Here is a 117,532-nt window from a genome sequence, read left to right on the forward strand (position 1 = left end):
CCGACCAGGGGCCCTACCCACGGGCGCCACTCAGCCGCAGCAAAGGACACCTGGCAGGATGGCCATTGCCGGGAGTAAAGATGCTGCAGGGTGATGGGCATCTACTCCTTGGCATACGTGGGGAGTTAACAGCACAGGCATCAGCAGAGAGATCCCTGTGTGCCAGGGGGATACAACCAACATGGTACATGATGGCTCCACCACAACAGACTGGCTACTGTGCTGGATATCAGGTGCAAATGAGCTAAGAAGTCCATTATCGTCAACAGCACAGAAAGCAATACTGCAAAGAGGATGGAGGAAAACGCACCAAAGAGGGTGGCCTCGCCTAACAGCTGGGAAATGAGCAGAAGTGCAGATCCACGTCGACGAAGGATGCGAGAGCTCTCAGCGCATGATGGAAACTATCCTCCGTTCACCAAAACAAGAGACGTACTGTAAACATGGCAAGGCACATGACCACAGCGCTGCCGTCGAGGGGTGTACAAGGCAGGGGCGTCAGAAATTAAAAAATGAAAGTCGTGTTTTTTATAATTTGGCACCTGAACATGATAAAATGATCCAAGAACTACCTTCCGACACCCTTTTTTTACATTACATTAAAATTTGTTGTCACTGAAAAAGAGAAATATTTAAGCTTTCAGGAAGCTTTCAGAAAGGTTTGAATTTAATTTTGTAGTTAGTTCAAATGCGATGGGTGAAACCGTTTGTCCTTTATGAGTGTTGCATTGCGCGGTTTGCAGGTGTGGCGCTCAGTCCGTGTGGCCGTCTCAGTTGTAGGTGTGAGCTCGTTAGTTGGTGTTGTACAGCAGCGATTTCAGGATATCTTAAGTTCATCTGTAAAGAAGCTTGAAAGGCTAGTTGTTGATTATTAGAGTAAGTATACGTGTTTGTAGTCACGCTGAGCATTCACTGTTTATGTGCGCATCCAATAGCATCGCATGGTTTCTTATTTTATATATTCACTTATTTCATTTGCATCACATACGGCTGTCCTCATTATGTCATCCACAGATTCAGCGAGCGAGGTCGACATGTCAGTTCTGAGTCCACCAAAGAAACGAGCAAAGAAGAAATTATTAAGTTCTGAGAAGCAGAAGGTGCTTAATGTGTATGAAACGGAGCTGTTGCATTCATAGCAGTCGATGAGTCACATTGTTTCGAAAACAGCTGCAGCTACAGGTGTTGGACGTTCTTCAGTGTATCGTGTGATAAGTGAGTACAAGGCCACACACTCTTTGAAGTCTCCCAAGAAAGGAAAATTATAACAGAAACTTTCTGAAAGTGTTGATGACTTCGATAGAAATGCGATACGAAGGAAAGTACACTTATTTCTTTTTCGTAACGAATTGCCAACAATTGACAAAGTGCTTACAGTCGTGAACGAAGATGCAGATCTGGGCAATTTTCGGAGAACTACATTTTATAAGTTATTGAGAGAAATGAATTTCGAATATGTCCGGCATGGGCGCGATAGCATGCTAATAGACAGGGATGACATCATTTTATGGAGGCGTCATTATCTTCGAACCATTAAACGGTTGAGAGATGAAGGCAGACCCATTTACTATTTGGACGAGACATGGGTGAACGCAAGACATACCGGAAGTTACGTCTGGGTAGATGCCACTATAAATTCCTCAAAACAAGCGTTTCTGTCCAGATTATCCACCAGAAGCAAGGGCCCATCAGGTAAAGGGAAACGTCTGATTATCACACACATTAGCAGCAAAGCAGGGTTCGTTGAAGGATGTTTGTGGACTTTCGAATCCAAGAAAAATGGAGATTATCATGAGGAGATGTGCGCCGAAACCTTCAAGAAGTGGTTTCAATATGTTAGATCCTCGGCTTCAGGAAAATGCAATTATTGTTCTTGATAACGCACCGTACCATTCTCGGAGAAAAGAAAAAGTTCCCAATGCGAATTCCAATAAGCACGAAATATCAGAGTGGCTAAAATCTAAAAACATCGATTTCGAAGGTGGTATGTTGAAGAGAGAACTTATAGATATAGTTAAAAATCACAGAACAGCGCACAACGAATACGCAGTAGATGAAATGGCGAAGAATGCAGGGAAAACTGTTCTCAGAATTCCGCCGTATCACTGTGAATTAAACGCCATCGAGTTAGTGTGGGCCAGAATCAAAGGCTATGTTGCAGCGAAAAACAAAACACACAAAATGCCAAAAGTTAAAGTACTGTTAGATGAAGCAGTAACAACAGTGACTGCAGAGGATTGGAACAAGTGCGTCCTCCATGTCGTAGAAAAAGTGGAAACTCAAATGTGGAAATTAGACTGCATTATAGAGGATAGAGAGGAACGGTTAGTAATAACCTCAATGAAAACAGTTCAAGTTCGACAGAGTGAACCTTGTTTCGTCCTTTATCATTATTATTACTGCTATTGTTATTAAAATTAACAATTAATTGTGTTTGAATGGAGCGTTTTGTTAGCAACCTGAATGAAAATAAATCTGTTTCGACAGAATGAACTCAGTTTAACATTATTTTAACATTATTGTTAAATTTATTTCGTACATTGTTGCCCTGGTTTCTCATGGTCCACTGCAAAGCGTGGGCCAAGGATTTTCCACACCCCTACGTATCACGTGAACACTGAATGCTTTCTCTGGAAACGAGTGTAGTCGCTCACGTGATACTGTTTATGTTTTGTCCCAGCTCTCAGTGAATAGACTTTAGGTACTGTGTAAGGTGCCCTTCCCCAATTGGCTCTTTGGGAAAATTTTGATAAAATGGAGGTCAAATCCTAGAGGGGACCATCACATAAAGGCCGAAACATGTGAGACTCTTTTTTGTTGCCTCTTACGGCAGGCAAGAGTACCTGGGGCCTATTCTAAACCCCAGACCTGCAGGGGGGCAGTCAGATTTCCTTATATGCATATAGACTGGTGAGTGTTCATGAGAGTACCTCAAACTACCGCCTATCCTCAAAATCGCTCATGTGCGCTCCACAAGTATTCTGCTACCTGCATAGCTGCAACCCTGATGAATCAAGGGAAGTCCTACAAATCCCTACCTGATAACGCAGTGCAGATAAGACGGTCACAGAGACCTTCCACTCAGCTCCAAGCCATAGGACTCCAATCAAGTCTGGGAATGAATCCGCAAAATGTGAGCTCTGCTTGCACCCCTGTGTGAGGCCAGCAGTCTTCACCATCTCCAGCAGCCACCTGTAAGAACTGAGGATGGCCTTAGAGCCGATGTGACAGGCCACGTCATTGCCAACGTGTGCCACAACTTGCAGACGACTACACTCTATACACTCAATAGCTGCAAGAAAAACTGCCTCCACATCTCCGATGAGGCCCCCTGGCAGACATACTGAGTGCACAATGGCCTTCTTTCTAGCCCTGAATGCTGTATCTTTCTAAGGGGCCACATACTGCACCTCACATTGGAGCTCCCAATAACTAGCAAACCTCTGCCCATGTGGTCCTGCTCTGACCTTCTGAAGGAATGGCCGCCTGTTCACTCACAAGATGAATAGACAAGGCCATATGACCAGCCTCCACATTTGCCCTCCATTATGAGCAATGTGACCCCGTTACCACCCATAACTAACTCTGCGGGCCCACCACGTCGGGTACACTAGAAGGTGCCTTTGCAGTAAAGCCCCTGGGCGAAACAAATGACACCTGAAGTGTCCCGTGGGACGCTCCAGAATCTCCACCACCGCTTCACCCCCAGCTGGTAGCCTGAAGGCGACTGCATCACAGTGAAAACCACATTCAACTGTCTATGAACTGTGGCCACCTCCTGCATACACACACAGCAGGCATACTTCCTACCCATCCTAGCTAGACAAATTGTAGAGTAACAGTAACAGATGGCAGAAACCTAGATAAGCAAATTGTTACCCTCCTGACATGTAACCAAAGGAAGCTGATGCTTCAATGAACTATGTAGCTGACTGTTCAGAAGAAATTACAACTGAGCTACAGACTGCCTGAACTTATACTTACAGATTTCACCAGAGCCAGGAAAACTTTTGGGATTATGTTAGATACTGATGTACTAGATACCTTGAAATGGAGCTTCGAACTGGAGTGATTGTCCCTGATAGCAAGAATTCCAGGTGTCAGAGCTGATCTGTCACTACTGATATAGCACTCAGTACTTTGTATTTTCCTTCACTGTCATTTGCCCAACAATATAAAGAATTACTTTGAATTTAAAATCACAAGTACAATTATTACACACAATACTGTACTCCTTGCCCTCTTCATCTATTTCACCACACTCTCATGATCAAAGTATATTAATTAACCCAACAGCTGAACTTCTTTATATAATTTTGTCACTATCACAAAATACAATGGTCGCAGAGAGAGTTGCTACTAGGAAAACTGACATCCTGATCACTGGAAGCAGCAGGTGTGGTTCTATCTAGGTGTGAATGGAACCACATGTCAAAAAAAGAGGCATGTACCTATTGGTAACTAGCTAGTACAAGCATGCCTCTTCTTGCAATTGAAGTACTAGGTATACAGGTGTAAAAACAACATAATATTTTGTCTGGCAAGCACATATAGAACAGGACGCAACGAAGCTGTCACAATTTAGATGTACTGAAACATTAGGTATCTGTCTACTGCCAAGTTGCTGCTTCTTCATATTTACAAAAATTTCTTCCCTACATCTCTTATCGTGCTGCATCTTGACGATTTTACAAGCAACTGGTGGTAGATGCAACACACCAAATAAGTTTGGTGTGTTGGTTCAATGAATAAGTCTGAAATAAAGTGGTACATAAATTTTTAACATGTCCACAGTAGTTATGCACATAAACAGTAAACTCGCAGAGCAAACACTGATAGCTAATTCAATAACTTATGGGAATGTACCCGAGTGACGTCAATATTTTGACAGTTGACCACCCTGTCATTTTAAAGGCAAAACTGTAGGGCTGTGCAAGTGAATGTACAACCTCAGTTTGCAGAGAAATTCATGAATGGTAGCTAGGTCTATATGTGGAAAAATGTAGGGTAATGTGGATGAGTAGGGAGAACAAACCTGTAATGTTTGGATGCAGTATTAGTAGGTCCTACTTGACACAGTCAAGTCGTTTAAATATCTGGGCGTAATGCTGCAAAGGAATGTGAAATGGAACAAGTATGTGAAGATTGTTCTACAGAAGGCGAACGGTAGACTTCGGTTAAAGGAAGACATTGAAGCCATTCAGAGGTGGGCTCCTAGATTTGTTACTGGCAGGTCTGAACAACACGCAAGTATTGCGGAGATGCTTTGAGTACTCAAATGCGAATCCCTGGAGAGAAGATGACGCTCTTTTTGAGGAACACTATTGAAAAAATTTAGAGAACCAGCATTTTAAACTGACTACCACATGATTCTACTGCCACCGACACACATTGTGCATAACGCCCACGAAGAAAAAAATACGGGAAATTAGGGCTGACGCAGAGGCATATAGACAGTGGGAGTGGAACAGGAAAGAAAATGACTAGTAGTGGTACAGGGTACTCTCTGCCACACACCATATATTGGCTTGCGCAGTATCTATGTAGATATAGATGTAGAATATTGATACATAGTTATGGACCAGCACCCACACATTGAAGCCAACATTCAATTGAGCTGCAGAGTCGACATAAGCTTTTTTGAAGGACAGCTCACAGCTGGTTCACTTGCAGCTTTGTACGTGAATAATTATATTTTGTCATAGAAAAACAAAAACAAAAAAATGAAAATAAGTAGGAGAAGATGGTGGGTAATGACTGCAACAAATACTCCAGTCTCATATGATCTACTGTGTGACAGAAGAAGATGACATGGTGTAGAAAATTCAGTTTAGGATCAAGTCCTCACATGGTTTAATACAACCTTTACTATTAATCAGATACATTCAGTGTATAAAAATTCCAAAATCAAGAAATGTGTGTAATCTGCAAGTTTTGGAGAACAGAGTTAAGAAGAAAACATTCTAAAAAAGTTTATATAAACTGTATGTAGGATATGGTTAAATTTGTGTTCAGATTTAAAATAAACTGTATGTTATGTGGATCAAACACGGAAACTCTGATAGATCAGATATATTATGACCAAACAGTCAAATAGACAATGTAGTTGTTTGGCATTCTTAAGTTTATGAAATTAATACTTAAAGACACTATCTAGTTAAATTAGCTTTCTCCTGAATAAATTTCCTGTTCATTATATAGGTCCAAACTTTGCAAAATGACTATCCACGTACAAAAGGATACACACATTAAGAAATTTGCACTTTTTTCACATTGGATACAAAGGGCTCCTATTATAATCTGAAGTTATAATTTTAAAGAAGTGGATATCTGGTAATAGGAAGTGACAGTCTTTTCTGGCTGTAATCCATATTTTCCAGCATGAAAACATTTTATTCAAATTTCCAGAAACCAACAAAAACAATTATTGAGGTAATGCCTATTGCAACTTTCCAAAAACTGACTGACTCACTTTATAAGACTCATAGAAAAAGATGTAATTCACCATACCTTCCATGCAGAACCTAGGCTTTCAGTCACAATAAAAGCTTATGACTATCTTCCTGACATCTCGGAAATATTAAACTAATGCAAGCCTTTGTCAGGATACGTCGCAAAATTCTCATACTATCACATGACTTAAGGTATATGGCAAGGACTTGGACAAGTTTTATTGCACAAGTAAACAAACACATCAATGTACGAAAAAAAACAGCGAAATTATGAAACATATATAAAAATGTATATACACCAATAACAAATCTTTTTCAGTTTATGCCCGCATTTTGATACACTGAGCAGGCATGATTCCAAAAACAGATTCAGCAATTGTGGTGCATGTTGTGGAACAGGCATTGAGGTCATGACTGCCTTGTTGTAGAGCATGCAATATGTGTTGCTGGTATACACCCTCTGTCTATGCCCACTCATTTTGAATGATAACCGGGTGGTAGTCATGCCAATGTAAAAGGTCAAACAGTGTTTACATAACAGATGGTATATGATGTGTCGTTTCACAGATGGCTCTCCCTTTGATAGTATTTGTTTTGGCAGTTACAGGGCTCAAATAGGTGGTGGTAGGAGTGTGCATAGGGCTAGTCCTGCAGCAGGATGGTCACAGGAGTGGGAGGCATAGGGTAGGGAGATGGGTGCAGAAGGAGTGTAGGGTCCGACAAGGATGTTGCTGAGATTGAGAGGACAATGAAAACCTATTCTAGGTATGGCAGGCATTGCACCTAGATTTTCACTTTTACTAATCATACACGATGTTTTAGTAGTAAACTCTGTTTTGCATATTACCCCGTCTTCCACCTTCAAGCTCTCAGGTTTTCAAATCTCATCTGGTGCAGCCCCCAACAATCAGTCTTTCTTTCTCATCCCATCTTCCACGTCTCCCCTGCCCGAGGGTTCTGGGCGACTTTTCTGAACTGTACCCCATTCCCTAAACCTCTCCAGTCCTTTTCTTCACCCCACTTCCTTCTCCTTCAACTATTCTGCCAGAAGAAGCAGCCACTGGCTCTGAAAGCTTGTAAAAGTTAGACATTTTTGTGTGTGTGTTCTCCTGCCACCAATCACTGAGAAGATTTTTTTTTTATCTATCCATTCACATTACATTGTGGACATTGTTGTTTAAATTTTCTGTGTTAATTATTTTGTAAACAAAAGCCATAATTTTAGATTTTCATCCTTTGATAGTCTTAGTAGTTAATCACTACGCAACCATTAGCACCAATATCCCTTCATATCAGAACACTTCTGTTTCCAGATATATTATCTCATCTAAAATTAAAAGACAAAGAACTAGTGGTTGCTGGTGATTTTAATGTAGATATCCTGGAAAAAAAAATCATTGTCAGTGAACAGTTACTGAAATCAGTTAATTGTCATCCAATTTAATTTCTACTGTAAATTTCCCAACTAGGGTACACAAATGTTCTAAGACTGCCATTGATAATATCTTTATAGGCAATTCTAGGCAACTAAGCCACTAACCAGTAGTAAATGGGCTATCTGACCATGACATGCAACACCTAACATTAAATTTTGAAAATTGTCAGGGTATAACATCTATCAGAACTGAGCACAGAAGGCCAATAAAACAGCCAAAAACTGAGAAATTTAGGAGATTGCTCAAAGAAATTAATTGGATGGATGTTTACAGCATCAAAGACACAAATGGAAAATACAAAACATTCATTAATAAAGTTAGCACCTTATTTGAAAATTGTTTTCCCCTGAAGGTAACTCAAATGAAGCAGAAGTCTAATAAGAAACCATGGATCACACAAGGGATAACGATATCATGTGAGACAAAAAGGAGACTATCTGATATGTAGGGACACCTTTGATACTAGCATTATACCTCATTACAAAAATTACTGCAAAATATCGAAGAAGGTTATCCAGAAATCTAAACACCTGCATTATGAGAAGAAGATAAATACATCCAGCAATAAAATAAAAACAATATGGGATATAGTTAAGTCAGAGACAGGTAGGACCAGAAATGAGGAGGAACAAATAGCTCTAAAAATAAATGAAACCCTGGTAACAAACGCATGTTGTGTTGCAAACCATTTAAACAAGTATTTTGTCTCTGTTACTGATAGCAAGGGGTTGTCCGGTTCAGTAAATAATGCAATGGAATATCTGAGACCAGTGCACATGAGCAATGTCAGTAAAATGGAATTGACACTTACTTCATCCAAAGAAATAGAATCCATCATAAAGTCCTTGAAATCAAAGCATTCTAGTGGTTATGATAACATATCAACAAAGTTAATAAAAGAGTGTTCACGTGAGCTTAGTCATATCTTGAGTTATTTGTGTAACCAATCACTTGTCACAGGAACATTCCCGGACCGGCTTAAATATGCTGAAGTTATACCTCTCCACAAGAAAGGGGACAAAGAAATGCCGTCAAATTACCGACCGACCTCACTTTTGCCAACTTTTTCAAAAATCTTTGAAAAGGTTATGTTCAAGCGTCTACTTGAGCACCTTAGAGAAAATAACATACTGTCAAAGTCACAGTTTGGGTTTCTTAAGGGTTCTGATATTGAGAAAGCTATTTACACTTACAGCGAAAATGTCCTTAATTCATTGGACAACAAATTAGAGGCAACTGGCATATTCTGTGACCTGACAAAGGCATTTGACTGTGTGAATCACAGCATTCTTTTCAGCAAATTAAAATATTATGGCATCACTGGTAGTGCTGCAAAGTGATTTCAGTCATATCTTACTAATAGAAAACAAAGGGTGTCATTATGTAACACTTCAGCAGTAGGCAATCAGACATCATCTGACTGGGAAGAAATTACATGTGGTGTTCCCCAAGATTCCATACTAGGTCCACTACTTTTGCTTGTGTATATTAATGACCTGTCAACTGTTATATTACCAGATGCCAAGTTTGTCTTATTTGCAGATGATACAAACATGGCAATAAATAGTAAATCAAAGACAAATTTAGAAAGAGCAGCTAATCAAATTTTTACTGACATTAATGAGTAGTTCATAGCCAATCCACTGTCATCAAACTTTGAAAAGACCCACTATATGCAGTTCAGAACTTCCAAGAGATTTCCTTCTAGTGTGTGGATACAATATGACAACATTGAAATAGAAGTTGAGAGTGTAAAATTCTTAGGATTACAACTTGATACTAAATTCAGTTGGGAGTGACATACTAACGAACTGCTAAAGTGCCTAAACAAGTCTTTGATTGCAATGCAAATGATGTCGGACATAGGAGATATAAATATTTTGCTTATTTTCACTCCGTTATGTCGTATGGTTTCATATTTTGGGGGTAACTCCACAAACCGAGAAAAAAAATTTTTAGAGTACAGAAGCGCATAATAAGAGTAATGTGTAGTGTAAATCCAAGAACATTCCTATTCAAAGAATTTGGCATACTAACCACAGCTTCTCAGTATATTTATTCCTTAATGAAGTTTGTTGTAAATAGTACATCTCTTTTTCCAACTAACTGGTTAGTACACAGTATCAGTACTAGGAATAAGAACAATGTACATAAAGATTTAAAATCACTTACTCATGCCCAGAAAGGAGTCCAGTATTCAGCAACCCAAATTTGCAATAAGTTACCAGCAACCATTAAGAGTTTAGTTTCAGACAAGGCACTATTTAAACATAATTTAAAAGAATTTTTGGTGGCCATCTCCTCCTGTTCCATCCTTGAATTTCTCAACAAGTGCAGTAGACCATTTTAATGAAAATTTATTGTACTTTAATTTTTGACAATACTTGGTTGTAATAGCCAAGTAACTAGCTACTGTGTGGATGATGGATTTAATGAAAGCAGATGCGAGTAAATATTAGAAGTTTAATTTTATTTCATGTACATAGGATTGTTAAAATTAATGAAACTCAAGTTTTTCTACTTAAATTTTTGTAATGTGTTTATCTGATATGACCCACACTCGGGAGGATCCCGTCTTTTGTGGGTCTATGGAATAAATAATTAATCTAATCTAATGTAATCTCAATCTATATTAGCACAATTAGTGTACACATTAAAATAGAGCAGAGGTAGCAAAGCAATGAAGCCATAATACGGCTAATACATAGACAAGTGATGCATATTACACTTATGCTAGTACAAAGTAACATATTAAAAACTAGCAAACATATTAAAAATACATTCTCCCTCAGAAAATGAATAGTATACCATTGTTAAGAGAAGCTACTAGTTGCCCAAGTGCCTTGAAATATTTTATGGGTTCTTCAAATGGCAAGTCACAGCCACTGCATTTTGGCTTTCGAAGCTAATGTACTGGAAATATGACATTGCACTGGACATACATTAAATTCTCAGGTACACTATTTTCTCTTTGTTGTCAATATGCACCAAACTTAGTGTCAATTATTATTTCCTTACCTTAAGTTTATGGTAATTTAAGCGTTTTTCCACCAGATATGTTTCTCTTTTATTTATGAACATTAAAGATGCTGTTAAAAGCTCTTAAATTGCAGTAAGCGTTGGACAGAAAAAAATCAATTTATTAAGAACACCTGCTGCTGAAGATGGCCATGGAAACAAACATATTAAAAATATTGCACTTAATACCATTCTTTCCTAATCATACCAAACAAATGTCAACTCAAATGCAATGACCAGACATTCAGGCCTAGCAGGATGTACATACACTATCCGTTGAAAATAAGATGTCACACCCCCCACTTATGACTCAGTTCATTGGCTCATTCCACAAGAGTCAGAATCAGAACCTGTCTTTGTTCTACACTCCGAGGGCCACAGAGTCTTAATGTCACAAACAGGCTTATGTTAGTAAGTGTCTCATTAAGCACATCTAATGAGAAAGGCATTGAGAAGTTCTGAAATGTGAGTCACTGACCAGTGTAGAAATAACTTTAGGTGTTTCCCACGGAGGTGAGTTGGAACCCTTGCTGTTAAATGGTAAGTACCCTCTGCCATGCACCTCACAGTAGCCTGCATGGTGTGGATGTAGGTGTAGATGTACGTGCTGTTGATAAACGTGTTACAGAGAGAACTTAGCTTTATGCATGTACAAGAAAACCAGCTATTTATGTACACTAGATAAAGGAAATTAGTTTAAGTTGCAATTCCAAGCAATAAAATATTATTACAACCATAAGCAGAGATTCTCATGTTAAAAATTATTACATTACACTGCAATTGAAGATACGGAAGCAAAAGCTGAAATGCTTAACTCCATTTTCAAATGCTCCTTTACAAATGAAAACCCAGGAGAAATTCCCCAATTTAATTCTCATACCACTGAAAAGCTGACTGAAATAAGTAGTAGTCTCAGTGAGGTTGAGAAACAGCTGAAATAATTAAAATTGAACAAAGGTCTAGGCCCTGATGGAATCCGTATAAGATTCTATACTGAATTTGTGGTCGAGTTGGCCCCTCTTCTAACTTGGTCTATTTTAGATCCCTCAAACAAAAAATAGTGTTGAGTCCTTGGAAAAAGGCACAGATCACATCCATCTACAAGAAGGGTAGTAGAAATTACCCATTACCGCCCAATATCCTTGACATTGATTTGTTGTAGAACCTTAGAACATATGTGGTATCTTTAACAGGATGACCTACTCAATGCCAACCAGTATGGATTTTGAAAATACCCATCATGTGAAACCCAAATCACTCTCTTCTCACGTGACATACTGAAAGCTTTGGACCAAGGCAACCAGGTAAATGCAGTGTTTCTCGATCTCCGGAGAGCACTGGACTCACTACTGCACCTATGCTTCCTGTCAAAAGTATGAATGTATGAGGTATCAAGTGAAATTTGTGACTGGATTGAGAAGTTTTTCGAAGGAGAACACAGCACGTTATCTTGGTTGAAGAGTCATCATAAGCTGTTGAAGTAACTTCTGGTGTGGTCCAGGGAAGTGTGGAGGGACCCTTGCTGTTCATGTTGTATATATTCAGAACAATGCAGATAACATTAAAAGTAAAAAAATTAGGCTTTTTCAGATGATTCAGTTCTCTATAATGAAATACTATCTGAAAGAAAGATTTCAACATAGTGTGGAGATTGGCAATTTCTCTAAATTTTCAGAAATGTAAAATTTTGCACTTCACACACACACACACACACACACACACACACACACACACACACAAACCTTTGTATTGTGATGTTCGCCTGCTTTATTTCTTCACTGATAGTCATCGGTGTACTGCGTTGTTATACTGGCTGAAAAAATGGGGGTGGAAGTCCAACACTGACTACTGTAAATGGTGTAGCCAACATTTGCATTTCACAGTAATTAACTGTTACTGTTTACCCTCCACTGCCCTCCCCCAAATATTACACAGTTAATATGGCCAGTTCACTATTGGTTAACTTTCGATAAGTCTCATTAATAGTTTGCAGGCAGATGTCAGCATACTACTACAATAGTTTACCATTTAACACCTCTGAACAGTAAAAAGCTAACCACACAATTCTTGCAGAATAATACGGCACGTGTGGCACTATTTAACAGACACTGTCATTTTAACAAGCAGCCTATTTGTGTTACACTTATTTTGCAATTAAGTGATGCATTGTTGTTGACCTAACCAATATAGGCTCCTCATCTGAAAATCTGCCGTAGAATGACTGTCTTGGGACTAAAAACCGGGCCTTATATATATCTTCACAATAACAGGTACTGGAACTATACATTGTTCGATGTTTAAGTTACAGAAATTACAATTAAAACTTAACGCATTCTATTAACTGAATATGCAGGAAAAATCCTTCATTTTAATAGTTACTTCTACCACAAAGGTTAGCCAAATTATTTGTTTAAATAATGAAATTATCAGATATAGGTATGTAAACAATACTTCCGACAAACCTGGTAATTATTTTGGAAATAATTAAGGGCTGGCTTTGCTAATAGTTTTCGAATAGAACCAAATAAATACTTTAAGAATCCTAGTAGTTTTTCTCCCAAATGTTTACAATTATTACAGAATTTATGTTTGTTTTTAAGTCAACAATAGAATCTAAGTCACGAAACAATTACTGAATTCACCCTATAATGATATGTAGCTAAAGATATTAATTATAAATAGTAAAAATGAATTAGACAATTACATACACAAAACTAAGCACAAAAGTAGTTCTGGTAGTATATTCCTTATAACAGTCTCAACCCTTCTCTTTCATAAAGTGCAGATTCTACTCATGTATGTTAATGGTAATTAGTCAAAAGTGACAATAAAATTAATTTAAGGAGGCAGATGGCAAAACGGGAGAGGAAGTAAAAAGATCCCAGCTTGCTTTGTCACAGTATCCTATAGCTATACCAATGAGTCCCTGTTGGAATCTGCCAACTCGTATGAATACCTTGATGTAACACTTCGTACGGATATGAAATGAAATGATCACATAGGTCCAGTCGTGGGTAAAACAGGTGGCAGACTTTGGTTTATTGGTAGAATACTGGGGAAGTGCAATCAGTCTACAAAAGAGATTGCTTACAAATCACTCATGCAACCAGTTCTAGAAAATTGCCTCAGGGGATACTGAACATATACAGTGAAGGGCAGCACAAATGGTCACAGGTTTGTTTAATCCATGGGAGAGGGTCACAGAGATTGAAGGAACTGAACTGGAAAACTCTAAGATAGTTTACATTCATTCTGAGAAAGTCTATTAACAAAGTTTCAAGAACTGGCTTTAAATGATTAGGAATATACTACAAGCCCCTACATATCACTCATGTAGGGATCATGAGGATAAGATTAGAATAATTACTGTACACATAGAGGCATTCAAACAATCATTCTTGCCATACTCCATACGTAACTGCAACAGGAAGAAACCCTAATAACTGCTACAGTGGGACGTAACCTCTGCCATGCACCACACAGTGGTTTGCAGTGTACAGATTGAGATGTAGCTGTAACTGAAATGAAAATAATGGAAACTTTATATTATATAAATTTTACTCTGAATAAATACTGTAAGCCATTAAATGCTTAATTCTCTCAGAGAAAAGCTCTGCTGTCTTTATTGAACATAAATATATATTACAATTATTTCATACAAAATTTATAATTCAGCTCAGCGACAACAAAATTCATCACAATATAAATCACATAAATGCACTTTTACAATTTAAACACAATGTGTTTTTTCCATTCTTGCCAGTAGTGTAAGGCTGCTCCACAGAAATCCACATTTCACAGTACTCTGGAACATAAGTGCAACAACATTTGAAACTATCAAAACTGTTAGTTTTTTTCCCTTAATTATATTAACATAGGCTTACAGAATTTACACTAGCATACTTAATATATTCTGTTTTACTGCTTTTTAATGCACTGCTTATTCATTATACATCACTGATGTCCCATTGACAATACAGTTCATGTTCATACCTCAGGTCTCCATTCTTACTGTTCTGAGACAATGGACTTCATGGAGTATAACTTCATGTCAACTGTCCCTTGTAACTTATTAAATATAAAAATGTATGCATAATATTTCTGCATTTTAGAGACTCACAATTCATGGTTTATATCCAGAACATACTTTCACTGTGCAGTAAAGTATAAGTTGTCAAACTTTGACACTACAACTGACTGCTGAATTGGGATTTTAACCCATCAAGACCATTACCCAGAGGCAAGATGTTTGAATTGAAGTTCCAGTCCAGCACATAGTTTACACCTATCAGATAGATTCATTCTGTAAGCAAGTCCAGGGCAGTGAGCATTCACTGCAGTATCCTTTCTCAGGGTTATTAGTACAGCAAGATGTGCAAGACTTAATGGCATTTGTAAAATAGGAGAGTCAATAGCAGCACTTAAACTTTTAACCCTTTCACGTACATGGGACACATTTGTCTCACATATAAATCACCTTACTAACTGAACTGTAATCACGGTTGATGTGCTGCAGATTCTCTACTTGAAGCAGAGATATTTGTTTTCTTTAATACCGTACATCTTTGGTGACAACAATTAGTATAACTACTATTAGTTGTCGGTTATTGTTTGTGGTTCTCACTTCGAGCAGACACACAAATTTATTCACTTATTGTGTGCGTAGTGTGTTCTCTGCCTTAGTGTCAAAGCTTGAAAGTATATTCAAGTAAGTTTCTCTTTTAATTTAGACCATTCATTTAGAAAATAAGTATATTTCCATCAGTGGAAATCTTTATTTTCATTCTTTGGGACATAGTTGTCCCAATGTACCACAACGGTAATTTGTGTACTTGTTTTTGAATGTCATGAAATCGTTACTATTACGTAAAAAAAAAAAAAAAAAAAACCACCTCAGGTCCTGAAGTAGAGCTTGGTGAGTCAGTAGTTCTGCAGCTGACAAAATCACTATCGGGACTGGGATGTGAAATTTACATAGATAACTTTTTTAACTCTCCAGCTTTGCCGTATTCCCTTGGTTTACAAAATATCAGATCAAGTGGAACAGTGCGCACCAATCGTAAAAATATCCCAAAGACATTCCCTCCAGACAAGGAAATGAAAAGCGGTGATTCATACAGTCTCAGTAGCAATGGTCCGACAATCCTTGAATCGATTGATAACAAGCCAGTTTTTCCTACTGACTAATTTTATTTCCCCCAATACCATGTACGACAGTGAAGAGGAGTCAGTCTGGTTCTTCTGAAAAGATCAATGTTCAGTGTCCCCTTATGATAAGAAAGTACAACAAGTGGATGGGAGGGGTGGACCTTATGGACCAGAAGAAAGTGACTTACGAGATCGACAGGAAGGCAAAGATTAAGTATTCCCTGAGGATTTTCTTTACTCTTCTTGACATTGGTGCAAACAATGTGTATGTAATATATTCAAAATTGGCAGAAGAATCAGGATTCAAATCAACACTATCATCCCTAGAGTTCAGACAATGCGTTGCGAGAAATCTAATTGAAAATTATTCAAGTCGACAAAGGAATTTATCAACAGTAGTGAAAACATCAAGAAAGTTGCAATCCAGTTGCAATTCAAAGAGTCCAGAGCACCAAATGATAAAATCAGACGTAAGGAAGAGACGTGTTCATTGTGCTTCAAAGTGTGTTGAAAACTGCACCTACAATATTTGTGAACAGTGTGGTTTTAATTTATGCTTTACTCCAAGCAGAAACTGTTTAGCAGAATTTCACATCAAATAGACAACATATACACAGCCTCTAATTTTTCAGTGTATGAAGTGTAACATGTTCTGTAACTGTCCTTTAAGGACCACAGGGACAAATACGTCCCAGCTTTCTTTTTTTAGCAGTACAAATAAAAATGTTTGAAATAATAACATATTTTGTTTATAAAACCTCCAGTTAGCACAGAGATACACAAATTTTAATCACTAACACTTTAGTTTTCTTATGTACCTGAAAGGATTAAACCAAGTCTTTAATCACGCATAGATTGCTCTGTCGGTAAGAGCATTGCAGTAGAAGGCAATTGTCCAGATTGGAGTCCCATTTATACTGTAAGCTTCTCAGTGATTATCATCTCCATAAAATGACACACACACACACACACACACACACACACACACACACGCACACACACACACACGCACACACACACGCACCTAAGTAATTCAAGGTGTGAGTCCATACACAAATTCAAACAGGTGCAAAGCTAAGTTGAATACACAAGACTAGGATATATTTTGTTTGCAAGCAATAGGTCAATGAAGCACTACTGGGCAATGGACACAGATGGAAGCTCAAACATACAATGTACACTTTTAAAAGTTTATGTTCTGCCAGACCAAAGTAGGAGGTAGCTACCATGAAACCAAGTATCAGACAATTTTTTTATCATGGCAAGAACAATACTTGTAGTTTCAAACAAAAGTAAGTAAAACTGCTCACACATGGTTGATGGAGTACCTTTTAACTATCTTAATTGCTGGGAATATGTCAGCTATTTAGAAAGAAAAGAAAAACAGTAACAGTTAATATAAATTAGCAGCTACTTCCAAGCAAGCCACATTGCGAATTATAGTAAGAAACAGTTGTATAATAGAGAGTACACAGACACTTATATAAGAATTTTTGCCCGATTGTTGTGAAAAGTAACATCTAAGTAGAAAGCATGAGTGCAATTTATTTCTATCTTTCCCCAAGAAAAGCTGCTTGCTATTCTGAAGCTACAGAAGTAACACTGAAAGAAGGTTCACATTCTGCTCTTAACTATATTTCAGCACAAAGTCTGATGACCACTGGACATTTTGGTCTTGGGAACCAATCAAAGGTGTAAAATATCTAACTACAGTTTTCAGTCCGAATTCATTGTTCTTTTCTCACGAAACAAGAACCAATGTGTCAATAAATTTCATTCAAAGAAAGCTATTAAGTTCCATACCTATTGGCCAACTTGTCAATTTACAAATTTTGAATTCAGAACATTGATGGAATACAGACACCATACATTTCAATTTTAATTTTGGTTTAATTCAAAAAGATCCAGTTGGGTGTGGTACTCAGTGCCTCCCTTTTTTGTGGCAGTTTACTGAATTTAGTATTATCAGCTTACAAATATGTAAAAGCAGACTTTTTTTTTTTACCAGTAAGTATAAAGTTAAGATATGAGTTAACTAATAGCCAAAAATAAAAGGAGCGACATGACTAGCACAGTTGTTTAAACTGTGATTCAAACTTACCAGTACACAAAATGCTGCTAAGAACGTTGAATGCAAACAACGTAACCTTTACTTGCTAAGACACCTCTGCACTTGACATGCACTTGGAACCTCAATGCCCAACTAAGTTCTAGTGATGTTGTTTCACCTTGTCCAGTGAAGTCAAAGACACTGTTCAAAGATGATTTTGGAAGAATTTCTGCAAAATTGAGAAGTTTCCATTAAAATACGATGTGTTTTTCCTACTGCCCTAAAATAAACAAGTTCATACAAATATTATGAATTGGCTCTTCACAATACTCAGTCACAATGTTCCACTCCAAGGAGAAAAGGTACAGTGATCACTGAATTTACATTCACCCATGGTTTAATGCCAAGCTTGCAAGATGATCTCAATAAATATATTTAAAAATGTGTTGTACACAGCACAAGCACAATAATCTGTGATTAAAGATTAACACTTCAGAACATAATTTGAAATACTGAACTGAGTAATTCAATATCAGTAGCCCTCCCTCAATGCCAAATTCCTTAAAGGACTTTGCTCCCATGTAAAGGGAGACCCATTTCAAACAGTTTTTTTTTTTTTTTTTATAAACACTACACAACCATTATATTTTCTGGAAAAAACTAGTTTTTCTCCTAAACTGTGTGTTGTACAATGGCATCACTTTTTAAGTGTCTTCATTGGTAGGTGTGGATACTGTATCCAAGATGGGTAGCAAATAGATTTAGTGGTAAAAATTAAATCAGATTTTGAAGGCTTACCACACGAACAACAATAAATGATTAAACTGCTTTCCTTTCATTATTTGTGAAACTGAATAGGAAAAAAAGTTTTGAAAAGATTTGAAGTCTGTTTAAAGTTAGTTGGAAGTCACTGCTCTTGTTGTCAAATACTGGATGAATGCAGTCTGTGCAATTTGTGTGCTGCAAGTTATGCTGCCTCACGACATGTACACAGTTTCCAATTTAAATATTTGACTTACTGTGTTTAACACTGATTTTAAGTTTATACCTCTTAACAACCAGATTATGACAGCATTTTAAATTTTTAAATTCTGCCAATAATTATGAAAAATACTGAAAACTAAATTTTTGTTGCCCCTGTAAGCTGTTAAGCAGGCAAACTGCAATTGGGATCTGGTAACTGTTTTAGCCACTAAGTAATACTGATTATTTAGAGATTTTCTATTTAATACTTTAATGTTAATTTGTTTACACATTAATGGCTGTCGAGTCAAAACATTACGAACACGGAAACACGGAATGCTGTCCGATGGCATGCGATTTGAGAAGTAAAGCACATAAATGGAACAGAGAGGAGTGAGGAATCTTTCTAGCAACAATACGAGCCACGGACAGGGAAATCCAACGACATAAGCAAATTTGACAAAGGGCAGATTATTATGGACTGGCACTTGGTAATAACCATCTACAAAACTGCAATACTTGTTGGCTGTTCATGTGCTGCCATCCAGAGCATCCATGTAAAGCGGTTGCAGGGCAGTGAAACAATAAGTAAGCAACAAGATATTTGACATCCATACCTCGAAGCAGAATGTTGAGGTCAGAAGCTTGCCCATTCTCTGGCAGTATCTGTCGCAGATGCGATGCACAGTATAATGTTGGTGCAGGTACAAGTGTTTTGGAGCACACCATTCAGCAACACGCCGAAGTAACATTTCCAGCTGACAGCAACACAAAGATCGTTTAACGGGAAGGAAGAACTAGAGGGCCAAGGTAGGAGGACTGCAGCCTTATTTTCCAAAACACCAATGTGACCAGGAACCCACAAACATCAGAGTGGCTCGCTCAAGCATGAGCCATTGGAAGCTTTCATGGACCAGAATGTCAAATCAAACACCTTTCAGTCGGCTAATTTCCAAATTGTTATTTTATTGGTATACCAGTTCCGGAGATATATTACACCATCTTCAGGTCCCCTGATCGACATGAAGGACGGTTCCAACATCGGTTCCAGTTAAAAAAGGGGCCAGGATTTAAAGACTTATCTTTAGATTTTTGATACAGCAATCACTTCAAACATAATCTGCCATTCATTAGGTTGGCAGATGATGTTTGAAGTGATTGCTGTATCAAAAATTTGCAGTTACCGGTGAGGTGAGGGTATCACGCACAGACACCATTGAAGAAGAGCTTCAAGTCAGCAGAGGACCATTTGTCTTTGTTTAATTTCTTAGATCCTTTGTGACTGGCAGATGAAAACTCAGATGTTTGTTGGCTGGAGGGACACCATAAGTCTTCACTGAAGTATTCCTTCTGTCCTTTCTGGCCTGTGGGCTGTGGGTTGTGTAGCAGGCAATTTCACCACAGGAGGCAAAGCTTTGGTGGCCTGTTGCACACCTAGAGGAGGAGACAGGCTATGCTACCAAGACACTGGGTGATTTTATAATTGCAGTGCTGAATTTGAGGATGGAAGTACATCTGACCATATCTCTTGTCGAGCAAGGCAAAGCAAGAATGGTACTTTAAAAGCCAGATGGTAAAATGCAGGGCTTTCAATTGGCCAACAATTTGCGAGCGACAGGGTAATGCACTTTTTCCTTCACTCAGATCTCCCGGACAGCCTGCTCATCGAGATACACGGGAATTCTTTGAACGCGACTGCATGGTCACCATTGCAATTGACACAGTGGGGAGAAGGAGGTGGGCAATCACCCAAGAGGACATTTGAGTGTGATTGAAACACTGACACTGGTAGCAGCACATCAGGTTTGGAATGTATGGTCAGATCATGACGACTTCATAGCCTGCTTTGATCTTTCATGGAAGTATTACTATATCAAATGTGAGAAAAAGAGTGCGTGTAGGCACTAACGTTGCATCAACATTTTTCACTGCCCAATGGGCCACAGTGAAGCCCTGATCAGATAGTTAAGTTTGGATTTTTTCCCTCTGTCAGACCATCGAGCAACGAGTGTAAATAATGCCAAGTGAAGAATTCAGTGTTAGATGGGCCTCGACACGAACAGCAGAGCTGTGGAGGAGAGAAGCTGCAAGCAGCTTTTGGGCTTGAAAAATCACAATTGGTCTCCAAAAGCAAAGTGCCATTATGTAAACGAGAGCAGGATTTCACAGGGCCTGCAACTGCATCAACAACTATCCCAGCTTGATGGAGGTCAGAAAGAAGATTACAGATAGTTTTGACTAATGGGTGACAAGGGTAGCACTAGTCCATAGAAGCATATTGCCAGTGCAAGAACAAGAGTGACTAGGGGCTTGTTTGATGGCCACCAATTCAGCAGTGAAGACACTTCATCGATTTGGCAAGGAGTGTAGTTCATTGTACCTTCCATATGTGTATGCAAAACCGGTTCATCCATCGAATACTGAGCTGTCAGTGTATACTACTTAAGGTGCAGACAGCACCTTTGCTCAAGTTGGCAAAGATGGGGAAGCCACTCAACCAGGCACCAAAGAACAGTCCCAAATAGCGATAAGTCTCCACCACACTGAGTAATCGGTTGTCAAGATAAAGTTCTGGATATGGACGAACAGTGTGATGGTGACAGCGGGGACAAACAGAAAGCCATGGGTGATGCCCAAAGACTGTGCCTTTCAAATGGCGTCCTGCAGTCAGCATTCAGCAACACCCACACTAGGGGAACAATAGTAAAAGCAAAAATCATTGGAATACAGGGAGCAGGGAGGGTGATGCTGGGGACTCCACAGTTGCTGCTAGACCACTGATTGCCACTAAAAAGAGAGAGACAATTAATACGGAGCCCTGTGGCACCCCATTCTCTTGGATATTGGGGATAATGTGGGAAGCATCAACTCGAACCCAGAAAGTACGGTGCAACAAGAGTTTCTGAACAAAAATCAGAAGCGGGCCCAGGAGACGCCACCTCATGTAAGGTAGCAAGAGTGCAATGTTGCCGTGTGATGTCACAAGCCTTTCGTACGTTGAGGAAGACAGTAATGTGTTGACACTGATCAAAAGCTGTCCAGATGGTAGAGTTGGTGAAAACGAGATTATCAGCAATGGAACAGCCTTTGCGAAAACAGGCCTGGGACAGACCAGAAGGTCCTGAGACAAGTCGCTGACACAGCCACCAGCTCATCATGCTTTCAAGCAACTCCCCATCTCTGAAGGATGCTTACTCTATTTTCACTGCTGAGATGGGAACTAACTCTCACTCCACATACGGCTGAAGATGGTAAGGAGATGATGTTGACAATCCACTGATAGGTGTTTGAGCATTTGGTTATGGATGCTGTCTGCCCCTGAGGCTGTATCAGTCAGGGCAAAGGAATAGTACACTGAAGAATTTCCATTCACTGAAGGGAGCATTATAGAGCTCTAGGTGGCGTGTAGTGTAAGGTAAGTGTAATCGTTCCATCTGCTCTTTAAGGACACAAAAGTCAGATTGGTAGTTCCCAGATGCAGAGCAAAATGTTCAGCTATGGCGTCTGGTTCAGTGAAAACAGTACAGTTCAATGAAATACCAAGTATACCTGCAGAGGTGTGGTGTCCATAGAGGTGTCTGATATTTTCCAAGGCCTGCGAAAGAGGTGCATGTGGTCCAATGGCTGAAACACGCCACCTCCAGCATTCTTGCTTCCATCATTTTATTAAGTGGTGGACAGGGTCTAAAGGCAATGAGGTGCTCAATTGATGGATGCTCCTTATGGAATTGTGTAGCCCACCTGCAATCTCAGATGGCCACAGAGAATTCCAAGGTCCACCAAGGTACTACTTCAGACAGGAACGCAAACAGGGGATTGTAAAGTTGGCACTCAACAGAGTGGGTGTTGTTGCCATCTGGACAGCCTTGTCACTACTTATATTTAGTGGGGAGCTCAGAATGACCGTGGAGGTAAAAGTGCGCCAGTTTACACTGTGGACAGCCCATCCATGTGGGCACCCAGGGAGTGATGCTGAGGAAGGGACATAAAGAGTGGGAAGTGGTCACTAATACACAGGTCATCATGGACCCTCCAGTGGATGAATGGGAGAAATCCAATACCACAAATAGAAAGATAAATGGCCAAATACGTTTCTTGTGTCACACTGAAGTGAGTGGAGGCACCAGTATTCATGAGACAGAGGTCAATGCAATATCTTTACCCCGACCAGTTATCTTAGTTCCACCCCGTAAAGACTTATGTGCACTGAAGTTGCCTACAATCAGGAAAAGTGGTAGAAGCTGAGAAACCAATGCAAACAACGTATACTGAGACACTTCACCATCAGGAGGGAGGTAAACATTGCAGATAATGGTACCCTGAAATGCCTTTACCTGAACAGGCACAGCCTCCCAGTTACATCAAGATGCACAAGTTCAGTATATATAGTGTCCAGAACATTGTGCAAACTCCATCTCATGCCATATTAAAATCAACACTTCTTTAAATATCCCCAGTAGTGACAAAGGACAAGGCAGAAAGCAGGGGAGGAGTCTAAGAGGTGTCTTAGCTCCGACAGCTTGTGAAAGAAACCACTGAAATTCCACTGGAGTATCATGCTGTCAGTATACTGAGAGGGCCTGAAGGGACCAAGGGTGGTCCAGGGTCACCTGCTGTCATCAGTTGAGAAGATAGGGGATCAAGACACACAGTTTCCGGAACACATTGTGTTGCGATCTGGAGCCTCAGGGGGCCACCTTATCTTTAGGGGGTCTGGGTGATGGGGATGGCTTCTCTGAATTTGTTTCAGGGACTAGAAGCCTGTGGCTCCTTCAGCCACTGGCTGGTAGCCGGTTGCAGACTGGCAGAACACTTTGAGGAGAGTGTCCCAACAGACCTGTTCTTGGTGTGAGAAGCAAGAGGAGTGTGACTCGTCTCCAGCTGGTGGATGGGGATCGGCGGCCCCCGTGGGTGGGGAGCCATTGCTCCCAAAATGAGTGTGGGAGAAACAGCAGGAGGAGAGCCCCCAACCATCAGGAAGGGGGGCGGCAGGAATAGTCATGGGGACCTGAGATCTTGCTGTAGGACCATAGCAGGCTGGAGTACTGTCTGCAGTGAGGTCGGCATCATAGCTATCGTGTACGACACTATCATGCTGCAAGATTTAGATGCTCAGACTTTTTCTTGGCCTCTTGGTAGGTCAGTCCATCCAGTGTCTCACATTCTTGTATTTTTTTCCTTCCCTACTTCTGAATGAAAGTGCAGTCTGGTGAGCAGGGAGAATAGTGCTCTCTATAGCTGGTGCAGACAGGGAGAGGACAGCACAAGGAATGTTTGGAACCAACGATCATCCACAATCCATACAGACTAGGCTGATATCACAACACGAAATGTGTGCCCAAATTTCATACATTTGAAGCACCAAATGGGGGGGTGCATACAGTTTCACATCACATCAATACACCATCACTTTGTTCTTTTCCGGCAACAAATTGCCCTCCAAGGCCAAGATGAAGGCCCCAGTTGCAACACTATTGTCCTTGGCCCCCTATGGACACAACAGACAAATTTTACGCTTACTCGCTCCAAGTTGGTGCATAGCTTATTGTCAGACTGCAAGATGAGGTCACACTGGAAATGTTATTCAGCTTGTCACAAGCAAGCAATGACCATGACTGGGCATGGGATGCTGTTTTAATCAAAGCTGACCCATTCTTCATTCTGGAGGTGGGTGCAACTTCTCCAAACTTGTCCTCTATAGTGTCTACAGGAAATAAAGGCTTTGTGGCCAAAAATGAATCCCCATCTGCCCTTGTATAAATCACGAATTGGGGGGAGTACTACTCTGTCGCTTAGCCCGACATTCCTCCCATAGCACAGCCAGAGAAGGAAACATTCTGAGGTCGTATCTCTCTGCGTTGAACGAGTTCATTCTGTCTGGAGAGAATAATGGGGCCATATGACCACCAGTAGGAGAAAGCTTCATCTGCTTCATATGAGAATCATCTGCGATGGCACCAACTTCTCTGAACAGGGGCTCTCCCTATGCGTGCCACCCAGCCTCAGGAAGAGCTACCTTGTCAGTGACCCATTGCTCAGAATCCTTGTGCCCCAGTCATGACAGGCACATATTTCTTGGCATACTTGGGGAGGAGTCAGCTCTGATACCAACAGAGCGATTCCTGCGTGGTCAAGGGGCTACAACTGTGCGGATACTCAAGTTTATACTGGGCAAAATCTCTGCTGAATTACTTTACAAAGATTAACTAACATGCTGTTAAGCAAGTTGTGATAATGTTTTGGCTCATCTGTGTACTTCCTTGTGGTGTTACCAGTACTAGTCATTTTCACTTACTCTCCACCTACATTCCTGTGTTTTGTTCAACATCTCAATCTGACGAACAAAATTATTATTTTAAGACTTTAGAATTCTACTATTAGCTATTTCTGAACATTAGGTTTATCTGGCTTATTTATGGAAGAAATTTGTGTCAACAATTCAATGAACTAAACCTCACCAAAGTACAAAGAAAAATAAAAAGGAAAATTAGTATGTTCTTACCTCTTTCTTCTCCATAGTTTCCTTCAATGACAGAAATGCATTTGAACATAAGCACACACATATATTAGTAATAAATATGGAAACAATTTAAGGAGCAAACTTAAAATACACTGAGAAAGGTATCTCCCCCGACACACCTGAACTTTTGGTCAGGTACAATGAGAGGCAAAAAGATTGCCTAGCCTGAATAATTTAAAGTCCAAGAACAGAGCAAGTGCATGCCCAAGTTGAGAGGTGCCAGTGTTCACACTGCTAGGTGGCTTATGGAGTTTCACCTTTTTGATTACATCATCAAATGGAAGCTATATAATAGTTAGCATACAGCATGTATCAAGATTCATTGCAAGTTAACTCCTTGTATCATTTCTTTTGAAAATCATTATTTCAGCACTACAACAATGTGTGTTTCCCATCTGTTTCAGCAGCAGAGTGGATAGGTCAATGGTTTACAAACAAAGAACAAGCATTCCAGTCTTCCAAAAGATTCCATTTATAATAGCCTAATTTTTAAACAAACGGCCATAGTAAAAATATTGAAAATGGATTTATTTATTTGTAATCACTTCAACTGCCACATTGTGTCTCTACAGTTTTCAACTACAAGAAATATGTCAGCTGACTGGCATACATCATAGGTCTGTTTCAAAATGGCTAATGTGAATGTTCGTGAGCAAATAATTGCTCTCTTTGAAAACAGTGTTAATGCACCTGAGGCAAGATGTCGTTATAGTGTTTATGCTTCCACTGCAAGGCTGGATTAGACGATTTGGAGAAAATGGTGGGTTAGTGAAACATTCTATACCTGGAAGGCCACGAGTGTCTATATGGAGACAAAATGAAGAATTGGTCAGGGCAGCCCAGAATGCTCCTTTGTCACTTATCCACGGACTAAGGAGAGTGTCACATTTCCTAGGCTAGTCGAGAGCCGATCTCAGAAGGTTAAAGGACCATCGAATCAGGTTCCATCATGCTCTTATCAAACAAGAGTTGTCTGACACACAAGCCATGGATAGACTAGCAACTGAGTTTCTGGGAAGATGTCAATTGGAGGAACGTCATTTTCTCCTATGAGTGCACAACTGGGTCCAAGAGCAGAGGTACTGCTCTCATATAACGCACTGATGTGCATCAATATGATGCGTGCTTCGTGGCTACAAGCACTAGAAACAGACACGTAAGTGTGATATGTTGGGGCTGGATGTCTTAAATGGGTGCAGCAACTTAAGAACTTATCAAAAGCAAGATCAATTCAGTATGCTGTGAACATTTCATTGAAATTTATTCGAATCTGGTATCCCAAAGGACATCTCCGTTACCAACATGATAATTGTCTATCACACATTACCATTAGGATTCAGAGTTGTTTTCAAGGGAGAGAGAATATTATTCAGTGCCTTCCGTAGCCTCCAAAGTCACTTGATCTCAATCCCAGGGCTCAACTTGAGAAGGCTCTGTGAGACAATTGGTCAGACCCCCTTTCAGGAGCTGCAAATGCTCAATGGCATTTGGTTCATTTTTCATGGGAGAGAACTGCCATGGATGAGGACTTTTTCCATTGATTTGTCAGTTCTATGCATTGAAGTATCCAAGCTGTTCTTGATTCCAGTGGCATGTGGACAAAATATTGAAGCTACACATAGCCTACCCTTCATTTTATCGTTTTATTTATTTTCCATTAAAGCCCTACATAGTCAGACAATATAATTTAATAGCAAAAAGTAAATAAAGCATGGAACATTTGCGATTCATTTTTGTTTGTTTTTTGATTACGCGTAACAGTCTAATAGTCCTACTGCAATTGAAGAACAGATATTAAACTGGAAACAACAGATACTGGAAAGTACGGCCACTCGCTTGTGTAAATGGTACATCTGAACTTAATCAGCTGATACATTTCTCTTAGCTAAGATCAGAGAGACACAAGTTGGCAGTAAATGTAATTAGAAATAAATACATCCATTTTCAAAATTTTTGCTATGACCATTTGTCTGTCTGAAGATTAGTCTTTTATAAAATGGAATCTTTTGAAAGATCATGGAACCTAGAAAAGCCTACAACTGTACAATTCATAGTGAATTAAAAGCTTAAAAAAATTTGTGTGCACAGGTCTAAAAATGACTGACTCCAGTTGACCATCAGCATATCCACTTCAGCCACTGATTGGTTGGTTTGAGGTAAACAGGGACCAAACTACAGGGTCATCAGTCCCTTTTTCCTGGAGCAAGCAAGGCTCAAGGTACAAAAACACCCAACATCACACCTAAAAAGAAAACGAATGGAACGAACAAAAGACGGGCAAAACTTACACCACAAGGAAAAGTAAAAGAAAGTATTAAAATCATGGAGCATATGGTCTGGACTGGCTGATCACAATCAACACATTACAATGTCCACCCCAAAAAGACAAGGCTAGATGAACACATGTAGGGAAAAAAAGACGACCACCAAGACAAACAAATGCAAAGAAGTGGGACAGAGTTAAAATGGAGGGAGGGTGGCAACCTCAGAGAGAAGGCTAAATGCCCACCCTTAGCTGGTAAACAACCAATAAAACAAAACTAAATATGCTGTTGAGGCATTGTCGCCCAACACCAAAGGTAGGTGCTGGGAAGGTTAAAAGTCTGCCATAGAGCGGCGGAAAATGGGCAGACCAGCAAGATGTGGACGACAGTCATGTGGGAGCCACAGCGACACTGAGATGGGTCCTCATGATGGAGGAGGTAGCCATGTGTTAGCCAAGTATGGCCAACGCGGAGCTAGCAGAGAACCACAGAGTCCCTGCAAGAGGCCCACATGGAGGCCTTCCACACATTTGTAGTCTCCTTAAGGGCATGCAGTTTGTTGTGCATACTGGTATTATGCCATTCCGTCTCCCAAAGGTGGAAAACCTTGCGGCGTAATAATGATCGCAGGTCAGTTACAGGGATGCCGCCCTCCAGAAGCGGTTTCCGTGTAGCCTGTCTGAAAGTTCAGTTCCTGGGATTCCAACTTGGCCTCGGGTCCACACGAACACCACAGAATGATTGGACCTTTCTAGGGCATAGATGGACTCCTGAATGGTTGCTACCATAGGGTGGTGGGGGGTAGCACTGATCGATAGCTCGTAGGCTGTTCAAGGAGTCAGTACACAGGAGAAATGACTCTCCAGGGCATGAGTGGATGTGCTCAAGAGCACGAAAAATGGCCACCAGCTCTGCAGTGAAAACACTGCAGCCATCTGTCAAGGACTGCTGTTCAATATGTCCATGAACATACGTGAAGCCAACGTGACCATCAGCCATTGAGCCGCCAGTGTAAACCCCTTCATCGTCCCAGTGCATGTCAAGGATCAAGATGAAGTGACAGCAGAGAGCTGTGGGTTTAACTGAGTCCTTATGACCATGTGAAAGGTCCAGGTAAAGCTTTGGGCTGTGTGTACACCATTAAAAAAAAAAAAAAAAACACAAACAAACATGGGACCATGTTTTCCGCTGCAGAAACGATCGTTCTAGTGACCTGCTCAGCTGCCACATCAATGGTACCATGTGGGAGAGATTCAACGGTGGCAGCAGAGGTGAAAACTTCCCAGTCAGGGGAATGTTGCTAGTGGAGTGACAGTAAGATGGGAAAGTGGTCACTACCACACAAGTCATCGTGAGCTTGCCAGTGGACAGATGGGAAAGTCCTGGGCTGCAGAGGGATAAATTAATGACCAAGTAAGTGCCATGAGCCACACTGAACTGTGTGGCGGCCCCAGTATTTAAGAGGCAGAGGTCAAGTTGAGACAGGAAAATTTCGACATCTCTACCTTGGCCAGTAAGCACAGTGCCACCCCACAATAGGTTATAGGTGTTAAAATCTCCCGAAAGTAGGAAAGGTTTAGGGAGTTGATGAATCAGTGCAGCCACTACGTTCAGGGGTACTGCACCACCTGGAGGAAGATAAACGTTGCAGACAGTTATTTCCTGCGTCGTCCTTATCCTGACAGCCACAGCTTCAAGAGGGATTTGAAGGGGCACAAGTTCACTGCATAGTGTGTTCAGGACAGAGGCAAACTCCATCTGATACTACTATAATCACTACAGTTCTTGTAATATCCCCTATAGCCGCAAAGGGCAGGGGCCCACATTGCCGGGATCCAGATTTCCTGGTGGGCATTGCAAGAAGCAGGTGTAAAGCTTAGCAGTTGCTGTAGCTCAGCCAGGTGGTGGAAAAAACTGCAGCAATTGCACTGGAGGATGATGATATCATGAGGCAGGTTACACTTCAGGTTCACCTGCTGCCACCAATTGAGTATTTGTATCCATTCCTATTGTGGATGAGGCATCAGTGAGATCCAGGTCCTCAGGGGATGTTGAGATCTCCAACTCATCCGCAGGTGCAGAATTGGCAGGGAGTGGTGGTGTTGGGGCCACTGGAGGGTCCTTTCTCTTAGCGAACTTCTTTGTTTGCTTGCCCTCTCACTTCTCTTTAGGGGCTTGATGGGAGGACTTCTCTGAAGTAGCTTCAGGCAGAGAGGAAGACCGTAAAGCTTTGTGTCCAGCAGCTTTTGGCTCCTTTAGCCACTGGTGAGTGTCTGCTGTGGCATTAGTGGAGACCGTGGGAGAGAGGGTCTGAAGGGACCCCTTCCACACCAGAGGAGCTGGAGGAGGCTGTTGCTTCTCCAGCTGGGGGGAGGGGACCGATGTCCCATGTGTTTGGGATAGGACCTTGCTCCTGACATAGGTACTTTGGTAGCAACAGAATGAGATTTTTTCCCCTACCACCAATGGGGCAGATGCATTCTGGAGGCTCGGAGGGCCCACTCTTCATGGCACTGAGTGGGGTATGACTGGTACTTGTGATGGCGATCATAATGTAGCTGCAGCATATGTGGACATCAACCAAATGGGGGGTAATCGCGCTCCTTTTGGAGTACTGTGCAGTCTTGCAAGCAGGGGGAGTGCTGCTCTCCGCAGTGTACACAAGTGGGAGGAGGTGCACAGGGAGTATCTGGATGCAGTGGACATCTACAGTCTCAACATGTGGCGTTGGAAGTGCAGTGAGAAGACATGTGCCTGAATCTTCAGCACTTAAAGCAACACATAAGAGGAGGGACATATGGCTTAACGTCACAGCGGTAAACCATCACCTTGACCTTCTCAGGCAATGAATCACCCTCACAGGCCAAGATGAAGACACTGGTAGCAACTCGTCTTTGCGTCCCCTGTAAACGCACCAGATGAAATGAATACCCCACTGTCCTTGTCAGACTGCAAGAGAAGGTTGCAGATGGAAAATAATCCCTGGGACTATGTTGAGGCTTTTATGGGGAGTGATGGAAACAGGAATATCACTGAGCCGATCACAAGCGAGTAACCCCCGGGATTGGGCTGGGGACGCTGTCTGAATCAAGACTGCACCGCTTCTCATCTTGGACAGCACTCTCACTTCCCCAAACTTATCCTCAAGATGTTCAACAAAAAATTGTGGCTTTATAGGTAGCAAGGAGTCCCCGTCCCTTCTGCTAAAAGACTAAATACTGAGGCGAATATGGCTCTGTTCATTCTGTAGCCGTATGTTCCTCCCATGGTGTAGCGAGGGAGGGAAACAATTTAGGGTCATATCTGTCAGCGTTGTATTCTATCTTGCCCTTCTTAGAGACTGCTGGTGCCGTATGGTCAACAGCAAGAGAAGACAGTCCGCTTCACTGCGGGTCATCCGCCCTGATGCCACCCACTCTGACCAGGGATTGGTTGGTTGGTTGGTTGAGGTTTAAGGGACCAAACAGCAAGGTCATCAGTCCCCTGTTTCAAATATGCGCCATTCCGCTAATGGGACAACTCCGTAAAGTCAGAACAATAAAACGGAAAAAGGGAAAAAAAACGTAAAAAGGCAGTCATGTTGTCATTGGTAAAAAACAAAATGAGGGAAGTCGGCAAGAGAACGAACCCAACACTATGCTGAAGCAGCATAGGCAAGACCACCTGTGACTTAAAAGGTACAACTGCTATAATGTAGAAAGTACGTATGGGAATAGAAAGACTAACCAAGCCTTTATTAAAATAAATAAATAAATAAATAAATAAATAAATAAAAGGTAAAAACAGAGTAAAAGGGGAAGAAAAGAGGAATTCGGTGTCAGGGAGGTGAATCAGGAATCTCCGAACACTGCTTACAGTGGGAGACACCCGAACACTCACCGCCCCGCCCTAACACCAGAGAGAGATTAAAAACCTTAAAACTGAGAATAAAAACCACTTTCCCGGAGGAAACCGAGAACCAGAGAGACCAACCGGGAATCGTCAGCCAACATCAAAGGTAAAGTGTGGGGGAGCCTGTACTTAGCACGCAGAGCCAAAAGAAGGGGGCATTCAACCAAAATGTGGGCTACTGACTGGAAGGCTCCACAACCACATAGTGGGGGTGGCTCATCACGCAAAAGAAAACCATGGGTCAACCGAGTATGGCCAATGCGCAGACGACACAGTGTGGTCGAGTCCTTTCGGGAGAAGCGAAAGGAAGAACGCCACGGGCCTGGTGTCACCGTAATTGCACGAAGTTTATTAGACAGGGGAGTAGCTTCCCAAGAATTGGCCCATGACTGTGCAAAGTGGGATTTGATGTGAAGCCGTAAATCCGCTGCAGGAGGGGCTACAGAAAACGGGGGGTAAGTAACTGCTCCCCCAGCCAAACGATCAGCGAGCTCATTACCCGGGATACCCACATGGCCAGGGACCCAAAGGAAGTCAATAGAACAAGCAGCACGGTGAATATCAGCGAGATGGTCATGGATGGCAGAGACCACGGGATGGCGCGAAAAAACACCGGTCAATAGCAAGAAGGCCACTCATCGAGTCCGTGCATAACAAAACGCGGTTGTGTTGGGACTGTTTAATAAAGGTAAGGGCCTGGGAAATTGCCATCAATTCCGCAGTAAACACCCCACATGTAGGTGGCAGCAGATGACTTTCCGTTCCAACAGAGGACGTGAAGGCATACCCAACACGATCAGCAGATTTAGAGCCACCAGTGTAAAAAACAACAGCATCCCGAAACTCCCACAAAATTTGGCGGAAAAAGGAACGGAACACCACCGGGGGGATGGAGTCTTTCGGACCGCGGCGGAGATCCATCCGAAGGCGAGGCCGAGAAACTAACCAAGGAGGGGTGGAGGGAAGGGAGCGAGGAAAACAGGACAAAGAAGGAAGCTGAAAATCACGGCAAAGAGACGCAAGGTGCAGCCCAACTGGTAAACCCGCCCGAGGGCGGGAGTCGGGTGGGCGACGTCCATGGTCTGGGAACAGGGTAGAATAGGAAGGATGAGTGGGAGAGGAACGGATAGTGAGTGCACAAGACACCAGAAGCTGGGACCGCCGAACAGAAAAGGGGGGGGGGGGGGGGGGGAGATCCCAGCTTCAACCAGGAGACTATCAACAGGGCTAGTAGGGGAGGCACCGGTGGCCAAACGGATACCACGATGGTGGACTGGATCCAGCACGTGCAGTGTGGAAGGAGCAGCTGAACCATAAACTTGACAACCATAGTCCAAGCGAGACAGAACTAGAGCACGATAAAGACGGAGGAGGAGGGAACGGTCCGCACCCCAAGAGGAGTGGGCAAGGAAGCGAAGAACATTGAGTTTACGGAAACATCCTACCTTCAGGAGTCTGATATGGGGCAGCCAAGTGAGCTGGTTGTCAAAAAGAAGACCCAGGAAACGAAACTGTGGGACCACAGGCAATCGTTGTGTAGCGAGATAGAGCTCTGGATCAGGGTGGATCGTAGTACGGCGACAGAAGTGGACCACTCGCGATTTTAAAGGAGAGAATTGAAACCCGTGTGAGAGGGTCCATGCAGAGGCACGCCGTATAGCTACCTGGAGCTGCCGCTCTGCAGATGCCATCGAGGAGGAACTAACCCAAATGCAGAAATCATCCACATACAGGGCAAGGGCGACCAAGGGACCGACAGAGGCCACAAGTCCATCGATAGCAATGAGGAAAAGGACACTCAAGACAGAACCCTGTGGGATGCCCGTCTCCTGGGTCTGTGGAGAACTAAAAGCAGTACAAACTCGAACTCTGAATGACCGATGGATCAGAAACTGGCGGATAAAAATCGGGAGTGGGTCCCGAAGATCCCACTGATGAAGGGTAAGTAAGATGCGATGGTGCCAGGCCGTGTCATAGGCCTTGCGAAGGTCAAAAAACACTGCAACCAAATGGCGGCGCTGGGATAAAGCCTGCCGAACTGCGGATTCCAAGCGAAGTAAATGATCGATGGAAGACCGTCCCTCTCGAAAGCCACACTGGTAAGGCGACAATAGATCCCGAGATTCGAGGACCCAATTGAGCCGACGGGCTACCATCTGTTCAAGTAACTTACAAACAACATTGGTCAAACTAATTGGCCGATAGCTGTCAACAGATAGGGGGTTCTTACCAGGCTTAAGGACAGGAACCACAATGCTATCCCTCCACTGAGAAGGGAAGTCACCCTGGAACCAGATACGGTTAAACACCCGAAGAAGATGTTGCCGTTGTGGAGCACTCAGATGTTGAAGCAGTTGGTTATGAATGGAATCTGGGCCAGGGGCCGTATCATGAGAAGAAGATAGAGAAGAAAGAAAGTCCCATTCAGTAAAAGGTTCGTTGTAAGATTCTGACTCACAAGGGGTGAAACATAAGGTGGAAACTTCAGCCAGCTGTTTTTGATGAAGGAAAGCAGCTGGATAGGAGGCTGACGCTGACGCCACTGCAAAATGGGTCGCAAGATGTTCTGCAAGAACTAATGGGTCCGTACAAATGCCATCTGGGAGGTGAAGGCCTGGGAGGGTGGACTGCCGATGGCTACCTTGGAGAGAACGAAGTGTAGCCCATACCCGTGACAGAGGGACAGTAGAACCAAGGGAAGAAACGAATCGTTCCCAACATATCCGCTTACGCTGTTTGATTAAATAACGGGCTTTAGCATGGAGGCGTTTAAAGGTAGTAAGGCTGGCTACGGATGGGTGCCTCTTAAAGTGTTGCAAAGCTCGACGGCGATCACGGATGGCAATGGCAATGGCCGTACTCCACCACGGGACTTGCCGGTGACTAAATGGTCCAGATGAGCGCGGGACAGCAAGGCTAGCAGCACGAACAATCGCGTCAGACAAGTCACGTAGAAAGTCATCAATACAACCCGACAAAGAGGGAGAAAACTCGACCTGTGCAGTGTATAGAGGCCAATCGGCGCGGTGGAAAGACCAACGAGGTAACCTGTCCATCGGGGAGCGGGAAGGGAGCGTGATAATCAACGGGAAATGGTCACTATCACAAAGGTCGTCGTGTGGCGACCAGTGTAATGAAGGGAGAAGAGAGGGAGAAGAAAGAGAAAGATCAATGGTAGAAAAGGTACCATGACCGGCACTGAAATGAGTAGGGGAGCCATCATTAAGAAGGCACAGGTCGTGGTCTGCAATAAATTGGTCTATAAGAAGACCTCGTCTAGATGGAAAGGCACTGCCCCACAAAGGATGATGAGCATTAAAATCCCCAAGGAGGAGGAAGGGAGGAGGAAGTTGCTGAAGAAGGGTGGTTAAGGCAGCAGGTGTAAGAGTCCTGTCAGGAGGGAGATAAAGATTGCATACTGTGACTGCAGAGTCTAAGTGGACCCTAACAGCAACCGCTTCCAATGTAGTTTGGAGAGGAATCCACGTGCTAGCAATGTCTGTACGGACCAACGTACAAACGCCACCAGAAGCCCGCAAGGGTCCGACCCGATTTCGACAGAAAACACGGAACCCACGGAGGGTCGGTGAGTGAGCATCAGTAAAATGAGATTCCTGGAGAACCACACAAGCTGCAGAGTAGGTCGAAAGAAGGGATTTCAATTCCGGAAGGTGACTATAGTATCCATTACAATTCCATTGGAGAACCACAGAACGATGGTTTAAATGAGAGCTAAACACACTAAATCCAGTCATACCACCGGGTCCCCACCCGTCACCGACAAGGAGGGGGCGACATCCATGAACGACAGGTCAGAATCCGATTGCGAAGTCAGGGAAGGGACCTCCGGTGACACCAGATCCCGGGACTTATGTTTCTTCTTCTTTTCAGGCCGAGATCGAGGAGGGCTGTGTGGCATAAAGGAGCCAGCTGCAGCAAGATCAGGAACAGAAAGAGACCGGGCGACCTGGGGGCCGACAGACCGCGGCTCTTGCGGTCACCGCGCGGCAGCAGACCTTTGACCTGGAAGGTGCCGGGAAGGGGCATCCCGGGAGAGGTACCCGTGACCGGCAGACGCCGAAGGAGTGGGACACTTCTCCAGCTGGGGAGGGGGAGCAGCGCCCATAGGAGAAGGTGTGGGAGCCGCAGGGGAGGGGGGGGAGGACAGGGGTCCGGGATGGGGGTAAGGAAGGGGGAGGAAGGGGTGAAAATGTAACCAAGGCGTAACTAGATGTCATAGACACAGGGTGGAGTCGTGCATATTTCTTACGGGCCTCTGTGTAGGTTAAACGATCGAGGGACTTATACTCCTGTATCTTTTTTTCCTTCTTATACACTGGGCAATCTGGTGAATGTGGAGAATGACTACCATGACAATTTACACATACAGGAGGGGAACACAGGGACTCCCCTCATGTAGTGAACGGCCACAGTCACCACAGAGAGGGGCCTGGGAACAGCAGGAAGACGTGTGGCCAATCCCACCTCATAGGAGGTGGGATGTACGGCTTCACATCACAGCGATAGACCATAATCTTAACTTTCTCAGGGAGGGTATCCCCTTCAAACGCCAGGATAAAGGCACCAGTATCAATACGATTATCTTTAGGACCCTTCTGAACACGCTGAACAAAGTGAACACCCCACCGTCTGAGATTGTCCCGAAGTTCCTCATCAGTTTGAAGGATGAGGTCCCTGTGAAAAATCACACCTTGTACCATATTTAGAGACTGGTGAGGGGTAATGGACACAGGAATTGTGCCAAGATGTGTACATGCAAGAAGGGCCGCAGATTGGGCAGCTGAAGTAGTTTTTATCAGCAACGAACCCGACCGCATCTTGCTCAGGGAGTCCACTTCGCCGAACTTCTCTTCAATGTGTTCCACAAAGAATAAAGTTTTGACACTGGTTAAAGTATCTCCATCAGTCCTGGTGCAAACTAGATAACGGGGGAAAGGTTTTGCCCCTAAACGACGGGCCTGACCCTCTTCCCAGGGGGTAGCCATGGAAGGGAAGGCCGAAGGGGCAAGAGAAGCAGCACTTGAGGAATCAGTTCCACGCAGAGAGATGGCCGCAGAAGAACGTCCAGAGTTTTGGACCCGTATGCGTTTCATCTGCATAGCGTCCACCCTGATACCACCCACTCCGATCAGGGGCTCTCCTCACGGGCGCCACCCAGCCACAGCAAGGGCCGTCTGGCACGGCGGCCATTGCCGGGAGTTCCGATGCTCCAGGATGACGAGCAACCACTCCAAGGCATGCATGAGGAGGTCACAGCTTAGGTATCAGAAGTGTGATCCCTGTGTGTTCAGGGGGCTCAACCAAAAGGGTACATAGCGACCCCACCACACGGGCTGGCTATGCACCCTAGCATCAGACAACGATGTGAAAGAAAAGGTGGAATGTACTAGGAGGGCGCACGTCGGAGACACTAGGTAAGGTGCTCTTCCCCAAATGGCTCACACTACGGAGGAGAAATTTTGTAATGGAGGTCAAACCCCAGAGGGGGACCAAGGAATGCCAAGAGGAGGAGATGACTACGCAACAAAGCCGGAGTGTAAAACCAACAGAACCAGGAGGATAGCGGGGGCCAACATAAGCAAGGACACCAATAGAGGGAGAGGGCGAGGGGAAAGGAGCGGAAGGGAAAGGAAATGCAGCCCGGGAGAGAAGGAAGGAAGGCTGCAATGGCTCGGGGCCCCGTGCTCGCCATGCACGTCTCCACAAAAGAGTTGTGGACCCCTGGGGCGGGGGGGGGGGGGGGGGGGGGGGGGGGGGGTCTGACCAGGGAAATTGGAAATTTGTGGTAAGGTCTTATGGGACCAAAGTGCTGAGGCCATCACTCCATAAGCTTACACACTCCTTAATCTAACTTTAACTTACACTTAGGACAACACACACACACACACACACACACACACACACACCACTCGGCTACCCCGCACAACTCCTATCAGGGGCTCTCCCCATGGGTGCCACCCAGCCACAGCGAATGCTACCTGGCATGATGGCCGTTGCCTGGAGTCCTGATGTCCCAGGAAGACAGGCATCTACTCCTTGGCATATGTGGGTAGTTCATAGCTCAGGTATCAGCAGGGTGATCCCTGCGTTGTCAGAGGGCTACCACCAAATGGGTAAATGACGGCCCCACCACAACAGACTGGCTACCGTGCTAGATATTTGGTGCACAGAAATCCAGTACTGTCATGAGGCCAAAAGACAGGAGACAACAGAAGAAGAAGAAGAAGAAGAAGAAGAAGACATACTCCAGAAAGTTTTCTCGCCCAAATAGTTTAATTGCAGGTGAAGATGCAAAGCCACAACAAGAGGTTCTGGAGATCGAATCTAAGGGCACTATGGATAACTTATGCACCACATAAGGTGTCCTTCCCCATATGGCCCGCAATTCTGTAGAATTTGGAAAGTGGCAGGTCAAACCATAAAATGGGACCTGAACTTATAGGGCGGAAAAGTGTAGAGCTCCTTTTAGTCACCTCTTACGACAGGCAGGGATATCTTGGGCCTATTCTAAGCCCTGGACCAGCAGGGTAGTCAGCCACTGAAACAGACGCGAAATGATCATTGTTTTAGTAATTCTACCGACATGGAGTTCTTATATTTCAACTGTTTCTACATGCTTCAATAATGATTTTCAAAAGAAATGATAAAATATGTTAAATTGCAAAAAATCTCAACATTCACTGTACGCTAACCATTGTGTTGCTTCTATTTGACGTTGTGAACACTGGCACTTCTGAACTTGGGCATGCACAATGATCTGTTCTTGGACCCTGAATTATTCAGGCTGGGCAATCTTTTTTGCCTTTCATTGTACACTCCCATATAATGAACAATACTTTCTTGTTCAGTCAACACATTTCATAAGCAGTCATCTAAAACCATATTATATGCATTTACTTTTGTGATTGCTCACTATAAAATGCATTAATTGAAAATTCCCTTGTACAGAGTCACCTGCTGTTAGCTAATTAATAGGCCACCTTGTACAATCTAATCTACAGTTTAGGCAGCTTAAGGTGAGCAATCTAAGAAAAACCACCACTACCCATGTATTTAGCAGAAACGTGAAATTTTAGAAAAAACAAAGTGAGTTCATGTCAATATTCCTGCAGCACAGCCTGTCCGGGAGAAGTTAACAATTTGCGCAGTGGCTATCTGAAACGGCAGGAGGCGTGCCTTGCTCCCACCATTAGGTTTGTCGAGGGGAGAGGAGAGGAGCGGTGAGGGAAAGGCAGCATTTTTACTTCCCATAATGCTGGCACTATTATACTCAACAACGTTTACAGTAATACTTCGCATCTAGTAGCAGCCTAACACTGTCAGCACTTTGAGGCAACTATTTTACAACTAGTGTTAATTTTTTCTGCTTCTGGGAGCTCCAGTAAAATTGTCAGCTTATTGTGGACAAGCTATACAGCAGCATCCCTAAAACTAAATCTGTCTCTTAAGAGTTAATTAAAGTTGAGGGGACAGAGTAGCACTAGCTAAAGGGAACAGGAAACAGCCAGTTACGATTTTGTGTGCAACATATCAACATTTAAATTGCAACACAAACCTAAAGGTGCGCAGGTGCAAGCCACACTAACTACTATCTCTGTTATAGGATGTAATGTCAACCATCAAATGACAGGGGGATGGGGGCAGGGGGGGGGGGGGAGGAGGGAGGGGAAGGGAGACAGAAATCAAGTATTGTTGCCCAATGAAACAATATTTTATGGAGCAAAATAATTTATTGTAAACTGAAGTAAAGACCTTGTACTGAAACTTTATCTCCAATTAGTATTGACATACTTGTCATAAGACATCTATTATCTCCATATTAAGTGTGGTAATGGCTACAATAATGACAAGAAATTCATTCTTGTTTCTATGACAGCATCAACAAAATATGTCAACATACCATGGAGCTTATTCCTTCTGGTCAACTGTGCTTAGTGTAGGGGGTAACAATTGTGTTGACATTAATGACTGCTCCACATTCGTAAAGTCAAGTCACAACACACACTGTCTATGACAGATCACCAACCTTTGGGGTTCACAATTCGTATGGCTTTGGTCTTTAGTGGCAGTATCATTTCCTTTCAGAGTCGGAAGTTACCCTTATGCCTCATCCACAATCACACTGAGATGCAGAAATCAAATGTGCTATTCCCAGTAGAGTTAAAAAATAGGAAGGCACACTCAGCTCACTATTTATGCGCTCTTTTGTTAGCAAACATGAGACCTCATGTGTGCACAATTTTTTCTGTGCTACTAATATCATTTACTGTCACTCATTTACTAGAATCAAAGATAATGCATGAACAACTATTGCCAATCTTCAGTTATAGTTCACTTCTTCCAGAGCGTGGCCCCAATTTGCCTGTTGCTACACACAGTCACAAAAATTATTCATTTTTGTTTATTTATTTAATTTCCTGTACACATTTTTCTGCTCTTCACTGAATCTGGATGCATCTTTGTGCCATTGAAGTAGTCTTCGAAGTCACCAAAAATTCAGTTAATTTCATGGCGAATAACAGTGGTTGACCTAAACCATTGAACTCTATACACTTAAAGAAAACATATGCTTGTCAATTATCAAGAATATTTGTTGCCGTCATGCAACAAACACTTCTTTTTCCAGTTGATGGGTCCTAAAAGTCAGTTTAGACATGTACTAGTGTAATTTCAAGCAAACTTCAGCACACTCTACAAATGAAACTTCCTTTCTCGGCACTTCTTGCACGTGTCAGTTACTGTGAAGTATAGAAATTATAGGTATTCTACACTTACCAAATGGATCACTGTGTGTCAGCAACTGAATGTCATTTTGTTTTGTGAATTCTTGCAATGCAGGTGGCACCACACAACAACTGGCCAGGTTAATCTGTATTATGCTAGGCTTAATCTGCAAAATAAAGAGGGGTGATGTAATATCAATCTTATACAAGAAAAAACATAACAGACAAAAAGACATCCTAAAACTCAAGATGTGTAACTGAGTGATAGCTAAAAAAACTTACTCTTTCGTAACTGTTCAGATGCTACAGGTAACAGGTAACTTTATTCCAGAGAGAGAGAGAGAGAGAGAGAGAGAGAGAGAGAGAGAGAGAGAGAGAGAGAGAGAGAGAATGAATTTTGATATAGCACAGTGACTTATGCCTCTGACCATCATGTCTCTCCTTCATTCCCCTCAACTTGAACATACTCTAAGGAAAGAAAAATTAGACTTCTTTACATAGTCCCCTTAAATATAGACAATTATTCTGAATATCCTGAAACTAATATTTCTGAACCAACCAACAGCTTATGAGTTAGTCTCCCCACAACAGTGTAAAGTGGGTTGTCAGAAATATTCACAATTCATCCTTAGGTCAGATCAGGTCAGGTCACAGTGTATTAAGGTTGTCCGACAGACTTTCCAATGCAATTAGGTATTTCTCCAGCAATGTTAGGCAGAAAATAAGATAATGCTTGCCACAGAGCTGCACTTTCCATGAAAGTACTACAGGCAGGATATGGGAGAGTACTTTATGAGAGTGATTGCCACATTGGATTTAAAAGCTAAACTTTCCCTTCGAAGTAAGTGGATGGGTCGGAGGTCTCAATGTTTACGAAGTTTTTAGAGTAGCTTCAAACTTTAAAAATGTTGTCTATAATCAGTAATCCTCTTTGGGGTAGCAAGAAGTTTCCAAGAATTTGTAAGTATGTTATCTTGAGCAGCCATGGAGTTCTGGTGACTTTTCAGATTTTTGCTTTAGGCAAGTATTTCAATAGTGTTTACACACTTAATTGGTAGGCAGAGGCTCTGTATTCGATCCTGGAGCTGAGGTGATAATAGAGTAATGAAATTTCAAGAATACATTTGTCTAGGTAACATATTTAAGTGATTAACGTGGCTAGATCACAGGCTAATATAAGCCCGAGATAAGCCACTACAAATGTCAAATGCTGGTACATTAACAACCAGTGTAATTGCAAGAATGTTAAATGCATGCATGCAAATGTGCATGTATTGCATCGTACAGGTGTCATATGTCAGTTTGTGGGATGGAGTTTCATGCTTGTTGCACTTTATCTGTCAATAAAGCAACGGCTATGTTGCTGTAGATCACTCTGGAGTTGTTGTCTGATTGTGTCCCATAAGTGCTCAATTGGAGACAGATCTGGTGATCGAGCACGCAAGGCAACACGTCGACACACTGCAAAGCACATTGGGTTACAACAGCAGGATTTGGAGGAGTATTATCCCATTGGAAAACATAACCTGAAATCCTGTTCACTAAATGGCAGCACAACAGATCGATCACCAGACTGATGTACAGATTTGCAGTTAGCGCACATGGAATAACCACGAGAGTATTCCTGTTGTCATATGACACTGCATCCGGCTGATGTAGATATTTTATTTTCTGCTACAATTTCGCAATGTGTAGGTCCAGTGTGTCTTGCACGCAGCAAGGTTGGTTGCAGGCACTCATCTGGCATCCTTTTAACCAACACTCAACCATCACTGGCAGAATAAGCTTTCATCAGAAAGCACAACAGACCTCCACCTTGCCTACCAACGAGCTCTTGCTTGACACCACTGAAGTCACAAATGCCAGCAATTTGGGGGCAGTTGAATGCACCCTAGAGGCCGTCTGGCTCTGAGCTGTCCTTGAAGTAACAGATTTGTAACAGTTCACTGTGTCACTGTTATGCCCACTGATGGCCAAATTACTGCTGCAGATGCAGTACGATGTGCCAGAGCCGTACACCGTACATAATGGTCTTCCCTCTCGGTAATGCTAACTGGCCATCTGGAGCCCAGTTACTTTGTGACCATACTTCCTCTTTACTACTACTACTACTGCTGCTGCCAGCAGTCTCATAGACTGGCTACATTCCTGCCAGATCTTTCTGCAACATCGCAGATGGGATGTCCATGTTCTCCTAGCCCTACTACACAGCATCGTACAACCTCTGAGGTGTGGATACTGGCTTCTGTCGCCTTAAAGGCATTCTTGATTGATGTCAACTCACCACGTCCAACATCTAAAAGGTAACTAATGCTCACAACCATTACAGCATGTATTTAAAGCAAACCAGATTTGCATCCTCATATTGGCACTACTAGCACCACTCTTATACGACTGGTATGACATTTGGATAAATACGATCTTTAAGATGTAGAAACACGCCTACAAACTTTCATTTATGTCACACAACTCCTTGGTTTAGCAATTTTTTTTTTCCTTGTCCGTGTATGTGGTTAGATCTTTGAATCACTCCAAGTAATTTGATTGCTATAAAGCTGCTATTGTTGCTGTAGAACTAGTGAACATTTCAGCCGTGTACTACGGATTAATATGAGGCTGAAAACTTTTCTGAAGAGTTATGGAACAGCAGAATGCCAAGAATTGATTTGGGCCTGCTTATGATAGTTCCCTTACTAATTACTGTAGTTACGGAATAATATTGGACAATTTGGCTTTCATAACATACATCACTACGACCATAAGGATATAGTCACATGTGTTTGTGCTATCATGCAATACCACATCGTCATGAAGGATGGCGAAAGAAACATTTCAAATTATGACTACTAAGATAGTATGTGGAGCAGAGTAATACAAACATGATGAGATACTTTTGGCAACAATTAGTCTTATCTACTCTAGTGAGCTCTGAACTGCATTCGTCTCTGCAGCAAATGTAATAATTTTGATTAGCTTTCATGTCCCACAGTCACAATCATCACAAACAAATTAACACATTGCAGGATCCTTTTCTTAAAACTGTGTGTGTAAAACACAGTGACGTTATGATTTGCATCTAATTCACGACTGGTAGATGTTGCTACTGAGATGCGACATAATTATTATTGTAAAATTTGTCAGTCAAAACGATGGTAACCTGGAAGTTGACCAAGCAGTCTGTCTACAGGAAGCATTTAAAGAAGTAACACTGAGGGGGGCATGGGTGGGGTGGGGGAGGGGGGATTACAGTTTCATGTGAAGTTTTCTTTTGATAATTAGCATTTCTGTAAATGCTTAACTCAACAATAATGCCTCAAATCCCTTTGTTGAAGTTTTGTTAATTAAAAAAGTCACCTTCTGAAAAGCCTTCACAATGTCTGCAGAATTTTGTCAAGGTCATGCAACTAGTAAGTTTTTTGAGTAATTGATTTAAGTAAATGTGGTTTAGTTAGTAGATTAATTACAATGCAACAGCATTCAGGGCACAGTAGATGACATTATCAGTGACCAATTTCTTTCAGGCACTGATCTTTCATGTAGGAGAATTCATATTCCCAAGTGGACAATACAAATGCATGTTTTGTAACTTTCCGATTAATGATGTTGACATGAGCAGGTAGTTAGAATAATAGAGAAATAGCTGACAACAAAACTGTTTTGTTGCCGAGGTGAATTAATGTCTATATCAATATTTTGGAAGTCACTATAGGCATGTGTTACAATATACCAACAATTTAAATATTTAAAAATTGATTCATTGCGAACTGGAAGTATGGGACCTTTGAAACATCTGTATAAAACTTTGTGTTAACACAATCACATAGAGGTTATTTAAAAAACATTCACATTCCCAGTTTCGCCAAGTGATTGCCATCTTCAGATGTGCTTAATCCACTAAAATGCTTCGTACAGATAAACAAATATAGTTACACATTTTATGACGATCAAAGTTATTAAACATTTAAATGAATATATCGTAGTGTGACACAGTAAAAGTCTAACTTTTATCATGTGATGACATGATGCACACTCACTGAAATGTTAAAAAAAACATCATGACATTCAAAGTGCCGAAGGATTTTGTTTGCCAGTACAAAGCTTTTTAGTGGCTCAAGACACCTGAAGGCAGTAACTCAGTAACTATTTGCTGAAACTGGTAATGTGAATATTTTTTAAATAACAGTTAAGCGATCACTGATTTAATAAATTTTTATATACAAGTCTTTTAGACTTTTCAGCAGGAGTTATTGCTGGTTGTAACAGGGCAAGCCAGTTGTCTCAGAACGCAAATCTGTATATGTATGTAGACAAAAGGTTTCACTGTGTTACATCCAGGAAGTTAGAGTGGCTTATGGAGTTCAGAAATTGGTGAAAAGGCTCCAAAATGGAACGTCTTTAGTTGTTGCAATTATCATCAACTGCCTGAAACAGTTATTAAGTACACTGGTGTGTAAAACTTCAGGAGAAAAGTAACTTTCTCATGATCTGTCACTGATAAGCAACATAGCTTGATGAAATGTTGACCATACATAGAAGGAACAGCTACAGCATGAAACAGAAGGTAACTGAAAGAAACATACATACCAACAGGAATGACACTTTATTAAAACAGCTACCTTGAAGTCACTACGATTAACGACATTACAAAAGGCACCAAAATGGTTCTTAATAGAGTGCGCGATTACCATGAGCCGCAATGTGTATTCTGCAATATGCTCCCATGTTGGCGACAAGGCTGGTAAGAAGTTTTTGTGATAGGGCAATGTAAAGTTTCACAAGTATTTGCAAGGCTGTTACAACCATGAACCTTTAAGACTGATCTTTGGGTGGAGGTCGAAGCTCCTGGAAAAAACCGTATTTGCCTCACTGCCCAACATGCTAAATGTTGGCCACAGACTACTCTTCATCCCAGGTCATCAGTCCATATCTGCTCCAATCACACAACCTCCAGCTATTTCATGCCTTGTATTGGGAGATGACGCCCATGAAAGCATCAGCCTGGTGACACATATAATGGCCCTTTATTTATGCTGAAATTTAATGAGTGTGTGCCACTCCTGTCATGCCTGCTCCCTCAACCAGGCAGTCCCGGCACAAACGTTTCTTCCCATGGCCATGCCCAGGCCACTCCTGGTAGTACCCCGATTTTGCTTGGACTTTTCGACCTCCAACCCAGAGGCTGAGCAGATAGTATAGACATTTAAGGCTCAAATGCATAAGGCCTTGCTGTCAATATCAACTGAAGAACTGCTCCACAATTTCCTTGTCACATACCACTCCACCCCCTCGAAAGGGCCAGTCCAACTGATATTGCAGTGGCACAGGCATCAAACCCCGCTACTTGTGCAATAATGGTCTGATTTAAATAGCTTTAACAAAAGCATCAAACAATAGAAAATCCAGGATGGAACAACGACAATACTGTGAAAAGGGTAATTGCTACTCACCACACAGTGGAAGTGTTGAGCCACAGAAAGGCACAACAAAATGACAGCTAACCAAGTCCAGTAAACTTCGGGCAAAAAAGTCTTCATCTGTGTGTGTGTGTGTGTGTGTGTGTGTGTGTGTGTGTGTGTGTAATTCAGATGAAGGCTTCTTTGACTAGAACCTTATTTGTTTAGTAGTCGTTTTGTTGGGCCTGTCTGTGACTGAGCATTAAACGGAGGTATGTACTTTATTCCAGACGAATAATGTGTGAATTATCTGTATCACTTAGTTTTCAAGTACCTGAAAATGAAGACACAGAACTGTAAAGACCCCATGAATACCATTTTCCAAATTCACAATTCAACTTGGGATCTTAAAAACAAACATTGAATGACCTTTTATTAAGAATATTTATGACTGGATGAACATATTTTTAAACCCAATGCTGAAATGATTTTTACTCAAATACAATGAAGTTTTAGCTACAATAGTTAAACTGTGAACCAGAACCAAAGCTACTTCAATGCATCATTTAAAAAGTAAGATACAACAATACCTTTGCCCAGTTGTGCAATGCCACAAAAATGTCTGTGTCTATATCACTGACTCCTATAGTGTAGAGCTTCTGACGTTCTGTGTAGTCTTCTAATACTGTCCACATCTCTTGAAGCTCTGGAAGGAGAGTTGTACTTTCTGCCTTGCTAGGATATGCCAACACAAGGGAGTCGACAAAATCGACATTGAGTGCGAGAAACACTGAAATGTAAACACTAGTATAGGACAAGCAATATTAATTACTATGTGAACTGCAAACTAAACCATATTTTGAATACAAATACATTTTCATGGATAATCAAATACAGTACAGGGTCAAAATTTATTTATATATTTTACGTTAAATGGAAGAGCACTTACTAGTTTCCAGAGCTTCACATAAGGTTTCCTTCTTTGGAGATGAAACAAATACTTTAATTCCTATTTTCAAACCTTTTCTATCTTCTGAGGTAATCCCTGTTTGTGTGTCATCATCAAGTCGCTGAATCTGTGACAAAGATAAATAATATAAAATACTATGTTCAAGGATTACATTCTTATGGGGAGAGCAGTAAACACTAAGGCAACAAAGCAGGATAAATTCCTAGGTCAAATCCAACTGTTTATACCATGCAGCTGCTATCTTTATGGTAACCATTACAATAGGCACTTAGTGGTGAACAAATTTGAATACAGATCTGCATATCTCAACAAGCCACTGCTAAATCACAATGAAGATTACTAATATCTTTTTTTCCATTTTCTATTGCATTCATATATAAAGTGAAGCAGAAGCGATTGCCTATAAGGCTCCATATGCCTCATCTCTCTTACCTCACTGTCATAATACTTATGCAATGATATGATGGTGGTAGCATAATGAACACACAATTTTCTTTGAATACAGGTTCTCTAAATTTACTCACAGTGTTTCATGAGAACTATGTTGCTTTTATTCCAAGGATTCAGATGTAAGTTACCCAAGTAATTCTGTTCTGCTTTCTATATGGGCAATACCGATCTGTTACAGACCAAACAGTGCTTATCTGAATTTGAATGATAGTTGTTGTCATGCCTACTGGAACAACAACTAATTAAACAAAATGAATAATGAGAATGTGATTTTAGAAGAGTCAGGGAAAGTGGTTCAGCGTTGCTAAAACTATTCCCTGCAGCATTGGAGGTGTATAATTACCACTTTTAAAAGGAAATTTTACACGTTAACAATAAAGTCATTGAATAAATTGATAAGTTCAAGTGTTTCTGGCAGTTTAACACAGCTGGATGGACAGCAAAAGGAAAACTAAACAATAAAAATGGTATTGATTGACGATTTCATAGAGTGCTGTGTGCACAACGACTATATAAAAAGAAGGAAGGTTAGCATTGGCCGTAATTTTGATGATTTATTAACAGCAAAATCGATTTTCGCTCGCATAATGATCATCTTCAGTGCTTTAGCGTACAAATTAAAGCTCGTAGGCACTGGTGTCTAGTTATTAGCAGTAACAGAAGCTATGAAACAATATTGTGACTTCTGTTACTGCTAATAACTAGACACCAGTGCCTACGAGCTTCAATTTGTACGCTAAAGCACTGAAGATTATCATTATGCGAGCGAAAATAGATTTTGCTGTTAATAAATCATCAAAATTACGGCCAATGCTGACCTTCCTTCTAATTTTAATAAAAATGGTCTTGCAGAACTTCTGATAAATTGAATAGGAAGTCCATTACTAAGCTTACAGTCTACCTCAAAATAAATGCTTACAACCAATGTGTATTACCAGTTTAAAGTTATGGCAGAGACAGACTTCTTATGGCTGGGGAGGGGGAGCAAGGTGGACAATGCAGGACAGGGTCAGCAGCAAGAGTCTCTTCTTTCTCTCCTCAGCTTATTTGCAACTATTTGTCATGCCACAGTATGTGTAAGTAGGTTTACAAACAACATACATTTTTTCTGAGAAAAACACAGCTACATGCTAGCCATTTACACAATAAGATTTTTACGAAACTTCCTGGCAGATTAAAACCGTGTGTAGACCAAAACTCAAACTCAGGATCTTTGCTTTTCTCAGGTAAGTGCTCTATACACTGAGCTACCCCAGCACGACTCATGACCCACACACTTTTAATCTGCCACAGAGTTTCATATCAACGCACAATCCGCTGCAGAATGAAAATTTAATTCTGGGTGATTTTCTCTATCTTTACAAGCAAAGTACTCGGCATTGCCGAGGTATGTATTTATTTCAATTCTGTTAATCCATCCATTCCTCCCCCATCCCAATAGCAGGTTGCTGATTCCTACTTTCACAGTATTTCTTTCCAGATAGTAAGTGATGTGTACTAAGTTTGTTTGAAATCAGCCCAGTGGTTTAATACGAGATGTGGAATGTAAAACATACATTTTTATAATATGTATGGATCTACAACAAAATCTGATAAATGTAACCCAACTACAACTGTCAACACAGAAATTCATCTGTTGAATAGGTGGAGTTGTCAAGTAGAAATGGTTCCAGTTTGTTTTTGAAACTTTTGATACCTGTCAGTGCCAGTAATTCACACGGGAGGTGGTGAAATATTTTTTAGCTGCACACTTTGCTCCTTTCTGTGCAAGAGTAAGGTCAAGTTGTAGAGTGTGGAGGCTATTTTTGTTCTTAGTGTTACGTTTACGAGTGCTATTCTTTTCAAACTGGGCTTTATCCTTCAACATATTTCACAATAATGAATGTAATGTGAGGCTGTTGCTGGTTTGCCCGATTTTTTGAACAGTTGCTTACATGAAGTTCAAGGGATGGACGTCAGAGATCCTTACAGTGCATTTCTGTACAGTGAATAGAAATCAACTCCCATGAACCACAGACCTTATTGAGGTGGGGTGCGTAGCGTGCCTCAACCATACAGATAGCCACAGCCTAGGTGGAACCACAACAGAAGGATGTAGGTTGAGAGCCCAGACAAATAAGTGGATTCTAAAGAGGGACAAGAAGCCTTTCCAGCAGTTGCAGGGGGCAACAGTTTGTATGACTGATCTGTCCTTTGAAAGTTAGACAACATGGCCTTGCTGTGCCGGCACTGCAAAAGGCAGACAGCATCTCTGGATGGATATTACTCAGGAGGATATTGTCATCAGAAAAAAGAAAACTGGCATTCTACAAGTTTGAGTGTGGAATGTTGCCTCTCTTAATCGAGTATGGAGATAGAGAATTTAGATAGGGAAATTGATAGGTTGAAATTATAGTAGTGTAGTTAGTAAAGTACAGGGTGCATCAGAAAGAATCATCCGATTTAAAAAAATCTTAACTGTTATGCTATTTGAGATATGTGCATGAACAACATACTATTGGAAAGAGCAAACTCTCGAGCTTTACATGGTTTCTGCTAGTTAGGAACAGTATGCGGCTACTTGAGTTCTAGTAAATATCGTATCAGGACAACAGAAAGAGTTGTGTTCTGCATTTTGCGCAGTGCAGATCAGTTATAACTATTCAGTGTGGCTTTCGTACTAGGTATGGTGTGGATCCACCTACAGCACAGAGCATTAGATGTTGGCATTAACAATTTTGATAAACAGGTTGTTTGTGTAAAGGCAAATCGCCGGGCCGTCCCCAAGTGTCCAACACAGACACTGAACACATCCGCCATAGTTTCATAAGGAGTCCGCAGAAACCCATTCACCGTACAGCTCAACAAGCCCCCAATGTCCATGTGCTGTGTTGACATTTACACATGAAACCATACAGAATTCAGCTACTGCGAGCTCTTCATGAAGGTGACAAACAACAATGTTTAGAGTTCTGTAATTTTGTTCTTGGAAAGACGGAGGACGACAGTTTTCTTCCATGCTTAGTGTTTAGTGATGAGGCAACATTCAATTTAAATGGAAAAGTGAACTGTCATAATCTGAGAGTATGGGGTACAGAACAACCACATGAAGTTATACAACATGAGAGGGACTATCCAAAATTTAATTAAATCTAGGGAGCAGCCGGAAGCCCACAAAGGCAGAGTGAAATAAGTGGACATGCATCCTCCAGTCCCTGCTACTTACCAGAGATACCCCACTAAGGAATTGCCGAGGAAAGACTAGCAACACTGACAGGGCAAGCAGAGAGACAAAAGATGAAACTAGTCAACAGTCCATGCGAGAGTGGGGAACAACAGTAAAAGAGCAGGTAGGGTGAGGACTGGGCTGGACCACCAAGCCCAGACAGCAGCAGCCCAGTCTGCGCAGAGAAGGCAACAGTGTTGTGCCAACCCCTTAATGGGCTGATAATGTTAAGAAGCCTTCTCAAAGAGAGTGGTGAAAGATCCATTCATTAATAAAACTTGAAACTAAGTCAGCCACTGATGCATTGTCTCCTAACAACAGGGGTAGCGAGTCGGGACATTAAGAGTGGGCCGCAGGGTGGCTAGGTTGGGACAGTCTAACAAAATGTGGATCACCATCAATTGGGAGCCACAATGACAGTGGGGTGGGTCCTTGTAACAGTGGAGATGACCATGAGTCAGCCAAGTATGGCTGATGTGGAGCCTGCAAAGGATGGTAGAGTCCTTGCGAGAGGCCTGCAAGAAGGACCTCCACAGATTCTTAGTCTCCTTTATCACCCATAGTATGTTTGATGAAGTCCGAGTCATTCCATACTCCACATTCCTCAAACTTGATGGCGTAATAACCAGTCTGAAGTCTTTTACCAGAATACTGATCTCAAGAGTCTGATTTACTGGTAGCCAGTTTAGCCAGGCTATCAGCAAGTTCATTCCACGGCATTCTGATGCGGTCTGGGGTCCACATCGTTCGAGGGCATACAGGGATTACTGTAAAGCGATGACAAAGGGGTGGAGAGGTTAACACTGATTGAGAGCTTGCAAACTGCTCACTGCAGATGAGAAAGGACTCGCTGGTCCAGGAACGGATATGTTCAAGAGCATCAGAGATGACTACAAATTCTGCAGTGAAAATACCACAGCCGCCGAGCAAGGAGCACAGTTCAGTATGTCCCACATGAGTATAAGCAAAGCCTATGTGACAAGCAACCATCAAGCCACCAGTGTAGACTACTTCGGAACCCCTCAATGCACCAAGGATAGGAGGAAAAAACAAAACAAAAAAAATTGGTGGCACAGGGCCTCGAGATGAACCAAGTCTCTCGGACCTCGCGATAGGCCAAGATGGAGCTATGAACTAGGGATGCACCATGGAGATGTGTACGAGCGAGCCATGAGCAGAGTTGGTAGAGGAAACAGTTGGAGTTCAGAGAGGAAGAAAATGATGCGGATCTTGATTTTAACCCCAGATCTGGGTCGCCATTGCGGGAGATGGATTTCTGTTTCCGGAAGGAGGAGACTGTAGTTTGGACACTTAGGGGAGCTGCAAACATGGGTAATTTTATTGACAAGCTGTTGTTGGTGCCTGATCTGCAATGGAGAAACACAGCCTCCACAAGCTAGCTGTTCACAAGGCTAGTTTGAAAGACTCCTGTCGCAAGCTGAACCCTGCAGAGGTGTATCGGATGCAGTATCCGCAATGCTGAGGGCAATGCCAAACCATATGCCAGACTCCCATAATAAATACGGGACTGTATTAGGGCTTTGTAAACCTGCAGAAGGGTAGTGCGATCTGCACCCCAGTGTATTAAAGTGCAGCCAGCACTTTCGCTTAAAGGTATGGTGTGAAGGAAGTTCTGGATAAAAATTTGGAGTGGACCCAGGAGACCCCATACACGTAATGTATCAATGGTGGGGTGTCACCACATAGTGTCTAAGCCTTTTGTGGGTCAGAGAATATGGCTATAATGTGTTAACATTAGGCAAAAGCTGCTCAAATGGAAGACTCCAGGTAAACCACATTATCAGTAGTGCTATGCCCTTGGTGAAAACCTCCCTCGGACAGAGCCAGGAGACCCTGAGACTCAAGGAGCCAACACAGCCGCTGGCTCACCACATGTTCAAACAACTTACAGATAACATTGGTGGCACCTGTTGGGTGATAAAGATCTAGAGGGTGCTTTCTGGTTTCAGTACTGGGACGATGATGCTTTCTCACCACTGCGATGGGAACGAGCCCTCAATCCAGATGAGGCTAAAGAGGGCATGGATATGACACTGACAATCCACTGATAGGTGCTTATTTGTTTGTGGATGCAGTCAGGTCCTGGGACGTATCGAGGCAATGGTTTAGGAACTGAATGGAGCATTATACGGCTTCAAGTAGCATATAGTGAAAGATAATTGCTTTCGCTCCACCCACTGTTTTAGAACACGAAAGGCAGGTTGATAATTGTCAGACGCAGAGGCTTTAGTATAATGCAGAGCAAAACTTTCACCTACAGCATCTGGGTTTGTGTAGATGGTGCCATTCTAGGTAATACCTAGAAGTGTCTGGTGCCTATACAGGTGCTGATCTTCGCCCAAATTGGCAAACTGAAGGTACATGGCCTGATGGCTGAAACACACTGCTCCCAGTATTCTTTTTTCCATCATTTTATTTGGTGGTAGACCCAGGCAAGGGGACGTTTAAAGGCAATGATGTCCTACATTGATGGGTGCCATTTATTGTTCTGGGGAGCCTGCCCATGACCTCTAATGGCCTCTACCATTTCTGAGACAACCAAGGTACTGTCTTTTATTAGAGCAGGCACAAGGAATGGGAACGCCAAATCAACTGCTGAAAGAATGGCTGTAGTCATATTTTGGACTGCCTCATCGATATCTCCATGCAGTAGGGAACCAAGGGTGACAGAAGAGAAAAACACCCCAGTCAGCACTGCTGAGAGCCCATCTGGGCACACATCTACAGGAGTGACGCTGATGAAAGGACAGACAGGAAGATTGGAAAGGGGTCGCAACCACCCAGCTCATCAACAATTCTCCAGTGGACGGACGGGAGAAGCCAAAGGCTGCAAATGGAAAGGTCAATGGCCGATAAAGTTCTGTGTGCCACACTGAAGTGTGGGGTACTGATGTTCAAGAGGCAAAGGTCAAGTTGTGCCAGTACTTTGAGGTCTTTACAATGGCCAGTGATCATGGTACCACCCCACAAAGGGCTACGGACACTGAAATCACTCAATATTAGGAAAGGTTGGGGAGCTGAGAAACAATGCAAACAATATGTTCCAAGACACTTCACCGTCGGAAGCGAGGTAAACACTATAGATGGTACTAGCCTGAAATGCCCTTACCTGAACAGCCACATCCTTCAAAGGTGTATTAGGAGGCGCAAGTTCACTATGTGGAGTGCCCAGAACATGTGTGCAAACTCTGTCCAACACCCTGTCACAGATAGCACAATTCTTATAATATTCCTGATATCCATGTATGGCTGGGATCCACATTGCCGGAAACCAGGTCTCCTGAAGGGCAATGCAGAAGGCAGGGGAAGTGTTTAAAAGATGTTGTAGATCAACCAGGTGGTGGAAACTGCTACAATTCCACTGCAGAATAATGTTGGTGTATTGAGAGGAGATGAAGGTACCAAGGAGGCAGGTTACACACTCTGGTCACTTGCTGCCACTGGTTGAGGGGTTATGCCAGCAATACACATATGTTCTGGGTTCTGTTGTGTGGTGGGAACCAGGGCCTCAGGGGCTGCTAGAATCTCCTCCTCAGCCAGAAATGTGGAACAAGTGGGAGATCTGGTAGTGTGGGGGCCGCCAGAATGTGTCTTCTTGGAGAACTTTTCCTTGTCTTTCCTCTCCTTAGACGATTACGATGATTGTGAGGGCTTCTCTGAATCTATTCCAGGTAAAGAGGATGATCACAAAGCCCTGTAATCAGCACACTGTGGTTCCTTCAGCCACTAGTTGGTGTCCATTTGCAGAGTGGCAGAAACCTTGGAAGGAAGTGTCCCAAGGGACCCCTTTCCTGGCAAGACAAGACAGAACAAGGTGATTCATCTTAGTCTGGGAGGTAGAGACCGATGGCCCTGGTGGGTGGGAAGCAGCAAGAGGGGAGCCCCCAACAATCAGGGGGGCAAGCATTGTGAGCGGCCCCGAGGACCCATGGTAGGAGGCGTAATGGGCAGGAGTACTGTCACCATAGGGGGCATCGTAGCTGTAGCATATGACTTTGTTCTACATACTGAGAGCAAACACTTACTTCTTCTTGGCCCTTTTGGTAAATTAGTTCGTCCAGAGTTTTGTATTTTCTTCTCCCTCTGGGGGGGGGGGGGGGGGGGGGGAAAAAAAAAAAAAAAAGGAGTGCAGTCTGGTGAGCAGGGAGAATGGCGTTTTCCACAGTTGACACAGATGGGGGGAGAGGCACAAGAAGCGTTCACATGCATACTTGTCCACAACTTCTAGAGATGTGACTAGTGTTGCAACGCTAAGACATGCGCCCAAATTTCGAACTGTAAGGGTCTACAGATTGTGCGCAGCTGTGCGGTACGTTAACACGCGCTCGCCAGCCAACCTGTCTGGAACGCTGACGATTCGCTTGGTCAGTAGACATGTCTCCGGCCACACTGCGATGGAGAGAACGCCACTGGCTGCCGTCCGCAGCGTGCAGTATGAACTAGCGCGGCCTCAGGTGCGAATATGTCTCTTTTTCTTAGCTCACCATGGAGCCTTTCGATATGATCGTAATTAGCCAGTGTTTGAATGTCAGACACAGTGATGATTGATGCACGTAGAATGCGTGTTTTATAATCCGCCTTTGTTAATAAAACTGTTTAAACTTACTTCTCGTGTTGGTGTATTGCTGTACCTCAAGGACCCACAGCTTACAAATCCTGACAAAATATTCGTATAGTAATCATCCGGGGCAACAACACAGACTAACCGCCTTGTAGAACACTTGAAATAGTGCATTGGGAGGGGGGGGGGGCGGCAGCACCCTGAGCCACACTTACACTATTATGGGATATGACAGTTACCAGTACGCCAGTATGCTACAAGAAAGCAGCGCCCATAACTGGATAGGGGAAGCTGGTTTAATCAAAACTGACCCACTTTTCATTTCAGAGATGGCTGCCACTTGTCTTCCAAGGTCTCCACAAAGAATAAGGGCTTGTGGCCAAGAAGGAATCCCATTAGTCCTTGAGCAAACCAAGTATTGGGGAGGGAGTATTTCTCTGCTTGCTGATTAGCACTGCATTACTACCATGGTGTAGCCCGCAAAAGGAAACTTTTATGGTCGTATCTCCCTGTGTTAAAAGAGAACATTCCTTCCAGAGAGACTGCTAGGACAGAATGGCCACCCACAGGAGATAACTTCACATGCCACGGTGCCACCCATCCTCAGCAATGGCTACCTGGCCAATAATCTGGTGCTCAGAGTCCCCGTGTCCCAGTCATGACGGGCACATACTCCTCGGCATACATGAGAAGTTTTCAGCTCAGCCACCAACAATGCCTGTGTGGTCAGGTACTCGGCAACCCTTTCTCACCCCCCCCCCCCCCCTCCCTGCCCCCAACATGACGGCTACTGTGCTGGGGTTTGGGTATACTACATTATTGATGGATAGCTTTGAGAGGTGAATTAGTGAAGACAGCAGAGGATCAAGTAGGTAAAAAAAAAAAAAAAAACAAGGGCTAGTAGAAGTCCTTGGGTAACAGAAGAGATTGAATTTAATTGATGAAAGGAGAAAATATAAAAATGCAGTAAATGAAGCAGGTGAAAAGGAATACAAATATCTCAAAAATGAACAACAGGACATGCAAAATGGCTAAATGGGGATGGCTAGAAGACAAACACTAGGGTGTAGAAGCATATATCACTAGGTGGTAAGATACATACTGCTTACAGGAAAATTGAAGAGACCTTTAGAGAAAAGAGAACCCCCTGTATGAATATGAAGAGCTCAGATGGAAAAGTTTTTACCAAAGAAGGGAAAGAAGAAAAGTGGAAGGAGTATATAGAGGGCCTATACAAGGGTGATGTACTTGAGGGCAATATTATGGAAATGGAAGAGGACCTAAATGAAGATAAAATGGGAGATATGATACTGCATGAAGAAACTGACAGAGCACTGAAAGACGTAAGTCGAAACAAGGTCCCGGGAGTAGACAACATTCCATTACAACTACCAATAGCCTTGGATGAGCCAGCCATGACAAAACTCTTCCACTTCACTAATTCCCACTATTTCTAACTTTAACCTATCCATTTCCCTTTTTAAATTTTCTAACCTTCCTGCCCGATTAAGAGATCTGACTTTCCATGCTCAGATCTGTAGAACGCCAGTTTTATTTCTCCCGATAACTTAGTCGTCCTGACTAGGGCCCGCACAGAGATCCGAATGGGGGACTATTTTACTTCCAAAATATTTTACCCAAGAGGACGCCATCATCATTTAACCACACAGTAAAGCTGCATGCCCTCGGGAAAAATTACAGCTGCAGTTTCCCCTTGCTTTCAGCCATTCTCAGTACCAGCATCAGCAAGGCCGTTCTGGTTTATGTTACAAGGCCAGATCAGTAAATCATCCAGACTGTTGCCCCTGTAACTACTGAAAAGGCCCTCTTCAGGAACCATAAACTTGTTTGGCTTCTCAACAGACACCCCTTCATTGTGGCTGCACCTATGGTGCAGCTATTTCTATCGCTGAGGCCTCCCCGCCAACAGCAAGGTCATTAGATCATGGGGAGGGGGGATGTAGTAAACATAATTACATACAAGGAAGCTCACCTGTAGCTTCGTAAAAATTATGAACAGATTTCAAATAATTCCACAGCAATGAGATCACGTTGTGCGTATGAAAAATTATGGGTATTCAAGAAAGGACAAGATGCACTTGTTACAAAACCTGGTGTTTGCACGTTTCAAAGATGCTCGATACAATTTACAGGATGTGCACAATAGTGACCTATTATGTAGTGCACATCAACTTGCAGTTGACAGAGTTATTTCTAGGGAGACAGTGAATGGTTGTGTACCTTCAAATGGTGCTACAAAACTGGAAGGCACAAGATCACAAAATTTCAAACAAAGAGTCAACTTGACGACATTCTTGTGTCTTCCGTTCCTTCCTAAAGACTGAGCAAATTGATGAACAATGAAGATGATCTGTTCAACTGACAGGAGGAGGATCATCTACAGTTTCTGCACTCTGGTCCGCCGCGCAGAAAAACAGGACGACATAAGACCAAAGCATAAACATCAGGAACACTTCATGGGTGGCGTGATGTAGGGTCTCCCATCACACCTGTACACGAAAACTAATTTTCTTGGACATTCCCTTCAGAGGCTAAAATGTCTGTATCTGTTTGATTATCTTTAGGATCTTTTTGTACACACCAGACATGTACACCTCGCTGTTCAACATTGGCCTGTAGCTCCTCATCTGTCTGGAGTGTAAGTTCTCTGTGGAAAGCGAGTCCCTGAACTATATTCGAAGTCTTGCATGGGACAATGGTTACTGAAATATAGTAATGCACATGTCTAAAGCACTGTAGGTTGTGCAGCAGATGCACCTGCAGTTTGTAGTGATACAGTGGATACAATACATTATACGCAATAGCAACTTCTACAAATTCATCTTCTCCGTGTTACACAAAAAAAGATGATGTTTACTGACTGGAGTAAAAGTATCTCCAGTTCGAGTAGATACAAGGTACTAAAGTCATTCACTCTCGATCATCTGCCTTCTTCTTCCCATTGGGCAGCCACGGTAAGGGAAGCAGTCCAATTACAACTGTTTGCACAGAAATTTCTAGGTATGACTGATGAGACAGCCAAATCAGACCGACCACTGCTTTGGTTAATTGGGTATGTTTCATATGTGCAAAACATCCAACCTAATGCCACCCACTTCAATAAAGAATTCTTCCCATGAGTGCCACCCAGCTGCTGCAAAAGTCATCTGGCACAATGGCCATTTACGGGAATCATGATGTCCCAAGAAAATGGATATCTACACGTTGGCATGCATGGGGAGTGGCAGCTCAGCCATCAGCAGTGATCCCTGTGCTTTCAGATGACTCTACCGAAAGTGTACATTAATGACCCCCCCCCCCCCCCCCCCCCAGGTCAGATTGGCTATTGTGTGTACTTTTAAGTGGACATATGAGTCTACACAGTTACTGTGTGCGGGTAATCTTTAACACTGCATGCAGTAGGTGCTATTTAAGGCATCCATCCCCATTTGGTCCACACTACAGGAAAATTTTGAGGATTAAGATCAAACAAAGAAGAGGACCAGAACTTAAAATAATCTGAAAGGTGATGTAAAATAAAGGAATAAATATGCTGAGAAAGGAAAGAAGAACCTAGGGGATAGCTGGGTCAACAACAAAGGCTGCCATCATGTGTAAGTAAACAAGATCTTTATGTCCTGTGCTCACTGTGGCATACTCATGAGTCATGGCAAGCTACTGCTGAACTGTTACCTGGCTATCTGTTACAGTACACAACACCCAATGTTAATTACATCAGTAAACCAATTTAATTAATTTCTGATCAATACTTTCACAAAAATTAGCAGCCCAGCCTCTCCATCTAATCTCCATCGGTTCCTCAGGGGTGTTACTTCAAATTACAGTGTAGAAAGTAGGAACATAACTGAAACATGTCGATCTGGACCTAAAGACATGATATGGTGGTTCAAGTGTTGCACTTCAACTTCCAGTCTGTCATTTTCAATTGATAAATGTCAGAGCCATATTTTTTCTTTCTCCAGTAGAAAATGTTAAAGGTTTTATTAGTGATCACAAATCACTTAGGCCTAAATAGTTTTACGACACCCTTCAGCACTTTCTTGTATTAACCATCAATGTGTATCAATTATTGGCAGGTGTTTAGCTCTTTTCATGAAGAGTGTCTTTATCCAAGTGAAACTGCTTCAGCCATTTCCCTACTTTTTCCACACTGCGCAGACTTTCTTCCAAGCTGACACAATTTGCTCAAACATTTTTTAATGTCTTAGAAGGGGTTCATGGTGCTATGTGTTCATTGCATCAAGAAGAGATCATTTTGTAAGTACAGCTATAATCAACTTAAAGCTACATCTAATCACCTTTGTAGTTTGCAAGGCATTTTCTAGTAGATATTGTGTGCGTACACAATTTTCAAGCTCTAATGCCAACTCCCATTTTAAGTTTTGAAGAATAAAGGCACGGGGCTACAGTTAAATCTTACATAGAAAATTTTGTAAATGCACAGAGCCTTCCTGAAGTGAAAGACCAGAATTCCATAACCACCTAGATTGACACAGAACCTTTAAGGCTCACAAAATTTCACATGATAGGCCTACTCTGTTAGCATGAAACAATGTCCAGATGCGCAAGAATTTCCACATTAGGAAACGTTTTTGTGCCTAAAATTCTCCTTATATTTTGGGAGTGATCCTGTTCGTAATCTCTACGATACAATTTTTGGCAACGTCCATGACAGCTCATGCGTCTTCCCTGCCCGCACCCTCCAAGTGCACACCCTACTCAGTTAACATCATACTTAGTCACTTGCTCACATTAATCGCAGAGCCATTAAGTTACATCTACCACCACCTTTAATCACTGACCTTGGGTGCTCTGTTGAATAGAAGATACTGATTACACAAGATTTGCTGACAAATTTCAGGGATGTCCATTACTTTGTTTTCACCTCTCTAAACGACTAATATTTATTATTATTATTTTCCCTTTCGGTGGCCGACTAGCTAGTCCATCTCCACTAACTAGGAATAGCTGCCTACTCCTTAATATGCATTTACTATCTATATTTTACAACAACGGGAGCAGAATTACAAATACAGAGTTGCTGCCCTGCTTTCGGTCAAACTTTAATAGATCTCGGCGTGAGCCTTGCGACTACATCACATATACATCAACTCGCTTGTACAATCACGAATATGATTTTCTTACCTTTACACTATCCTCTTCTACAGCTTTGAGATCTCCTTTGCTTAATGTTATCTTCAAACTTTCAATCAACTGCAAAATCAAAATGTAAACGATATTTCAATGCTCAGTGTAATATCATGTAATGTATTCTTAATGACTATCCAAAACATAATGTAAAAATTATCGACACTTAAATTACCTCATCTGTCGGGTTTTGTCCAGCCTTTTTCTTAACTTCATTCAGATTTAAAATGTTTCCTGTATGCATATAAATGTTCTTCACATTCGGTGATAAACTATCCAACATTTTCACCGTGCTTCTCAATCCTCTACCTTATAAACATTAATCAACTTCTTTGGGTAGCGTTTATATAGCACGTGGCTTTTCATCTGTCACTACAGTTGAGGAGGGGGGAGGAGCCAGAGATGTGAAATCATGCCTATTAATCGCTTTTTCGAACTGACAGACTTCTGTTACAAATGAAAACGAATAATAGTTTCGCATATTTATTGAGTGAAACATCGGGTGGCCTCGCTGAGCAGCTTCCTATACCATTTAAACACTCGAACTCTATCTATAGGGCGTAATTTATAACACTGCTTTTTGGAAAGATGAAAATGCTGCGTCATGGTTTGGTGGCAGCGTTTCGCTCAGGAGTATAGAGCGAAAGTCATACATGCGCAGCCCTAAGAATTGCATCATCATTTTCAGATCGCGAACAGTTAATACGACTGATCGATGCCATAGTCGATGACTGAAACTACGGAAGTGTGGTTTACCTTATCGTATATTGTGGGATAAATCAGTCAACCTACAGTGGTAGCTGAGTCAGCATGGGTGCCGACTTATTAAGTTTTGCGTACGCTGCCACTGTTGCAGCTGGAGGAATACTTGGCTATGTAAAAGCGGGTAAGGCGATGGATCTCCATTTTTGACAACACGAAGCCGCCGTGGATGCGACTACTTGAATCGATTCCTATCATTTACATATGTTCCTATGTAGCTCGTGGATGACTATTCCTCGCGCTTGTTAGCGAATTATACTTGCATAAAGTTTTAGTACTTCCTAACTTCATGCAAAACTTTATGCAGCCTCCGAAAAAAAAGAGTGAGGTTGTTGCGCAGGTGTTACCAGTCTTTACGACTCAGCACGTGTTTTTTCTTAGTGACATGTAGATCATACATTCGTAGAACTTCCAGCAGTATTGTCATTGTGTGCATCATGTCTTTTAAGTGCCCTCGGACCCTCACAACAGTTGTCATTGTCCACACAACTTGTAGAATCATTCAATGCGAGCACTGGGCTAGCTTATTGTTATTTAGCACCCCTGAATTACTAACCTCTCAGATGACCCCGTTGTCGTTGGATTGCTGAGCCCTACCCCCCCCCCCCCCCAAAAAAAAAAAATTAGATATTATTACCTGTAGATTGTAATATAAGTAAAAGTGAAAAGATCATGATGCTGCAGTGAATCTCACGTGCCTAATGAAGTTTTTGTTTCCATTTGTAGTTACAGCAGTACAGTTTTTTTATACAGAGTGACGGTACTGGATGGAGGGAGGCTTTCCGGGCAACAGAATCGCTAAGCAATTGGAAGAAGGAAATCATTACTGCTCCATTAAATATGAGAGGAGGAAAACAAGCTTAGGCATCCACTTATCACACAAGAAACAGCAGGAACATGAGAAAGGTGAAAGAATTTTGGCGTCTAGAACCAAAAGCCTTATTGTTGTGAGGGAGAGGGAGAAGAAAATGGATAATTTTAAGAAATAAGTCCGGAAGTTATTTAGAGCTATAATTCAAAAAAGACAGGATGCTGGCAAAATATATGAACAAACAAAAATAACAGGTAGTTATTTTGATGTGGGGAAGTGTAGGTGAGAAACTTAATACCATTGTTGTATAAATTGAGTCTTCATATTAAATGGTTTGAATAAGATTTGCTGTCAAGGATGGCTAAAAGTACTAATTGGATCAGTCTACTGGATACTAGTGTTAGAAGCAGAATTGATAAAAAAACAAAGTAAGACCTCAGTTCACTGGGATGTATTATTTATTACTATGCTAGATGGAGGAATTTTGGACAAACAAATCTAATTTTGTAGAGTATATGCAAATATAAGCAAATTGCAAACAGGTTGATGGTCAGTCAAAACACTTTATTGGAAAAACGGTGATGAAACTTTCTGTAACAAGTGCAGCAAAAATAAAAGTGGTGAAATGAAATGATTTATGGCATCAGTGGCCATAAGACCCCTTGTGGAGTTGTTCGGCCACAAACTATTTGACACCGCTTAGGCAACTAGCGTGCCTTTGTGATGACAGTGAGATGAAATGATGAGGACAACACGAACACCTGATCTCTGAGCAGAGAAAATCTCCAACTTGAGTAGGAATGTAACCTGGAATTCCGCAATCTAGAAGCAGCAGTGCGAACCATTAGAGTACAAGTAGTGAACATAAAATTGGTATACTGCTCCGTATTCCTAAAAAGTTTGATCAATCTTTGCACCTGTGATTGCTACAAAAACTATTGCACAGGTACAAGAGAAGATTGTAGCAAGATAAAAATTACAGTCTAAATTACTAGTCCTATCTCCTTTCACAGAGGTAAACCAAAGAAATTTTCTTATTGTAGATTGCCATATCACTGCAAAGATAAGTTGTACTGTTTGTTGGTGCTAATAGTTTTGAAAGGAAGCCAAGATTGTTTAAACTCATAAAGTCCAGGGTCCTAACTGACTCTGTAAAGGCTCTGTAGAGAATTTTCAAGTGAATTTTCTTTACTGTTTAACATAATTTACCAGAGATACCTTGAACAAAGAACTGCTTGTAGTGATTGGATAGAGAGGATGTCACACCAATCTATAGAGACAGCAGAAATGGTCAAGAAAACTGTTATTCATTAGCACTTTCCTGTATCACTAATAGAATTTTAGATCAGATTCAGAGTTTAGTTGTAATGACTGTCTTGGAATAAACCCACTATCTCCATGTCACACAGCAGGCACATCAAAAACACCAATTACACAAACACGACTCACAATTTCACACAATAGGCTAAAAACAATGGATAGAGATAATTTTGTGGATTTTTGTTTTTGGACTTCATAAATATAATGAGAAATATTTGATGCTGTCTCAGATTTTTTCCCCAAATGACAGGTTTATCTATAATGTAATAGTATCCAACCATATGTTGACAAATACCAAACAAGTACTAATATTTTCAGCTAGCTCTTAATGTAAGATTGTGGTCTTCACACACACACACACACACACACACACACACACACACACACACACACACACACACATATATATATATATATATATATATATATAAAAATAGAGGGAAACATTCCACGTGGGAAAAATTATAAATAAAAACAAAGATGAGGTGACTTACCGAACGAAAGCGCTGGCAGGTCGATAGACACACAAACATACACACAAAATTCAAGCTTTCGCAACAAACTGTTGCCTCATCAGGAAAGAGGGAAGGAGAGGGGAAGACGAAAGGAAGTGGGTTTTAAGGGAGAGGGTAAGGAGTCATTCCAATCCCGGGAGCGGAAAGACTTACCTTAGGGGGAAAAAATGACAGGTATACACTCGCACACACGCACATATCCATCCACACATACAGACACAAGCAGACATATATGTCTGTCCCTCTATTATATATATATGTCTGCTTGTGTCTGTATGTGTGGATGGATATGTGCGTGAGTGCGAGTGTATACCTGTCCTTTTTTCCCCCTAAGGTAAGTCTTTCCGCTCCCGGGATTGGAATGACTCCTTACCCTCTCCCTTAAAACCCACTTCCTTTCGTCTTCCCCCCTCCTTCCCTCTTTCCTGATGAGGCAACAGTTTGTTGCGAAAGCTTGAATTTTGTGTGTATGTTTGTGTTTGTTTGTGTGTGTATCGACCTGCCAGCGCTTTCGTTCGGTAAGTCACCTCATCTTTGTTTTTTTTCAGTTGTATATAAAACAAGTTAGGTTATAGGGCATTGTAAGACTGTAGCTTGTCCACAAAAGGAATTTTTACAAAAACATCTGTTTAGACGATAATGGGATATTGTTCAAATCTGTTCTCCATACCACAGTGGACCAGGAAGTTCAATGAGCAGAGAAGGGCAGTGTGAATGGTAACAGCCTTGTTTGCCTCGTAAGAGACAGTAGCTGAAACGATGAAGGATCTCTCTTGTCAGGCACTAGAAGAAATATGCCAAAAATCTGATGAAACCCAATTTAGAAAACTGAAGAAACTAATTTTGGAAATACGGAAGCGTCCGATCCCGCCCATCTGCTTTGACTCATGACGTCACAAATATGGCGGAAACAAAAACAAACACACACACTTTCCACAAGAAGCCTAATGACACTAACGGGACAAGCGCGGGAAATGGGGTGTTTTGGGTGAAGGGCAAACTAAATATAAACAAATTTAGACGCCTTGCGTAGCTACAACGTGTAAGTGAAGACAGCCATGCATGAATACCCACCCACCTCCCCAGGGGTCGTAACCCCTGCAACCCATAGAAGATAAAGATGCTTCAGTAGCTGATTAGTGTTTTTTGTCTTTTTAAAAAAAAAAAAAAAAAAAAAAAAAAAAAAATCTCACGGGATAGAACGAACAGATCAGAAAGATAAATATAATAAACTAAAACAGAAATTGGAGGAAACAGATAATTAAAATAAGTAATAAGTGTTTTTAAATTTACAAAAAAAATCTCACGAGATAGAACGAACAGATCAGAAAAGTAAATAAAATAAGATAAAACAGAACTGGAGACAGCCACACTCAAACCAAACTCCACGACGTCACACACGACAATACCCTTACGTCACGGGTCAAAGCCGACGCGTGGGATCGGACGCTTCTGTCAACCCCTAATTTTTAGGGTGGATTCTGTGAGTATTTTTTTTTTATCTTCTTACATATTATTCTCATGAAAAATTAAATTAGGCTGCTAATAGCTCACTCATAGGTATCATTCTTCCTATATTCCATGGATGACTTTAATAGGAAGGAATACTGATATAACAAAAAATTGCCCTCTGCCATAATTTATTCTGTATTGCAGTGTGTAGGTCCTTAAATTGCTACTGATAATTGCTGGGTTGATTTCTCCTTATCAAAGTAAGACATGATTTTAGACCCATATTTTCCTCCTATTTGCCATGGAGAGTCAAGGTTAATTCATCCCTCATCTCCTTGGTCTCTGCAATTTAACCAACACTTCACGTATGTTGCACTTGTTACCAACAAAATACATGCTCCAATCTTCTCTTGTTCCTCAGTCACATTAAGCTTACATAAGTACACAGATAATCCATACTCGTTGTACCTTTCTGTTTTATCCACAGCTTTTTTGCTTTTTGCATTGTTGTTGAAGGTTATAGTGAATACCTTGTACTAGCCTGTGTGGAGAGGAGGCTGATAAGTCTAGTTTTTTATGTCATACTCATCTCCTTTTGTATGAAGTAGAACAATTACAGCAATTTATAACTAATTTAGGAGTAAATGAGAGTACTCGTCAAATAGATATGTGGAGTCCCCAACAGGTGCAAATAAGACTGGAAATTTGACTAGCTTTCAGACGATAATGGGATATTGTTCAAATCTGTTCTCCATACCACAGTGGTACATGTTTATTTATTCACCCAGGGATCATCCTACAATGTAATCATAATACAATTCGAAATAAACAGTTCGAAAGTATGCGTACACACAGAATATATAAGTATGCTTTTATAAGGATAGGGCAGATGGTCAGCCATGGCATTGTTGAAGGAACCATCCCAGCATTTGCCTGAAATTATTTTAAAAAATTCGTGTCAGGATTACCGTACATAGCAAACTCCATCCTCTCGGATATGAGATCAGTGTCAGTGTTTCATTTGGTTGGTCCTCATTGTACAATGTTTTTTTTTTTTTTTTTATGTGTCCAAAAATTGTTTTCTGCCAGCTAATCAATTGACTGATATGTGAAGAGAGACAAAACAACAGAGGTCTTAGCCCACTATTGCCCACACCAAAACGGAGCTTATTGTGAGGTTTCTGTCCCTTTGAGTCTAGTAAAGCCAGCCAGTACCCTCAAAGATTAGTAGGAGACACTTTAGTAGTTCTTTATTACACACACACTGAAGTTTCAAGGCATTCAGATGGATAATAGAGGTGGCTCTAGCACAAGGACATGCTAACCAAAAAGCTCATTCCTGTTGGCTTTTCACTTAGAAATCTCCCTCATTATGTTGAAAGGCTGACAGGAATGCTGGCATATTTTGCTATCTGTCACTCAGTGTTGTCCTTTGGCGTGATCTGGGAGCAAAACAGCATGGTAAAAAGTTATTTATTCTACACAAGGATGCAGGAAGGATATTGAGTAGAGTTGATAACTGCATCTCGTGCAGAATCTTCTTCAAAGACCTAGAGAATCTTACTAAACTGTCCATATCATTCATGCAGATGGGGAGGTAATCAATCACCTTCATGATATGTCAAATACCGCCCTGATGGACATTTTTCATGTTTAATTTGGCAAAATATTCAATTGATGTCTCTCTTGAATAGTGAGACATTTTGTGGATTTCTGTTTTAATTTTTTTTTTTGTTAAAGTGACATTCTCAGTTTGTAAATGTGTGAAAGTTCTTTGCTGTATCTATCTTTTTTGGTCAGACATTCAAGTAGTGCAAAAATAGACTCCCTTGACATTACGCAGTGGGTTTCTACACAAATTGTCATAGTCAAAAAAAGAGAGGGAAATCGACAAATTGGGTATCAAATTGACCAGTATGAGGTCTAGTTATGCAGAAAAATATTGAATTGTTTGAAAGTAATCAGAGTAACTAAGAAAAACTTTGTTATCTGATGGGAAATTGAAATATTTCGTAAACAACTTCTGCTGTAGTTGAGTCGGCATAAGTTGCAGTGGGCTGGACACAGCAGCTGTGAGAGACTACAACTATCAATAACATAACGTGATTTTCTAAATGCCTGTGTGACAGTGCCTCAGTGTTGTTACAGCTCATTAGATGGCTACTGTTTTTTGCTGCAGCTATTATTACTTTGTATGTAGAAGTTCGCAACAGTACTGATCTATCGGAGATCTTACAGTCTCTAGACTACAGCTGTATAAACGAAGTTAATCTCTTCAATTCCTAACTGTTTCGCACATAAAAAGTTGCATTGAGGTATACAGGGTGTTCAAAAAGCGTAGAATACTTTGAGAGGTGGTAGTACTTATCAAAACAAGAAAAATAAGTCCAATAAACATGGATACGGAAATGCATACTTCCAGAGATAAACACATGTTTGTAGGAAGGGCTGTGGGATGCTTAGTTGTGGATATTAGCACAGTAATTGCATTGACACTCCATTAAATGTGTCGCAGGGTATTATGATGTCTTCCTCACAGTACTCTACCTACCATTAGGTGTTCTGCAGTCAGTTGCATGGTTCGAATCATGTTATACGCTGTTAGTTTTCATCATGTTGGTGTTCCTTATTGTGCAGTACTGTCAACCATGGGTACGTATCATGGTCTTTTACCTCCTCCCGAGTGCAGGTTCTTGTACAAGGGCTGAAACTTAAATAGTGGCAACTATTTATTCACAACCGATACAAAAGTGTTATATGTTTGCACCTGTTATTGTCCTTCAAAGTAGTCGCCATCGTTGTGCAGAATGTGTTGCCAGTGATGTGGAAGGCGTAGTATACCATTATCAGTGCCTGTTCTGTTGATGGTGCAAATTGAGCAGTCTACTACCTGTCGAATCTCTGGAACAGTTTTGAAGCGAATACCAAGAAGTGGTTCCTTCATCTTCAGAATCAAATCAAAGTCACAAGAACTTAAGTCCGGGGAGTATGGTGGATGGTACAGTGCTTCCCAATCCCATTGATGAACAGAGCAGCCACAGCTTGCACTGTATGCTCCCGCACATTATTGTGCAAAATCATGGGTGGGTTGCGCAGAAAGTGTCGCCACTTCTTTCACAAAGCTGGTCGCAAGTGATGCTCCAAAAATGAACAGTAATACTGTGCATTTATGGTCTGCCTTGAAGGAGCGTAATGCGTTAGGATAACACCATCGCTGTGGTACACGAGAATCACCATAACTTTAGACTGCTCCATTCGCACCATCAACAGAACAGGCTCTGCTAACAGTATACTATGCCTTCCACATCACTTGAAATGGGTTCACCCAATACTGGTGACTACTTTGAAGGACAGTAACAGGTGCAAACATGTAACTCTTTTGTATTGGTTGTGAATAAATAGTTGCCACTATTTAAGCTCCAACCTTCATATTTGTTTACTGTTATCTTGCTGTTTGTACATACAAATGGTGTCATACATTTACATTTTCTCTCTTTCACCACTTGTCAGCAATCGAAGCCTACTACTTAACAAGTGAAATGACGGGTATGAAATCCTGCTATGGCTTAGCGAATGGATGTAGCCTGTGGGCCTGTGCCCCCTCACTGAAAAATACCCACAATGTAGAGTGCTCTCTGACAACCTGTTCAACAGACTTTCCAACTTCTGGCAGCTGTGTCAATGGCTGTTGCAGAAGTGTGCCGGTGATCCACTGTTCACATCCAAGATTTTATTTACCAATGAGGTAGGTTTCACAAGAGATGGTGCTGTGAATTTCCATGACCAGCATGTATGGGCAGATGTAAATCCCCAAGCAATTCAGGAAAGAAGGCATCAACACTGATTCTGAATCAATATGTGGGCAGGTTTACTTGGCAGTAGATTAATAGGTCCATACATGCTACCACAGAGGTTAGCTGGGGCACATTATCTGTACTTTCTCATTAATGTATTGCCTAACTTGCTAGAGGCTATGCCACTGCAGCAACAAATACAAATGTGGTTCATGTATGATAGCCCACTAGCACACTTTTGTCACAGTGTTTGTAAACATGTGATGCAGACATTTCAGGACCGCTGGTTTTTTTGGGGGGGGGGGGGGGGATATTTGTTCTCCAACCCTCAATCCGCTAGACTTTTGTTTATGGGGTCACTTGAAGGAACTTTTTTATGCCATGCCAATCAATGATGTGCAGACACTATAGGGTCTCATCTTCAGTGTGTGCCAGCAAGGGCAACAACAACAACTAGGTATACTTCAAAGTGTATGTCATTCCTTACGCCGGAGGGGAGAGGTGTGCATTGTCATGAATGGATACCACATTGAACACCTCCACTACACATGTTTATCGCAGAAAGTATGCATTTCCGGACACACTTATTGGACTTATTTTTTTGTTTTGGTGAGTAATACAACCTCTCAAAGTACTAGACACTTGTTTTCAACACCTTGTATACTCCTAATAGTAGTGGAATATGGATCAGTATTTAAATATATATAGACACACAGGGTGAAGTGAAATTCACGCACTCGGGCTTCGCAGCGTGGCTCCTCACATGCCAGTGATAAAAAGATGTCTTTCCCAAAATTTCGTCTGGTGAGTACATCTGGCAGAAAAAGGATGTTAAAGAGTGGCAATCTGGCAACACTGTAACCACATGTATGGTGACTACCTCTGTCAGCACATATTGGTTGTACTGTGCAGTTGGTGCAGTGTATAAAGCTTTGGGTTAGCATGCATGAGGTCGAGGGTTCGATCCTGGGTTGGAGCGCATATATTTTTCAACCTGACATTTTATTCTGTAATATACACCATTTCTTAGGTCACACGTATCCTAAATTTACAACATTTTGAAATGCTGAACATAACAAATACGTGGATAGACAAATAAGAAATAGACAGTTGAAACAAATGACCTGTCATAGAACAGAATAACTTCAAAAACAATCTCAGTTTTGAAATGCTAAAGATGACAGCACAGTACAATAACACAACATCTATTTGTCATTTATATTACATGTAATATGAGCACTCAGACATTGCACATTAGCAACCAGTGACAATAATGATGTCCATATTAACGACCGCATGACCTTCACAACAGAGTATGTTGTCGTCAGAACAACAAATGCTCAAAACGACCTCCCTCCACGACCAAACATTGTGCAACTCGCCGGATCACACAGCTCTGGTCCCTTCACACCAAAGGTGCATCCACAGTAACAAGAGCAGCTTGAACACGTGCTACCAATTCTTCCACATTCGCCAGCGGAGTAGAGTACATATGCTCCTTCAGGTGTCCACACAGGAAGAAATGCAAGGGATTTAGGTCAGGTGAAAGGGTTTTAGGTCAGGTGAAAGCGGTGGCCATACAACTGGACCTCCCCATCTGAGCCATTTCCCTGGAAATGTTGTGTCCAAATATTGTCACGCATTAATTCCAGAGTGTGGAGGTGCACCATCACATTGGAACCATATAATCTGCCGAATGTGTAGTGGAAAATCTTCCAGCGCATCAGGCAGATAGTTCGAGAGTAATGCATGATACCTTCATGCAGTCAACCGGTCAGACAACATGTAGGGCCCAACCACCTGTCTCCCAGTATTCCGACCCAGACGTTGATACCAAAGCGAACTTGGTATCCACAGTTGTGGGTGATATGTGGGTTAACCTCACACCAATGGTGGGCACTGCCATATTGAAGACACCCTCACGAGTGAATGCTGGTTCATCTGACCAAATAACGGTGTTCACGAAGTCATCGTTGGCTTCCTGTTGTTGTTGGAACCATTCACAGAATTGCATTCTCTGATTGTGATGTGCAGGATGCAGGTGTTGTGTGAAAGCATAATGATAGGGGTGCAGCCATGCTCATGCAGCATGTTACTGACCGTGCTTTGCAAGACACACAGCTCCATTGCTACACTAAGTGTACTTCGCTGAGGCTCTTGGTGTATGACCTCCAGAATAGCTTCCTCAGCAGCTGGGTTACAGCGAGTCTGTGGATGACCTCTGTCACACGATGGTGGAAGGAGATAACTTGACTCCCGAAGGCACAGCTTCAGATGACAAAACACATTTTTTCTGGATATCGTCGACGAGGATATCTAGTAGAATATTCATGAGGGGCAACACCAGCCTGGTTATCAGATGCACCAAGGGCCAGAAGAATATCCAAATACACATTTTAAGCCATATATCTAAGCCATATATCTGCCAAACTGATTTAGAGATTTACAGTGAGAAAATTTGATCCATGTATGCATGTACATTGGAGTCTGTCATGGGCGTGTTACTCCACTTGCAACTAGTCTCTGTAGGTGGATAGTGCATACAATGTAAACACGACGTGTGCGCTGTTCCATCTAATGCACATTACCCTTCTGACAGATACTGCTCTGCATGATTCATCCCGACACCGCTAATTGTGAAATGTTCGGTTTCGAATTATACTGTTTCCCTAATAGATGTGATGTTTCCACAATACTATCGATAGAATAATAATATGTTCTGCCAGTCGTAAAAGACGACGAAAAGAACAAAACCACTAATTGGGCTAACCCCCCATGTTAGTGTGATTAGTTGGTTCAGGACAGAACTAAAGAAGCCTTGGACAAGCGCCGTCATGGTCGGGGATGACGCTTGAACCCTATGCCCGCCCACAATGGTAATGACACTGCTAGCCAACTGGAAAATGATTTAAATCCAAATAGAGGTGTTTTGCAGGATATGCTTCCTGCAACCACCCTGGAAGGAAAACAAAGACAGAGGATGAGATGGTCAGATGAAGTTAACCGACACCTCATGTTCTGTTATTACCAAGCAACGAACTTAGGAACCAACACAACTGGATATAGATCACAAATATACACACATTTATCACCAGATACCCAGAATTAAAATTTTTAACAGAACGACGACTAGCTGATCAGATCCATGTAATAATAAAAAATAACAGGATACCCAGTCAGGATTAAAAAACATCAAACAACAAGTACAACAAATGCTGGAACAAAATAATGTGCAATCAGAAGAAGAAGAAAATACAGTAATGGACTCAAACATCCCAGAGCAAACAAACAAAGAACAACACGCATCAATTAAACAATCAGAGAAAAACAAAATCTTAAGACAGCCACCAGAACAAGCACAAATAGAACACGAAGTGACACACATGTTAGATATAGAAGAAAAATTTCAGTTTACATATATAGAATACAAAGACACTAATACAGACATTAGACCAGTCTTGCATAGACCGCCAAATAACCCACAAGTCGAAACAACAATAACAACTATCAACACAATCATACACAACAAAATAAATGAAAACACAACTATGGAAGAGTTACAACTACTGGTTTATATAGGAGCACTCACTACACTAAATATACACACTAAGTAGAGATCAGAACCAACCAACACACAGAAGAAACCCACAAAACCAACATGGCAACACAGATTACAGATCAGAATAGAAAAACTGAGAAAAGACATTGTACAGCTAACACAATTTATAAGAAATGAAATACCAGACAAAAAACGAAAAAGGTTAGGTAAAATTTCACAACAAGAAGCGATAGAGCAATTAGATGAAAAGAAGCAGAAATTACAAGCATTGGCCAAACGACTTAGAAGATACAAAAAAAAAAGTGAAAATAGAAGGAAACAAAACCAAACATTCAACACAAACCAAAAGAAATTTTACCAGACAATAGATAACACACACATTAAAATAGACAATCCACCAAACATAACAGACATGGAACACTTCTGGAGCAACATATGGTCAAACCTGGTACAACATAACAGGCATGCACGGTGGATACAAGCAGAAACAGACACATACAAGATGATACCACAAATACCTGAAGTGATAATTTCGCAACATGAAGTCACCCAAGCAATTAATTCTACTTACAATTGGAAAGCCCCTGGAAAAGATAAAATAGCAAATTTCTGGCTAAAGAAGTTCACCTCAACACATTCACATCTAACTAAATTATTTAACAGTTACATTGCAGACCCATACACATTCCCTGATACACTTATACATGGAATAACTTATCTGAAACCTAAAGATCAAGCAGACACAGCAAACCCAGCTAAGTATCGCCCCATAACATGCCTACCAACAATATACAAAATATTAATCTCAGTAATTACATAGAAATTAATGACACATACAACACAGAACAAAATTATAAATTAAGAACAAAAAGGCTGTTGCAAAGGAGCACGAGGATGTAAAGAGCAACTGATAATAGATGCAGAGGTGACATATCAAGCTAAAACTAAACAAAGGTCGCTACCCTACACATACGTTGATTACCGAAAAGCTTTTGATAGTGTACCCCACTCATGGTTACTACAAATATTGGAAATATACAAAGTAGATCCTAAATTGATACAGTTCCTAAACATAGTAATGAAAAATTGGAAAACCACACTTAATACCCAAACAAATTCAAATAATATCACATCACAGCCAATACAGTTTAGGTGTGGAATATACCAAGGAGACTCATTTAGTCCTTTCTGGTTCTGCCTTGCTCTGAACCCACTATCCAACATCTCAAATAATACAAATTATGGATACAATATTACTGGAACATATCAACACAAAATCACACATTTGCTATACATGGATGACCTAAAACTACTGGCAGCAACAAATCAACAACTCAACCAATTACTAAAGATAACAGAAGTATTCAACAATGATATAAATATGGCGTTTGGAACCAACAAATGTAAGAAAAATACCATAGTCAAGGGAAAACACACTAAACAAGAAGATGACGTATTGGATAACCACAGCGACTGCATAGAAGCGATGGAAAAAACAGATGCCTATAAATATCTAGGATACAGACAAAAAATAGGAATAGATAATACAAATATTAAAGAAGAACTAAAAGAAAAATGTAGACAAAGACTAACAAAAATACTGAAAACAGAATTGACAGCAAGAAACAAGACAAAAGCTATAAATACCTATGCTATACCAATATTGACCTACTCATTTGGAGTAGTGAAATGGAGTAACACAGACCTAGAAGCACTCAATACACTTACACGATCACAATGCCACAAATATAGAATACATCACATACATTCAGCAACAGAAAGATTCACATTAAGCAGAAAGGAAGGAGGAAGGGGATTTATCGACATAAAAAACCTACATTATGGACAGGTAGACAATTTAAGAAAATTCTTTCTAGAACGAGCAGAAACTAGCAAAATACACAAAGCAATCACTCATATAAATACACCGGCTACACCATTGCAATTTCATAACCACTTCTACAACCCTTTAGATCACATAACATCAACAGATACGAAGAAAGTAAATTGGAATAAGAAAACACTACATGGCAAGCACCCGTATCATCTAACACAGCCACACATCGATCAAGACGCATCCAACACATGGCTAAGAAAAGGCAATATATACAGTGAGACAGAAGGATTCATGATTGCAATACAGGATCAAACAATAAACACCAGATATTACAGCAAGCATATTATTAAAGATCCCAATACCACAACAGATTAATGCAGACTTTGCAAACAACAAATAGAAACAGTAGATCACATCACAAGCGGATGTACAATACTAGCAAATACAGAATACCCCAGAAGACATGACAATGTAGCAAAAATAATACATCAACAACTTGCCATACAAAACACGTTCCCACATACAAGTATGCACCACAAAATGTACTGGAGAATGATGAATACAAATTATACTGGAATAGAACCATTATAACAGATAAAACACCACCACATAACAAACCTGACATCATACTCACCAATAAAAAGAAGAAATTAACACAACTAATCGAAATATCCATACCCAATACAACAAATATACAGAAGAAAACAGGAGAAAAAATTGAAAAATACATCCAACTGGCTGAGGAAGTCAAAGACATGTGGCATCAGGATAAAGGTGACATCATACCAATTATACTATCAACTACAGGAGTCATACCACACAATATCCACCAGTACATCAACACAATACAGCTACATCCAGACGTATATATACAACTACAGAAATCTGTAATTATTGATACATGTTCAATTACCCGAAAATTCCTAAATGCAATGTAACATATACCGTACAGTTAAAAGGAAGTCACGCTTGATCAAGGTCCGCGCCACTTTCCGTTTTTAACCAGACATAACATCTGAGACAGGAAAGAGAAATAATAATAATAATAATAATAATAATAATAATAATAATAATAATAATAATAATAATAATGCATTTAGATACGTACTAAGCAGCATGCGGTTACGAGACTCAATGTTCAAAGGTATAATTAGTGGGACCATGGTGATAACACATACAAATAGTAACAGAGTTTGGACATATTCGCAAAGCGTGTTCCTAGTCCTACTGGTAATGTAAGGCCCTAACGAAATGTAATGGACCTGAACAAGGCAAGAATAATAGCTGGTTCTAATCTATGAGACCATTGGAGGAAGGTACAAAGAAAACAGGTTTCGCATCTATTAGATGAAGTGGTGTGAATAAATCCATGCCCACGATGTGGTAAGGGCTTCTTCCAAAGCTGACCAATGTTCTATTTCTACGATTGTAGTATGCAAGTGTTTGTTTTCTAGACGACCCACAGCAATTGCTCTTGACGATTAAGATGCCAGTTACCGTACCACCTGGACTACATTTACCAAATAAAAAACGTATGCCTCAACCCGGGATCGAACCCTCGACCTCCTGCATGCTAACCCAAAACTTTATACACAGCACCAAATGCAGAGTACAAATAATAGGTACTGACAGAGGTAGTCACCATACATGTGGTTACAGCACGTTGCCAGACTGCCACTCTTTAATGACCTTTTTCTGCCGGATATACTCGCCAGACGAAATTTTGGGAGAGACATTTATCTTACCGCTCGCATGCGAGGTGTTGCGTTGTGTAGCCCAAGTGTGCGAATGTCGCTTCATCCTGTGTATATTTATTTGAATATATTATATCTGTACAAACGTAAAATATATTTTATGCTTTCTGAACAAAACTTCTAAGTAAAAAAAATTGAAAGGAAAGTCAAATGTTTTGTGAAATGATTTGTCTAAGTGTAAGAAATGAAACAGATTAGACAATCATTTGACAGGCCTTTGACTGATGTTTGAAATCACGTACAGCAAGTGAGATGCTGATTGAGTATGTAAAGTTCAGTGTATAACTTAGAATGTTTGCCTAGGAATATTGTTCCAATACTCAATTCTTCTGTGTGGATAAGAAATATTCATGAGAGCTGTACTGATAGATGTGGGAGAACACGTCAAAAATTTTAGAACCTGAAAAATTTTTCACCTTTAGTGCTGGGTTTGCATGGAGTGGCGTTGTGCAAGCATAGGCTTATTTTCACAATAATGTTTATTAGCTAACATATATTGTCACAGAAAGCTCAAATGACATCTATAGAATTGCATGGCAGTTAATATGAAATAAACAGTATTCTGTCCAGAAATAATTCTTACTTCGAAATGGGCAAAGCACTTATGATGGTGCGGGTGATAATGAAACTTATTCTAAGGAGAAATATTTTCAAATACTTGTCTTATTTGGTTCCAGTGATATATAAGTAAATGCAGGACAAGTGAACAGAAGTCACTGTATAAGCGCCTAGTAACATATAAGCAGGCAACCAGAATAACACAGTATGCTATGCAAACAAATTCCACAACTAGAATAACACAATATGCTATACGAACATACGCCACAACAAGCGCTACACTCTACTACCAAGAATCTCCACAAGCCACTTATCTAATAGCGTGGATGACTACTCAGAGCTACCTAACATACTGATAATGGACAGCAGTGTAACACAACCTCTGTGTGATTACAAAACACAATACAGGAATCACCATGTTATGCACTCAGTGCCATGCCATGCAGTAACATGTAATGGTTACACCGTGTCTGAAAAAGCAACAGCCACTGGCTGGCTTCACTGCTCCCAGTACCCGCTGCACCCTACCCTGGCAACACCTGTCAGCTGCCCTTCGGTACATATGGGCCACAAAAGTACAGTACAGCAATAACTAAATTCCACCATTCCTCACCTCTGGCTGTGTCTGCCATCTTCTTCTGTGCACAGTCAGTACTAGGAGACTCAGCGAGTCTCCTAGCTGAAGGAGGTCAGGACTAGTTTCGACAGAGTTTATATTGATTTTCATGAACAGCGTGTGGTGGTAAAATTCTGCTTTTTGTTCAGAAAACATGGAACAGAAACTCTTGAAATGTTAAAAACTGTGTACAAGGGTGATACTATGGGAAAAAACTCAAGTGTTTGAGTGGTTTTCCCGTTTCAAAAAGGGTGAAATGTCAATTGATGACAATCTTCGTTCTGGTCATCCTCCACAGCGTGAACACATGAAAATGGTGAAAACATTTGCACAATCATCAACAAATATAGACAACAGACCATTGAAGAAATTGTGGAGCAGTCAGGAGTGTCTTGGAGTTCAGTACAGTGAATTGTGACAGAAGATTTGGGAATAAAAAGGGTGGCTGCAGAATTTGTGCCATAACTGTTGACTGCTGAACAGAAACCGTCATGTGGAAGTGTGCTGTACTTTGAAAAAAGAGTCCCAAAATGATCTTTTTTTTATTTTATTTTATTTTAAAAAATTATCACAGTTGATGAAACTTGGTGCTATGCTTATGGTGTTGAATCGAAGCAACAATCAAGCCAGTGGAAGACTTCATGTTCACCTTGCTCCAAGAAAGCTCGTCAGGTGAAATTCAACATTAAGACAATGCTGATCTGTCCCCTCTTTTGTGGATATGTGCGTGGCGAGGACGGGGCCCACAGCCAGTGCAGCTTTCCTTCCTTTCTGGGCTGCGTACCTTCCCTTCCCACATCCCTCCCTGTCCTTGACCCTTTGATCATTCCTTTCCCCCCACCCACACCCTTTCCCCTTCTCCCTCTTTTTGGGAGTGTGTTTTGTTCCTATGTCCGGAGACGAATGCATGTGAATGCATGATATGGTTTCTCTTCTTTTATCTCTGTAAAGGAAAATCTCTGTCCTTACTTTGTCCTTCTCTTTTCCTTTATTCTTCTGTTTACCTTCTTCTCCACTGCAGTGTTTGAGAATTCTTCTCTTCTTTCCTCTTCTTTGTTCCTCCCTTTCTGTTTCTTTCCTACCTGTGCGTGTCTGAAGGCCAACCCATACATAGCCAGTGACAGGGTAACGCGTAATTCCCCACCCTGGGTAGACAAGTAGGACATGTACATACCCCTGGTAAAGGCCAGGCCCAGGGAGGGGTGATTACCTGAGCAGGTATCTTCTGAACATGCCAATTGGTCCCTCTGTCCATTTCTTGGGAGGTGTGACCAGTGGTGTGGACAATCACCTAAGGTGGGAGTGCCCTCAGAGAGGGCCCCCACTAAAAAGGAGCGTGCCATCAGAGACACTGGTAACCATGGGGGATACTTTCGCAATGGTTTCTTCTACTTCTAAAACTTCTGCCCACAAAAGAAAGCGAGATGAGTCTCAGCCACGGGTAATTCTTCCATCAGTGCCAAAATCCTAGTTGTTTCTCAGTGTGATAAAGGTAAAGACTTATCCACAGTCAACCCTTTCATTATTCAGAAAGGTGTCAACGCAATGGCAGGTCCTGTGAAGTCTTGTCCCTGGTTACAAAACGGCACCTTGTTATTAGAAACAGAAAGTGCCCTCCAGGTACATAAATTGATTCGAACTACTCTGCTACACACCCTCCCTGTCCAGGTGGAAGCACACCGTACTTTAAACTCATCGCGTGCAGTGGTTTATACACAATCACTCAATGGATTATCCAATTAGGACACTCAAAATTACCTGTCTGATCAGGGAGTAATGGCCGTACATAGTCATGATCATGAAAAGGGTTGAAAAGGAATTGTTACTGACTCTCACTCTCTTCTTGACATTTGACAGAGTTCAACTTCCATCAAACATTTTAGCAGGATACGAGATAATTTCAGTTTGCCATTACATCCGCAACCCTACGCGTTGCATTCGGGGTCAGCAGTTTAATCATACCAGCAAGCTGTATTCCAATATGGCCAAATGTGTTACCTGTGGCAGGAATGCCCATGAGGGTGATTGTCCACCTCCATCCCTTTGTTGCATCAACTGTATGGGTGACCATGCTGCTTCCTCCAGAGATTGCCCAAATTTTAAAGATGAATGAATTGTTCAGGATATCAGAGTGAAGGAACTTTGCTGCTCATAAGTTGTGATCGCACCTTTAGCACCACAGTCGTCAGAACGGCCAGCCCAGAGATTGCCCATTCAACCTCCTCACTATCACCCACTTACTCTAAGGCTCAACCTTCATCAGCTCCTGCTAAAACACGGTCCCCCAATCAGACACCCACACATCCAAAAAATAGCCTACTTGTGAAGAGTTTTTTACATACCCAGACCTCACAACCATTGACTCCTCCCTCATCTCAATGTCCTGCTTCTGAGAAGGCCCATGAGAAACAAAGTTCCTCTCCTTATCTGCCACAGTGTGTCTCTTCTACAGCGCCACCCTGTGGTAGGCGCCCTCTGCTGTCTTCCGTGTCACCGAGACGCACTGCTGGTGGCCGATCAACCAGCTGATCACTGGCAACAGGAACTGCCCCCGAACAACCTATGGATCAGGATCTTTTGCCTCTGGCTGAATACTGTTTCATACCATCGGCCACCAGCTCTCAGCAGTCACTGAGTTGACGACAACCATGATGAGATTTTTGCCTTTTCCATCCACCCTATGTCAATTATCCTTCGGAATATCCATGGAATTCACTCCAATCTGGATGAATTGTTGATCCTTGTATGATCCTATTCCCCAGTCATCTTCTGTCTTCAGGAAACCAAGCTGCATCCCCATGATCGTTTTGTCTTCCCTCATTTCCAATCAGTCTGGTTTGATCTCCCCTCTGTTGATGGTGCTCCGGCACATCGGGGACTTATGATTCTTCTCCATGATACTATCCATTGTCACCCTACCCCCTTACACAGTTCCTTCCAAGCTGTATGTCTTTCCCTTTCTGGATATGCCTATCTTTGTACCACACACATTCCGTCGTCCACACCAATGGCAAGTGCCGATCTCCTTCATCTCCTTGGTCAGCTCCGACCTCCCTATTTGCCGGTTGGGGACTGCAATGCCCACCATCTGCTTTGGTGATCTCTGCATTGTTGTTAGAGAGGCTCCCAATTGATTGACCTCTTCCACCAAGCAGATATTGTTTGCCTCAACACTAGGGGAAACTACATTTTCGTAGGCCTCCACACCAACCTACTCTCATTTGGACCTTTCGATCGATACTCTTCAGCTAGCTGGGCCCTTTGAATGGTTCGCTCTTGCTGATACACATTCCAGTGACCATTTTCCTTGTGTCCTTCGATTGCAGCCACAACTGTCATCTTTGCACCCAATATGCTGGCATTTTTCCCAAGCTGACTGTACACTTTTCTCCTCTCTGGCAACATTTGATGAGCGTCACTTTCCTAGCATCGAAAATCAGGCACTCATGCTACAGAAGTTATTCTTATAGCTGCAGAACGTTCAATACCTTATACCTCCCCTTGGCCCCGGCGCACCCCAGTGCCGTGATGCCTTATGCAAGCGGAGATGTACTCATCGCATTTTCCACCATCATCCTAAGTTGGCCAACTGTATCCACTATAATCAGTTACGTGCGCGATGCCATCACATCATAAAGCTCCTTTATCACCTTCACTCCCTCATCTGTACTTATGAGTCAAATTTGACGGTTATCCGGCACATCTAGTTTCTCCCCGATCTCTGGACTAACTGTCGTGCGAGATACCTTAGTGGACACAGTCTTAATTTCTAACTCATTAGGTCAACACTTTGCTGAGATTTCGAGCTGTTCAAATTACCCACCAACCTTTCTCTCGAAGAAACAAGCAGTGGAAGTGTGACCTCTTGCTTTCTCTTCCCAAAATCGCGAAAGCTATAATACCATTTTTTTTGTATGCAGGAACTCCAACACGCACTCTCTTCCTCTCGCTCTTCCACCCTGGGACCGAATAGCATCCACATCCAAATGCTGCTGCATTTATCATACTTTAGTCTGCATTATCTCCTTTGCCTTTATAATCGAATTAGGACCGACAGTACCTTTCCCAGAAGATGGCGGGGAGCTATCGTCATTCCTGTTCTGAAACCTGGAAAGAACAAACATCTCCCCTCTAGCTATTGCCCTGTCTTTCTCATGAGTAGTGTATGTAAGGTTTCAGAGCGTATGGTACATTGCTGTTTAGACTGGTGGCTGGAGTCCCAAAACCTTTTAACACCTGCCCAATCTGGTTTCCAAAAGCATCATTCCGCAGTTGACCACCTTGTTACTCTCTTTACTTATGTCATGAACAATTTTCTCAGGAAAAGACAAACGGTAGCAATATTTTTTGATCTGGAGAGGGCAGATGTTACATGTTGGAAAACAGTAATCCTCCACACACTGTTCTCTTGGGACTTTCGAGGTCAGCTGCCCCTTTTCATCTGTGAATTTATGACAAACCGCACATTTAAGGTGCAGGTGAACACCACTCTATCCCATACTTTCTCCCAAGAAAATGGGGTGCCCCAGGGCTCCGTGCTAAGTGTTGTTCTGTTTGCCATTTCCATCCAATTATGGATTGTCTCCTTCCTGATGTCTTGGGCTCCCTCTTTCTCAACGGTTTTGCGATCTACTACAGCTCTCAACAGACCAGCTTTCTTGAACAAAATCTTCAAGGATGTCTCGATCGCCTCCACTCGTGGAGCATTGAAACCGGCTTCAGATTTTCTCCCAGTAAGACCGTCTGTAAATTTTTGGCATCGTATTGAGTTTTATCCACCTTCACTACATCTAGGCCCTATTAACCTTCTGTTCACTGACATTGCCAATTTCTTGGGACTTATATTTGACTGAAAACTCTGCTGATCCTCCCACATTTTATATCTTCTGGCTCGCTGTCTGCGATCCCTCAGTGCCCTTCGTGTTCTGAGAGATACTTCCTGGGGAGCAGACAGAGTTGTTCTCCTCTGCCTATATAGTGCCTTAGTGCACTCGAGATTGGATTATGGAAGCATAGTTTACTCCTCTGCATGGCCGTCTGTTCTTCGGCGTCTAGACTCTGTCGACCAATGTGGATTGCGTTTAGTGTCTGGAGCTTTTTACACCAGCCCTGTGGAGAGCCTTTATGCTGAGACTGCTGAATGCCCGCTGTCCAATCAGCGAGCTGTCCGTCTGAGTCGTTGTGTTAGTCATCTGTCTTCCAAGCTTGCTCATGTGACCCATGCCCTTTTTTTCGACACCACCTTGATTTACAGTATGCAGACAGGCATTCCTCTCAATTACCACCAGGGGTTCGCTTCCGTCAACTGCTACATTTCCTTTCCTTCCACTTTCCTAAAACTTTCTTGATACATGGGGGTATGATGCCGCCTTGGCTTTGCCCTTGGACCTGCCTCCTCCATGACCTTTGTCAGCTTCCCAAGGGTAGTACTCCCCCACCCCCCTTAGTTCATCAGTGGAAATTTGCTGCTATATGCTCACAAATGAAGATGCCACATCTATTTACATTGACAGCTCCAAGGTCACCTTCGGTATCAGGATTGCCTATATTATTGACAGCACCCCTATCAGAGTTTGGCTTCCCAACCAGTGTTCAGTTTTTACTGCGAAGCTCTACACTGTTCTCCAGGCTGTTCAATACATTCGTCACCATCAGTATATTATATGCTCGGATTCGCTCAGCTCTCTTCTCAACCTCCAAGCTCTTTATTCTGTCCACCCTCTGGTCCACCGGATTCAGGACTGCCTCCACATGCTCCAGTTGGGGGGCATCTCTGTGGCATTCCTCTGGCTCCTAGGACATGTCAGTATCTGCGGTTAGGCAGCCGATATAGTGCCAAAGGCTGCTGTCTCTCTTCCGCGGCCCGCTGTTCGCATGGTTCCCTTTGCCGATCTACAGTGTGTTTTATGTCGTCATGTTGCTCTTTTATGGCACAGACATTGGTCTGCACTTCCCAGTAATAAATTATGGGCATAATACCTCTTCCCTGTACTTGGACCTCTTCCTCCTGGCCTCGTCATCAGGTGGAGGTAATTTTAATTAGACTATGGATTGGGCACTGTCCTTTTAGCCATTGACATATTTTAAGTAGAGATTCTCCCCGCATTGTCCCCACTGCTCTCAATTGTGGACAGTGAGGCACCTTTTACTTCAGTGCCCATATTTTAATCTGCTTCACCCCCATTTACAGCTGTCGCCTGATCTCTCTTCCCTTTCCGCAGATGAGACGCACTCAACCGATCGCGTCCTTGAGTTTATCAGTATTAGTGAAATGACATTGGTCGTTTCAAACTATTTTCAGGCAAAACAACCCCCCTTTAATACCAATTTTATAAGAGTTCCTTCCGTTTTTAGTTTCTCTCCTTCTTGAGTCTCACTCCCATTGCTGCTGATTTAAATTTTGGTTTTTTACCCTTCACTAAGCCACAGAATGGGCGCTTATGACCAAAGCAGTTTTGCGCCCTAAAACCATAATTTAAAAAAATGCTGATCTGGTTTTTCAGTGTGAGAGAAGTAGTCCATTCAGAGTTTGTTCTGAAGGTTCAGACAGTTAACCAGGCTTTCTGCTTGAAAGTTTCAAAAAGATTGTGCGGCAGAACAAACATGATTTGTTGCAGTTGGGTGACTGGGTTTTCTGTCATAACACTGCCTTTGTTCACACAACCCTATCTGTACGATAGTTCTTGACCAAAAATGATGTAACCCCTGTTTCTCACCTCCCATACTAACCTGACCTTGACCCATTCGACTTTTTTTGTTTCCTAGAATAGAATGAAAAGAGACATGAAAGGAAAGTGTTTTGCTGATGTTGCTGAGGTGAAGAAAGAAAAAAAAAATGGAGGCACTGTCAGGCACCACAAAAGATGAATTAAACAGTGTTTTGAAAAATGGAGTGAAAGATTAGACGTGTGTGTTAGTGCAAGTGGAGAGTACTTTGAAGGGGATTGAAGGTTTGTGATTAAAACGTGAATGAATAACTTAAGTTTTTTTTTTTTGGGAAACCCCCCTCTCATATCAGCATTTCTGCTGATATGGTTAATGATTTGATTAGCAAATACCATCAGTAAAATATTTAATCACTTGACCTTCCATTGTTGTTGTTGTTGTGGTCTTCAGTCCTGAGACTGGTTTGATGCAGCTCTCCATGCTACTCTATCCTGTGCAAGCTTTTTCATCTCCCAGTACCTACTGCAACCTACATCCTTCTGAATCTGCTTAGTGTATTCATCTCTTGGTCTCGCTCTACGATTTTTACCCTCCACGCTGTCCTCCAATACTAAATTGGTGATCCCTTGATGCCTCAGAACATGTCCTACCAACCGATCCCTTCTTCTGGTCAAGTTGTGCCACAAACTTCTCTTCTCCCCAATCCTATTCAATACTTCCTCATTAGTTATGTGATCTACCCATCTAATCTTCAGTATTCTTCTGTAGCACCACATTTCGAAAGCTTCTATTCTCTTCTTGTCCAAACTATTTATCGTCTATGTTTCACTTCCATACATGGCTACATTCCATACGAATACTTTCAGAAATGACTTCCTGACACTTAAATCAATACTGGATGTTAACAAATTTCTCTTCTTCAGAAACGCTTTCCTTGCCATTGCCAGCCTACATTTTATATCCTCTCTACTTCGACCATCATCAGTTATTTTGCTCCCCAAATAGCAAAACTCCTTTACTACTTTAAGTGTCTCATTTCCTAATCTAATTCCCTCAGCATCACCCGACTTAATTAGACTACATTCCATTATCCTTGTTTTGCTTTTGTTGATGTTCATCTTATATCCTCCTTTCAAGACACTGTCCATTCCATTCAACTGCTCTTCCAAGTCCTTTGCTGTCTCTGACAGAATTACAATGTCATCGGCGAACCTCAAAGTTTTTATTTCTTCTCCATGAATTTTAATACCTACTCCGAATTTTTCTTTTGTTTCCTTTACTGCTTGCTTTGAACAACATCGGGGAGAGGCTACAACCCTGTCTTACTCCCTTCCCAACCACTGCTTCCCCTTCATGTCCCTCGACTCTTATAACTGCCATCTGGTTTCTGTACAAATTGTAAATAGCCTTTCGCTCCCTGTATTTTACCCCTGCCACCTTTAGAATTTGAAAGAGAGTATTCCAGTCAACATTGTCAAAAGCTTTCTCTAAGTCTACAAATGCTAGAAACGTAGGTTTGCCTTTCCTTAATCTTTATTCTAAGATAAGTCGTAAGGTCAGCATTGCCTCACGTGTTCCAGTGTTTCTACGGAATCCAAACTGATCTTCCCCGAGGTTGGCTTCTACTAGTTTTTCCATTCGTCTGTAAAGAATTCGTGTTAGTATTTTGCAGCTGTGACTTATTAAGCTGATAGTTCGGTAATTTTCACATCTGTCAACACCTGCTTTCTTTGGGATTGGAATTATTATATTCTTCTTGAAGTTTGAGGGTATTTCGCCTGTCTCATACATCTTCCTCACCAGATGGTAGAGTTTTGTCAGGACTGGCTCTCCCACGGCCGTCAGTAGTTCCAATGGAATATTGTCTACTCCGGGGGCTTTGTTTCGACTCAGGTCTTTCAGTGCTCTGTCAAACTCTTCACGCAGTATCATATCTCCCATTTCATCTTCATCTACATCCTTTTCCATTTCCATAATATTGTCCTCAAGTACATCGCCCTTGTATAGACCCTCTATATACTCCTTCCACCTTTCTGCTTTCCCTTCTTTGCTTAGAACTGGGTTTCCATCTGAGCTCTTGATATTCATACAAGTCGTTCTCGTATTTCCAAAGGTCTCTTTACTTTTCCTGTAGGCGGTATCTATCTTACCCCTAGTGAGATAGGCCTCTACATCCTTACATTTGTCCTCTAGCCATCCCTGCTTAGCCATTTTGCACTTCCTGTCGATCTCATTTTTGAGACGTTTGTATTCCTTTTTGCCTGTTTCACTTACTGCATTTTTATATTTTCTCCTTTCATCAATTAAATTCAATATTTCTTCTGTTACTCAAGGATTCCTACTAGCCCTAGTCTTTTTACCTACTTGATGCTCTGCTGCCTTCACTACTTCATCCCTCAAAGCTACCCATTCTTCTTCTACTGTATTTATTTCCCCCATTCCTGTCAATTGCTCCCTTATGCTCTCCCTGAATCTCTGTACAACCTCTGGTTCTTTTAGTTTATCCAGGTCCCATCTCCTTAAATTCCCACCTTTTTGCAGTTTCTTCAGTTTTAATCTACAGGTCATAACCAATAGATTGTGGTCAGAGTCCACATCTGCCCCTGGAAATGTCTCACAGTTTAAAACCTGGTTCCTAAATCTCTGTCTTACCATTATATAATCTATCTGATACCTTTTAGTATCTCCAGGGTTCTTCCATGTATACAACCTTCTTTCATGATTCTTAAACCAAGTGTTAGTTATGATTATGTTGTGCTCTGTGCAAAATTCTACCAGGCGGCTTCCTCTTTCATTTCTGTCCCCCAATCCATATTCACCTACTATGTTTCCTTCTCTCCCTTTTCCTACACTCGAATTCCAGTCACCCATGACTATTAAATTTTCGTCTCCCTTCACAATCTGAATAATTTCTTTTATTTCATCATACATTTCTTCAATTTCTTCGTCATCTGCAGAGCTAGTTGGCATATAAACTTGTACTACTGTAGTAGGTGTGGGCTTCGTATCTATCTTGGCCACAATAATGCGTTCACTATGCTGTTTGTAGTAGCTTACCTGCATTCCTATTTTCCTATTCATTATTAAACCTACTCCTGCATTACCCCTATTTGATTTTGTGTTTATAACCCTGTAGTCACCTGACCAGAAGTCTTGTTCCTCCTGCCACCGAACTTCACTAATTCCCACTATATGTAACTTCAACCTATCCATTTCCCTTTTTAAATTTTCTAACCTACCTGCCCGATTAAGGGATCTGACATTCCACGCTCCGATCCGTAGAACGCCAGTTTTCTTTCTCCACTTGACTTCATATAGCAATAGTACCTCAAAGCCACACAGCAACAGACCACACTGCCTTCATAAACCACTAGACAAATATCATCTAGTACCCCAAACCTTAATTTCTCAGTCAGAACCTCTTTTTCTGTACTGATTTCGTGCATCATTCAAAGGTGCATAAAACATATGTATGTCTTTTTATTTTTTGAAAACTTCTTTATAAAAAATCAAAAATACTTTTTCTAAAATTACCGATCCCCAGAATGTATTGAAAAAAGTTTGTGCCACTTTTCAGGAATGTTTATGAAACATCAGTCCAGCTTTTGACTTGTGTGCATCTTACAGTGTCAAAGTCACATATGTAACATGGGAAGAGAATAAACTCATTTGGGGAATAGTTGCTGATCATACCTCCATTGGCTTCCTTTCCATCACCTTATTCCTTAGTATTTGTTGCACATGCCAGCAGAGTCTGCTGTTTTGGCTCTGTTGCCACTTGACCCAATCTCGTGCCTGACGATGGTGCAGGAGTGAGATCAGATATCTTCACGCAGAGTGTCAAGCCATCACTGCGTAGGTTCTCCTTCTGGCCATTTACCATTTACTCTCAAACTAAACCCAGTCTTGTTGTATCTGCACCTATAATGTGCTCATACCATCATAGATGGCTTTCTCTCATCGTGTCTACTATTGGTGCTTCTCCAAACTTCCTCACTTGTGATGTAATCATGCAGTGTTAATCTACGTCCATCTGAGCATCTGTGTTTCCATGAGAGCAAGTTGTTGTTCCACTACTTTTGTTGAAGCCCAGCATTCAGTACCATACAGTGCAAATGAATGGATTACAGATAAGTATACTTTCCACTTGAGCCTACATGGGATCGTCAGGTCACAGAGTACACCAGTCATGGAATGCCATTTTACCCAAGTGCCAATCAGGTGGTGAGAGATTTGTGCTCCGAGATTTCCATCACCAGCAAATGTCATGTCTAACTATTTAAAATTCCTTCTTTTGGGAGGTCAACACCATTGATTATGATGGAGTCAGTCATTTAGGTCTGTGGTGATGACACTGCAGCTTTTTTTAATTATTTTTTATTTTATTTTATTTTTTTTCCTTACAAGGTCAAGGAGAGCAAGATGCAGGTGCCTTGACTCCTCACTGTTTCTCAATAAGCAGGTGAGCAGTGTGGATAGCATCTATCATCTCTCAGCCCTTCAAGAATTCACATTGATTGTTGGTGAGACTGATAATTTGCCAGTTCCCTCAATTTATAATGTGTTCAAAGACCTTCATTGTGTGTGGTAAAAGGTGCATTGAGTGACAATTGCTACATTCAAATGGGCTGCTCTTCTGCTTCCAAAGTGGAACTGTTGTCATCTTCAGTAGTTTTGTTGGCCAGATCTGTCCCAACATTCAGTTGAATCCCAGTTCTTTGATTTCCACAGATCTGCAGGTAGGTTGTCCCATCCTGTAGTCCATCCATTCTTCATTTTATACGGTGCTTAGGCAACCTCCTCCATATACATCCATGGTCCATGTACATGCGTTGAGACTGGAATTGGAAGATGTGGAAACTTGCTGCAGTTTTTTTCAAAGTATTTCTGCCATTGCTCTGCTACTTTCTTCCTATTGATGCCCTCTTCATTATTGATTCCAGAGAAATTTTATATATCCGCTATTTGTCTATGACACTGCTTTGCAAGTTGGTAGATTTCTCACACTCTTGTTGGTGTTTAAAGTGTATCACCAACTTTGGTGAAGTAGATTGAATTTAATGCCGCAACTGTCTTCTTTGCTGCACTCATATAGTTGAGTCAGCATCAGTTGACACCTGATAGTTGCAGTGGATCAGGTGCGGCAGCTTTGTGAACCTACCTCAACCCATAGCGTAACAAGATTTCGTGAATGTATCTACTGCAACACCTCTGTGTTGTAACATCTCTGTATACCGATGCTGTTTTTAGCTGCAGCCATTAGTGCTTAGCAATTGAACACTGGCACAGGGCTGCAAGCTGTCAGGGATCTTCTTATGCCGCCTCACCCATAGCCTCACGATAATCATAGCACCATTGACAAACTTGGAAAATGGACAGTGAAAGTAATAACACACAAACATCTGAAGGCATTGTAATAATGTATTGTAGAAGTGATGTCATGTTTAGTGCTTCACTGTGATTTTTCTGTGAACTAGTCTGTGGTTCTGCCAAAGGAAATACAGTAGCATCATTTGAGGTGGCTTTTTTTTTTTTTTTTTACACTGATGACTTAACACAGCCACAAACTCAAAGCTAGTGAACTATGCCGATCATACGTCATTTATTAGCTGACACTGACTGATCAGCTAGCATTTGAAATTGATAGGTAGAACTTTGAGCTACTCATAGAAAATCTAATTGTGGATAAAATTGCATTGAAGAAGGACAAACCTGTTGTATTGAAGTTCTTGTTAATTTATAATCATAGTCAAATGGACATAAGATTCAATCACTATCTACAACTAAAACATCTGATAAAAATAAATTTGTAGGCATTGTAATTTATTAACATCTTACATGGGTAGAAAATATATTAGCTACACATGTAAAAAGAGCAGCAATATTGACTTACCGAATCATTTCACAAATAAAGCATCTTCTTCTGTCCTTAAACTAATATAGCATGGACTAATCCACTCACATTTGCAATATGAGACTGAAATTTCGGGATTGGGTACCCACAGTCTACATGGACAGTATTTTCAGGCTTCACAAGAGAACAGTTAGATAAGCAAATACCTGTCCTGTAGAGACTATTTCGTAAAGTATAATTAACTGACTTAATTATGATGATCCCAGAAGATTGGAAGAAGGGAATAATTGTCCTGATCTTTAAGAAGGGAAATAGAAAAGAGTGCAACATCTATCGGGGGATAACATTGATGATCATTGTGCAAAGATTTTTGAGAAAATTTTGGAAGCATGAATTCAGGCAAACTTGGGAGGAGGGATGAGAGAAGAGCAGCATGGCTTCAGAACAGGAAGGCCCACGGTGAATCTAATTTTTGCTGTAAGACAACTGCAGGAACAGCACTATTAATATGGAATAGTTCTACTAATGACCTTCCTGGGCATTGAAAAAGCATATGATAGTGTACGTAGAAGCAAAGTGCAGAATGCACTGGAGAACAGATGAGTAGCAAAACAGATTATTTGGAGGATAAGGAAAATGTACCATGGAAGTGTGAGCTGTGTGAAAGTGGGAGGAGAGAGATCAGCTTGGATTGAACAGAAGAATGGCTTGAGCTTGCGGCAGGGAAGTGCACTTTCACCATTACTCTTCATTGTAGTGATGGGTGGTATAATGAGTACAGTAGCATAAGTAATTGGTGAAGGAAAGATGAAAGCTATGGTGTTTGCAGATGATCTGATGTAATGAGGAGGAGGAGGAAGAGGAGGAGGAAGTACAAGAGCAGTTGGTCGTATGGGAACGAATAGTACAAGAATATGGGATGAAATTTATTGTAAGTAAGAGTAAGATGATTATCACAACAAGAAAGGAGGAGAGAGTAACAACTGGAATAGCAATTGGTGGGGAACGATTGAGGAGAGTGGAGAGTTTAAAGTACCTAGGAAGCCTGATACAGGGAGGAAAAAAAAAAAAGAGAGAGAGATAGAGAAATAAAAGAGCAGGGGAGAAAAGCAGAAGCATTTTGGAAGAGTGACAGAAGTCTGATATGGAGCAAGGATGTATACCAAATCGGTAAAAAGGTTATATACCGTTCATACTATGTCCCGATCCTGACATATGCGTCCGAAACCTGGGTTATGAAAGGAAGAGAGAAAAGCAAAGTACACGCTAGTGAGGTGAAATTCTTGAGGAAGGCAAAGATAGGCAGGTTAAGAAATGAGAGGATCAGAGAGTTAATGAAGGTGGAACCATTACAGGAGGAGATAGAGAAATCAAGGCTGAGATAGTAAGGACATGTTAAGAGAATGGAGGAGAAGGCGATACCCAGGAAAATACATGAGATGAAACTGGAAGGAAAGAACCAAGAGGAGGACCGAGAGGCAGATGGCTGAAAGGAGTAGAGGAATGTGTCCAGAAGAAAGGAGAAGACTGAACCAAGGTGAAGACAGAGAGATGGTGGCAAGACAGAAGACGATGGAGAGGCCTATGTTCCAAACAGACCCAGCCAGAGGCTGGAAACTGTCGATTATTATTATTATTATTATTATTATTAATAATAATAATAATTCTGAAAAGCTTGGAACATCAACAACAACAGTTGATATTGTAGCAGCAATTGGAACAGCAGTTTCAACACCACCACCAGCAACAGCAGCAGCAAATTGAGTTGCTCCTTCAAGAAATTCAGCTTTTGATGGATCAACTGTAGACACCTTATACAGCTAGTAGTTACTTCCCAGGCGGCCACCCATCCATGTTTCCATTTCCAGAGTTCACAATGTCAATTAGAAGCACATTCGATGAAAGCAGAGTGTGAAAACTTCAATTGAAGATTTCAGTACCCAGTGGCATATGATTTAAGATTCAGTGGATTATTTAGTGAATCAAACAATGGAAAATCCAGGATGGACTGTAACAACAGTTGGCTGAGACTGCAGTCGTGCGCATGCGCGTGTGTGTGTGTCTCGTCTATTTTTGACGAAGGCCTTAGGGGATGAAAGCTTTATTTGTGACAGTCTTTTTGTTGCGCCTATCTGCGACTCAGCATCTCCGCTATATGGATTATTTAGTGAATTGATTGATACAATGCCTAAACTCTTATAGCAGTGACTTCTTGATTTCTCGTGTTCCTGGGTTCATCTGATGGTGCTAAAAGTTTACAATGTCAGACCATTCCAGATAACATTTTAGTTTCTTGCTAAAAAAGTAAAAATTATGATATGTGATTTGAAAGAGAAAAAGCAAGTTGTTGATCAGCTGCTTTCACAAAGGCTGCAGAAATCACTAGGAAATTTACTAACAAAAGATGAAGTGAAATACAGCCAGATCTCTGAAGCAGAGATGCCTTTCATAATAAGTGTAATGGCATATTTTAACGTTAGTGTTTACTACCACCATCAAAGTGCAGCCTTCATCAGACATCAAGCTGTCTAAGAATGGGTATAATGAGAAGAGGAGACTATTGTTTCGCCTGTTAAATCAGTTGTTCCTTCCGCATATTAAAGGAAGGTATTTCATTGCTCTCAGTCCTTATGATTACCAACAGCTTGTGCAGTAGCTTACAAATAAGAGAGCAAAGTGAAATGTTCTTTACTGCTATATAGATTTTGGTGTTGATAACGTGTTTCTTTATGTGTTGCTACGTGTTGTGCAATAGTGTTACTCAGTTGTGAATTTGAACTGTGGAAAACTTTTATTAATGCATATTTTTAAAGTAGATGAGGATTAAGTGTTTTCAAAGGGTAATTGGAATACCATGTCATCATGAAAGTCTTGATTTTTGGACAGTTTATAGTCATCACAAAATCATCGAAAGCTGGTGAGAGCTTAGGAGGAACCTGCTCTAGTCTCATCAACAGTTAATGAGTCATTGAATTCAAATGTGAGCATACTTTTCTAGAAGATGACCTGTATGAATGACATCCCAAAACTGCAACCATAAATGAAAACATTGAGAAAGTACACAATGCAGCAGTTCAGCAATTGATGATACAGATGTATGAAATAGGTGACAGCATAGGCATGAACTGGTGAGCATATAAAGAATAAAACATATCTTTTAGTTATTGTTTAAAAGTTTTTGATCAACTAGATGAAAAAATACGTCAGAAGAGACTTGTAGTTTCAATGAGGAAAGACAACTTTTGGCAGGACAATCTGCCAAGATGATTTGGCCATAGGAAAGCTAAGATATGGAAAACTAATCAAAGAGTGGAAAATCCAGGATGGAATGTAACAACATTATGAAAAGGAAAGTTGCTACTCACCATGGTGCTGAGTCACAGATAGGCACAACAAAAAGACTGTAACAAATATAACTTTTGGTCACTAAGGCCTTCATCAACAATAGATCACACACACACACACACACACACACACACACACACTATTTGTGGCAAGGCGACTCAACACCTCCGCTATATGGTGAGTAGCAACTTTACTTTTCATAATATGGAAAACTAAGATGTTTGAAGCACTAGTTTTTGGAACATCATTCATATGCATCAGATTAATTTCTTTGGCATGGCAAAGCTGGTGTAAAAGGAGGCCATGTCAAAAAATACATTATTTCACTGGCACTGAAGAACTTACCACACTGCATTTTGACATGCTGTTGTTATTGTTCTTGGTACCTGACAGCATGTGTTTTATGTACTACATATGTGATTGTCAGTCTTAACTTCAATGTTTGTTTACTGTCATTCGTAATTTAAATGTCAGACTATTTTGAGGGCTCCATCGCAAAGTTTCCCTGAGGCTGGCCACTGCTTTACTCACTAGTGTCAATGTTTTTATCACAGTAGACCCAAAAACCATTACTTTATTAAAATTTATAATGCCTTTTATTAACATTTGCAAACAGTAAAATTCATCCTTCTCTGAAATAATTTATGAACAAAATAATTTTGATCTAGCAGTCTTCCAATATTAGATTTTGATATTGTAGGGAAGCAGTAATAATTATTCAAAGAGGCGGGAAGATTTGTACTAACTTCAGACCAGGACACAAAAAGCATAGTGTCTTTCATAGTTTCTTTGTCACTTACTCTGTTAAAAGGCCAATCAGGCTGATCATAAACCACTGAGAATTTCCAGCATAAACCTAGAATTATGTTTGGAAAAGTTCATGAAATATCTAATGTACTATAGAATTTTCTTGAATTACAAACTATGTGGTCTTGTCAAAGAAATAACAGACAAAAACTGAGGAAAGTATAAGCAGAAAAAATGCAGGCAACTTTCCTTATTTTCTACATTACTTAAACTAAATTTTAAGAAAGCATTTCTAAAACTAATTTCTTGAGGAGAAAAATGAAATGGATGAAGCACAAATAGGCACAGTAGAAAAGATTGCTAAATGTTTAAGCTTTTGGACAGGAAAAGCCTTTCTTTCAAAATAGAAAACACACATCCCCCCCAGGGGGCCCACCACTCTTTGGCGGGGTCATGCTTGGCTACCACGGGGCCCCAGCCTTTGCAGCATTTTTACCCTTCTGTACTGCATGTCTATCCTCTTGCTATTCTTTTTCCCCCTCCCTCAGGGAACATGTCTGGGGTATTATTGGAAATGTTCTGCATTCTGTCGCTGATGTATGAACAGTCTCACCTTTGTTCTTTGCTCCCTTTTCCTTTCTTTGTTTCCCTTCTCCTCTCGTTCCTCTGTTTCGGCGTTTGAGGATCCTCTTTTTTTTCTTCTTCCTCCCTGCGTGCTCCTGAAGGCCAGTCCACATGTCTGACGCATAACAGTTGACTGGATAACGCATAATTCCCAGCCTTGGGTCGACGAGTAAGGTTTGCACATAGCCCCAGTACGGGCCAGGCTCAGGGAGGGGTGATTGCCTGAGCTGTAACCTTCCCAAATTGCCTATTGGTCCCTCTGTCAGGTGTTTGGGAGGTGTGAACAATCATCTAAGGTGGGTGCGCCCTCTTGTGAAGAGGCCCCCAGTTGGAAGGAGCGAGCCATTGGAGATGCTGGCAATCACGGGGATTTCCTCATGGTCAGTCAATCGTCTTCACACTCAATGTCTACAAAATGTAAACGTAAGGAGGCTAATGATTCAAAGACCCTCCCTGTTGCACCATGGTTCCTCGTGGTCTCGTGAACTGAAGATGGTGAGTCCTTCACCACATTAAATCCGTTTAATATTCAGAAAGGTGCTGACGCAATTGCTGGCCCTGTGAAATCTTGCTCTTGTGTACGGAACGGCACTTTCCTTTTGGAGACCACTTCTGATGCTAAAGCACAACTGCTTGCTGCCTCGCTTCTCCACGGTTACCCTGCTTGTGTCAAGGCCCATAGCACTTTGAATTCTTCCCATGGTGTAATTTACACCAGGCTGCTCGACAGTCTAACAGAGGCCGAAACTATTATTACCTCTCTGATCAAGGTGTCATTGCCGTCAATTGTGTAAAGAAAAAAGATTGATCCTCTAGAGTGCCCACCCGCACTCTCTTTCTCACATTTGATAGAGTGGTGCTCCTGTCAAAGCTCATAGGTGGCTATGAAATTATCACAGTCCGGCCGTACATTCTGAAACCGCTGCACTGCTACCAGTGTCATAGTTTCAACCACATTAGAACGTCTTGACGACACCCAGCCAGATGTGTCACCTGTGGTAGGGATGCGCATGAGGGTGATTGTCCACATCCTTCTCCCTGCTGTATCAACTGCAACGGCGGTGATGCCACCGCCTCTCGGGATTGTCCCACATGTCTTGATGAGCAGGCTGTTCAAGAGATCTGGGTAAAGGAAAAGGTGCCTTATCCAGTTGCTCGCAAGTTACTAGCTAGTCGCAAACCCTGCGTTCTCCCGTCAGGTACCTATAGTTCTGTTCTTATTACCCCCTCCCTCCATGAAGGACATGGCCATGCAGACATGCAACCTACAATTCAGATATGATATTGTGAAATTGCCTATTGTCAAGGTAGCATGGCCATCCTTCTGTCCAGCTGTGCAACAAGCCATCAAAATCTCACCTCTAGGGGTGAAGCCACCAGCTACACAACTGGTAATGGTGTTGGCACATGATACCTTAGCGCGGCCAACCTCCGTGCCACTGGTGTGACCAACAACAGTTTTTCGGCGTTGGACTGCACAGACCGACCGCACAAGCACACCGATTCTTCTGTGTACCCCATGGAGCAGGAGCCTCCTGCCTCTGTGCCCTGTAGTAGCGCCTTTTCCCCAGCTGTCACTCGACAGCCGCCAAGGCGACACCCTCACATCTCTTCATCATGACTCTCCACCAATGGAACATTCACGGCCTTCGATCCCACAATGAGGATTTATGGCTGCTTTTAGTGTAGCATCGCCCCCTTGTACTTTCCCTTCAGGAAACAAAATTGCACCCTCACAACTGCTTTGAGCTTTAACATTTCTTACCGATTCGTTTTGACCTTCCTCTTGAGGTCTGCATTCCCTCTCATGGGGGCGTAATGCTGCTCATATGGGATGACATTTATAGTCAACCCATTTCGCTGACTACCAATCTTCAAGCTGTGGCAGTTCGCCTTTTCCTTCCCCACCTGACTTTTTCCCTCTGTACTATCTATGTCCCTCCATCATTTGCTGTCACCAGGGCAAACTTCCTTCAACTTATTGGGCAGCTATCTCCCCCATTTTTGCTACTCGGTGACTTTAATGCACATTGTTCCCTTTGAGGTTCTCCCAGAGCCTGTCAGAGAGGCGCCCTCTTGGCTGATCTTAACCAACTTAACCTCTTCTGCCTTAACACTGGAGCACCCACTTTCCTTTCCGACCCCTCGCACAAGTATTCCCATTTGGACCTATTCCTCTGCACCGCCCGGCTTGCCCATCACCTTGAGTAATCTGTTCTTTCCGACACCTACCCGAGCAACCATTTCCCGTGTGCTATCCATTTGCTGATCCCTACCCCATCCGCGTCCTCACCTAAATGGCAGCTTCCTAGGGCTGACTGGCAGCTTTACTCCTCCCTGGCGACCTTTGAAGAAAAAGATTTCCCCAGTTGTGATGACCAGGTTGAATGTCTCACCAACGTTATCCTTACTGTTGCAGAACATTCCATCACCCTCACTTCCTCCTGACCACATCGTGTCCCAGTCTCTTGGTGGACTGAGGCATGCCGTGATGCAATTTGTGCACATAGACATGCTCTCCACATTTTTAACTGCCACCCTACCCTGACAAACTGCATTCATTATAAACAGATGCGTGCAAAGTGTCATCACGTTCTTCGGGATAGCAAAAGGTCTAGCCGGATTTCATTCACTTATTCTTCTAACAGTTCCACACCTTCCTCTGTCCTGTGGGCCAACCTCCGATGGCTCTCTGGAACGAAGATCCATTCCCCTATTACGAGCCTGACAATTGCTGATGATGTCATCGTGGACCCTATTGCTATCTCCAATACCTTGGGCAGCCATTTTACGGAAGTTTCAAGCTCATTTCGCTATCACCCTGACTTTCTCCACCAGAAAAAAGCGGAGGAAGCTTGGGCAATACCCTTCTCTTCTCCTAATCATGAGTGCTACAATGCCATCTTTAATATGAGGAAGCTAGATCATGCTCTCAGTTCATCCCAATCCTCTGCCCCAGGACCAGATGCCATCCACATTCAGATGTTGCAGCACCTTCCTCTAGCGGGCAAGCACTTTCTACTTAACACTTACAACCGCATCTGGGCGGAGGGCACATTTCCTGGATGCTACCTAAGCCAGGTAAGGACAAAAACCTTCCTTCTAGCTACCACCCCATCTGTTACGAGCTGCATTTGCAAGGTGATGGAACGTATGATTCATGCCCGGTGTGGTGGCTCAAGTCTCGACATTTACTAACGAATGCGCAGTGTGGATTTCAAGCACAGCGTTCTGGAGATGACCATCTTGTTACTTTGTCCACCCATGTCATGAATGTTTTTGTGTGGAAATCCAATAATGTGGTGGTGTTTTTCGATTTGGAGAAGGCCTGCACCTGCTGGAGAACTGATATCCTCCATACTCTTTACACATGCAGCTTCCTTGGGCGCCTGCCCTGTTTTCTTCGGGAATTTTTACAAGACCGAGATTTCAAGGTGCGTGTGGGTTATGCTTTGTCGGACACCTTTATGATGTGCCTCACAGCTCCGTCCTCATTCTCTTTGCTATTTCCATTAACCCTATAAAGGCCTGTCTCCCACGAGACATCTCCGGCACTCTTTTTGTAGCTGATTCTGCCATCTATTGCAGTTTTCCATGGACCTGTGTTACTGAGCGTCGTCTTCCACACTGTCTTGATCGTCTTTACTCCTGGAGCATCGACAATGGCTTTCACTTTTCCCCTGACTAAACTGTCTCTCTGAATTTCTCGCAGCGCAAATGGTTTCTCCCACCATCTCTACGTCTTGGGCCTTTTGCCTTCCATTCATTGAAACTATGAAATTTCTGGGGTTAATGCTGGACAGGAAACTCCCTTGGTCCTGCCATGTGTCTTACCTGGCAGCCCGCTGTACACGGTCCCTCAATCTCCTATGTGTCCTCAATGGTACTTCCTGGGGTGCCAATTGAACCACCCTCCTACATTTGTACCAGACACTTGTCCATTCGAAACTCGACTATGGGTTCTTTGTTTATAAATCTGCACGCCCATCCCTCTTATGCCATCTCAACACTATCCACCATCATGGCATCCGTTCGACCATGGGTGCCTTTTACACCAGCCCGGTTGAAAGTCTGTATCCTGAAGGTGCTGAACTACCACTGTCCTACCTCCGTGACTTTCTCCTTAGCAGGTATGCATGCCGTTTGTCTGCCATGTGTGGCCACACCTACTATGCCTCCTTCTTTGATGATTCCTTTGATCTTCAGTATGAGGCTTGTTCCTCTTTTCTGTTACCTCCTGCAGTCTGCTTTCACCACTTGCTACGGCGGCTTAACTTCACACTACCTGCAACTTTCCCATTGGGTGTGAACCCTTCACCACCTTGGCTTTGTGAAGCAGCCCATGTTGATCTTGGCCTTCATTCATTTCCTAAGGACACTACTCGAGCCTCGGTCTATCGCCTTCAGTTTCATGACCTTTGCATTGAACTTTGCAATAGTACCTTTGTATACACTGATGGCTCTCGGACAGACGTGGGGTTGAGTGTGCCTTCGTCATTGGCACCAGTGTCTTTTGATATCGGCTTCTGGCACACTCCTCAGTATTTACAGCTGAGCTCTTTGCCTTGAATCAGGCCATGGAGTACATCCATCGACACAGCCTTTCCAGTGTTTGTCCTCTGCTCAGACTCGCTCAGTGCCCTCCAAAGTATATGTACGCTGTACACTGCTCATCCCTTAGTGCATCGGGTCCAGGAAAAATGTCACTTGCTCACTCTTGGTGGAGCCAGTGTGATGTTTCTGTGGGTCCGCAGTTACATCGGTTCTGCCAAACGAGGCTGTTGCTGCTGATGTTGCTGCCAAGGCTGCAGTCCTCATACTTCGGCCCGCGAGTACCTATATTCTCTCTGATGATCTCTGTGTTGCCGCCTGTCAGGAGGTGGTGTCCCTCTGGCTTCGCCAATGGTCCTCCCTTCACGGGAACAAGCTTCAGCGTACTATGCCTCTCCCAGTGCCTTGGACGACCTCTTCTTGGCCCTCCCGTCGGGAGGAGATTATTTTAACTCAGCTGTGTATTGGGCACTCCTTTTTAGCCATCGTCATTTGCTAAGTGGCACTTTTTTCGACAATTTACAATCCAGCCTGGATTTTCTGTCTGATTTATCGGCCGTTTTAGCGAATGACGTGCAAGCTGTCGACTGTATTTTACTTTTTATCTGCTGAAGCAATATGGCAAAGGCCATTTAATTTTTATTTTTGGGCCTCCATTTCTGTATGGTGTTTTTTTAGCCTGTTTTCCTCATGCCTGTTTTTAGCTGTCTCCTATTCTGTCCATTGGGACTGACGTATAGTCATTTAACTCCTCTCTATGTTCGTGTTGTATAGTTTTGACTTAGGTGCATATGACCCCAATTGTTTGCACCCTAAAGCAAAACAAAACAAACAAAGGCAAATGGTCTTCTCCTTTGCCAACTCAAAGGTCCTCTTTGATGGTGTCACCATGATGTACCCTAGCCCGGCCAGCCTCTCTATCGTTGGTGCGCACCACCAACCATTTTTCAGCATTGGACTCCACAGACTGACTGCACAAGCACAGCGATGCTTCTGTGGACCTCATGGAGCAGGATCCTCCTGTAGTAGCGATTCTACACCGGCTGTCACTTGTCGGCCACCAAGTTGTCACCGCCACATCTCTTCCCCCTCATGACTGTCCTCCAATGGAACGTTCACGGCATTTGGTCCCACAAAGAGGATTTATGGTTGCTTTTACTGTCACAGGATCCCCTTGTACTCCACCTCAGGAAACGAAATTGCACCCTCACAACTGCTTTGAGCTTTCACATTACTTACAGATTCGTTTTGACCTTCTCCCTGAGGTTGGCATTCCATCTCATGGGGGCGTCATGCTACTCATATGGGATGACGTCCATGGTTAATCCGTCTCCATGACTACCCATCTTCAAACTGTTGCAGTTCGCCTTTTCCTTCTCTGCCTGACTTTTCCCCTTGTACCATTTATGTCCCTCTATCATTCAGTGTCACCTGGGCAGACTTACTTAAGCTTATTGGGCAGCTACCTCCCACATTTTTGCTACTTGGTGACTTTAATGGGCATCATCCCCTTCGGGGTTCTCCCAGGACTTATCAGAGAGGTGCCCTATTGGCTGATCTTCTTAACCAACTTGACCACTTCTTCCTTAACACTGGAGCACCCACTTTTCTTTCTGACTCGTCGCACACCTATTCACATTTGGACCTATCCTTTTGCACTGCCCAGTTTCCCCATTGTCTTGAGTGGTCTGTTCTTTCTGACACCTACTCAAGCAACCATTTCCCATGTGCTCTCCGTTTGCTGACTCCTACCTCATCCGAGTGCACACCCAAATGGCAGCTTCCTAAGGCTGACTGGCAGCTGCACTCCTTCCTGGCGACCTTCAGAGAACAAGATTTCCCCAGTTGTGATGACCAGGTGGACTATCTCTCCACCATTATCCTTACTGCTGCAGAACATTCCATTCCTCGCACTTCGTCTTTAGCACATCGTGTCCCCATCCCTTGGTGGTCTCAGGCATGCTGCAATGAAATTCATGCATGGAGATGTGCTCTCCGTATTTTTAACCATCATCGTATGGTGGCAAACTGAATTCATTTTAAACAGATGCATGCCAAGTGTCATTGCATTCTTCGGGATAGCAAACGAGCTAGCTCGATTTCATTCACTTGTTCTTTTAACGGTTCCACCCCTTGCTCTATCGTGTGGGCCAACCACAGGGCTCTCTGGGACCAAGATCCATCCCCCCATTTCCGGCCTCACCGTAGCTGCCGATGTTATCGTGGACCCTATTGCTATCTCCGACACCTTGGGCCGCCATTTTGCGGAAGTTTCGAGCTCATCCCACTATCACCCTGCCTTTCTCCATTGGAAATGAGGGGAGGAGGCTCATGCGATACCCTTCTCTTCTCTAAATCGTGAGTGCTGCAATGCCGTCTTTATTACGAGGGAGCTAGATCGCACTGTCAGTTAATCTTGATCCTCCACCCCAGGGCCGGACGCCATTTCCCTTACGGGCAAGCTACAGAGGCCCAATAAATTTAGTATGCAATTTCTTGTAAAACAGTTGTTTCTTATTTATTTCCTGAACATCGTATTTCCTGGTGTAGCATGTCACCACGTCTTAGCAGCTAAGAGTAAGAGGTTGCCGATCTTGTAAGACACAGCTGGCACATCAAAACGCTTGCCTTGCCGCCTGCCTCAGCCAGCCGTGCCACGTGCCGGCCCACTTGAATGGCCACAGCGAGCGACACGGCTCCCTGGAGCAGGGAGCGCTCCGCAGCTCACAACAGAGCCAATGAGCTGGAACAGCCTGGTCTATGGGGACTGATGTATAGTCATTTAACTCCTCTCTGTGTTCATGTTCTATAGTGCTGACTTGGGTGCGTATGACTCCAGTTGTTTTTTGCGCCCTAAAGCTAAAACAAACAAACAAAACAAGAAAACACACATTCACAACTCAAACACACATAGCCGATTGAAACTTTGTCTGAAGTAAGCAGAAGGTGGAGACAGGATGGGCTATTGGGTGCAGAACTGGTTGGCTGTACTGGTGGGAAGGGGGAGGAGGGGAGTGAGGAGAGAAGGGACAGAGGGAGGTGGAAAGGACTAGTAGGCACATTGGTGGTGTACAGTGTGTGTGTAATGCCAGGGAAGGAGACAGGTAGCTGGAGGACAGCAACTAGCAAAACTTGAGACCACGGGAGTTTCAGAAATGGAGGATATGGTGTAGCAAGAGTGCCTTCCAACACAGTCCAGAAAAGCTGGTGTTAGTAGGAAGCAATAATTGAAGTCGAGCACATTGCACTGGGCAGCAAGTTCAGCAATTTGGTGGGTGGGTGGGTGGGTGGGGGGGGGGGGGGTGACCAGCTGTTCTCTGCCCACAGTTTGGTGGTGGCCATACATGTGGACAGACAGCTTGTTAGTGGCCTCACCCACATAGAAAGAGGCACAGTGGTTGCAGCTTAGTTTGTAGATCACATGGCTGCAGTCACTGCCTTTGATGGGGTAGGAGATAACCATGACAGAACTGGAGTATGTCATAGTGGGAGTGTGTGTGATGTATGGACAAGTCTTGCATCAAGGTCTATTTAAGAGGTAGGAGCCATGAGGCAGTGGGTTGGGAGCAGGGGTGGAGTAGTAATGAACAAGGATATTGCATAGGTTCCATGGGCTGTGGAATACCACTGTAAGAGAGGTGGGAGGATATTTCTCCTTTCAGGGCATAATGAGAGGAAGGTGAAACCCTGGTGGAGAGTATGATTCAGTTTCTGTGGTCCTGGGTGGTACTGAGTCATGAGAGGAGTGCTTTTTGAGGCCAGAAAGTGTGTATGTGGGAAGTGGTAGGTGACTAGAGAGGCAAGGCACAAGAGATATGTTTCTGGACAAGGTTGAGTGGGTTAATTTAGGTTTGTGAAGGCTACAGGAAGACCCTTGGCATATTTGGAGAGAGACTGCTTATCACTATGGATGTAATAACCTCAGTTGGTTCGGCTGCATGGAAGGGACTTCAGGGTATGGAATGGGTGCCAGATGCCAAAGTGGGCATGTTTGGTATGGACAGAGGTACTGATGCAGCCATCCTGGTGGTGGAGGTCAACATTGAGGAAGGTGGCTTGTTGGGTCGAGGTAGGACCAGGTAAAGCAAATAGGGAAAGCTCTTGATGTTCTGGAGTAATATGGATATGGTGTCCTCAACCTCAGCCCATATCTTGAAGATGTCATCAATGAATCCGAACCAGGTGATGGGTTTGGGATTCTAGGTGGCTAGGAAGGATTCCACTAGATAGCCCCTGAATCCCAAATCCATATGCAAGTTTTATAAAGAATATTGTCCATCCCTACTCCAGCCTGCACTGGTGTGTGTGTGTGTGTGTGTGTGTGTGTGTGTGTGTGTGTGTGTGTGTGTGTGTCCTTTTCTGAAGAAGGCTTTGTCCAAAAGCTAGATGTATAACAGACTTCTCGTTGTTCTTGTCTGAAACTCAACACTTTGTGATTACAGTGAGTAGTAGTTTGTCATTTTCCTGACATTATTGATATTCCAATCTGGAGTTTCTGTTGTTTTAAATAAATATTATAGAACTTATCATAAAAATGTCGGATGGATTTGCTAACTAGTTAGCTTCTAGAGATGATATATGTAGTACTACCTGTACCCACACATAAAAGTGAAAGTAGTTTCTAGATTTTGGACTTTATAGTTCCTTCTTCAGGAAGAGAGGGATAGGTTGGGGTAGGTTAAAATGAAGGGCAGGTCAGGCAGACTAAAAAATGGGATAGATGTTAGTGGGTTAGTGCATGAGACAGGTTTTACAGTGGGAATCGTTGCATCGATAGGAACCTTGAGCTAGGGGGTAATGATTTGGGAATGTTATAAGTTTTAACTAGGATGTGGAGAAAAGCCTTGAGGCATTCAAAGCCTAGTATTGTTTCTAAGTTTTTTGGAAATGGGACTGTGTCAGTCGGAGAGTGAGAGCAGGATACTGTCACGGGACTTGTCTGTAAATGAAACAGTTGCAGGAGAGTAAAACTTCGAGGTGTCTGTTGGAGTAAGTATTAAGGGACTTGGTGGTTTAGTAGATTTGTTTGTGTGGATGCTTAGGCTGTAGGGAAGGGAGCACTTGATGGGAAAGGGGTGGCAGCTGTCAAAGTGTAGGTATTGTTGCTTGTTTGTTGATTTTATATGTACCAAGGTCCAGATGTAGGCTTCAGCGAGGTGGAGTTTCACATCAGAGGAAGTTACTTTGGATTTATAAAAAGACTCAGGTAAATTTGAGTTGGGAAAAGGAGATAAGTGGTCGAAGGAAATGGGGGAAATTGTTCTCCGTCATGTGTTCAGACAACAGAGATATTGTTCATAAACCTGTACCAAGCCTAGGGTCCAGCTTTGGGATGCAACAGAAACTGCTTGTACCATGCTTCTTTAAACTGAAGATGACAACTGGGTGCTCTAAACTGGTAATGGTACAGTAAAATGCTAAAATGATTGTGCTGAAAAAAAACATAAAAAATAAATATCTACATTATCCTATCAGAGGCAAAGCCACTCTTGTAAGCAGTTATATCGTATACTGCTTCTGCTGTAATTTCTGCACAGCACTTTATGTGGGCTGACCACCAACCAACTTTTTACTGGTATGAATCCACTGCCAAATGTTGCTCAAGAGCAGATTTGACCACACTGTGGGAGAACATGCACCTGAGCACAACATGCTCAAATTCAGTTGCTGCTTCACAACCCATTTCTATCTGGATCCTCCAGCTCCCATCCCCAGCACCAGAACTGCGTAGATGGGACTCGGGCATGCAACTCAGTCCTGTAATCGTCCTGAATTGAATGTGCTAGCCCTTGTCCCACACCCACCTCTACTTCTGACCCAAGACCCAAACCTCATTCATTCTGTACACCCTCTTCCTCATGGTCTTCCTCCTCTTGCATTCTGTCTTGCCCTTCCTATCTACTTCTTAATGATATTGTATGCCACAGACAACTCTGGGAAATTTATGTCTGCAGGACTAGTGGCAGCTTTGAGGTACTGAAACATTCAAATATTTTTCCTGGATGCAACAAGTGTATCCTGGAATTGGGAACTACATCTAAATGGGTAGTGCTATGAGCTTTGTATGTACCAATATGTTCTCTTGCACGCAATTGTTGTATTTTAGATAAAGGACATGAATATATAATGAATGTACAAAAATTATTCACCTGCTTTCCAATAATTATCCTAAGTTGTAAAATTATTTTTAGTAACAGATAATGGCTGGATTGAATGTTATCACAATGCCATGAATGAATGCCTTCTAAATAAAAACTGTGAATTTATTCTGCTGTGACTTATAACGGATGTTTGTACTCAACACAATTGTTATCTGTAAATTTATTGTTTCCTTACTGTAAAATATTTTTTGCAGGTAGTGTACCTTCCTTGGGTGCTGGCTTACTGTTTGGTGGAATACTAGGGTATGGAGCATACCAGATTTCACAGGATCCCAATGATTACCACATTCTTCTGGGCACAAGTACTGCCCTTGGAGGATTAATGGGATACCGTTTCTACAACTCTGGGAAATTTATGCCTGCAGGACTAGTGGCAGCTTTGAGGTACTGAAACATTCAAATATTTTTCCTGGATGCAACAAGTGTATCCTGGAATTGGGAACTACATCTAAATGGGTAGTGCTATATCTTGCTGTTTTTGGAGAAAGAATATACAGGCTAATTACTTATTTGATCTCTCTACTTTTCATCTACCTCACAACATAGCGGAAACAGAGCGAGATGGTACAGCCTGTAAGCTAGTAGACTTGCATTTGGGAGGATGACAGTTCAGACACTGCCCTGCCATCCAGATTTAGATTTACTTTGAGGAAATTACTTAAGGCAAATGCTGTGGTGGTCCATTTGATAAGCCATGGAAGAATTCCTTTCTCAGTCCGAGCTTTTGCTTGCTCTTCATTGATCTTATTGTTGACAGTATATTAAACTGTAATCTACGTATTTAGTGTAATGGAATGTAAGCAAAGTAATTATTTTTGTGATTATTGATTCAGGTCCAAAGGACATGGACCCATAGTATCTTACAAGGAAACCTCCCCATCGCACCCCCCTCAGATTTAGTTATAAGTTGGCACAGTGGATAGGCCTTGAAAAACTGAAGACAGATCCATCGAGAAAACAGGAAGAAGTTGTGTGGAACTATGAAAAAATAAGCAAAATATACAAACTGAGTAGTCCCACCTAGTGAAAATTTTAATTTTTCAGTTTGTGTCAGACTCTTATGTTTTCATCACTTTTTTGGGAGTGATTATCACATCCACAAGAAAACCTAAATCGGGCAAGGTAGAAGAATCTTTTTACCCATTCGCCAAGTGTAAAAGTTAGGTGGGTCGAAAACATATTCCTGTCATGTGACGCACATACCGTCACCAGTGTCGTATAGAATATATCAGACGTATTTTCCTGTGGAGGAATCGGTTGACCTATGACCTTGCGATCAAATGTTTTCGATTCCCATTGGAGAGGCTAGTCCTTTCGTCTACTAATCGCACGGTTTTGCGGTGCGGTCGCAAAACACAGACACTAAACTTATTACAGTGAACAGAGACGTCAATGAACGAACGGACAGATCATAACTTTGCGAAAATAAAGAAAGTAAAATTATCAGTCGACAGAAGACTTGAACCAAGGACCTCTCGGTCCGCAGCTACTCATGCTAACCACGGGACCACGGCGCTCCTTGACTCCCACTGTCCTTGATGTTGCCTATCTTAGCATGGACTACTCAGTTTGTATATTTTACTAATTTTTTTCATAGTTCCAAACAACTTCTTCCTGTTTTCTCGATCGATCTGTGTTCAGTTTTTCAAGGCCTATCCACTGTGCCAACTTATAACTAAATCTGAGGGGGGTGCGATTGGGAGGTTCCCTTGTTAGAGCAGAGGGAGAGGGTAGTTCTCCTGGAAGTGGAGACAGAACTTGCAGTGTGATGTTATTTGTTAGTATGAGAGAGGAAATAATTCGTGATTAAATTTTAATATAACATATTCGAGGAGGCTTACCCAAATCCCTAAGATACTTCAGAATTTCATTCTGTACATAGATTTGTTTATTTAATTTGGATCATTGGTATTTTGAATAGTTCTATGCATTTCACCACAAATAACTCACTAGTGCCAACCTCTTTACATCAAGAGTAGTGCTTGCACCTACACCCTCAATTATTTGTCTTCCCTTGCAGATCTTGCCCTCTACAGCTCCCTCTAATACCATGGGAGTTATTTCTGTGTGTCTGTTCTGCCACTCCATCTCTATTTCCTTGTCATTGATTTTTATATGTTCATACGTTCCTTTCTTCGCTGATTCTGTGGAGAACCAACTGAGAGAAACTGAAAAGCTTGAAAACAAGTAAATCGGCACATCCCGCTGTAATTTCAATTAAGTTTTATAAAGAATATTGTATGGCATTGGCGCCTTTCTTACCTTGCAAGTACCGCAAATCTCTCACTCAACGCACAGTCTCAAGTGACTCCTGTGGATAAGAAGGGTAAAAGAACAGACCCGCAAAATTACAGACCAATATACCTAACATTGGTTTGTGGCCAAATCCTTTAACATATTCTCAGTTTGAATATAATATATTTTCTTGAGACTGAGAAGCTTATATCCACAAATCGGCACGATTTAAAAAATGAAACTCAGCTTGCTCTTTTTCCATGTGATATATTGTGAACCATGGATGAAGGAAAACGGGCTAGATTCCATATTTCTAGATTTCCGGAAAGCGTTTGACCCGGTGCCCCACTGCAGACTGTTAACAAAGGTATGTGCATATGCAATAGGTTCACAGATAAGCAAGTGGTTCGAAGACATCTTAAGTAACTGAACTCAGTATGTTGCCCTCGATGGCGAGTGTTAGACACAAAGGTATCGCAGGGAGTACCCAAGGGAAGTGTGACTGGACTGCTGTTGTTTTATACATACATAAATGATCTGGAGAACAGGATGGTCAGTAATGTGTTGTTGTTTGTTGATGATGCTGTAGCGTATAGTTATATGTGAAAGTTGTGAGTGACTGTAGGAGGATACAAGATGACTTAGACAAAATTCCTAGTTGGTGTGATGAATGGCAGGTGAAAATGGTAAGTTAATGTGGATGAGTAAGAAAAACAAACACATAATGTTCGGATATAGGATTAGTAGTGTCCTGCTTGACACAGTCATGTCCTGCAAAGCAATATGAAATGGAACAAGCGTGTTAGGGTTGTGGCAGGGACAGCGAATTGTCGACTTCAGTTTATTGAGAGAATTTTGGGGAAGTGTTGTTCATCTGTAAAGGAGACTGCATGTAGGATACTGGTGCGAACTGTTCTTTGAGATCTGTACCATGTCAGATTAAAGGAAGACATTGAAGAAATTTGAAGGCAGATTGCTAGAATTGTTAACAGTAGATTCAAACAACATGCAAGTGCTACAGAACACTTTGGGAACTGAAACGGGAATCGCTGAAGGGAAGGCAGCGTTCATTTTGAAGGATGCTATTAAGAAAATTTTAGAGAATTTCTAAATTGTCATCAAGATTTAGGTTTTCTGTTGTTGCTATAAATAGCTTGAGAAGGGCAGGGTTTTATCATTATCATCCTTGTTCAATCTGTGCTTGAGTTTTGTATTTCTGTTGACATGGCATTAAACTCAAGCATTTTTTTCCTTCTACATCTTTTTGTTCTCCTGCCTCAAGGATCTTCTGAATGACCTACATTTTACAGACATATTTGACATTTAAAAAAATCAGTGACATCAGTGTATCAGTCAATTCAAAATTAAGCTTTCAGTGACAGTTTCCAGCAGCCTTATAAACATGCCCAAAACACTGTTTATATCTTTCACCAAATTGTTTATACAGTTTGGTTGTTCTCCAGAAGAGATATCTGAGCAGTGGTAGAGTAAATCTACTGGGCAGTCACCTCATCCCGCCACATACTATCATCACTCCTGCTTCCAAAAATGTCAAAAGTGCTCACCTCACTACCCAGCACAGTCAAACCCCTGGAATGCCTAAATAAAATACTCTGCCACGGCTATTTCTATCAAGTGGAGCCCTGAAATAATATCACCTTTTCATAAGCAGCTCCATACACCATCCAGTCAGCTTACATTTTCCTCTTAATCTTCACAACATCCTTGTCACATCTTATGACATTCTCATACCAATTGCCCTACCTCATTGCTCCGAACCCTGCAGTCATTCAGAATGTAGAAGTTGCTCTCTGCACTCAACATTATCACCTACTCTAGCCCCATCCGTAGCAAAGCTTACAATGTTAAATGCAGGGTCGCGTGATCAACTTCTCCCATTACTGACAAGCTGACTGCTTTCACTGCTCAGCAAGCTACATAGGGAGGACTACCACCAGCCTAACAAAACACTGCACATGTCTGCACATAGGTGATCTCCAGAATGAATTTTCGTTCTGGAGCAGGGTATGTGCTGACATAAAACATCTTGGCAGTACAACGCTGTGTGCCAAACTAGGGCTCAAACCCAGAACCTTTGTTTTTCATTGGGAAATGCTCTAGCAACTGAGATGTCCAGGCACAACTGTAATACACCCCCACAGCTTCAGTTCCACCAGTACCCCTCTCCTACCTTCCAAATTTCACAACAATGTAGGAAAAGATAGATTGCTACTGACTCTAAAGAAGATACGTCAAGTTGTAGACAGGCATTGAATAAAAGGTACTCACATGTAGCTTTCGGCCGCACACAGTGAGAGAGAGAGAGAGAGAGAGAGAGAGAGAGCACAATAATCTGCAGCAATCTGCCCTGTGTGTTTTTGAGTATCTTGATATAGGTATTGGCTTGCCACGAGCATTATCAAAGTAACTATTCTCCACCATCTTCATTCACAAAAAACATTCATAAGTCTTCCATTGTGTTCTGAAATATATGCATACTTTCTTTTATAGCTGTGGAAAATGTGTCCAAATCTGAATTCATGAATGTGATACTTTTCTCTTTCAGTGTTGCCATGGTCCTCAGAATAGGAGCACAGAGAGCTGGTCTCGTTGGAATAAAGAAGTAAACTATATCAGTGGCATTCCTTGTAGACTTTTTTTTAAATCTTTTTCTACAGAATCAGCTAATTTTTTGTTATTATCAAGAATGTTTATGTGAACTTCTGCAATAAAGTATCACAAGTATACTGTTTTTATTTGCTTGATGCTTTCTTTTTCCTTTGGATTATATTCTGTTTATATGTAGTTTGGATATGAAAAATGTACAGAAATTTCTAAACATGCTGCTACTCATTAATGATGATACCTGGTAAGTTTGGATTGGATGCCAGCTCTGTGGAGGGGAAGAGAGAGAGAGAGAGACAGAGAGAGAGAGAGAGAGAGAGAGAGAGGGGGGGGGGGGAGGGGGGGCAGACTTGATATTCCACACTTTTGTTTCTTGTTAAAAATATAATTTTTGTATTGTGTTACTGTATTGTGACCTTGTCAGTGTGGACTAAATTTAAATGATCTGAAATATTTCATCAGTTTTCTTTAGGTACATTCCACATGGACTCTCATGTAAAAACATGTATTTTTGTGAACATGAAGAAGGATTTGTCCAAAAGCTAGCAACATTTTGTCTTGTTTATGTGCCTATTGACCCCCAGTGCCTCACTTAATTATTTGTAATCCTCTGTTGTAGTTCCTTCCATCTTGTTACTCACACTAATCAGATTTTTGCCTTTTGTCAGTCCAGTTTGGAATTGTGATGGGCTTTTCTATGCAGAATGGAAAAAAATAGTTATTGAAGTCCTGCAAGTCCTACAGAATTCAAACTTCACAGTTATACAGGGCATAATTTTTGCCCCTCTCCCCACTGAATATAAGTGAATTTGTTCTATGACTGTGTTGTATACAGGTTGAATCCAAACTCCACTGACAAAGTTTTAGAGGATGTTCAGGGGTATTTTCTGAGGGTTTTGGTCTATCAGTTTCATCATAACTGGCAGCTCATTACAGAGTAACTGCATTTCATCTGATTTCTTACTCCTCCCTCCACCCCTCATTGTTTCTGTATCTGTATTGAATTGAAAATATTGCATAACACTGCAGATATTGACATATGTGCTGTGTGTCTTGTTTGGAAATGAACTTATATTCACAGTGCTTTCTATTGGAAACAGTGATGCTGACATTACTCTTTTCCCTTAAACTTACATTCTTAACTGCTCAGTTCTATTTTTGTGGCAGTGATAGCTGCACATCAACAATGAAGTCATATGGATAGATTTAATGATGAAGAGTTGGTCAATATGCATCTCTTGTATGGGTTTACAGCATGCAATGGAAAAGCAGCATCCCAACAACTCTATGCTGAGCTGTTCCCTGTTACAGCAACCACTGCACAGTACTTTTGCATATCTGAGGGTTGTTGTGTTACTCTGTATTTTGTGTTATATGTTTTGATGATTACGTATTACAAGCTTTTTCACTGTTTTTTGGATAATTTCACAGGAAGAAAGGTAATTGAGTTAACAAAATGAGTAAATCATAATTGCATTGTGACTCTGTAACAAGCCACCTGTGACATGAGGTCACACATAGCAAAATACTCAGAAATATAGCAGAGATGTTGAGTCACAGACAGGCACAGCAAAAAGACTACTAAGCACCTAGGCTTTCGGTCACAAGGTGTTCTTCTGAAATAGACAACACACACACACACACACACACACACACACACACACACACACACACATGCAAATGCAGCTCACACACTTGTGACACTTGTGTCACAACCAGTGACAGTGGTCATGGGTGTGTGAGGGGTGTGTGTGTGTGTGTGTGTGTGTGTGTGTGTGTGTGTGTGTGTGTGTCTTTTGTCTATTTCAGAAGAAGGCCTTGGCTATATTTCTGAACAATCTCCAAAATTTTGTTGGTGGATTTTGGGCTTACCCTGTATATAGATGATGTTGAATTACATCATAGTTCCGATTCAAAATTGATTAAAGGTTTCCTTATAACTGGGTATATAATATAGGACTGTTGTTTTCAGACCAACCTTAAAATTGATGAACGGTTTACTTAAGTTCACCTACTGCTTTCTAATACTGACCTTGTGATGTTTCATGGGTCCCTAAATCACATTAATTCTCATACCATTGTGATTTAATTGGATAAGGGTTGAATTCATTCTATTGTTTACATTCCAGCTAGCATTTTCTATTGTCACATTCATTTTGCATTTCTATTTATCTATATTGTGGCTGTAGCATTATGGTTATGTACAAGTTTTTAATATGTCAGAGTGGCTGGTTCATGCTTTCATTGTCTACTGATCAGCCAGCCACATAATATTTGCTGCTGTAGCATAATCAGTTCTTTATTGAGGTTCTGACACAAGAACAAAAATGATTGACTATTTGTCCAATAACAAAAAATGCCTGACAGGCACCAAAATAAATATTAAATCTAATGCAAATTTAGTTCTTCTGGACAACCCCTTCTAATACATGGACAGACATGTAAGCAAACACTGGTAGCATATGTGGTATAGGAGAAAAATACATTTACTTTGTTGTTATATCACTTGTTACACAGCTTTGATAAAACTATTACTTTCAGTTTTATTACATTCAAGTGACTGTGCTATCTGTAAATGGCCTGCATGTAGCCAACCACATAAATAAAGTGTGTGTACAAAAATTGTAAACAGACTTGTTTAACATCATTTTGACAGAAATCTTGCAAATGATCTATGGAACAAAGATCTAACTTTCAAATAACTTCCGGGAATTCAGCCAGGTAACACTTTCAGCGACCGCCGATATTTTGGCAGGAGAACACCCTGCCATTTTCAAGGCAAACTTCAACGGACAGGCGGCGTACATGCAAATTTAATACCTCGGTTCTCTGCCAGAAGCAGGAAAGATAACACACACACACTGAACACTAGTGCCACCAAAGATGACCAAAGTCAGAGCTATCGATAGAGAGACTATGAATTCGCAGGTGAGGCAGCATTGACTCTGTTCCTCTGTTTTTGACAAGGGAGAGAGCCGGATTCCAAACAGAGTTTAAACAGAAACCTCCATCCCTGTTAACGAGGTTGCTCGCTAATTTAATCTCAACTGCCTCTCTAATGACACTGTCCCAATAGCTGGACGTGCACGCCAATATCTCGGTGTTATTATATAACATGGGGTGACCAGTATCCAAGCAATGTTCGGCAATAGCAGATCTATTTGGCTGCTGTAATTGTGTGTGCCGTTTATGCTCAGTACATCTGTCCTCTACGGTCCTGATAGTTTGACCAATATATGCCATCCCGCAGCTACAAGGAATACGATATACACCCGCCTTACTCAGTCCAAGATCATCCTTAACGGAACTCAAAAGTGCTCTAATTTTAGAACATTATTATTTTTACTATCTGATTCAGCGTATCGCAGAATCGATGCTGACCCCACGAAAAGTGTTGAGAGAAAGACCAACAGCCACCTGAAGAAAAGTGGTTTGTCGCAGGACACAATCAAGAGGCTTAACACCTATAGTGCTGTTCCCCCTGGGTTATATGGCCTTCCAAAGGTTCATAAGAAACGGGTTCCTTTCCGTCCTATAGTGAGTAACATCGGCGCTCCGACATATCGTGTATCCAAGCATCTTGCTTCTCTGTTGAGTCCACAAGTAGGACGGTGTGAACATCATATCAGGAACTCAGCTGATTTTTTTACGTCGTTTGGAGGGACTGAGGCTGAATGACTCTGATATTTTAGTGAGTTTCGATGTGGTCTCTCTCTTCACTTGCGTTCCTCTGTCTGATTCGTTGCGGTTAATTGAAGCCAGGTTTGGTGCTGATTTAACTAATCTCTTTAGGCATGTTTTAACATCCACTTACTTTTTATTTAATGACCAGTATTACGAGCAGACAGATGGAGTTGCGATGGGTAGTCCGTTGTCTCCTGTGATCGCAAATTTATTTATGGAAGACTTCAAGGAACGTGCATTGGAGTCGGCGCCTTTAAAACCCGCCTGTTTCTTTAGATACGTTGACGATACCTTCGTTGTTTGGCCTCACGGTAGGGAGAATTTGAATGTCTTTCTAGAACATCTGAACTCGATCCACCCAAACATTAGTTTTATGATGGAGGTGGAAGAGGATGGTTGCCTTCCCTTTCTCGACGTGTTGGTTAGGAGGAAGGATGATGGATCATTGGGATATGCAGTCTACAGGAAACGTACTCACACCGACTTGTACTTACAAGCTAATAGTTGTCACCATTCGGCTCAGCGTGAAGGAGTGCTTCGTACCTTGGTACACAGGGCACATGTCGTTTCTGATGCTGAGACTTTGCCAGCTGAGCTGTCCCATCTTGAAGTTGCATTTCGTCAAAATGGTTATAGTGATAGACAGATTGAACGTGCGTTGCGCTATCGACCAACTGTACATCGGGTGATTGATGATAATTCTGAGTCAACACCTAAGTCTACTGCCTTTTTGCCTTACGTAGGAAACACGTCCAATAAGATCGGTCGTATTTTACGGAAATACGATGTGAAATGTGTTTTCCGACCTCCATCTAAAATTAGAGCACTTTTGAGTTCCGTTAAGGATGATCTTGGACTGCGTAAGGCGGGTGTATATCGTATTCCTTGTAGCTGCGGCATGGCATATATTGGTCAAACTATCAGGACCGTAGAGGACAGATGTACTGAGCATAAACGGCACACACGATTACGGCAGCCAAATAGATCTGCTATTGCCAAACATTGCTTGGATACTGGTCACCCCATGTTATATAATAACACCGAGATATTGGCGTGCACGTCCAGCTATTGGGACAGTGTCATTAGAGAGGCAGTTGAGATTAAATTAGCGAGCAACCTCGTTAACAGGGATGGAGGTTTCTGTTTAAACTCTGTTTGGAATCCGACTCTCTCCCTTGTCAAAAACAGAGGAACAGAGTCAATGCTGCCTCACCTGCGAATTCATAGTCTCTCTATCGATAGCTCTGACTTTGGTCATCTTTGGTGGCACTAGTGTTCAGTGTGTGTGTGTTATCTTTCCTGCTTCTGTCGGAGAACCGAGGTATTAAATTTGCATGTACGCTGCCTGTCCGTTGCAGTTTGCCTTGAAAATGGCGGGGTGTTCTCCCGCCGGAATATCGGCGGTTGCTGAAAGTGTTACCTGGCTGAATTCCCGGAAGTTATTTGAAAGTTGTATACGCCAGGAGAAACTCAGGTCTCACAAGGATCTAACTGAGTGACACCACGAGTGACCAAGGGATTTGTCTGTGGGAAAGATAGTGATATATCCCATATTCAGCTGCTGCAGAACATCAAAATCCACCTTGCCCATGTATTTGTACACTGATAATAGGTGCATATTATGTTTCATTTGATGGTTGGTTTCACAAGCATGCTGCAACATCTCTTGAGCAGGTTGGAAGGTGAAATGCAGCTTTCTTACTAGGAAACTGTGGCAGTGTCATGTGGACAGTCTGTGTTTCAAACTAATGGGTTCTTGGCCTCAATTGTTATGGCAGAATGCCTGAGAGCTAGAGGAAGATACACCATTGAACAGACTTCCATGAGTACAGCATAATAATAAGCATCCCTGGCACAGAGAAACAACTGGAAGAGTTGTAAACAAATAAATCACCAGGTCCAGGTCAGTTTTACAAAGAGTACTCTATGGCACTGGCCTCTTACCTAGACTCCATTTATCATGAATCTCTCGCCCAGTGCAAATTCCCAAGCAACAGGAAAAAAAGTGCAGGTGACCCTGTATGTAAGAAAGGCAGACGTACCCACAAAATTAAAGACTAACACCCTAATGCAGAACCCTTGAACATATTCTCAGTTTGAATATAACAACTTTCTTGAGACTGAATAGCTTATGGAAATGAATTGGCAGGGTTTTAAAAAGCATCGTTCATGCGAAACTCAGCTTGTCCTTTTCTCACATAATATACTGTGAACTTCACCTGAAGGGCAACAGGGAGAGTCCATATTTCTAGACTTTCAGAATGTGTGTGACATGGTGCCCCTTACAGGCTGTTAAAGAAAGTATGAGCATATGGAATAGGTACAAAGATATGTGAGTGGGTTGAAGACTTCTTAAGTTATAGAACCCAGTATGTTGTCCTCAACAGCAAGTGTTCATTAGAGATAGAGGATCATAAGGAGTGCTCCAGGGATGCCCGATAGGACTGCTCTTATTACCTATATATATATAAATGATTTGGTGGACAGCATTTTGCGGTCGTTTGCCGATGATGTGGTTTATGATAAGGTATCAAAGTTGAGTGACTGTAGGAGAATACAAAATGACTTAAGCAAAATTTCTAGTTCACGTGATTATTGGCAGTTAGATCTAAATTTAGAAAAATGTAAGTTAATGTGGATGGCAAGGAAAAACAGACCTGAAATGTTTGGATACACCATTAGTAGTGTCCTGCTTGACACAGTCACATCTTTTAAATATGTGGGTGTAATGTTGCAAAGCGATATGAAATGGAACAAGCGTGTGAGGATTATGGTAGGGAAGGAGACTGGTCAACTTCGGTTTATTGGGAGAATTCTAGGAAATTGTGATTCATCTGTAAAGGAGATTGCATATAGGATGCTAGTGCAACCCATTATTGAGTACTGATTGTGTGTTTGGGATCTGTACCAAGTCAGATTGAAGGAAGACATTAAAGCAATTCAGAGGTGGGCTGCTAGATTTGTTACTGGTGTGTAACAAAATTAGGGATGCTTCAGGAACTCAAATGGAAATCGCTGTAGGGAGGATGACATTCTTTTTGGGGAACACAGTTGAGAAAATTTAGAGAACTGACATTTGAAGGTGACAGTAGAACGATTGTACTGCTTCCAACATACATTGTGAGTAAGGGCCAAGAATATAAGACATGCGAGTAATCAAAAGCTGAAGGGGCACTAAAGTAGGATTGCAATATACTTCACCATGACATCAAAAAAGCAAAAAACATACTATGCACAAAAATTCTAAGATCTAATCAAAGGTAATGTGGAGCATTGTTAGGCACAAAATAAGCAATTTTGGTCAGGCAAAAATAAATAAATAAGTAAAAATTAAATTCTCATTGACAGTAGCTCTACAACAGAGGCTAGTAAATCCACGGATATCTTCCTAACGGTAGCTGAAAAGAAAGGGACAAAAAATGGAGCATTGGAAGCAAGTGCATTAGACTTATGCAGACAGGCAGTGCATACTGCACCACTAGACATTAGTTTTTATAATCCAATGCACTCATCACAGCTAGTGTTTATATCCTTGGTGACATTGGTTTTATGGGCATTAAACTGGATTGTGAGGCCCGTTTCAGTGCCTGACATTCATCCCCTACTGCAGGAGACATCAAAAGAGACTATAAAGATACATTTTATTTTCAAATTAAACTTATTCAGATGGGCAAACTTTGAGTTGCGTAAGATCATGGAGTCACACCACATGTCATGGAGCTAGTTCAGCGGAAGAACTCGAAGCTTGTGTGTTCTTATCATGTTGGGTTATTATGAAATTTTCATTTGTGGAAGCTGTAGGTGAGT

General features: G+C 41.9%; 2 protein-coding genes across 3 annotated transcripts; one reads left to right on the forward strand and one right to left on the reverse strand.

Moving 5' to 3' along the window:
- Window positions 1-14,492: 14,492 nt before the first annotated feature.
- LOC124619252 (glutamate--cysteine ligase regulatory subunit) lies at window positions 14,493-61,026 on the reverse strand. Of its 2 annotated transcripts, XM_047145512.1 has the most exons (8): window positions 60,431-61,026; window positions 60,253-60,321; window positions 46,829-46,955; window positions 46,470-46,669; window positions 40,539-40,653; window positions 25,570-25,590; window positions 18,156-18,333; window positions 14,493-14,711 (listed from the first exon to the last, which is right to left on the reverse strand). In XM_047145512.1, the coding sequence occupies exons 1-7, from the start codon at window positions 60,536-60,538 to the stop codon at window positions 18,173-18,175; spliced, it is 801 nt and encodes a 266-aa protein (XP_047001468.1). In that variant the 5' UTR covers window positions 60,539-61,026; the 3' UTR covers window positions 14,493-14,711; window positions 18,156-18,172. The 2 variants fall into 2 exon arrangements, with proteins under 2 accessions (XP_047001468.1, XP_047001469.1); XM_047145513.1 differs by lacking the exon at window positions 25,570-25,590 and having other exon boundaries at window positions 60,431-60,975.
- On the forward strand, window positions 60,923-110,172 carry LOC124619253 (transmembrane protein 14C). Its single transcript, XM_047145514.1, has 3 exons — window positions 60,923-61,141; window positions 105,376-105,565; window positions 109,983-110,172. The coding sequence occupies exons 1-3, from the start codon at window positions 61,066-61,068 to the stop codon at window positions 110,041-110,043; spliced, it is 327 nt and encodes a 108-aa protein (XP_047001470.1). The 5' UTR covers window positions 60,923-61,065; the 3' UTR covers window positions 110,044-110,172.
- The last annotated feature ends 7,360 nt before the right edge of the window (window positions 110,173-117,532 follow it).

Source organism: Schistocerca americana, chromosome 6, assembly GCF_021461395.2.
Source record: "Schistocerca americana isolate TAMUIC-IGC-003095 chromosome 6, iqSchAmer2.1, whole genome shotgun sequence".
In the NCBI taxonomy this organism is placed as follows: Eukaryota; Metazoa; Arthropoda; class Insecta; order Orthoptera; family Acrididae; genus Schistocerca; species Schistocerca americana.

Coding starts and splice junctions, on each gene's coding strand:
- LOC124619252 (XM_047145512.1), bottom strand. CDS start 60,538: ATGTTGGATAGTTTATCACCGAATGTGAAGAACATTTATATGCATACA. Junction 46,670..46,828: donor ATGTGAAGCTCTGGAAACTA/GTAAGTGCTCTT, acceptor TTTACATTTCAG/TGTTTCTCGCACTCAATGTC. Junction 18,334..25,569: donor AAACTATGGAGAAGAAAGAG/GTAAGAACATAC, acceptor TCAATTTTGCAG/AAATTCTTCCAAAATCATCT.
- LOC124619253 (XM_047145514.1), top strand. CDS start 61,066: ATGGGTGCCGACTTATTAAGTTTTGCGTACGCTGCCACTGTTGCAGCT. Junction 61,142..105,375: donor ACTTGGCTATGTAAAAGCGG/GTAAGGCGATGG, acceptor TATTTTTTGCAG/GTAGTGTACCTTCCTTGGGT. Junction 105,566..109,982: donor GGACTAGTGGCAGCTTTGAG/GTACTGAAACAT, acceptor TTTCTCTTTCAG/TGTTGCCATGGTCCTCAGAA.